At 45.9% G+C, this 140,589-nt stretch overlaps 10 protein-coding genes, 1 long non-coding RNA gene and 2 pseudogenes across 15 annotated transcripts; 8 read left to right on the top strand and 5 right to left on the bottom strand.

Annotated features, from left to right (window-relative positions):
* The first annotated feature begins 60 nt into the window (after positions 1-60).
* LOC120684365 (cysteine-rich receptor-like protein kinase 10) lies at positions 61-6,625 on the top strand. Of its 2 annotated transcripts, XM_039966228.1 has the most exons (8): positions 64-912; positions 1,161-1,213; positions 1,840-1,907; positions 2,809-2,897; positions 5,164-5,437; positions 5,573-5,780; positions 5,910-6,057; positions 6,210-6,625. In XM_039966228.1, exons 1-8 carry the CDS (start codon positions 316-318, stop codon positions 6,474-6,476), a joined length of 1,704 nt encoding a protein of 567 aa, XP_039822162.1. In that variant the 5' UTR covers positions 64-315; the 3' UTR covers positions 6,477-6,625. The 2 variants fall into 2 exon arrangements, with proteins under 2 accessions (XP_039822163.1, XP_039822162.1); XM_039966229.1 differs by lacking the exon at positions 6,210-6,625 and having other exon boundaries at positions 61-912; positions 5,573-5,819.
* Positions 6,626-8,512: 1,887 nt separating this feature from the next.
* On the bottom strand, positions 8,513-9,987 carry LOC120685978 (serine/arginine repetitive matrix protein 1-like). Its single transcript, XM_039968127.1, has one exon. It carries the CDS (start codon positions 9,932-9,934, stop codon positions 8,870-8,872), a length of 1,065 nt encoding a protein of 354 aa, XP_039824061.1. The 5' UTR covers positions 9,935-9,987; the 3' UTR covers positions 8,513-8,869.
* A 2,732-nt stretch (positions 9,988-12,719) lies between these two features.
* LOC120686448 lies at positions 12,720-16,247 on the top strand (annotated as a pseudogene). The gene is made up of 10 exons (XR_005680188.1): positions 12,720-12,935; positions 13,268-13,656; positions 13,882-14,142; positions 14,239-14,402; positions 14,563-14,659; positions 14,765-14,808; positions 14,906-15,027; positions 15,106-15,459; positions 15,548-15,772; positions 15,861-16,247. The product of XR_005680188.1 is annotated as an ATP-dependent DNA helicase Q-like 1 (transcript).
* A 4,733-nt stretch (positions 16,248-20,980) lies between these two features.
* On the top strand, positions 20,981-40,896 carry LOC120685199. Its single transcript, XM_039967018.1, has 7 exons — positions 20,981-21,132; positions 25,709-25,848; positions 25,926-26,007; positions 26,555-26,820; positions 26,994-27,550; positions 39,923-40,181; positions 40,332-40,896. The coding sequence occupies exons 2-7, from the start codon at positions 25,790-25,792 to the stop codon at positions 40,894-40,896; spliced, it is 1,788 nt and encodes a 595-aa protein (XP_039822952.1). The 5' UTR covers positions 20,981-21,132; positions 25,709-25,789.
* On the top strand, positions 38,337-39,159 carry LOC120685666. Its single transcript, XR_005679688.1, has 2 exons — positions 38,337-38,862; positions 38,959-39,159. It is a non-coding gene; the product is annotated as an uncharacterized LOC120685666 (long non-coding RNA).
* Positions 40,897-41,798: 902 nt separating the features above from the next.
* LOC120685665 (patellin-3-like) lies at positions 41,799-44,391 on the top strand. The gene is made up of 4 exons (XM_039967713.1): positions 41,799-43,100; positions 43,504-43,628; positions 43,735-43,876; positions 43,970-44,391. Exons 1-4 carry the CDS (start codon positions 41,799-41,801, stop codon positions 44,231-44,233), a joined length of 1,833 nt encoding a protein of 610 aa, XP_039823647.1. The 3' UTR covers positions 44,234-44,391.
* A 2,330-nt stretch (positions 44,392-46,721) lies between these two features.
* LOC120685808 (cysteine-rich receptor-like protein kinase 10) lies at positions 46,722-51,329 on the bottom strand. 3 transcript variants are annotated; one of them, XM_039967906.1, is made up of 9 exons: positions 51,182-51,329; positions 49,838-50,949; positions 49,211-49,263; positions 48,884-49,077; positions 48,662-48,759; positions 47,989-48,217; positions 47,664-47,904; positions 47,405-47,564; positions 46,722-47,286 (listed from the first exon to the last, which is right to left on the bottom strand). In XM_039967906.1, exons 2-9 carry the CDS (start codon positions 50,318-50,320, stop codon positions 47,050-47,052), a joined length of 1,695 nt encoding a protein of 564 aa, XP_039823840.1. In that variant the 5' UTR covers positions 50,321-50,949; positions 51,182-51,329; the 3' UTR covers positions 46,722-47,049. The 3 variants fall into 3 exon arrangements, with proteins under 3 accessions (XP_039823840.1, XP_039823842.1, XP_039823841.1); XM_039967908.1 differs by having other exon boundaries at positions 48,884-48,936; XM_039967907.1 differs by having other exon boundaries at positions 49,838-50,903; positions 51,182-51,325.
* Positions 51,330-52,198: 869 nt separating this feature from the next.
* On the bottom strand, positions 52,199-56,570 carry LOC120685198 (annotated as a pseudogene).
* Positions 56,571-66,356: 9,786 nt separating this feature from the next.
* Positions 66,357-69,652, top strand: LOC120686729 (stachyose synthase-like). The gene is made up of 3 exons (XM_039968938.1): positions 66,357-67,194; positions 67,346-68,738; positions 68,894-69,652. The coding sequence occupies exons 1-3, from the start codon at positions 66,467-66,469 to the stop codon at positions 69,464-69,466; spliced, it is 2,694 nt and encodes an 897-aa protein (XP_039824872.1). The 5' UTR covers positions 66,357-66,466; the 3' UTR covers positions 69,467-69,652.
* Positions 69,653-69,720: 68 nt separating this feature from the next.
* Positions 69,721-71,637, bottom strand: LOC120685197. Its single transcript, XM_039967017.1, has one exon. It carries the CDS (start codon positions 71,584-71,586, stop codon positions 69,721-69,723), a length of 1,866 nt encoding a protein of 621 aa, XP_039822951.1. The 5' UTR covers positions 71,587-71,637.
* A 10,791-nt stretch (positions 71,638-82,428) lies between these two features.
* On the bottom strand, positions 82,429-88,149 carry LOC120685771 (ankyrin-1-like). Its single transcript, XM_039967857.1, has 7 exons — positions 87,998-88,149; positions 86,124-86,757; positions 85,530-86,020; positions 84,814-85,423; positions 83,917-84,455; positions 83,140-83,839; positions 82,429-82,538 (listed from the first exon to the last, which is right to left on the bottom strand). Exons 2-6 carry the CDS (start codon positions 86,689-86,691, stop codon positions 83,216-83,218), a joined length of 2,832 nt encoding a protein of 943 aa, XP_039823791.1. The 5' UTR covers positions 86,692-86,757; positions 87,998-88,149; the 3' UTR covers positions 82,429-82,538; positions 83,140-83,215.
* Positions 88,150-119,587: 31,438 nt separating this feature from the next.
* Positions 119,588-126,104, top strand: LOC120684323 (kinesin-like protein KIN-14P). Its single transcript, XM_039966196.1, has 19 exons — positions 119,588-119,810; positions 121,056-121,222; positions 121,312-121,455; positions 121,644-121,895; positions 121,972-122,043; positions 122,120-122,188; positions 122,276-122,413; positions 122,553-122,714; positions 122,796-122,877; positions 122,960-123,055; positions 123,144-123,320; positions 123,407-123,513; positions 123,597-123,772; positions 123,888-124,049; positions 124,139-124,392; positions 124,475-124,638; positions 124,735-124,881; positions 125,283-125,590; positions 125,683-126,104. Exons 1-19 carry the CDS (start codon positions 119,648-119,650, stop codon positions 125,810-125,812), a joined length of 2,970 nt encoding a protein of 989 aa, XP_039822130.1. The 5' UTR covers positions 119,588-119,647; the 3' UTR covers positions 125,813-126,104.
* A 4,760-nt stretch (positions 126,105-130,864) lies between these two features.
* LOC120686348 (putative receptor-like protein kinase At4g00960) lies at positions 130,865-136,507 on the top strand. The gene is made up of 9 exons (XM_039968546.1): positions 130,865-131,094; positions 131,210-131,660; positions 132,346-132,398; positions 132,671-132,738; positions 133,018-133,106; positions 134,924-135,197; positions 135,324-135,531; positions 135,659-135,812; positions 136,015-136,507. The coding sequence occupies exons 2-9, from the start codon at positions 131,232-131,234 to the stop codon at positions 136,252-136,254; spliced, it is 1,515 nt and encodes a 504-aa protein (XP_039824480.1). The 5' UTR covers positions 130,865-131,094; positions 131,210-131,231; the 3' UTR covers positions 136,255-136,507.
* The last annotated feature ends 4,082 nt before the right edge of the window (positions 136,508-140,589 follow it).

The raw sequence follows: 140,589 nt of genomic DNA, 5'->3' as shown, positions 1-140,589 counted from the left end.
CCCATCGTGAGGGGAGTCTCTTTTTCAGAGCATAAGGAACTCCGGAAAAGAAACACGGATGCAACGGATGGGATGGACGGGGGAAACACGGATGCAACGGATGGGATGGTGATGGGATTGGGAAGCAACCCCAGGTCACGACCTGGGTTGCTTCCCAATTTCCCTGGAATGGGGAAGCGCGGACCGTTCGTGACCTGGGGTGCTTCGTGACCTGGGGTTACTTCCCAATTTCCCTGGGATGGGGAAGCACGGACCGTTCGTGACCTGGGGTGCTTCCCAATTCCATCCTCCCGGCGCCCGTGCCTATAAATCGCCATGGATGAGCTCACCTTGTCCTCATCTGAAAAAACTTTTCTGAATCCAAAACGTTTCGACAGCTTACCTGATCTGCTCGATCTTGTGTGCAGCCATTTCTTTTTTTTTTGTAGCAGATCCCGCGCTTGCAGCGTCTTGTGTGCAGCCAGCTGCGTGCGGCAGGAAGGATCGATGGCCGATCCGGTGGCCACCGTGGAGAGGATCGTCAAGATCGGGCTCAAGATCAAGGAGGCCGTGGACAAGGCTCGCCACAACGAGGAGGATTGCCGCGAGATCACGAGGCAAGTGCTGATGTTCAGCGCCATCCTGTCGCAGCTGCAGCAGACGGGGACGGTGGCCGACAGCCCGGCGATGGCCGCGCTGGAGGCCCTGGAGGAGACCCTGCAGCGTGCCCTCGAGCTGGTCACGGCCTGCCAGGAGAGGACCACCATCCGCCGCCTCGTCGCGGCCGGGGACCTGTCCAAGCAGCTGCGCCGGGTACGGGACGACATCTCGAACAATGTGATGCTGGCAAGCTTCGCCATCAACGTCCACACCAACATCTTGGTGCTTACTATTCAGGCTGGTGTTCGCCCTCTGCCCCTGCAGCAGCAAGCGGTACTGTTGCTTCATATGACTTGCACATACTTTGTATATATGATTTTGACATTTGGAGATAGCTCACAAATTTCAGCTCGATGCAGTGTACTTGTATAACTTGATGTTGCATCAAAAAACTTAACTCTTATTTTTTTATGTTTCTAATATGTTAATAGTTTACCGAAATAATTAGAGATGGCAGACATACCTTCTTGTAAAAGCTTCACTATGCCACCACAATAATTGAATTATTTTCCATATTTCAGGATGCAGGACTGATGGATATATCGAATAACATTCATTCAACTGAAGATGCAAGGTATATATGGCTGTTTGTGTTCTCAGTGTCTTGACTCTTGAGGGCTTGTTAGTGCAGAGAGACTGGAAGCAGTGCTTCCATAGTTTTCAACTACTAAGAATATAAATTGATGGTGTTAGGACATTATATATGGTGCCATGACTGCCCCCTCTTTGTTAGAGCAATATGGTGTTATTAGATACTCCCTTGAGTCATGATAACATGACAGGCCCTACCGTCATATTATCATGACTAGAGCGAGTACTTACTAAGTATTATACTGGAAATTACCTTAAATTTTGGATATTATGGCTTACGATGTTTTGGCATATAAACTCTGACCGACGTGATCAATGTAGGTTATAAACTAATATCTGAATTGTTATCTAACTGGGTACTAATTTTGTTCCTCCGCTATGTTGTGTCACCATCCTTTGAGCTATTAAACTGTACCATTACAATATATCTACAAAAAGCTTTCCAAATGCACCTATGTCTTTTCTCAATTTTCATCATTTATTCACTACTGGATATTGAAGTTGATGAACTAACCTTATAATAATTTGCAACCTTTGTGGCATCAATTATTTTTTATTTTTCGCCGACCTAAAGTATAGCTTCTTATCAATATATGGTAATAATGGCAGGTCTGATTTGAACGGTGAGGAAAACATTGTACTAACAGGAAATGATGCCCCCCTTGCTCCTTTAGTAGGTAAGATGGTATTTCTGCTAGCTTGTTCCTTTAGTGGGTTTCAGCATAAATCAATTTTATTTTTTTCTACATAAAAACTACATTTAATAATTACCTTGAATAAAGTCGTGACCTATGCACAAGTTCATAGATAGCTACTTGGAATGTAGAGTTTACATGTTTACAAAGAAAAACATAGCATGCTAGTTGAGATACAGGAAGTAAAATTTGATACAAAGTATGCTTTTATTTAGTATCTGACTCTCCATGTTTAACTTGTTATTTGGGTTGTACTTACTGAAAGTAATTGGTCCACGCAAAACTTAAAGATATGCATTCTTGTCTACTCGATTGCGTGCAATAACAATGTCTTCAAGCCGATTACGGATTCTATTGTATGGCTTGTAGTTAGGTTGGCACCTTCAGATTAATAGAAATAGAAAATTGGGACCTTCAGAACTCTTGAATGGCATGGACGAACTAGGTCCCTCTTTTTTTTTCTCTCCCCTCAGCTCCACTAATGAACATGAGATCGGATTCAACCTTCAGCTTTGCACCAAAGACAAGCAGGCTTTCCTATCAGTTTAGCTAGTCATGTCTACTTAAATTTGCACCTGAACATGTCACCATCCTTTTAATGCAAGTCTTAATTAACAAACCAAATTTGTATCACTCATTTGTTGATGCTCGTGTCATACATGCAGATATATGCATCTTACAATATTAACTCTTTGTCATATACATGACTCTTGTTGATGCTACTCATTTGGTGGGCTAACTAGTTACCAATGATCATCACTTGTTTATTTTTCTTCTTCAAAACTGTCCATGTGTACGACTCTGTTCATCAAAATGATTTTATGACCACATCACCTTCATGTCGCATAAGCTAAACTAAAGATATTTGTTGTTTCCATGTCAGGCTTAAAAAACTTCAGTTTATCTGCGTTAAAGGATGCTATAAATGGCGGAATCATCATTGGAAAAGGTGGCTCTTGTAAGGTGTACAAGGTACTAAACATGCTTGATATTCAAAAATTGTCAACAATAATGTCCCCACGAGAATCTTTGTACATATGCACTACATAGCCAGATGTGTTCTGATGAACTATTCCGACCTTCAAACTAGACATTACGCAAATCTAGACGTTGTAAGTCTTGGGGTAAATCACTTCAAGCATTGCATTGATTTTTTTTAAAGGTTCAATTGTTTGGAGCACTAATTGAATGGTTGTGTCTTTATGTTGGATCATTGTTCAGCTTATTAAGCAGACTAGTTTGAATGTTCAATATAGTTGTTCCAAGGGTAAATTGCAAATGTACTACAAGTTAAAGTAAATTATAAATGCTTAATGAGCCAGACTATATGTATTCATTCCATCAAAGGAGAAATAGTAGTCCAAATGGATTTCAAAATGTTATTGTTTCTTTGATATGTCTGATAAATTTTCCTGTCCATTGAACAAAAAATGGGCCACTTTGTCATATTTGGGAACTCTGAAATCTAAGGCTGAATAATGGCTGCAACAGGCTTTAGTAATTTTTGACCTGATAAGAAGGAACGGGCACAGATTTTTTTTTTATGAAACGGGCACAGAATTTGTTGGCTATATCAATGAATTTAGGAAAAAAATTAATTTACTCCCCTCAACTATAGCCAAAGTCTGGACAACCCCCTAAACTATAATTTGATTTAATTTACCCCCTAAACTATGCCATTTAATTCATTCTACCCCATAATACAATTTGTCTTTTTGTTACTCCATACACAAATTGAATTTTATTTTCAAATTTTGCATGGTAGTAGTGGACATAACAATGCATATTTAGAAAAATGTTATAATTTTTTCCCTATTATTTTTCATATATTTTGAACTCTAATGATTAATTTATTATTAAATATCCTAACCTATCAAAATAATGATAAAAAAATTATAACATATTTTTTCTAACATGCATTATGGTGTGTACTATTATCTTGTAAAATTTCAACTTAAAACTCCACATATGTATAAAGAAATGAAAAGGATAAATTTTATTGGGGATAATTTGAACTAAAGGGCATAATTTGAGGGGTAAAATGAACCAAACGGTAGTTTAGAGGGTTATCCAAACTTTGACTATAGTTGAGGGGAGTAATTTAGACTTTTTCCATGAATTTATCACTCATTTGTAAGTGAAACATAAAAAAGAGAGCCATAGAGGGGCTAAAAGGTTCCAATAATTGAGTTTGTGCCTCTTTACATTTTAGCTTTATTAATGCAACAAGCCTCTTTCCAGTATCACTGCAACAACAACGATTCTGTCATTCTATTACTTATATCCGTTGTCAGACTGAATGATGATGATGCGTCACAAATAACAACACAGCTTAACTTCTTTTTTTCAGAAAATGGAAGCTCAGCATTTACCTATATTTTACTGACAAAATAATCCACTATACTCGAAATACATGAACTTTCGCTTTGTTATGCATATTGCATTTTTAATTCAAAAGAGTTGCATTAGAAACAATTTAAATCTAGCGATCAAGGTAAGCTTAAAATCTTAACCAACTTTACCTGTTTGTGACCGACCCATCTATACTTTGACTCCTTTGGGACTGTGACATAACATTATCTGTTCTTGGCATCTGAGGTTGACTTGCCTTTTCAGATTGTTTACTGATTCTGAATTAAGTTTCCTACTGAGTTGACAATATCTTCCCTGCATGGTGATGGTAGAGCGATAAGCATAGAAAATTTGAGTTGATTGATCTATGGAAGTGCACTTATAATGTTCAATATACTTTACAAATGTATAATACCCCCACCTTTTCTTTTCTATAATGCAATCCATGATTCAAACCTTTTAATATGACCAACAATTAGTCTAACAATCTATAGATTACACCATAGAAAAATACTATAGTCAGATTCATATATTTGGAAATATTTTCATATGAAGTCAATTTTATGTACTCGAACAATATAATGTGTGATATTAGTTAACAAATTCATATTTTTCAAAGGATGGAGTTGTAGATTTTAGTTAACAAATTCATATTTTTGAGACCGTGGTAATGTCCAAAGCAGGCTTTCAGTGACACCTTAGCATAAGTATAAAAACTAAAATAGATGGAAATTAACATTTTAATTGATGAAAAGATATTCTTTAATTTTTACTTGTTGTAACACTACATAGAGTGTTCAACAAGTCTATCAAGCAATGCACTATTTATTTGCAACCCACCCTAACAAGTCAATCATGTGACCTGGTGTTCGTAACTTTATTTCAGGGTGTAATGGATGGAACAGTGGTCGCTATCAAGGCATTTAGAGGATTTAGAGGACCACACTACCTAGGTTGGGAGCATACATATGATCAACTTCTCCTAGCTTCAAAGCTTAAACACCGAAACATAGTAAAAGTTCTAGGATACAGCCATGAAGTTGGATCATCTTCAGTGATAATGCAGCTGTTGGAACACAAAAACCGTCCAGCTAAAGAAATAGACTATTTTTGGGTCGAAGAATACATGCCGAAGGGAACCTTGTCCACAAAATCCCATGGCAAGTTTCCACTACTCAAACATACATCATATATAGTTTTCACCTCTTGGCCTGTCCAACTATTCTCTTAATTAAATTTATTAAATATCACAACCTCATAGTTTCTTCTGGGTGCTTTTATTACAACTTTTGCAGAGTCCCTGCTTGATTGGCCTTCCGTCTCCCGGATACTTGAGCAGGTAGCCCAGGGCATACATTATCTACATGAACAACGCATTGTCCATAGGAATCTGAAACCAAGCAACATCCTCTTGGATTCTGATATGAACCCTAAGATTATTGATTTTGAGTTCTCTATGGTGTTGAATGATGAGATCACTGAGGATTGCGTAAAAGGCACTCTGTAAGACGTCATTCCACACAAATACTTCCCTTGGCCTAAGTACATTTCAAGAATGTTGTTTTTTCTTTTCCTTTCCTTTTCCATTATTTTTCTTTGCTGAGGTTCCATTCTTGTTCTTTGACCATTCAGGGGATATATACCTCCGGAATACACTATGCGTGGTACTGTATCAATGAAGAACGATATATTTGCTTTTGGTGTCATCCTCCTGGAGACCGTTAGCTGCAGTATGTGCAGATCTAAACCTCCTGAACACCACCACCCTACGTATGAATGGGTAAGTGTTTATGCAGTCGCATGCATCTATACCGCAAAAGTCACTATGTTATCGCTTCTTATTTCTTAATCATTACTTCATTAGTGAGCTTCAGGTATGCATCTAAGCTAGTCATCTACAGATAATGCATATATACTGTTTTGTCGTTTCAGGCTTGGAAGGCATGGGAGGCAGGACTAACAGAGTTGTTGTTTGATCCGTCATTGTTTGACGGGTCTCAGGGAATGGAGATTATAAGGTGGATGCAGGTAGGACTGCTGTGCGTTCAGTATAACATGAAAGACCGGCCCACCATTGCGGATGTTCTTGAGATGCTAAATGGCAAGGAAGAGTTGCCGACCCCAAAGAAATCAGCGTATGTGGATGAAGTGGGATCTACCTGGTCAGACTGGTCATTGAGCCCCATGTCTGCTCGCTAGCTTGTACTAATTAGATTTAAAAGACCCAGCTCATGCTAATCAGTTAGACTGTGTAATTAATTATTTTTTTCAATTGCATTTAATGTTTTATGCATGTGTTAGAAGATTCGATGCGATGAATATTATACAAAATTTTTTGGGGGGCCGCATTTTATTTTTATCTTCACTGTGGGTAACAAATCTCTTGATGCCCACAGATTCCCGGCCATGTCGAGCGGGACACGTTTCTTCGGTTACCTTGGGCGGGTAAAAGTAAACACACCGCGGGGCTGGCCTCCCTGGCTCCCTTCCCTTGAGATTACTGTACATTTAAAGGCCCCGAGGAAAAGGTGCAGTAGGGGGAGAGAGAGTGATGGGAGGGGTAAAAACGACATGTCCTCCGTCACGTGACGCGCAGTTGAGCCTGTCTGTGGCCTCTCTCCTAGGCCTAGCCCGTGTTAAAAAACTAAAAAAAATAACCAGAGCAGCTAGTGAAGAAAAGGAGTTGGAGAAAAGAATGGCGATGGCTTCGCTTGCGAAAGCGAAAGCGAGGGGACGACGACGACGAAGATTTGGAGAAGAAGGCGTGCCCTGCCCTGCTTTTCCTTTCCATCCATCCTTGTAAAACTTGCGCTCTTGTCATGCTACCACCAGCTTCATCTTCTTTCCGTTTCGAGCTCCCTAGTAACGGTTACACCCGACTCGATTTTTACTCTTGCTCACCTTTCCAGTTGCTGCAAAAATAGCTCCCTTTGTACGCTTCAAAAAAATAAAAGAAAAAAGAAGGCCCGGATGTGTGGAACTGAAAGAGGGATATCGGATGAAAGGGACAAGTTTGTTGTGAGCAAATGAGACATGCGTGTTTTTCCAATCCGGGACACACCTGAATCGGTTCCTCCCCCAGATCCAACAACCCTTCTCCCTGCTCTGCTCCAGCTGAAACTGAAGCTGCTGTACGGTTACCGAACTGAACTCACCAAGTACCCAAACAGAGAAACTTGTAAAGGCCATGTTTGGTTGTGGCGTGAAAATGTTTTGATGAGAGAGAAATGATGCTTTGACCGCTAATTAATGGTATTAAATAAAGTCTAATTACAAAATTACCTCCACAATTATGGTACTGTAGCAGTTGCTCTAGCTAATGAGGCCTTTGACCGCAAGATTAGGGGATAATTGAGCGCGGTCACTGTAGCATCACTGTAGCCAATTATGATGAAACTTGGCTCATTAGATTCGTCTCGAAAAGTTACACTCATACCTGAAAAGATTTTGCAAATAAACTTCATTTAGTACTTCATGCTGGCATTCGTCTTTTTGTGAAATTTTGATGGGACATGTACCCAAACATGGCCAAAAACCTGTAAGTGAAATGCTTACTTTAGCGCATTTTGTTGTTACTTGACAAATAATATCTAATTATAGACTAATTAAATTTAAAAGATTTAGCTCGTGCTAATCAGTTAGACTGTATAATTATAATTAGTTATTTTTTCAACTGCATTTAATATTATATACATGTCTCCGAAAATTTAATATCACAGGTACCGTGCAATTTTTTTTGGAAAACAGGCCTTAGAAGGAACAGAGAAAGGCAGGCAGGAGTTCTGCAGTGAGCAGAGGAAGAGTGCGAGATCGCTTTTGCTCGGTCTTCCTTCCTCAACAAGGCCCCATCAGAAATGCAACATGCAGTTCATCGAATGCAGTAAAAGCTTTTCAATTTTGTTTTCAGAGGATGAACAAACAGAAGAACCAGTGATAGCAACTAGGCCGTGTTTAGTTCCGTAAAGGTGTAAACGCAAAAAAATTTTGCGTAAAAATCTTCCCAATTTGAAATACTAAATAAAATCTATTTACAAAACTTTTTGCACAGATTGGTTGTAAATCGCGAGACGAATCTAATGATGCTAATTAATCCATGATTAATTAATAATTAACGGATAGTTACTGTAGCATCACTGTTGCAAATCATAGATTAAGTAGGCTCATTAGATTCGTCTCGTGATTTACAGCACATCCATGTAAAAAGTTTTGTAAATAGACTTCATTTAGTACTTCAAATTAACAAAATTTCTTTTCACTTTAATGCGTTTACGGCTTTTTTGCGTTTACAGGGTGGGAACTAAACAGGCCCCTAGTAACATCTTTCCACCACTCTCCACCGGATGAACATGGACGAGCTGGTTTACGTCACCCCAAAATCCTTAGCAACGCAACGCAAAAGAACATCTCCTACTAGCTACTTTCTATGCAGTTCTTGGCACTAGATTAACCACTAATCACTTGCACAGTGAAGTGACAGCGACGACGAGGAGCTGAGTCGCATCACATCACATCACATCACATCCCCAGGTGAGCTGAGCTGAGCTGGGCGGAGCTCCAGGAGCAGGGCCATGCCGCCGCGGCCCGGCCGCGGGTCACGACCGGGGGGAGATGGCGGCGGCGGCGTTGAGCCCGCGGGCGAGCCCGTGGACGGCGCCGTAGCTGCGGTGGCCGAGCCCGATGCAGCCGAAGAGGAGGAAGCCCTGCCGGTACGGCAGGTTCGTGCGCCGCCGCATCTCCTCCGCCTCGGCCCGGCGCGCCTCGTACAGCCGCTCGTGCGCGGACCTCCGCCGGCCGCCGCGGTGGCCCGAGGTCCTCCGCATCGCCGCCGGCGACGGAGACGGCGAGGGCGAGGGGCTCCGCTTCGGCGTCGCGGCTGGGCTCGGCGAGGTCGGCGGGGCTGGAGCCGTAGGGAGGGGAGAATGGTGGTGGTGCTGGGTCTTGCCGCCGTCAGACTTGCTGCGGTGGAGGAGGTCCTTGAGGAACCCGCCCCAGCTGCGCGAGCCCCTCGAGGAGGACGAGGACGACGTCGTCGAGGCGGAGGACGCGGTGGACGAGGACGAGGACGAGCGCGACGCCGCGGGGGTCACCGCGGCCGCCTGCTCCTCGCCGGCAGCGGGCTCACGCTCCGGCGCCTGAGGCTCCGGAGCCGGCGACCGCCTCCAGTGCGTGCGGAACGGGGACATGGACCGCGCCTTCCGGCGGGCGGAGCGGCCCCGGACGCGGCCGCGCTCGTCGGGCACGGCGTGAATGCCACCGCCGCCGTCCTCCTGCTCAGCGGCGCCGGGGCCGGAAGCCGCCGCGGCGTCCCCGTGGGGCTGCTGCGGCTGGAGCAGCGCGGCGGCAAGGCGGACGGGGCGGATCTGGCCGTTGCAGAAGAGCTCGTCGGCGGACGACATGGCGGCGGCGGAGGGCGACGGGAACCGCGACGAGAAGTCGAAGTCGAAGTCGAAGTCGAGGAGGCCGGCGGCGGCGGCGGTGCCGAAGTCCTTGCGGGTGGGGCTGGCCGGGGCGCTGTAGAAGCAGGCGGCGTGGTGGGGCAGGAACGCGTCCCGGTCCCGGGTGGGGCTGGACGGCGCGCTGACGAACGGCGTGGAGCAGGCGCTGTCGTCGCGCCCGCCGGCCATGGGCGGCGGGTCGCCGGCGTCTGCTGCGGCCATCGCGCGGGCGCCGGCTGTGGCGGGTGGAGAAGGTGGCGGAGGCCGGAGGAGGAGGTGGGTTGGTGTGCTGTGGCTTGGCAGGTGGTGGTGGTGGTATAACTGGGAGAAGCGTGGGGGCGTGCGCGGCCGGGAGTTTTTAACTAGGGGAAGTTTCATGCGATTCAGCCACTGTGGATTTAGGAAATCGCGAAAATGGTCGGTGCTTCGCTGTCGGGAAGGGGCACTCGCTAGCTTCGTCCCAAAATACATGTATATCTCGTACTTCGAGGAGTTAAACACTTTAAAATTTGATTAGATATATATTAAAAAATATTAACGATTACTCCCTCCATTCACTTTTGATAGCTATATTTTAAAAACTCAAATGTTCACAAATGATAGCTATATTTGCTAATGGCATGGGCTGTGGCAATAAATAGCACTAGTAACGAGGAGTTTCCAGTTAAAGTATTGGAGGACCAACAAAAAAGTCCGTGTTGTATTTATTATATGATAAGTAAAGTTATTTTCTTTGGTCTTTGTGTCAAGATGAAATATAGCTATCAAAAGTGAACGGAGGGAGTATGATACTAAATAAACATTATTAGATTAATTATATCATATATTTTCATGACAAACTTATTTAAAGACATAAATGTTAATATTAATTTTTATATATACAGTCAAATATAAATTTTTTTGATTTTTCGAAATACGAGATGATCATTTATTTTGAGACGGATGGAGTATTTGGAATAATAGTAAGTAGAGGGGTTCTCGTGGGAGGATATTCCCGGCAGATTTCCAGATCTGACCCTGCAGAACCGCGTAATCACAGAGCGGTCATTTGTGCGTCCTGGCTCAGCTTCCAAGCTGCCAGGTCACGGTCGATGACGATGCACTCGCATGCAGGGCGCGGAGCCGGGCAGCCAGCCAGCATTGGAGCATAGGAGAGGGGATAAAAAAACTGAGTAGAAAATAAACCTTGTAAAAAAAATTTCAAGCAACAAAGGATGTAAAAAATATATTCTAGAAATAGGTATAGTACTGGTGATGGTATTAGCCGCGATCACTGACTGAGCATGTAAATGGGTTTGTAACTATATATATGTAATGGAAATTGTATCGGGTCAATTTGCTTCAAAAGCATGATGGAATCAAAACGTGGGGAAAATAAAAGAAGGCTATCTTTTCTTTAGTAGCTAAAGTTTTTAAGTTTTAGTTAAATTTTAATCCATCCATTAATACTTTTATTCTGAATGAGCTAGTACTTAAAGTTTAACACTTTCCATCAATTAGCACTTGATCTAAAAGGAGACTTGTATACCCCTCTCCGTCCAGGCGTCTTCAGAATGGAATACATGTATCCCTCCGTCGCCGAACCCGACCGTCCTAGCTCAAAGGGGATGATTGGTTGGCTGGTTTTACCGTAGCCAGGCTCCCGAGATGCAACATCATCGTGTTTGGTTAGCTGGAGCAGCACCAGAGCCTGGTCCCCGCGATGCAAAGTGCGCCTCCGAGCCAGGCTCCGTGGATACGGCAAAAATGGGCGTTTCTAGCGGGCCTGGCTCGCCGCATGCCAAGACTCTTTCATTGCTGCACCAAAATAGAGACGAGCGGTGCAGCCAGGAGGCCAACCAATCAATTTCCCTGCATATCCTACCAGCATGCAAACGAGCAACCAATCACGGTGAGGTTGCATGCACTGAGCATGGCTCCGTGGAACCTGGCTCTTGAGTGCGAGACAGGCTCCGCTCAGACGAGAACCAATCAGGCCCAAAAGGAACGTTGCGTGCGTGCGGCCTCGTCGAACCGCATCGGCCGGCCGGGTTGGGCTGTGCCGTCGACGGCTAGGAGTAGGAGGGCAGGCTAGGATAGGTGCGGGGCCACGTGCCGAGCCATGGCATGCATGCGGCGCCGCGCAACAAGGTGGTCCTCCGGGCTCCGTGACTGCACAGTGGACGGCCGGCCGACAAGTGGGCGTCCCCGATCGATCCGTACGACGGCGCACAGTGCAGTAGACCTGGGCATGGGTCACCCGACCCGAACAACCCGACCCAACCCGCCCGAAAAAAACCCGACCCGACCCGACCCGAGCTACGTGGCGGGTGGGCGCGGGCCGTATTTTTTGACCCGCAACAATTAACGGGCCGGGCACGGGCCGTGATTTTTGACCCAAAACCCGACCCAACCCGAAAAACCCGACCCAAATGCCAAAAAACCCGACCCAACCCGAAAAAAACCCGACCCGACACGTCCGCGCAGGGTGCACGGGCCAACCCGACCCGACCCGGTGATAGGTACGGGTCGGGCGCGGGCCGTCCTATGCGACCCGTGATCCGGTCTTGACCCGACCCGAACCCGACCCGAACCCGACCCGACCCGACATTTGCCCAGGTCTACAGTGCAGCGCCTACCCGGCCGCCCGCCCGAGCGGAGCGAAGCCTAGGAGATGACCGGAACGGAACGGGGGCCCGGCGGTACACTGCCCTGCCCGACGAGGACGCCCGTTCCGTCCTGGACGGACGCGCCATGACGTCCAACCACCAGTACGCACAGCGTGCCTAGCTCACTAGCGTCCCCCCACATCACCACCGGATGGGCCACCGGTTCCTCTCGGCCCACCACCAGCCACCACAACCATTATTCTGGCCCAGTCAACGACGCCGACGTACCACCACCACATGGGCCACCGGCCCACGACCCTGCTACAGGCAGCCCAGCTTACCCACCCGATCCAGCCGCCGCGCCCGTCCGTTCCCGCCAATCCCCCCCCCCCCCCCCCAATTCCCGCCCATTTGGCTCTCCCCCCGCCCCCCGCCCCGCTCCCTCCCCGGTCGGCGGCGCTAGGGTTCCGCGTCCGCGTCCGCGGGGAGAGGGGGCCCGGTCACCTGCTCACCGACGATGGACCACCGCGCGCGGAGGGAGCGGGAGAGCCGCCGCCTGCTCGACCTCGCCGCCGACTGCGGCTTCGACCGAAACCTCGCTGCCAGCTGCCTCGCGCGCCTCCTCGAGCTCTACGGTGCGTACCCACGGCACCTCCTCCTCCGCCTACTTCTCCCCTCTCTCTCCGCCCGGAAAATTAGAACATTGTGCGCCGCTAATAAACCTGTGGTGTTGCTTGTTTTTTTTTTGTGCTCCCTGTGTTGGCAAGAGTGCATGCTTGAGTTCCCTTTTCACAAAAGGGAAAAGATTTGTACTGTACAATTTAGGGGTTTTCGGTCTTTTTCGAAGCAATAATTACATTGTCGAATCCGCAAAGCAGCTCTCACGGCTTGTTTTTTTTTTGGAATGGAATGCTTACTGGGATTGTGTGCTCACTGTGATATGGTTCCTTCTTCTGGATCGGTGCAGGGGAGGATGGCATGGGCTTGGTTACCGTTGAGAACTGCGGCGATGATTTCCTCGCCTCGCTGGCTGACGCCACGCAGCCTACTGACGACTGGGACGACCTGAAAGGGATCGAGACCGAAGCGTGCGGCAACTTGAATGATATGATGATGAAGAATGCACCTGACTGTAATCGAGGAGTTGCTATGCACGGTTCTGGTACCTTCAGAGAGACTGATTCGTTTGGTCACCGTGCTCCTGATGATTTGGATACTTTCGATATTCCCTCAGATGATTCAGATTTTGACATGGGGGATGGAATTGATAACCGTCGCAATAATTCCTCCAGTATCCAAAGGCAAGCGCAATCTAGAAACTCTGGAATGCAGAGCCGAAGCTCCGCAAAGTCTACTGTAAGCCACTTATCCTGATCTTCCTCTACTAGCCATTTCCATTCTCATTTTAGTTTTGCATAAGGTGGTACCACAATGCTAGACGATTAAGCTTGCATACAGACAGGATACCAAACATGCTATTATGGTGTTCATTCTGTGCTTTCAAACAAGCTTACTTGACCTTTTGCCTTTCTGCTGCTGATTTTAGCTAATGTTTTCCATCCCTGATTTATAAATTTGTAGGTGACTAGGGGAGCCAAAAGATATGAGTCAACGACTCCCACTTCAAATAGAGAGAGGCATCCAGCTGCATTTCATCAAAAGAGAGAAACTCTTAATTATGAGCAGCTTGTCTGTCTTGACGATGTCAACTTTGCTAATGTTGTCATCTTTGGCAACAAAAGCTTCAGGCCTCTGCAGTACGAAGCTTGCAGGGCTGCAATGGATAATCAAGACTGTTTCATACTTATGCCAACTGGTGGTGGGAAGAGCCTCTGTTACCAGGTCTGCTAATTCCATGTTTTGTTCAACATTATATTTTTTTTTCTAATGCTTGGTGTCCAGACCTTGAACACTTCATCAAAATTACTATTCTTGCAGCTTCCAGCAACATTGCACCAAGGCGTCACTGTTGTTGTGTGCCCATTGCTATCACTTATCCAGGATCAGATTGTGGCATTAACCTACAAGTTTGCGATACCGGCAGCATTTTTAAATTCTCAGCAAACTCCTGCTCAGGCATCTGCAGTAATCCAAGAGCTCAGGTAAACATTATGTGGTCTCTGTGATATTTGAGATTAGATCTACAATGTACCCTCTTTTAGCTGTGCTAGAAATGTCTTGCAGAGTACCTAATCACCAATGAGACAGATACATATTGTTGTATGCATGCCATGTTGTCATGATGTGATTATACCATTGCAGATCCGGCAAGCCATCCTTCAAACTTCTATATGTAACTCCAGAAAGAATTGCTGCAAACTATACGTTTATGGAGATCCTGAGAGGCTTAGATCAGAGGGTACTAGTCTGAAATTTCATTGTTTACATTCTACTTTCTGCAGAGGATAAATATTTTTTAATCTAAGTTTGGATGAGAAATGATATTATAAATGTCTTTGACTAGGGACTGCTAGCAAGATTTGTGATTGATGAAGCACATTGTGTAAGGTAACACATCAATCTGTCATTTGTGATGATTGTTTTAGAAGGAAGCGGCTATATGCCTATATCCTGAAAGTAGTTCTGATTTTCTTTTATAAACCAGTCAATGGGGACATGACTTCCGTCCTGATTAGTGATTACCGTGGCCTAGGATGCCTCAAGCAGAACTTCCCTAGGGTCCCAATCATGGCTTTAACTGCAACAGCAACCGAATCTGTCCGTAAGGTAATAAAGTGCTCTCTCACACAACAGCTTGGGCACAACTGCATAAATTGATCACTGTTAAGTGGATGGAATCTGCAGGATGTTCTTGGTGCTTTAAGGATACCTAATGCTGTAATTCTCAAGAGGAGCTTTGATAGACTGAATCTCAACTATGAGGTGATCAGCAAGACGAAAACTGCCCAGAAGCAGCTGGGTGATCTCCTGAAAGAGCGCTTCATGAACAAATCTGGCATTGTGTACTGTCTTTCGAAGAATGAATGTGCAGACACCGCCAAGTTCTTGAGGGAGAAATACAAGATCAAATGCGCGCATTACCATGCTGGCCTGGCAGCTCGTCAGAGAACCAGTGTCCAAGAAAAATGGCACAGTGGGGAGGTTAAGGTCATCTGTGCTACTATTGCATTTGGCATGGGGATCGACAAGCCTGACGTGGTACGTGTTTCCAGCCTTCATTAGCATATACCTCTGTCTGTGTTCTGTCCGTCTCTGCAAGTCTTGTGCTAATATCTTCACCGTGCAGCGCTTTGTCATTCATAACACCATGTCGAAATCAATAGAAAGCTACTATCAGGAGTCCGGGAGGGCAGGAAGAGACGACCTTCCAGCGCACTGCATTGTGCTGTACCAGAAGAAAGACTTCAGTCGCATTGTGTGCATGCTAAGGAATGCTGACAACTTCAACAGCGAGAGCTTCAGGGCGGCGATGGAGCAAGCTAAGAAGATGCAATCATATTGTGAGCTGAAGGTAAATCTACAGTTCAGTACACTATGCTGTCCAAAGTGCTGCAAAAAACTGAACAATATATGAGTGATGACTTCCCTTTTTCCTGCAGACTGAATGCCGGAGGCAAGCGCTCCTGGAGCACTTTGGTGAGCAGTATAACAGGCACAGGTGCAGAGACGGCCCAAGCCCCTGTGACAACTGCCTGAAGACGTAGTTGTAGGAAAACTAGGCATGGCCATAATCTTCATGCTGGTTGGTGATACTCTAAACTTTTGAAGTGCTGCTCCACATGATCTGTAACTGTACAAGCTTGTCTAAGTCAGGTCAACCTGTCTAAGTCTATATAGCATCCAGTGCCGAAATGAGTATCCTCGCGATGCGCAAAGTGCTGTAATTAGGTGCTTGAAGTTTTGGCCTCATACCTTTGTTTCAGTGTCTTGTTGAGGTGCATGCTTTGGTTTGGAGTCTGGCTTGTTGAGGTGCATGCTTTGGTTTAGAGTCTGGTTCTCTCAGTAATCACACCAAGAAGAGCTTGATGTTAGTGGTAAACAGATCAGCAGATCATGTCTTCATTGTTGCCCAACCTTTGGCCTCATGTAAATCTTTACGAACTGTTTTGTGGTAAAAAAAAAGGGGGGGGGGGGCGCATTGGACGAAAATCCAAACCCTTGCTTAAACCGTCTGAACAAATTTTGGTCATTGTCAATTTGGTTGCGTGCGTCTGCGTGACACTGAACCTCTGCCTAAGTGAAAGCAGGCATAACCCTTAGAATTTAGTCGACCAAGTTGGCTCATTGCGACGTATTCAGGTGATAGTTGACTCAGTTGCTGTACCAAAAATTATACAGAGCATATGCATCGATACAGTATAAAGCATGAGAGAGAGTTTTTTTTAATGGATGAAGGACATTTTATTCCAGCATTGGGTAAGGCATATGCATATGCGCAGATTATTTCAATTGCTATCATAGAACAATTCCTCGATCACAAAACGTAACAACTACCAAGGCACTAAAGGATCGATCGATTCTTCTGTCGTCTTGATGATGGACTCCGGCCTCTTCTCTTGTGTCTGTGTGTATGTGACTAACTGACTACTCATTCATCGTCGCTAATAATATCGATGATGGTGTGAGTAGTGTGATCGTCGTCAACAGTAGCAGCCGCAGGTGTCTCTGCATCCGTGGAATCTCTGGTCGACGGTGGCGACGGAGGAGGAAGGGGGTGGCTCCCCTGCACGGCGAGGAGGAGGGCGTTGACGGAGAGGATGAGGCCGCCGTAGGAGTCGATGCTGCGTCGCAGGTCACGGAACCGTCTGGCCGTGCTCCTGCCCCTCCAGACGCGCGCGAGCAGCGTGCTGTCGTTGTAGGAGTCAACGAGGTCGTGCGCGTCGCTGAGCGCAGTTGTCGCCAGATGCCTCATCAGCTCCAAGTTCTGCTGCTGCTGCATGATCCAGCAGCCGGATGGCGAGCGCAGGAGCACGCCGAGCACCTGCATACGCTCCTCGAGCTTCCTGCACTCCTCCGTGATCTCACGCAACCTGAGGAAGCAGGTCGTGACGAGTGTGATGGCATCCAGAAGTCCCAGAAGCTGAAACAGGTTCGCCGCCTTCCCGACGACCTCCCAAAACCCCGCCATTTAATTAAGCACTGACGATCGTCCTGCAAGCAGCTTCAGTAATGCAATAGTAAAAGGGCCGTGTCCGAATGAATAATGCACCTTCTTAGCTATGCTAATGTGCGAAACAATGGGTTTGAATAATAATTTACCTGCTGCTCGAGCGCATGTAGAACGATGAAGGGTGTCGATCAATGACTTGATGCTGCAGAAAGCAGTCGATCGGCAGGCCTCTGTTAATGTATATATAGGTTCCTCCGAGCAAGCCAGAGCGAGCAACGTTTCCTGCATTTGGCTACTTGGTGTCGAGAAGACATGGGTTGGTTACCTCAGGTTCATGCTCCGCATTCAAGCCATATGAAGGTTGAGGAGGAGCTACCCTGTGGCGCCATGTGAGTAACAAGCACCTCCGGTTCATGCTCGATCCGGAAGCCTTTTAGTTTCGCGGCCCTGGGACATGGCACAGAGTCCATTCCAGCTTGAACCGGGGGTCACAGGGTACGCAAACCGCACCTCGGAGCGAGGGCATGCATCTCAACTCAGGTCCCTGGGACTTGAGATGGAGGTCGGAGGGACTTGCACCGGACTTCCCGGGGACTCCGTGCTGGCACGCTCTTGAGGCTCCACCAAGTCTTAGTTTTTTTCATATCTTTAGTTTGGTACTTTATTGCGACGGAGCACTTGCCGGCCCGCCTAACCCTCTTTGACTAGTGTGCGTGCCCGCGTCCATTGTCAGTTTGTCACTCTTCGCTCCCTCTCGCTCAGTCCGTCTGTCGGCTTCGCTCTCCGCGCGCGAGCGCAGTTGAGTGCAGTTGTGACCAGCGGATGCCTTAGCTCCAAGCTCTGCTGCTGCATGATCCAGCAGCCGGCCGGCGAGAGCAGGAGCGCGGCGAGCACCTGCATACGCTGCTCCAAGTTGCGTAGAGTTGCTGGCTACAGTACTTGATTCGTGTCGACACTCAACAAGACACATGGTGGCTGGGTTGGTTACCTCTGGTTCATGCTCTGCATATGTTCAAGCCATGTAAGGAGTACCTCCGGTTGGTTCATGCTACATCTCGGGGCCATGTAAGAGGCCGTTGGCTACTATACCCGCGTCCATTGCAACCGCACCTCGGAGGGCATCCCAAGTTCCTCGGACTTGAGATGGAGGTCGGAGGCACTTGCACCGGACTTTTCCCGGGACCCACGCCAGCAGGGAGAGAGGGGGGGGGGGGGGGGGGCGCAGATTCCAAGTAGCAAAGGGACCCATAACCCATAGGAACGAATGGTCTGATACTATTGCCCGTGTCCCGCGCTAATTGCATGGCTAGTCTAATTTTAGCTATTACAGTGATAGGTAATTAGTATTTATCTATTTCTAAAGCAGTTTTCTCAGTATTTTTTATCGTTGTGGTAGGCACATCACTACCGGAAATCGGCTCTTTGCTGAGTGCCAAACCACAGTCACTTGGCAAACAAGTCATTTACCGAGTCTAAAATATAATATACTCGGCAAAAAAAAAACACTCGGCAAAATTTCTTGTTTGCCGAGAGACACTCAGCAAACAAGAAATTTTGCCGAGTGTTTTTTTACACTCGGCAAAGAAATAAATTTTTTTTTCTCTTCTAACTTCAAAACCTTTTCTAATCTCCACTTACAACATGTGGTACTCCATGTTAAAATTTGGTATATTTTTGTATTTGTTTGCTATATCTAATTAATTAATTGCATTTCAAGCAATTTTTTGAATCAAGTCAAATTTGAACCGCAAGTGATTTAAATAATAGAATAAAATGAGTAGAAAAATGCATTCATGTTATTTAGCCCAGTTTGAGGCCTTATCCATGAAATGAAAAGAAATTTCAAACTTCTTGTTCAGAAAACATGAGCACGCGTTCCTGTGTCCGAATGATTTTTAAACTCTACAAAAGACAAATGAAGTCTGAAAATCATGAGATTTGTCGTGATGGGATGGTATCACACGTGGAGGTTGTGATAAAAAAATGAGAAGATTTCACACATTTTGTCATGTACGATGTTTATAAACCGATGCATCTCACGAGAAAAATCGTAGCGTTAAGAAGAATTCGATAAGTTTTGGAGTCAAAGTTATGGTCGAATTGTGGGTTGTCTTCAAAAATTTTTTGTATAGGCAATAGACATCATAGATTGGTTCATGTTTAATTTTGGTTATTTTTGGATTTGTTTGGTAATTTTTATTTTTTTTGCAATTATATAGAATTAGTTCATATAAATTGAATTGAGCTAATAGTTAATGAAATAATAGAATATTTTTCGTTGAAGCATCAAATAAGAACTATTGGGTGAATTTGGTAATGCAATTTCAAAGTATTTTCAAAGTGCATCATAATAAATTTAGATTATACAAAAAAAAGAAGAGAACAAGAAAAATAAAAAAAGGTTTGCCGAGTGCTACCTATTTGGCACTCGGAAAAAATTAAATTTTACCGAGCGTAGATTTGGCACTCGACGAACCAAATTTTATTTTCGCCTCCCCCGCCCGCACCTATATTTCCTCCTTTATTTCAAACATGTCCTCTCCCCTATCTTGTCGCCGCCCTTATCTTCTCCCCACCGTCCTCTCCGGCCCGGCCCTCTCCCCATCGGCGCGGTGTGTGGCTGCCTCTCTCCTCCCCCCTTCGCTCGCCCCTCGCTGTAGTGGGGAGCAGCGGCGGGGCGAGGGGTGGCGGCAGCGGACCGGCCAAGGCAGCCACGGATGCGGAACAGCGGCGGTGGAGGCAGCCGGCGCGAGCAGCGACTGTGGCGGCCGACGCGAGGAGCGGCTGCGGCGGGCGGCACAAGGAGCGGCAGTGGCAGCCGGTGCGAGGAACAGCGGCGGCGGATGCGTCCGGCGCAAGGAGTGGACACGGCGGCCGGCGCGAGCAGTGGCAGCGGCGTCCGGCACGAGGAGCGACGGCGATGGCGGCCGGCGCGAGGAACAGCTGTGGTGGCCGGCGAGGGAGTGGCGGTGCCGGTGAGTGCCTTTTTTTTACTTTTTCTAAATTTTTTGCCGAGTGCTAAATAACACATATTCTTTGCTGAGTGCGGGAGAAAAAGCACTCGGCAAAGTCATCTTCGTCGTTACTTTGTTCGCTGAGTGACCTTTGTCGAGTGCATAACGGCCTTTGCCGAGTGTTTGGCAAAGAGCAGCAATCTGGTAGTTCATGTTTAGATTCTTTTAAGTTGTTCTGCTCTTGTTATTTTTTTTGAGCAGTTACATCAGTTCTGCTCGGCCTCTTGTTGATGGTGGCTAGTGCTGATTTGTTGTGAGAAAAAAATACTGTGAGCTAGTTGATGACTGATGCTGATTTGGTGGAGAAAAAAATACTACTGAACTAGTTGGCGGACCGGCCAGCCAAACAGAGTGTAGCATCTTGTTTCTTGCGCCTTGAACGAGACCTGAGATGGAGGGCCTCTCAAGTCCCTCGAACTTGACATGGAGGTCGGAGGGACTTGCACCAGACTTTCCTGGGACCCCTCGCCGGCACGCTCTTGAGGCTCCACCAAGCAGCTTTAGTTTTTTTTATCTTTAGTTTGGTATACTTTATGGAGTCCGGCTAATTGTCCGCTCTCGCTCATTGTCTTTAGCTTTTAACCCTCTCGCTCATTGTCCGCGTCCATTGCCCCTTTCATTCGCTCCCTCTCGCTCAGTCCGCCTGTCGGCTTCGCTCTCTGCGAGGCTGGTGCAGGATCCGCCGCCCTCAGGACGTGCGACGCATCGGTGCGGGCCAGATCGACGCGGCGGCGCCGGATCTGCCAGGTACGCTCTCTCGCCCGCTCCCTTTCCTCGAGTTCATGGTGCCCCGTCGCCGGAGTGGAAGCGAGCGCGGCGTCGCTGTGCGGGGCCGGGAGACGGAGGCTTACCTGCCGCGGGCAAGGCGGCCGTTTCTCCCATCGGCGGGTGAGGGCTCCCAGCGGTCTCTACGTGATAGCGTCCTACAAGACTACTAGGAGGTGAAAAAGTATGGCAGAATCGCCTAAATTATCCCGGCTCAAGTGCGCTGGCCCAGGGGCGAAGCCAGACAAGAGAGTCGCCGGGTCGGATGGCCTAAATGCTGGGGTCGGCCACATGGTTAAATAGTGCTAAATAGTAATTTTCTATTGATTTGATTAAATTTCGTCGGGGTCGCCGGCGACCCCGACAGCTACACGCAGCTCCGCCCCTGCGCTGGCCATCACCCTAAAGGTAACACCGGCTCAAACGCACTTCAAATGGAACAATTCTTGGTCTGTCGATTAATGTCCCGATACAACTACCGGTTCTCGGATCGAACAAGCATACCCCGCACGATGGCGAGTCCAGAGATATTACAACCATAATTTTACAACACAGGCATAACATTTATTACAATAAGTTTAAAACATTATTACAGATCCAAACTTAGTAAATCATTATACAAGTTCAGAATTTAAAGCAGCGGAAAGAAAATACGACGGCTACAACACGTCGCAAAAGGACACCAAGCTAGCCCAAGTAAGGTATCACTCATCGGGGTCATTGCCGGCCGAAGACGGATCCCATTCTACGGACCAGCCAGGAGGCAAAGAGCAGGGCCAAGTCAGACTAGCGATCTGGTCCTCAAAACCCATACCTGAAAAAGTTTTCAACAGCAAGGCTGAGTATTCTAATACTCAGCAAGACTTAACCGTCAACGGATATACTTAATCCACCTAGCTAGACTATGCAGGGTTTTGTAAGGCTCTGGTTTTCCTTTTGCTGAAAAGCAATAAAGAGTAGGTCTTTACTTTCAAATTTTAGCTTCCAAGATTCTAGTTGATTAACCATTCTATGTAAGCAACTACTCATATTCAACCATGGTAGAACTTTAAGCAAACATCAAGATTGATCATAATAATGTTACTCTTATTACTCTGTGTGGCAAAGGGATCAAGTAGTCCCAAACCGTGAGAAGCGGACGATTCGAATCGAATTTGTTGACCTGGCCAGGCAGACCTAACACACACGTTTGGAACACCGTCGGGTAGTTCCCAAACAACCATTGACCTTTCATTCTAGCTTGTGGATAGGGTCACTCTCCCCAACTACAGGGCACCAACTTCCTCCCTGCACCCGTGGTGTTGCGCAACATAAGCATAAATAAAATCTATCTCTAAGATAGTGAAAGGTATAACTACTCCCCGGTCCGATCGACTACTAGGCTTACCACGTACCATATTTACGGCATGTGGCTAGTACATTCAAAAACTTAACCACCGCTACCACACACCGCGACTTTAGCAGAATTCATCAACTCAGACGGGTCTCACCCAAGGTCATGATATCGAACACGACCCCGTCCGTCGTCCTTATATTGATAGCAGGAAGTAAACAAGCAATTCCTATAGAGCTCGCGAGTGACAGACAATCAGTCGACTTTACCGGTCCTAAAAGCTTAGCAATTATTTGAACTCAGGTCTAGTGTTCAGTACATAGGTTCCTAGGATCATGCATCTAGGGTTTCAATTCAAATCCTAAGAACTGTAAATGCATAAGTAAATAATAACGATAAATTGTAATAATTTGAAATACTGGGTTATGTCCGGGGCTTATATGGGATTAACACTGGGTCAGTGTTAGTTAGAGAATATTCGCTCGACGAGCATCTTCCTTCAGTCGTGCACATCTGGATCCATCTGTCCATCTTCTAGACGTGTCCACCCTTCACCGTCTTCTGGCTCGGCTCTAACATCACGTCCTTCAGGTGGTGCATCTATCGTACCTAAATGAAATGCAACAATGCATATGTATGAATGCATGGAAGTGCAAAATATAAAGCATTTATAAGGCACAACACACTAACATAAGCACCTAAAGCTGTTTAGTTCAATCATCACTCAAGCATCTCATAGGGATGAGCACATCAAGCTAACTTGTATACGTTTTTAAAATTTTCCAAGTACTAGAACTATTTATCTTGATTTTGTGCTACCAACATGGATTAAAATCAAAACCGTAGCTAAACAGTTGTAAGGGTTTTAAACTTTTATCCTACCATTCTTGTAGCATTTCAAGTGCACTAGAAAAGTTTCATCCAGAGAAACTAAGTATAGCATCAAGAACTAAAATAGGTAATTTAAACCAAGATTAAAACAAGAGCTAGAGAAACATATAGTTATAATGGGTTTCTGGTTATGAAAATTTTATGTGAGACTCTACTCAGTGCTGTAAGGCTACCATCCAAAAATCATCCTTAGTTCATGTGTGGACTCCAAGAAACATTATATGCTAATTATTCTAATCTTTCTCTTAGACATAAATCAAGATTTAATTAAGCCTTTAGCTAAACATGAGGAATGACTATGAAATTTTTACACTAACACTAGAATCACAGGAACACACTACCATGAAAATCTCATAGCATGACATGGCTTCAAACATCAGTTATTAAAAAGATATAAACAATTAGCCTTTATGCACTATTAAATATAAATCTATTTTTACAGAAAAAATTTCTAATTAAAACATGTAATATTATGATTCTATATTGTAGAGATTTTGATAAGGATTCCAAAATGTATTTATTTGCTATTTTAGGATTTTTCTACAATTTTTAATTGAATTTCCAAGTTTAGCAAAAATTTAAAAACAAAACTAATATTGCAGATGGGTCCCTGGTATTTGCACTGGGAGCCCTAGAAGAATTAAAACTTCACAAAAAGGCCCTTGGCCGGTCTTCAAAACAGGGGAGCGTGCAGTGAGGGCGGTGCCGGCCGTTTCCGGCGGCTCCGGTCGCCGGCGGCGAGGGGCCTGGGGTGGAGGAGCTAGAGGAGTTCGGGATCGACCTCGGGGTGGCTTCGGCGCGGCTCGGGATGGCCTGTGGCGGCGGCTCCGCGTGCTCCAGCGGCTGGCGGTGGGCCTGTGCCGTGGCGGCGGCGCTCCGATGGCCCTGGGCGGCGGCGAGCGGGTCGGGGAGCATCGATGGGAGGTGGATAAGCTTGCTGCGCAGTTGATTTGATTCGGGGTGGGGCAGAGGAGGGGTCTTGACAGTGGGCAAGGGGAAACGGCGGCCATGGCAGCGGCGGTGCTCGCTTTGGTGCAGGGAAACTCGGCCCTTGGCTTTGGGGAGAGGCGGAGCGGAGAGGAGAAAGTGTAGTTGGCTTCGTAAGGTGACTGGAACGGCGGCGAGGACAGTGGCGCGGCGACGCGTGGCTCGGACGTCGAGAGCGGTGACGGCGAGACGACGACGTTCGCGGCGTGTCGCGCGGAGGGGCGCCGGGGGCGCGTGGCGAGCGTGGAAGGCGCCAGGGATGCCGGGTGGGTGAGGCAGTTTCGGCCAGAGCTCGGCGCGTGGCCAGCCAGTGGCAGCGCCGGCGTACAGCGTCGGCACGGCGTCACCACCGTGTGAGAGGAAACAGAGGAGGGAGAGATGTAGTGAGGGCAATTTGGTAATTAAACTAAAGTTCAAAAATTCTAGTTTGTAAACTCAATTTTTCTCCTGCTTTTTGGCCTCAAACGAAAAACTTTTGAATACCAAACTTGCTTAAAATTTCGATATCTACAACTTTCGTTTTAGGCATTTTTTCATTTGAATAATGGTTTGAAAAATAAAATTTGAAACTTTAGTGCATTTAAAAATATCCTATACTTTTCGGAAATCCACTTTTTCTCCCATTTTTGTGTGGTAACTAAAAAAAACTTTGAACACAAAAGTTGTTCGTCTTTTGAAAACCTATACCTTTGGTTTTGGGCAAAAGTTCGTTTGAGCTATATTTTAGAAATTATTTTCAAAGTATATTTGTTTTAAAATTTGAAAGATTATTTAAAACCTCGAATATTATGGTTCATTTGACCTATCATTTTATGTGCCAAATTTTCTATACACATAAACACACATTCATACGCATGCATACTCATACATACACATATTTTATTATTCAAAAGAAATGCATAATTTAAATTTTTCTTATTTATTATGTATAAAATCATATTTAATATTTCTTGCTTAGCATTTTAAAACTCTGGGATGTCACACAAAGTCCGGCAAGGCGATAGTCTGCGAAGCTCGCGGGTCGTCCCACACTTTTCTGTCGTTTTCGCTGTTTTTTCTTTTCTTTTTTTGTGTTAGCAAACAGATATAACCTCTCTCGTGGCAGTTTGGGCTATTTGTTTAATGCTATCTGACCAACTCACCAACATTAAATATACGGAAGTCCCATGTTTTATGACGGGCCGTAGGATGCCAAACGAATGGCCCGTAGCTACCTCCCTCTGAGGTAGCTTCAAACAATTTCAGAGGAACCGGATCAGAAATGAGGGCGTTCAGTCGTCTATCGGTTGGAGCAGCGTTTTCACGTTTTTTTTACACCCCCGGTCCAATTTTTTTGTTTATGGGCAGCACAAGAGGCTCCATATAGGACGACGCCTTTCAAGGAATAGGAGCTGCTTCACAACTCATAAGGAGGGGACGACGCCATCCATGGGCAAGCGACACAAGTTTCCAATAATGGATGTTGAGTCCAACTCCAGCAGCGCAAGGTACCTGCCCGCGATACTGTATTCAACTCTTGATTTGCTTGCTTCAAATCTCGCCTGACTTTCTGGGGACCAAACAGCTCATCTGATGACACGTCTCCAGACAAAGCTAGGCGCAGGAAACGACGGAGTCGGTCTTCAGTAAATGCTAGGAAAACCAAGGTACTACTTTCGACCTGCCTCGACACTCACAGTGAAATGTGTACTGCAAATTTTAACACCAAAATGGAATGTGAAACTTCAAAGGAAAAGCCAGCATCATGCATGCATGTTTGGATTCCTTTTGAGCTTCTCACCATAAATTTCTCGGCATCGAATTTTAGATGTACACCGGCCTTGTTTAGATGCAAAATTTAAAATTCCAAAACTATCTTGCGCCACATGCATGGAGTATTAAATCTAGATAAAACAAAAAACTAATTGCATAGTTTGCTTATAAATTACGAGACGAATCTAATGTGCCTAATTAGACCATGATTAGACAATAAATTGCTACAATAAAGCTACAGTAAACATATGCTCATGACAGATTAATTAGTCTTAATAGATTCGTCTCGTAGTTTACAGGCGAGTTCTATAATTAGTTTTGTGATTAGTCTATATTTAATACTTCAAATGTGTAAATATTTCATTTCAAAAATTTTACACTGGCCATCTAAACAAGGCCGTATAACCTCAATAAAAGCACTGACAATTAGCATGGTCTCAGGACAAAGACAACATAAGGATGATGGTAGAACAACTCAATGAGCAGATGGGGAATCTTATTGAAAGTCAAAATGATCAAAGCAATGAGATGAAGAGGCTTATTGAAAGTCAAAATGGTCAAAGCAAAGTGTTGGAGAAGCTTATTGAAAGTCAAAATGGTCAAAGCAAAGAGTTGGAGAAGCTTACTGCATGTATCACTAAGTATCTAGGGAAACAATTGGAGTTTCATACTAACATCACAGGTCATGCTGAATCAAATGCTCCAAGGTATTGTCTGCTGGGTACCATCATACCATTTGTTTTCAGGGCAGTACAAATAGTGAATTAGCAAAGTTACATTATTAGAATTTGTTACTAATATATACCAAAAGTGGATACAATCGTTTATTAGCTTCTCTCTGTTACTTTGCTTCACAAGTTAGTTTTGCCTTCTTTTTCAGATCACAGATGAATCAAGTGCCGCCACCTAGATACCAACTGGTATTCAGATTTGCGCCTACTGACAAAATAGAAACGGGGAAAACCATAAAAATAACTGTAGCTCTAGTTGAAGCTATTAGTGGTCGACCCGTAGAAGATGGACCCCTTGCTTCCATAACAGTTGAGTTGGTCGTCGTTAACTCAAAGTTCAATCAATATGATAATCAACACAACTGGTCCAGAGAGGATTTTGAGCGCAACATAGTGAAACCACGATGTGAAAATTCGGCAGCTGGGGGTGCGGATCAGTCAGTAAAATCAATAGTGAGTAATGGCCGATTTAACCTTGATCGAGGGGTTGGATGTTACAGTGGTTCTGCAATATTTGAAAACTCCCACAACAGGAAAGTTAGGCTTGCGGCGATGGCAGTGTTTCCAACTGAGGAACGAGTTCTAGAAGCATTATCAAATCCTTTGTTAGTGCGGGACCATGTCCAGTCAGGAAAACAAAGTAACTTGCACCCTAACAACTCAAACGGACAAAGTAACATGCACCCTAACAGCTCAAATGGACAAAGTACGTATTGTTCTTTCTCAGATTTTATGATGCATTCTCAGTTGTTCTGTATTTGAATTTCTTTTAACTTTACAGTCTTTCATTAATTGGTACCTTTTCTACTTCACATCGTATAAACTCCACACAGCTAGTGCTCCTGTAATTTTACAAATCTACACTTATAATTGGAACATAAATTATATTGTGGGATTTCTGGGGTACCCACAACCGGGTGGCGGAACGCACCCGCCTATTCCCAGAGATGGAGTACTTGGGAAGATACTAGGCGATTGGGCTAATCTAACTCTGGGTCAGGCGCACAATAACACACGATCTAGAGTGGTTCGGGCCGCCGGAGCGTAATACCCTACGTCCACTGGGAGAAGTATTGTTCTTGATTGTGTGTGAATCTATCCTCTGCCGGGTCTTAGCTTTCTCCCAGCCCGAGTTTCCTTCTAGCGGACGCCCCCCTTTTATAGACCAAGGGGTGCGGATACATAGGATGTTGATGCCCCGACTGGTAGGCCCAACGTGACTGTGCAGCACACTGCACAGAGTAATTAAAAGGCTACAGTAGTTGCGAATCTTTTCTCCGATACGCTTCCATGCCCTGCTCACTCTCTGACGAAGGGAGGTCTTCTCTGGTCACGTCAGCAAGGTGCCCGTTGGGGGAACGTAGCTTGCGGCGTGACCTGCGGAGGCTATTATGTAGGCGTCATAATGGGTGAAGCCGAGCCGTCATATCCATCTGTTATGGCAGACTGGCAGGCGCGGCGTGGGCGGCGTCAGCAGCTCCACTATCTTGGTAATACGCGATCAATAGTGCCCCCTGGTCAAAGAATCGCCTCGGCTTCTGCTACGTCAATGCGGACGTCTTCCTACCGCAATGAATGCTGTGGTAGGTGAGCCTTAATATGGAGACCAAGGACCGTGTCTGGGCCTGTAGACACGTGGCGGCCCCGGACCACCCCGAGGCAGGGTGTCGAAACCTTCCTTTGGAGAGGGGGGTCCGGTGCTATACTGGGGGTCCCGGTCCCCATAGGGGGTCCGGGATCCGGGATTCCCTGGACGTAGAGGCCCGGAGCTTCCGGCCGTTCGGGCTGAGCGCCAGCTCCTCCCGGAACACGTGGTGCTCCCGGACCTTTCCCAGCCAGGGGATGGGTCCGGGACCGCTGCCGGGTGAAGCAAGGCTCCGGACCGCAGGGGTCCGGTTGCTGGTTATAGTTAAGTATAACTACAAGGTTCTTACCTAGACACAGCAAGAGGGGGTACCCCAGTCCTGGGGTACCGACAGTGGCCCCCGGGCCCACCTCTGGAGAGGTACGAACCCGCGGGTGGGGCCACTACCGCGATGTGTTTCTACGCAACTTGATTGCGTTGGTGTGCTCATGGAGAGAGCGGACGTCCCGGACCCCTGAGGCCGGTACACCAGTTGCCAGGTTTAGGTACTAGAGTGCTCTCCACAGGGCGACGAAGGTGTAGGCTTAGGGTACGGAACCTAGCTAAGCGGCTACACAGACTTCGAATCGCTCAGGGAGCAAGCACTACCTCCCGGACCCGACTTTTGGCGACCGTGGCGAGCGGTCTCCGCCGGAGCGGGCCACCGGAGTGGACTTGGAGCGACCGTGGCGAGCGGTCTCCGCCGGAGCGGGCCACCGGAGTGGACTTGGAGCGACCGTGGCGAGCGGTCTCCGCCGGAGCGGGCCACCGGAGTGGACTTGAGTCGACCGTGGCGAGCGGTCTCCGCCGGAGCGGGCCACCGGAGTGGACTTGAGTCGACCGTGGCGAGCGGTCTCCGCCGGAGCGGGCCATCGGGGTGGACTTGAGTCGACCGTGGCGAGCGGTCTCCGCCGGAGCGGGCCACCGGAGTGGACTTGGAGCGACCGTGGCGAGCGGTCTCCGCTGGAGCGGGCCACCGGAGTGGACTTGAGTCGACCGTGGCGAGCGGTCTCCGCCGGAGCAGGCCACCGGAGTGGACTTGAGTCGACCGTGGCGAGCGGTCTCCGCCGGAGCGGGCCACCGGAGTGGACTTGAGTTATTGCTGTCGAACCAAAGAAATATGTCACCGGACCTTACAATAAGGTGCAAGAAACCAAGCCTTATACTAGAAGGGAGCCCGGGACCCCTAAAGACAGCAGTCTCGGATACTAGAGTACTTGTAACAGGGTAGTGAAGTACGTAAACTTAGGGTACATTACCAGGCTAAGCTACACGGAGCTCCTCTACCCCAGGATACTAGTACCACTTCTCCAGAGCAGGTCCTTAGGGGTCCGGACTGCCTTCCAACTAGAAGAGGCGTCCTCACCTGACTTCAAGCCGGCAACTTAACCTGGATCGCTAGCAATAAAAGAAAAGACTCAGTTTGGGGGGAAGAGACGGTTAACCAGGAAATAGCCAACCAGAGCGAATGAATGTAATCAGGGTGAAGTCGAGATAAGACTAAGAAAATAAATCTCCTTTATTATTGTGGTTGTCACGGTATATATCAGAGGTCGGGATTACGAGGTCGGACCTCCACTGCTCCGGACCGCTTTTTGCCTGTTTGTGTGATAGGGCCAGAGGTCGGGTTTACAAGGTCAGACCTTGACCGCTCTGGACACACACGTATACAAAGGAGGAACTCTCTTAATCTTTCCTTAGGAGTAACCTACGGCTGCATGCTATACAGCGTGTCCTTCTTCGGTTGGAAGTGGTACGACCACTCCCGAATTCTTCATAGTCGTCGGAGGCGAAGGCGCCCTAGATGTGCCTGAACTGCATCATCTAGCATCACCTCGGGAGCCCGGGAGGCCACTCCTTGCCTAAGAGCTGTCATATGCTTAGGTAGCATGAGACAAATTCTTTGGCTTTGCATGGAAGAGGCCCCCTGCCGCTGCCGTCTGCCACCGGCCGTTCGGGCTGAGCGCCAGCTCCTCTCGGAACACGTGGTGCTCCCGGACCTTTCCCAGCCAGGGGACGGGTCCGGGACCGCTGCCGGGTGAAGCAAGGCTCCGGACCGCAGGGGTCTGGTTGCTGGTTATAGTTAAGTATAACTACAAGGTTCTTGCCTAGACACAGCAAGAGGGGGTACCCCAGTCCTGGGGTACCGACAAATTAGAATGTAATTTTTGACACTGCTGCCTAAAAAATACTTTTTTATTTTCCACGAGAAATGTAGTTTCATGAAACTGATTCTAATAAGATAAAATTATATAGTTTTCAACATTATAAGGAAATATAATCACACGTTTCTATCATCAGAACAATTCTTTAGACGAAAATAAAATAATTTTTTTATTTCTTTAAAGTAATATTATTGAGAAAGAATCTCGCCCCCACTTGATTAGTGAGGGGCCGAAACTGGAGACCAGAGGGGGGGTGAATGGGAGCCGACCAAAATTTTTTCGAAATTTGAAACGTCGGCCTATGTCCCAAAATCACCGCAAGCCCTTGAACCTAGGTCATCGAGAATAGCTATGGAGAAGCTATCTTGAAGCAGAAGACCCAGGTTGCAGCGCGGAAGCAAAGCGAGTCGAAACGCAGAACTGGCCCGCAGTGACCGGTCAGACCGGTCGGGCTGGGAATTCAAATTCCAGACCGGTCAGACCGGTTACTCAGACCGGTCAGACCAGTCACTCCCAGACAGCTCGCCAACAAAGCTCCAAATGCCAAATCTTGAGTAAATAAAGTCCAAATCCAACCAAACTTGGAGGAAAGCTTCGTAACTACCCCGTGAACATGTCCCCAAAAGATCTCACCCAAAAGATTCACGAATCGAGAGAAATCGAGGAAAGATCAAAGAGGATTGGGGTTTTCTCAAGAACACAAAATCGCCAATTCGTGAGAACTCATGAGTCCAGTGGATTTGGCACTAGGCTATATGCATAGGAATCGTTCCAAAGAGTTCATCAAACCACGAAATCAAGGGTTGTTCTCCTCCAAACAAGAAACACACCAAAAGAGGAGAATTAAACCCAAAACGTAAGAGAGAAGGGGAGGACGAGATGCTCAGCACACAGAAGTGAATTGCAAACAAATTTCATCAATTAATCTCAGAGGAATTCACCTATACAAAGGCTAGAGCCATCCGCCAATCATCCACCCACTAGATTGAAGAGAATAGCTATAATCTAAACTCTAAATCGATCCCCTAAGTCAAGTGCAAAGGCTCGACACAATCGATCAAAAGCCAAAACATGACTCCTCAAAGACAGAGGTAACGCTCGACGCAGTCATGCAAGAGGCAGAGGGAAAACAAGGAAACCAGGAGCCAAAACCAAAGCAGAAACTCCCCAAGCAAAGTTTTTTTTTCTCTCACAAGTGCAACTCTCCCAAAATAATGCACTCTCAAAACCCTGTGCACAACAAGTTTTTCAAAAATCAAAAATCAAACAAGTCTCCCCCTTGTTCGATCACTTTTCCCAAAATTCTCCCCCTTGTTGGCACATGCACACATCAAGTCTAAAAAGACCTAAAGCTCCCCCTAAAGCTGAAACTCCCCCTGAATAGATGCTATGCAATGAATGCAATGCAGTAGGTGTAAGTGAAAGCATTCAGGGATACAATGATATGAGCAACATCTAGTCACAAACACGTGTGCATCCATAAACAAGACCTGCATCTAGCTCAACAAGGTATATCAAATCAATCTAGAGCTAGGCAAGTTCAGTTTAGGAGAAATAAAAGCATCACCCATGATCTAGCACTTACAAGTAGGGAATGGAAAGCAGTGCTAATCATACTCATATAGGTGAGCCAAACCAGCCACAGCATGTTGTACACATTCATTTTTCAACCAAATTTTTATCAAGCAATTCTTAATGCCAGGGGTTGAAAGCTTGTCATGCTTCACTTAGCAACGAGGCCAAGCCTATGCCAAAAGACAATCAGAAGCTTAAAGCACTCGTTTCAGTCATGCACAGCCTTGCCCGGGTTCTCACAAGTGCAAAGTGAGCCGTCCCGAAAGCTCGATCAGTGCGACAAGCAATTCCACCTGGATCTTTTCAATCCATTTCAAGAACAGTTCAAGCAATTTTATCAAATTTATATCATTTCAAGTATGAATTGCTGAACGAAAAGCTACACTAGCTTGAATAAGATAGCAAAGCATATCAACACGCCCTAACATGCTAGTAGCCAAGACAGGGTGATCATGTTTTCAGATTTTTAAATCAAAAGGCTTAACTCAGATGATGTCATATACACAGTGGAGCAAGCTATACATGATCAAATTTATTAACTCACACTAGCAGGCACTAGAAGATCATAGCAATGTATACAAGAATGTTAGTGCAAGTGAGACAATGCAAAATGTAAACATGTACAATGCATATGCACAATGCAGCTAACCAAGCTAAAACTTAAGAGAAAGACAAAAAAAAGCCAAAAGCTAAGCAACTGAAGAATTCAGCAAATACAACGGCTCAAAGACACACAGGACTAGACCAAATGGATCCAACTGAGTACCATGGAAAAGACAACAATCAGAAAACCACCAGTCCATCCTGAGAGGAAAACGTACAAGCCGAACGCTCACATACCTCGATGAAGATCCCGCTGGACCTAGAGCATAGCAAGCTCTAGGTCACCTCGCCTGCGTCCTCAGCGGATCCACCTTCTGCTCGAACAGGTTCTTGTAGAGGCGAATGATCGAAGTGGAAGTAGTGGTACTGGATCGTCCTCCTGAGCTGAGGTAGTCGAAGCAGAAGGGGCCAGAGCCTGCAGCCGGCGCAGTAACTCCGGATCATCATCGGCACCTGAGGTAGAGCTCCCCCTCAACAAGTGATACCTAGCACAAGAGAAGCTAGGGCACAAGAAAATAGCAAACACCAAAGATCCAGAGCAAAACTCAAGCAAACGGTTAGGTGTTAGTCAAGCTACATGCAAAAGTATACCAAAAGACACTCTAGAACATATCAAGACAGAAGATATTCCTAGAAAAGTCTATAGGCACTCAATAGCAAGAACCAAGGCAGCAAGACTATATGAATAAGATACTTGAGCTAGCAACCAGACCTAAGGAGCAAAAGCTACACAAGCATGAGGGGACTGGACAAAGCACACACCCTGAGCTAGCTAGAGTCAAGACAAAAAGAAAATAACAAAAACTAGCATACAAAGTGGCTAGTCCTCCATCGTACAAGCATAGACCTAGCAAGCAAAACAAGTAGAGATGTAGAATCTACAACATGTCACACGCAGACAATGTACAAAGAACTCAAAAGACAAACTCAAATGTACATAGGATACAAAAACCACCATGGGCTATCCATCAGCCTTGGAGAACCATCAAGTATTGATCAAACCTGCATAAGACCAAGATCCATGGAGCACTTGTTCTCCAAGCCACCAACCTGCATTACCAACGAGACATAGGGGGAGCAAACGTCTCGACACTGGGGTTAGCAAAGTGAGAAGCAAACCAGTGACGAGCCATTTGCTCTACAGAAGGGTAAGCAAAGTCAGGTAAAGCGTATCCCCTGTCCCATCTACTGCGAGGCTGGCGATCACCACCGCGAGGAAAGTGTGGAGCCTCAAAACCTCCTCCAAAGCCTCGATCCCGTGGTCCATAGCCGTACTGAAAACGACCAGGAGCACGGCCGGCAAAGCGACTACCCGCTGGAGCACGGTACACACCACCGTCTCCCTGACCTCCACCTACACGGCGCGCCCTAGCATCTCGCCTATCACCACGCCGAGGAGAACCATGCACCCGAGCAGAGTACATGTCCGCGTTCCATCTCTCCTGCTCTCGCCTCACAGCCCGCTTCCTCCTGAAGCAAAACTCCTCCAGGTGACCTTCCCTGTCACAGAACTCGCAGTGGTACCTCACCTCACGCTTGGGAGGTGGAGGCCTAGCCTGCGGACGGGGAGGAGCAGCCCTCTTCTTCTGGGCAACCTGGGCTGTGGCAGCAGGGAGCGTGTCAAGGGAATTCCTCAGCGCATTGGGCTTTGGAACCCAAACCTGCTTCTGCGGAGGTGCTTTCGGTGGTTCTTTAAGCACACCATCCGCGGGATCAACAAGCGAAGGCTGTGTGCTCATGCTAGCAGTGTTTCCAGCAGCCTTGCCAATCTTACCATACAACCTGTCAAAGTCTGACTTCTTGTATGTGTAACCGACCCCAAACCAATCACCACGCTTGAACTGCTTAATCATCATGCCCAACTGCGGCTCACTGCTAGAAACCCAACTCAGAATCGCCCTAAGATAGGTATTCTCATTCTCTAAGTTGGCTTTCTCTACCACAAGACTATCTAAATCAGTAATCAAACCAGGGCAAACAGAGCAGTCAATAGGTGGGCTAGACTCTACGACATTAGTCTTTCCAAAAGACTTGATCAAAGCATTCTTCTCATCTAGCTCCGACCTAAGCGTGGGACAAAGCTTACAAGCACCAAGCAAAACTGGCCTAGATCTAAGCTCCTCTAGTTCACAAACAACAATAGCAAACTTGGACTGCAAAGAAGCTAGATCAGACTTGAAGATAGGACACTCATCGCATTCAAACACATCACTAACAATGGGAGCGTCCTTAACAAGTTCAAGCTCATGCTTGGCCTTGGCTAGCTCGTGAGACACGTCAGAAAGTGAAGTCTTAGCAACATCTAAGTTCGCGACGTTCTCATCATACTTGGCACGGAGAGCAACAAGATCATTCATGTGAGATATGCAGCCAGCGCACTCATCCTCACTAGATTTCTCCCTAGCACAAGCCAGCTCAGCCCTAAACTTTCTACGCTCTCTAGCTGCTTCCTTAAGCAGCCTCTTCTGGTTGTCGAGCGTACAACTCCCTAACCTCTGTATCAAGCAGGTCGATCGTGGAGTTTACCTCTGAATCGCTCTCGGATCCAGGAGAAGAGCCGGAGTGCGTCGGTGTAGCATGTCCACCCGAAGACGCACGAGCACCATCGGCTTCGCCCGCCATGGTGCAGAAGCTCTTGCGCCGACCAGCCGCCAAGCAAAGGCCGATGAAGCCGGTGGCTTCCTTGTCCCGCTTCTTCTTCTTCTTCTTCTTGTCGTCGTCGTCGGAGGTCGGTGAAGAAGAGCGGTCGGGGTTGGAGCTCTTGTCGAGGTCGCTGAGCTGTGCCAGGAAGGCCTTCTCCCGCTTCTTGGCCTTGTACTGGAAGTGCTTCTTGAGCGACTCCTTGTCGAAGCGTCCTCCCCGGTCACGACTGCGGTGCTTGTGGCGCCGACGCTCCTTGTTGGAGCCTCCCTCGTTGCGGTCGCGGTGGCGGTAGTAGTCGAAGGAGTTGCTCTGGCCACCGCCGGACTTCTTGGGATAATCGGCGATGAAGTGGTTCAGATCGCCGCAGTTGTAGCACCCGGGGTTCTTCTTCCTCTGCCTGTTGTGGTAGATGCGCTGGAACTTGCTGATCAGGAGGCACAAGTCGTCGTCGCCCAGCGTCTCCAGCTGCTCATCTGAAACAGAAGGCAAAGAGGCAAGAGAAAAGCCAAGAGCAGAGTTAGCGTTAGAGCTCAATCCACCTGGGCTAGTCACAAGAGCGACGATCTTGGAAGGAGGGGCACCATTGAGCTTGGCTCGTGTCTGGTTATCCACCTCTGTGGTCTTGAGCTTGCTGAAAAGCTCGTTCACCGTCAGAGTATCATAGCTAGCAGACTCAATGATGGTGTTCACCTTGAGATCCCACACTGAGCGGTCAAGTGTGTAGAGCAACTTGAGAGCCTTCTGGTGCTCTGTGTATTCAAGGGCATCAGCAAATCTGTTCGCATTGACTTTGTTCACAATCGACTGAAAACGACTGAACATCAAGTCAATGCTCTCACCCGGCTCCTGTGTGAAGTTCTTGTATTCACGCCGGCGAGTCTCGAACAGTCTGGCCTTCACCTGAGGTGTGCCCTCGTGGTAGTTCTCAAGGCACGTCCAAATCTTGTGGGCTTCCTGAAAACCCTGGACGCGTGAGAACTCCGCCCGAGAAACGCCAGCGAACAAGGCATTGACGGCCTTGGCGTTAGCCTCGTGCTGGGTCACCTGAAGGGGAGTGGTCCGAACAGCCAGCACCTCGTAAAGCTTGTTCATGGTAATTTCCCAGACCTCGGCTCCCATGCTCTGTAAGAAGGCTCTCATGCAAACCTTCCAGTAGGCATAGTCCTCGCCGGAAAACACCGGGATCTTACCAAGACTCGCCATGGTCGCCAAGTGGTTTTCGAACCGGTTAAGGTATTGAAAACCTCAACCAAGTTCTGATACCAATTGAGGGACCGAAACTGGCGACCAGATGGGAGGGTGAATGGGAGCCGATCAAAATTTCTTCGAAATTTGAAACGTCGGCCTATGTCCCAAAATCACCGCAAGCCCTTGAACCTAGGTCAGCGAGAATAGCTATGAACAAGCTATCTCGAAGCAGAAGACCCAGGTTGCAGCGCGGAAGTAAAGCGAGTCGAAAACGCAGAACTGGCCTGCAGTGACCGGTCAGACCGGTTGCACAGACCGGTCAGACCGGTCGGGCTGGGGATTCAAATTCCAGACCGGTCAGATCGGTTACTCAGATCGGTCAGACCGGTCACTCCCAGACAGCTCGCCAACAAAGCTCCAAATGTCAAATCTTGATTAAATGAAGTCCAAATCCAACCAAACTTGGAGGAAAGCTTCGTAACAACCCCGTGAACATGTCCCCAAAATATCTCACCCAAAAGATTCACGAATCGAGAGAAATCGAGGAAAGATCAAAGAGGATTGGGGTTTTCTCAAGAACACAAAATCGCCAATTCATGAGAACTCATGATTCCAGAGGGTTTGGCACTAGGCTATATGCATAGGAATCGTTCCAAAGAGTTCATCAAACGACAAAATCAAGGGTTGTTCTCCTCCAAACAAGAAACACACCAAAAGAGGAGAATTAAACCCAAAACGCAAGAGAGAAGGGGAGGACGAGATGCTCAGCACACACAAGTGAATTGCAAACAAATTTCATCAATTAATCTCAGAGGAATTCACCTATACAAAGGCTAGAGCCATCCGCCCATCATCCACCCACTAGATTGAAGAGAATAGCTATAATCTAAACTCTCTTTGCATTGGAGTCCTTGGCCCTAACCTAGAGCAGGGGCAGGGAGAAGGAAAAACGAAGAGAAAACAAAAGACTCAAGAGACTCAACCAGCCACGGGCTGGTGGGGGGTATTTATACCCGGCTGCTGCGGCCAGACCGGTCGGGTCAGCACCACCCCGCTGTACAGCCTCGATCGACGGCGGAGCTTCTTTCTTCGACTCGAAGTCTTTGCTACGATGCCGCCACGTCGACGAAGATCCGGTCCGTGGTTTTGGTGGGTCCGCGAAACTCGGGTAGGTGGCCGGTTTTGAGAAAACCGCCAAAACTCCACACGCGGGAAGATTCCCGCCTCCACGCCGTGGCCCTAGACGCCGTTCCCGCCTCGGCCTTCTGACGGCCCTAGACGCCGCCCGATGCCCGTCACCTCCTCGCCCACAGCGAGGCCCTAGACGCCGTCGACGCCCGTCGCCTCCGTCAGTCCCGAGACCGACGCCCGTGCCTCCACGACTTGGCGTCTTCAACCGCCGTCCGCCTCCTTGGTTTTGTGGCGCAAACCAAGAAACCCGTCTTCCGTCGCCGCTTGCGCCCTCGATCCAGGAGTGGACACCACAGCTGCCGCCCAGCCAGAGCTCCGGTCCCGGCTGCCCTTCACCGCCGTCCACCGCACGGTCCATCGGCCACAACACCTCCCCGGCAGCTCTCCGTCGACACTTGACGCCCTTGTACCTGCAATCCAAAGACCAAGCGCACAATCACACCGCACGGTTGACAATTCACTCATCACAAGCAGGATAGAGTACTCAACATTCCTCAATTAGGTCTTAAGTTCACTATTACCATCCACTCAAACACATGTTGGAGCAAAATACAAGGTCTTAAGGTTCTATAGGATTGGGTTTTACTTCCCTTTCTATTTCATCCATTGCTACATACATCATCACAAATGGCTTAGAACCCCCCTTGTCATAGACCGATTCTGAATCAATGGTGTAGATTATTAAGATTACAGGAGCCAATCTCTTTACTTTCAACGCCTAGACTTCATCCCATTAGGAGTATAACAGTATAGACTGATATAATACAAGTATTGTAAAAGAAGTGGGATCATATTTTTAGCAGAAAACACAACAGGTTGTGTTCAAAATGGAAACCTGTATTGGAATGTAGCCTCACGCAGGCATGGGAAATTAATTAGGCCAGTTTTACTCACCTTTTGTAATTATTATGGAGTTTGTAAGTTAATTTAGCGTTACAGGCTTATTACTGAACTTTTTTGTAGCAGCGAGCAAGCCTAAGAGAAATATCGATAATATCAACAGCAACATGCAGATGATTCCCCTTGTTTGTGCGTGCACTTGTTTCTTTTGATTTGATCACCATAGCAATGCCGATTCACCTAGTTGTATTAATTTTCTTTTTTATCTTCCTAATTACTGTTCAGTTGATGATGGAGAGGCAATGGTTGAGGAGTATCTTCACAGGGAAAACACAACTCATATGGGCATTGGCCATGTTCTGGATCTTGCAATGGGTGGGTTGAGCTGGTTATTTATGTGGATTTTTACTATATTTTTGACTTGTCAATGTGTGACCTCAGCAATTTTGGCCACTTAAATATATTATTTTAGCCATTTGCCCACACTCACGAAAAAAAAGAAAATGGAATCATGTGCAAGCTATAATTTGAGCGGTAAATAAAATTTCAATCTGCAAACCATCATGTTTATAACCATATGTTCAGGTTGACTCAATAGTCTTTGTATATATTATACTACTAAAATAAACTAAAAGAACTACCTTCTTCACCCTGAAGGTCTAGAATTCATACCATCAATAGGATGTGTGTACGATCAAGCGCGTTTGTAACCCTATATTGTTCCCAACCTTTGGGGTATCTGTGTGTTTGTGTGCGTGCATGTGTGTGTGCGTGTGTGTTGTAATTCCATTTTGGCCCTTTTCTTCTCTCTTAATGCAATGATGCAGCTCTCCTGCATATTTGAGAAAAGAATACCTTCAATAGGAGGGGGAAAAGAAACATGTTACAATTTTATGGTCCAAAATATAACAGTATAGATTGACAGTTCTGGTTTTAGCAACAAACAAAACAAAACACTGCATTAATTAAGAAAAAGGAAAGCCTATGTCAGTATGTAGCTTCACATTTGCATGGAAACTAGGTTAGTTTATTTAGTATTTTTTGTTGTTAAGGGTTTGGAAGTTAAATTAGCATTACAAGCTTATTGCCCAACATTTTTTTGGGAGGTACCTTTTACTTTACTCAGTTTTTTTTTCAGTTTGGCGTCTTACTTACATTTTCACTTCGCCCCTAAATGCTACAACTGCAAGTTATTGAGCACTCTTTCTACTAGTTAAACAAATGATTTGTTTATGGGGTAATTCTGCAGATATGCAATTTCCAAGAACAATGGCAGTGCAACTTGTATGGGATAGGCCTAATGTGGGGCCAATCAAGCGTGATTGGAACCTTGTGGATCAGCTCATGCCGCTGCCAAAATTTAGTAATTGCGGCGGCTTACCTACTAAACGCCTCATGCAAGAGCACTTAGTGTACTCACGGACCATCATGTCAAAAGAAGTCATGCAGGCTCGTCCAAACACAGGTGTTATCATTGAGCCACTTGAGCCAGATGATTCAGATGATGAGTGCGTTCCTCAATTCGTCTTCAGTTTCATAGAACTTTCAAAATTGTACAATAACAAGCAGTCAGCACATGCATGTGTTTGCACCTACTTTATATTTCTATCAATAACCATCTTGATAACTTTTATTCATTTATCTGACATATTTTTCAGGCGTCAACTGAAGAGGAAGATGTGCAGTAAATACCAATTGAGATTTATGAATAAGGTGTGTGAGGGCTATCACATAATGGACCCAATAAAAGCAGATGATGGGAACCCTCTCAAAGTTGCTTTGTTCGATGGGAACAGAAAGATCACAAATGGTCCCCTGTCTTCGGCTCCTGTTAAGATCGTAGCTCTCCATGGTGACTTCAATGACCACGGTCAGGATTACTTTACTTCAGAGGAGTTCAATTCCTGCGAAGTGTGTCCACAGCCTGGAGAAGAAGCGTCATCAGTCCTAGGAGGTGATTGCATCTCAGTTCTTTCTGATGGAGAGGCATGTCTTGGTGATGCCTTTTTCCAGATGACATCCTATTGTGCTAGAACTGGAAAGTTCAAGATGGGTGTAAAGCTAGCTAGCCCCCAAGAAGAGAGAATCCAAGAAGGAGTATCAGAATCATTCTGGGTGAAGGATCGTCATTGTGCAGGTACGTGTCGCCTTTCCGCACGCGCTGTCGGATACATTATCACCGATAGATTTCTGATAACTCCGATATTTCTGTTTTATCGGTAAGCACCGATAGAATTAGTTTATCATCCAAAAATATCGGTATTTTAAATTCAGCATGCCATCCGACTAACCCACAAGCTTGTGCACATACTTTTAACCCACCATAATAAGTAGAAAGGGTATGTGATCATCTTCTAACCCTAAACCATTTATTTGCTTTTATTCCACCATCCAACCCTTCGCATTCTAGCGAGAACCAAGGTTTTCCTTACGGGTAAGAAAAAAACTGGAGGTCATCGAGAAATGTGTTTATCAGATTTCTCGGAAAATTCTCGGATTCGCCGTTTTGCTTTCAGATGAAATTTAGAAAAAAATCCTCAGTTTGTGCAGGAAATAACCTAGATTGTTTCCAAACAATCTAACAGCAAAAATAAGATACAACAATGCATATAAATAAGAAATATGGCTTTCTTGCAACAACAGACAATCTGTTCAACATGGCCACCGTTGCCATGGCTTCCTGTGGAATCATGGAGGGACCGAGGGAGATGGGGAATGGAATATGGATAAGGTTAAGTGTTAGGAGGCAGCGGGGTGATCTGATATTGGGCCGCACCAATTTGGTTTGGGCGGGGATTTAAAAGGGCCAAAAATTTTGGCCGATAAGCAAAAAAAAAAGAACCCCACCGAGAAATATGATTTTGGTTTTTTTGGAAAATTCTCGCCGAGAAATTTTTCTTTCACGAGAATCGATGCAGTCGAGATATCTCTCTACCGGCTACATAATTTGAAAAAAATCTACATTCATTTTTACACAAAATGATAGTTTTTTCTCTAAATTTTGTCTGAAAAAAATTTCACCAACAGAATTTTGATATATCCGATATTTCTGTTTATCACCGACCTCCGATATTTTTAATTTATCATATTGTAAACCCTGATTGGATCGCTTTGATCGACCAGGCATGGCCGACGAGACGAAGCAAGAAGCCGCGACCGCTGCGGCGGCGGCGGTGGCGGCCGAGGTGACCGTGACGGAGGCCGAGGAGAAGCCCGCGCCGGCAGCCGAGGAGACGGCTGTGGCGGTGGTCGAGGAGAAGGCCGTGGAGGCGGAGGAGAAGGCCGTGGAGGCGGACTCGGAGGAGGAGAAGAAGACGGAGGAGGCCCTGGAGGCGGCCGCGGGCGACGAGGCGGCGGTGATCGACGGCGCCGGGTCGTTCAAGGAGGAGAGCAACCTCGTGTCCGAGCTGCTCGACTCGGAGCGCACCGCGCTCGCGCAGCTCAAGGAGCTCGTGGCCGCCGCGCTCGCCAACGGGGAGTTCGACCTGCCCCCGCCGCCGCCGGCCAAGGAGGAGGCGGCCAAGGAAGAGGCGGCGCCGGCCAAGGACGAGGAGCCCAAGGCTGAGACGGTGGCCGCCGAAGAGCCCGCCAAGGGGGAGGCCAAGATTGCGGCCGCCGAAGAGCCCAAGGCGGAGGCGCCCGCAGAAGCTGCGGCCGAGGAGGTCAAGGCTGAGGCTCCCGCGCCAGAGGAGCCCAAGGCCGAGGAGCCTGCCAAGGAGGAAGAGGAACCCAAGGCCGAGGCGGCGTCCGAGGAGGCCAAGCCACCGGAGCCGGAGGAGAAGACCGTCGTGGTGGCTGAGGAGGAAGGCACCAAGACGGTGGAAGCCATCAAGGAGACCATCGACCCCGCCGCGTCCGAGCCAGCCGCCGCCACCGCTGAGGCGGAGGCCGCACCGGCGCCGGCGGCCGAGCCGAAGGAGGTGCTCATCTGGGGCGTGCCGCTGGTGGGCGACGAGGAGCGCACGGACACGGTGCTGCTCAAGTTCCTCCGCGCGCGCGAGTTCAAGGTGAAGGAGGCCATGGCCATGCTCAAGTCGGCGGTGCTGTGGCGCAAGCGCTTCGGCATCGACGAGCTCCTGGCAGCCGACCTCGGCCAGCCGGAGCTGGGGAACGTGGTGTCCTACCGCGGAGCCGACCGCGAGGGCCACCCCGTCTGCTACAACGTCTACGGCGAGTTCCAGAACAAGGAGCTTTACGAGAAGGCCTTCGGCGACGAGGAGAAGCGGGAGCGCTTCCTCAAGTGGCGCATCCAGCTCCTCGAGCGCGGCATCCGGGAGCAGCTCGACTTCTCGCCCAGCGGCATCTGCTCCATGGTGCAGGTCACCGACCTCAAGAACTCGCCGCCCATGCTCGGCAAGCACCACGCCATCACCCGCCAGGCCCTCGCCCTGCTCCAGGACAACTACCCCGAGTTCGTCGCCAAGATGGTATAGTATAACCTCTCTCCTTTTGCATTCATCGAATCTAGAATTTCCTAGTCTAAAATTCGGGATCATATCCTAGAATCCTAGTCCAAAATCAGCGAATTTTCCGCATCTATGGTTCTTATTATGCTTGCTTTAAAATAGGATACTCAATTCTTCATGCTGCCATGCTTCCTTCTGTCCAGTAAAGTTCAGAAATCTAGTACTGGAACCCCATAGCTGGGGTCATTTTCGCCCACCCTGTTTCCCTCTTTTACACACTGCTGCTTGCCAGTCATGTGTCTGATACACATGCTTCTTGCCTTGCCGAAAATAATGGCATTCGGATACTTCTGTCGTGAGACTACTGTGATTTCAGTTATGTCAGCTGGTGAATGGTTTTCTGAATCGGGAAATTGATTTGCAGGTGTTCATCAATGTGCCGTGGTGGTACCTTGCAGCTAACAAAATGATGAGCCCATTCCTGACTCAGCGCACCAAGAGCAAGATCGTCTTCTGCTGCCCTGGCAAGTCCGCGGAGACACTCTTCAGGTTTGGAGTCTTGCACACAAGGATTCATATCAATCAATGTTTGTTGAGCTTAGACATTCAGAATGCGCATCCTTACATATCGCTCGCCGCATCTAATTTGATGCAGATACATTGCTCCGGAGCAAGTGCCCGTCCAATTCGGTGGCTTCTACAAAGAGGATGACACCGAGTTCTCCACCTCTGATGCTGTCACCGAGTTCACCGTCAAGCCATCATCAAAAGAAACCATTGAGATTCCAGCCACCAAGGTTTGAGATCGCCTCCCCTGTTTCTGAATCCTGAATTTCCTGCAAATCGCACAATGCGATGAAACTAAATGCTATCGCGCACTGTCTCTGTAGAACTCCACGGTCATGTGGGAACTCCGCGTGCTGGGATGGAAGGTGAGCTACGGCGCCGAGTTCACCCCAGACGCAGAGGGTGGCTACACTGTGATCGTGCTCAAGACGAGGAAGGTTCCCGCCCATGAGGAGCCGATCATGAAGGGGAGCTTCAAGGTGAACGAGCCCGGCAAGGTGTTGCTGACCGTGAACAACCTGGCATTGAACAAGAAGAAGAAGCTGCTGTACCGGTTCAAAGTGAAGAGCACCGCCGAATCCACATGAGGCGGAGTGTGGTTGGTGTGGTCGGTGTTAAGGGTATAATAGTTAAGGGTAGTTTAGTCTTTTTCTATTCTAGAGTTTGGGGTTTCCTCTTGTATATGTAGCCCTTTGGGTCTCTCTCAATATAGACATATAGTTCAATTCTCTTCTTCATTCTCCCATTTGTAATATGGTATCACAGCTCTAGGTTCCTCCGATCCGGCGCCACCCTTGTCGTTGCCGCTGCGCTGCCTATAGTTTTCCATTAGGCCCGAGGCCCGTGGGCCGGCGCGAGGCATGAGTTTTTGGCCCAGTACAAGGCCCGGGCTGGCACGAAATTAGATGGGATCGGGCCGGCTCCTCGGCACGTGGGCCGGCCGGTCCGGCACGATTAAGATCTCAACCCAACCAGGCATGCGGGCTGGCCCGAGAGCATGAAAGCCAAGCCCATTAAAACACAGCCCAACACAGTCTTACCAGCCCATTTTCTATTGAACCCTAATCTACATCCCTCTCCCATCCCGCCCCACACCAGCCGCCGCTCCCTACCTCCCCCGCGGCGGCGGCGCTTGGCCGCCCGGCGCCCGCACCACCTTCCCTTCCCCGCGACGGCGGCGTGCCACCTGCACCTCTTTCCTTTCCCTGCAGCGACCGGCCTGCTCTACTCTCGTCCAGCGTCCGCACATCTTCTCTCTTTCCCGCGGCATGGATGGGGGCGGCGGCAAGACGGCGGCCGCCCGTGCTGCGGGCCGTGGCGAGGCGGCTGCCGTGTGCGCTGGGGACGGCGGCGGGGCGGCGACCGCACGGGCTGTGGATGGTGGCGAGGCGGCAGCCGCGCGGGCTGGGGACGGCGTCGAGGCGAGGTGGCAGCCGCGCGGGCTAGGGACGGTGGCGAGGCAAGGCCGCGCGCGCGGCCAGGGGATGGCGGCGACGCCGGCGAGGCATGGCCGACGGCGGAATCGACAGGACGGCGGCGGCATGCCGGCACAGCGTGCTAATCGGGCCGGCCCGGCACGGTAAATGGGCCTTCGTGCCGTGCCCGGGCCTAGACCTTCGGCACGTGGGCCGGGCCAGCACGGCACGAATAATTAAATGGGCCAATCGTGCCGGGCCTAAGTCAGGCCCGGGCCGGGCCGGCCCATTGGCCAACTATAGCACTGCCCCTGGGAGTATCGTCTGCTCCTGGGGCGGCATATCCTCCAGCCACAAACCCATTTTTTCTTAGTTATTAAGTTGCAGCAGCAGCAGCGCTTACCCATTTTTGTCCCATCGGATGCCATTCATAGCCTGTCTTCGTTGATCCACTCGCGGCACTGGGAGACCTACAGGGTGGCCCTAGGTATGCCGTGGTATACCCTAAGCGGCCCACCCGGCCCAGCATACATTAAATGACATGGAATCAATCCATGAGTCTAGAGGTGCGGAATCAATCTTTGTCTCTTGTTGTACCTATTATGAGTTTATTGTGTTGCAATTAGTTTTTGATCCGAAATGAAACCGGTCTCTTGTTATATCTCTTATTGTTTCTATCATTCCCGACCCGGAATGAATCCATGTCCAACCGAACAAGGCCGAAAGGGGAATGGATCCGACATCATCCAGGTGGGAAGGGTGGCTGCTGCTTTGGGGAAAAGATTGGTAACTTGGCCATCGCCGGCGGCCACCCGTGAAGCCGAAGCCGGACGTGGTCGCGGGGCCAAGATAGATGGAAGGACGGGCCGAACGGGGGTTGTATTCGAATTTTGATTCACACTTTGTGATAGCTTCTCCACAGATGATTCAGACATTGAAATGTTAGATGAAATGGACAAGCATAGCACCAATTCTGTTAGCGTGCAAAGGAAGACGGTCCAGAAACCCTGAAATGCAGCGCAGGAGAGCAGAAACTTCTACAACTCACCATGCGGTTTTGAGCATTGCAGTGCCGGATACTGACACTCCTGGAGGCCTTCGCTGATTACTGATTAGGCCTATTGAGAACCTTGCATTTTTAGTGTGCTGACCGCCTATTCAAAAAAAATAAAAAACTGTGTGTGCTGAACTGCTGACCGAATTATAATTCTGGGAAAAAAAGAGTCATGGACATAAACTCCATGATGGCCTTCACCTTTTTTAGTTTCTTATGTATCGCATGGGACCTATACGAGTTTGATGTTTGCTGTCTCGGTAATATAAGATTTGCTCCTCAGCGTCCGAACTGCCATAATGTCTGATGTCTCTGTAATATATAATGTTGCTGTACCAACTCGTAAGGTGCTTTATATTTTGGTTTCATATACCTGCGTCGCATATAAACACACAATCCTTGTGCCTTTTGTCCTAAGTGCCTTCAATTTCATTGTCTTCCAAGCTCCTTTTTCTTCAGCGTTAAATGTGTAATGGATATGATATCCATTTGGAGACTGATTGTTTCTTTTAGTATGTACTGATTATTTAAGCCTTCATAATATATTTGGCAAATATGTGTAAGACTTGGAAGGTTGCACCTTAAATGTGACACCACACCTTAACGTGATTTATGAAATATCTCTCCCATTGAACAGAGATTTTGAGGATTTCAGGGGATCTTCAAATTTGGTTCATATGCATGAAACAAACCAAGACGAAAATATATTATCAGACCAAACATTGTCATGCTCTTTCAATACACTAGCAGCTTGGCCCGTGCTATGACCTACTCCCTCCGTTTCAAATTATTAGTCGTTTTGGCTTTTATAAATACATTGATTTTACTATGCATCTAGACATGATATATATTTCCATGCATGACAAAAATTATGCATTTAGAAAAGCCAAAATGACTAATAATTTAGGATGGAGGGAGTATTAGTGTACGCGCATCATTTCATTTCAGTCCTGAGGTAAGCTGGTCGCTGAGGCGTAGGCAGTGTAACATCCTGGCAGCTGAGCATCAGAACAACCTCCTGCATGGTAGGCCGGTTTGCAGGGTTCTCTTCGACACACAGCAATGCTATGTGGATGCATCTAAGTATGTCTGTCCTCTCAGTCTCAGATTCATCGCCTAGGGGTGCACCGACAAGCTTGATCAATCTTCCTGCTCTCCATAAATGCCAGGCCTGAGGGAAGGGAACAAAAATATTTTTTAATAAAATACATCTAAGATTGTTAACTAAAAGGTCCATACTGGATGTCTACTATGTCAAAAGATGGAGATAGCTTGAAAGTTGTACTCACCCTCCTATTCAGAAATCCATGATCATCTCCAGATTCTCCACTTGCAAGTGAAAAGCATCTGTGTCCACTTATTATCTCAAGAAGCAATGCTCCGAAGCCATATATATCTGATTTGATTGAGAAAAGACGTCTTTCCCGACATTCTGGAGCAGTGAAACCACTAAAAGATGGAAATAAAATGTAAGCACTCAAGCAGTTATAAAGAGAAAAGAGCTTGCTGTTGTGACACAATCATTATATCAATCTGATATGATCTTACATTGACCCCACCATGCGGTCGGCAAACTCTTCCTCTGCACCTGGACTATATGTTCTTGCCAAGCCAAAATCAGAAATCTTGGGATGCATGTTCGAGTCCAAGAGAATGTTGCTTGGCTTTAAATCTCCATGTATAACATGTAGTCCACAGTGCTTATGAAGGTAAAGCAATCCCTCAGATACCCCTTTAATTATCTGAGAGCATGCAGGCCAGTCCAGATACAAGCTTCTTGATGTAGGACCTACAGAATATTAACACTAATTAGCTCACCAAATAAGTACATAAATCTTGTCTAAAAAAATTAGGTGAAGTAGTGGGTACGTGCCAAAGATAAAGGTATCGAGGCTTCCATTCAACATATACTCGTAGACCAAAATCCTATCACTTCCCTGCATACAGTCTCCAAGAAGCTTAACAATATTGGTATGCTGAAGCTTCGTAAGAAAGTAAATCTCGTTTTGAAACTCCAAATCTTGGACATCCAGTTGATTATGTGAAGAAGGTAAATCAAAACATTTCTTGACAGCAACCACGTGCCCGTCATGCAGTTGACCCTGAATGCAAAAAAAAAAAAAATCGAATGACAACCAATATTTTTGCACAAACTAATTTGGGCACCTAACAAAGAATTCGACTGTATGAGTAACATGACAATGGAGTTTTTATTCGTCTAACCATCTTCTTGTTAATTAGCACATCATAAAATGGAATAGAAGATTACATCAGGCACATGAAAAGCAGACGTAAAAACATATCAAAGTCTAGGAAGCCAAACTTTGCAAGCAAGCATATCCATGAATTAAAGATGGCATTTTTTTTACTTTTCGAAGCAGGTATGGCTAGATTTATGTATACTACTCTTGTAAATCATGCAGATGAAAGAGATCATTCTTTTTAAAGAGATACTATTGATATTTATACATGTCCAGATTATATATTCCAGATAACCCTTTGATTCACATATCATTTTTTTTTTTGGGGGGGGGGGTATGGAATACCTTGTACACACAACCAAAGCTACCTTGTCCAATTTTATTCTCATCGGAGAAGTTGTTTGTAGCATCAACCAACTGGGCTAAACTGAATTTGAGTGCCTCTGTTATGAAAGGAAAAGAACGTCGAGATCAATCTATTTGGCACTCCTAAAACCTACTATTTTCCTCAAGAATACTCCTGTAGTTGGTTTGCTGACAACCATATTACTATTTAGCAGGACATACCAGCACAATTCATTTGGATAGAGCGCTTTTTAACTTCACGATATACTTCAGTCCTGTCATTGCAATACAGAAAAATAAATCTTTTTTTCTCGCAAAAGTAAAGAAAAGTTAATCTTTTGATATTACCAGAAAGGTTGGAAGTTCTATATTGTTTGCATGGACCTTTCACCAAATTATCTCTTTGAAATAGAAAACTGATTAACAAAATTCGAAATTGAATTCAAGCAATCATGTTCCAAGCCAGTCTTTCATCAATTTTATAGAAATGTGCAGAAAACTAAATATATGTTATATGTAAGAGAGTTAAATGTGTTGCACTTATCTAACCTTGTATCACAGGATGAGCAACCTGCAAACAGTCTTGGCACCTCTCTTACAGCCTGAAATAACAAACTATGTGTCTGGGTACTAATAAACTGGAAAGAAGATGTTTCTAAAAATAAGTTGATTTTGACAGGTCAAGTTCTTCTAGACTACTGCAGGATGCTTCATTCAAGGTCTACAAATATGAGAAAGAATTAATTACCATGTAAATTAATGTGATTTTGTACAATATTTATACAAACTTGTATTCTCCTACATGCACATTGTTCCTCATATTCTCTCTTTTCTTATATATCGGAGTTGTTCATTGGTTTCCTAGAAGTATGTATGCATGAAAGGAGACAAAGAGGAATAATAGACTGTCAGGTTTGAAGGACAGGACCAATCAGATACATAACTATTTTTCAATCATATTTTTGGAGAACACCTAAAGAAGCTTTTATTGTCTCCATGCTTGCGCATGGCCAGATTACAGTGCTTCTTTTTTCATTAACCCATGCCAATTAAAGATGCTGCATCCTGGTTGTCGACATAAGACCTTCATGGAACAAATTAATCATTCTATTTCAGTTACTAATCATGCTCGATTCAATTATCAAAATTTACTTTACAGACTACCAATTACCATACCTGCAAATGTGGAGGCCGTATGATTTCTAGAATTTGGTCCAGGCGATCTGCGGTGTCGATATGGCTGATCAGTGGGAAAACTTGGAGACATGAGTTCAATCTATTCTGCAGAACTCGGAACTGATCTGCCTGCCTCCCGCTCATGAAAAGATGGTATACATAGTTGTTGTTTTGGCAGGACGTGACAAGCATGTATGCGTCACGTAGGATCTGCTCGAGCTCGTTCAGTCCATTCCTGATCTCTGGTTGTTGCATCATCTCTGAAGCCTGCAACTTCCTCAGCAGATCACCAATTATTTGCACATGCTGAGCAAGCTGCTGGCAGGTCTTCTTGTTATGACGAGCAGTCCGAGCTGCCTGCACAATCATGACGACAAGCTTGACTGCATCAACCCCTGCAAGCTTCGCGATGTCCATTTTCTCTCTTCTTGGCTGCTTCCTTCCAGGACTAGTGACCACACCAGACTGCTTTGCTACAGTCATACAGATGTATCACCCTAGTAGAACAAGAGCAATCTTTGCGAAACAAGCTAGCTCTGGCATGTAAGGTGGATGAAAAAAGCTCATAGGCAGCAAGGTAGGTTGTTATGTAACACCCATCATCTAATGGCAGAATACTCCTGTCAAGGACAGCAGCTTGACTGCTTGACACACCAGCTAGTCATGGACAAGGGAATGGTCATACACGCGTAGGCGTGTAGCAGCTGTTTACAAGGGGTCCTACAACAATGACATAGGCAAGACTTCCAAGTCTATGATGGAAAACTTTTTGGAACTAGTATAAACCATGGACAGTGGTGGGAGTGGGAGTGATACTGCACTCGAAAGTGATGGTGTTTTTTTTCCTTCCTGACTCATCAGAAGTGATGGTCCAGCTACATGATTTTCTTAAATGCAAGGCGGCAATGCAATTGAGACTTGAGAGACCGTGTCTTTAAGCCTGTTAAATGTTGGATGGAGATTTTACCGATTCCGCATGTACAGGGAGTCCTTTTATTTAGCCCGTGATCCTTGCTGTGTGACATTTCCATTCTGAACCAAGGCTTGGTGACATTTCCACGAACACCTGTAGGATGGGTAATTTGGTTTGAACCTGGAACCACCCCTGAAGGCTGAAAGTGTACATACACCTGTCATAGACAGAAGGAAGGACCCACAAAAAAAAAGGAAAACAGAAGGAAGGAATTGCTAACTAAAAGTATACTCTTGGCAGTAGCTGCAGATAACAAAGACTTTTTGTAGCTACTTAGAAACCAAACGATGATAATTGATAAACAAGGGATCATAATCATCAGAATAGGTACAGGATTGGGATACTGCATCATATTAGAAAGTGATTCATACCTGCCAGGCTGCAGCCAGAGAGATCCCGCATGAATATTAGATGAAGCTCTCCCCCTTGTTGGTTTCCGACGAGGACCGCGAGAGGAGTCAACGCCTGGCTGCTGGCTGATCCGGCTGGGCGAGGCATTGCGACAAATACGCCTCGCTCAGACCAGTACACGCCGGTGGCCGGCGAGCTCCACCACGCTCGGTTTCTCACAGCCCAGTACCACCAACCCGCTCGTTATGGGCCCAAACGATGCCCACCAGCTGGACTACCGGCCCACGATGCTGCCAGCCCAACAAACCTTCCAGTCCGTTCCCCCGTAATTTCGCTCAGGCTGTTTAATCGGGCGGCTTGTAGCTTAGGGGGAGAAGGAGAAGGTGAATTAGGTAACTTAAAATTTTAATTTAAAGCTCCAACAAATTTGCATATGATTTTAAACTAAATAAGTTATTTAGATGTGCAACTACAGTTCATCTAGTGAAATACTCTCATCTCAAAGGAGTTTTGAAATCTATAGCGAATACTAATTTGATCTACACTAAGAATGTAAAGTCACACAGTTGCAATTTGTATTTCATACTTGCAATTTGTGTGCTTTACTTGCAATTATGTTTTGTGCATAATTAGTTGAAACTATAGATTAAGATTTTAAGTTTTTTCTTAGAATACAGGCATCTATTCCTTTCACATGTAGTCCAGTGAACTGATAGGCTACGGGCACCAATTCCTTTCACATGGAGTCCAGTGAAGGCCTGTTTAGTTCCCAAATTTTTTCCTACGCCACAGTAATTTTGAACGTTTGACCACTAATTAGTAGTATTAAATGTGGATAACTGACAAAACTCATTCTTTAACCCCCGAGTGAAATCGCGAGACGAATCTAATGAACCTAATTATGCAATGATTAAACAATATTGTGCTACAGTAAACAACATCTAATAATGGATTAATTAGGCTTAATAGATTCGCCTCGCGAGTTCCCGTCCATCGTGTAATTAGTTTTATAATTAATTTATATTTAATACTCCTAATTAGTGTTGTAAAAGTTCCCAAAACTTTTTGAAACTAAACGCGCCCGAATTGATAAAGTCCAATGAATTGATAAAATCAGAACCTTCTTCATTGATTGCCAGAGTTTGATGACCACAGCTGCAAAGGAACTCAATGGAGCAAAGTAGTTGTGTGAAGGTTTTAGTACCTTTCTTTATATCGAGCTTGTAAATGGCAAGCTTTTTTAGCTGATGAGGGTACGACTCCTTCGGATACGACTATTGATTATAAGGTGAGCCAGTTCTAAATAAATTTGTCATCTGGATTTGAGAATAAATTACTACCTAATGATTTAATTATTGTTAGAAACCATGGAGATGATGATGAGAACGATGGGGAGGAGTTTGGAGGCATGGTGGACCAGCAAGGGCAGCCAAGCCGAGTTGGAGGCCCAATCCAAGTCGAGTTCGAGTCTGCTTCGGAGTCCAGGAGCAGCCCGCACCAAAATCAATGCACAGGCCGTATATTGAGTTCGTTTTGGATGTTCTTTATATGGATGGAAAGATAATTTCAAGGAGCTTCCAATGTCACTAGTTTGAGGCCTAAATTCATTCGGAGTCGACGGGAATTGTCGAAACAAGTGAATGTCTAAAATCTGTCAAGTTGCCGCAACACCATCTTTTGGGCTGTTGGCCCGTGTATCGTGTTAGGGTCCATGATGGACGTGGCTAGGGGGTTATGCACGCCCCCAACACTCATATAATCAGCAACCACCGCCACATTAGGGTTTAGAGTTTTGTTTAGATCTAGTTTTCCATTGAGGAACTGAAATAGATTCATTGTAACTGTGGCGACAAGTCCTTTTACTATGATCCAAGGCCCCGGTTCTTGATCTCGTCCACTGTGTCGATTAGTCCTTTCGAATTGAGTTCTTGAACCCCTACTTTACCTTCGCTTCATTCATACTTGCAATTTCAGATTGCGCGTTTATACTTTCTTGCTTGTGTTCTTCGATTCGCTTGCAAGAAACCCCTTCTTGGCGAGGTCAATCAAGTTGTGCTTGATTGATAACCAACGGAGTGGTGGTGTAACGGTTGCAGGCTTTGAATTCATGTCTGATTAGAAACCGGATCGCCAACGTCACGTACTCCACTAGTCGAACGTACCTTTACCTCTCGGAAGATCGGGCCGCGTCCCCATCAATTGGTATCAGGATTCCAGGTTGTCCGTGAGGTATTATTGTGTTTCCCCCCCTTTAGATTCATTTTGGTTCATCACCCATAAGCCCTAAACAATTTTGTTTCTGCTGTCCTATAACCCGTTTGTGCCCTCAATTTTTCGGTTCAATTCGCTTTTTTGATTTTTAGTCCCATGTTGTGTTATTGTGTTGCTTGTTTAAAACGTGTCTTGTGCTAGTGTCATATCACAATCTGAACAACGATTTTGTTATTTTTATATCCGAAGTTGTAGACCTCCGATTGACTTGATTCTAGTTGGGTTAGATCAAGATTTTTGTCTAGTTTAATCTGTAGAAGTTTCAGATCAATTGGAGCTACGAATTTAAAAATACATCTGTTATACTGAGGTTGTAGTGTTCTGAATAGAATTGGTGTTTGTTATAGCACTTGTTTTTTTTTGCAGCAGTTCAGATTATAAAAAAAAAGAGAAAAGAACAAAAGGCTGAAGGTGCTGAAAAAAACAAGAACAAAAGCTGCACCAAAAAAAAGAAAAGAAAAGAAGAAGAAGAAAAAATTCAGAAGTGCTTGCATCCTTTGAGTCCCTTCCAAAGTTGTATCAATTGCTTGCTTGAACTAAGTCTGAGACGAGTTTAGGCCGGCAACATAGACTAACTTGGGACTACTTTTCAGTTTTGCAATTCTGAATTGAAATTTTGATATTCCTTACTACCATATTGTGCCTATCCAAAGCTCCACAAATACTTTTGTCAGCACATGTTCATCTTGCAACTGTTACACCCAAGCTTGACAACTGATTGTGCCGCCTGCTAGGCTTTGGTAAGCACACTTGTAAGACGGTGACAAGCCGCTTGAGATATTGCATTCCACTTTCACCATCACCCAGTAGTTGCTAGTTGATAGGGATAATACTTTTGTGTTGTCTTTCATTGTCTTCTAACAATGACAGATTCTTCATATCCACCAACATATGATGGTGTGGGTGCTGATGCGTACTTGGAGTGGGAAATTGCTATAGATAACATATTTGTAACTCATTGCATGTGTCCAAGGAGGAAGGTAAAAAATGCAGCTAGTGTTTTGCGACACTCAGCTTTAATTTGGTGGGATTCTTTACGTTCTTCAGACAAACCCCAAACTTGGATAGATATGAAACTTCTTTATGCGTGAAACCTTTGTTAATCCACCTCCTACTTTGAATTCGTATGATGAGGTGCAAAACATAGAGGATCAGTCCATTGTTGTTTCTCTTGCTATGCTGATCAAAAGCAAGAGGACAAGAACGACATGGGAAAAAATGAGGAGCTCACATCCTCATGTGCAAGTTCAGAACCATCACTTCACAATGCACCTATTACTACCACTGCAACACTCACGGAAGGTGAGAATTCTCTTGATGTGCTAAATTTTTTCAGCAATCATGCTATGACAGAGCAGCTATTAGTGGAACCAACTCTTGATTTACCTTTGTCACAAGATAATTTGCTTCATATTTCTTGTGATAAAGATGACTTACCTGATCATGAACATGAGAGCACTGAACCACACGTTTCTGCTGAATTTACAAATGTGATTCATGTTGCTAGTGATACAAATGTGATGAAATTATTGTCTTCTTTACATACCTTGGGTTAAATTGAATTTGATGTTTTGTGTAATCTAAATAATTTAAAGGAGAAACTTTTTATGTGTGATGACTTGCCATGGTTGTCTAGACATACATATCATGTTATTGGCAAATATAACAACAAAGGACAATATTTGATACATCGGGTTTACATTTGTGCAAATCTGAATTCTTCTTTTGTTGTTCAAGATTGTAATCAACTAAGTGGATCCGATACTATTGATATTCATATGCCATCTATTTCTATGCTGTCTTTTGTTAGTACTAATCTTTAGCAGGATAGTATTGACAAAGTTCATGTGGATTCGGATCAAGAAGCCTACAGGATCAGTTTCGAGTACAATTGGCGCCGAGGACGGCTTTTCTTTCAACAAGGGGAGGATGATGAGGGCATGACTTCTTCGGATATGACTATTGATTATAAGGTGAGCTCGTTCCAAATAAATTTGTCATCTAGATTTGAGAATAAATTACTACATAATAATTTAATTATTGTTAGAAACTATGGAGATGATGACGAGGACGTTGGGGAGGAGTTTGGAGGCGTGGTGGACCAGCAAGGGCAGCCAAGCCGAGTTGGAGGCCCAATCCAAGTCGAGTTCGAGTCTGCTTCGGAGTCCAGGAGCAGCCCGCACCAAAATCAACGCCCAGGCCGCATATGGAGTCCATTTTAGATGCTCTTTATATGGATGGAAAGATAATTTCAAGAAATTTCCAATGGCACTGGTTTGAGGCCAAAATTCATTCGGAGTCGACGGGAATTGTCGAAACAAGTGAACGTCCAAAATCTGTCAAGTTGCCGCAACACCATCTTTTGAGCTGTTGGCCCGTGTATCGTGTTGGGGTCCATGATGGACGTGACTAGGGAGTTATGCATGCCCCAACACTCATATAATCAGCAGCCGCCGCCACATTAGGGTTTAGGATTTTGTTTAGATCTAGTTTTCCATTGAGGAACTGAGATAGATTCATTGTAATTGTGGCGACAAGTCCTTTTACTATGATCCAAGGCCCCCTTTCTTGATCTTTTCTACTGTGTCGATTAGTCCTTTGGAATTGAGTTCTTGAACCCCTACTTTACCTTCGCTTCATTCATACTTGCAATTTCAGATTGCGCGTTTATACTTTTTTGCTTGTGTTCTTCGATTCACTTGCAGGAAAAGCCTTCTTGGCGAGGTCAATCAAGTTGTGCTTGGTTGATAACCAACGGAGCGGTAGTGTAACAGTTGCAGGCTTCGAATTCGTGTCTGATTAGAAACCGGATCGCCAACGTCACGTACTCCACTAATCGAACGTACCTTTACCTCTCGGAATATTGGGCCGCGTCCCCATCATTAGCCCTGTCATCTGATGAAGACCATCTACAGCTGTTGATTCCCCAACAATCTCAACCCCTGACAGTAGACAGAGTGGTTTTATTCCCTCCTTGTTTTTCTCTTGCGTGGACCTACTTATTGTACTAGGTCCTCACTTTTTTCCGGCGGCAATGTACTTGTTTTTTATTCCTTAGCTTTTTTTTTCTTGAGGCAACCTCAAGCCCTTCCGTGGGTTTTTATATCCACCAAGTATGCTACTTGTCCGTTTTAGCATTTTTCCAGCAGAAATTCACTAGCACGAAATTGTGCAGGCTGCAGGATGCGGCAGCACAAGCCACCAAAGAAGCGACGGGCGGATACAACAGATCACTCAACCGACCACATTTGTTCATGTTCTTCAAAAAATCGTTCAGCCGACGCTGCCTAGATGCAAGCCACGGACATGAGGCCACCAAGAAAAATTAGAGATTACAGATAGACAATAAACCCAGTTTCATGATAATTGCAAGTGGGAAGGCCCTCGTAGACGAATAAAGCTCACGTCGATACGGGGATGTCACAGTGATCTGGTAGTCTAGATAACATGCCAAAGGTCCACACCAAAAGTACCGGAATGAAGATAATAATCCGGTGCTACTTCTACTATTAGTACCGGATCATCTTTCTCCCCGTACTTTTGGGGTGGATGTAAAAGATCATGGACCTTTAGGTACCGAGTGGATGGAAAAAATCCTTCACCCAGTATCTATGCCTAGCCTTTGGTATCAGGTGGTGTACCTAGAGGTCCTCCACGGATTACATCAAAAGGAAAATATCTCTCTTCTCATCACAAGTGTTGTGTAGGTGAGATGGTAAAAGATGTACGCGTGAGGCAAGATGTCGTGCGTACGAATCCTAGCCACCATGTGCGCGCATATTTTGCATGAAAAATTAAGCACGCATGTGTATTTCGCGTGACTTGGGACATGCGCGTGCAGTTCTTTCCGAGTTTAGTATATTTTTTAACAAAAAATGCTTAGGTACCTGGTAGAATCTTCACCCGGTACTAAAGAGAGACTTAGGCACCGGTTCTTTTACCCGGTGCCGAAGACCGAGGTTTTTGGTCTCGGGTTCGTGATACCGGCTCTAAAACCGGTGCCTAAGGCCCTTACCAGCTGGTACCAAAAGTTTTTTTTCTAGTAGTGAGTAGGCGTACATATTTTAATTTTTCACGAGATGACTATAGCTTAATAATTAGGTAGCCTTTAATTAATTCGTCCTGCACAACAAGAGGCAAAATTTATCTAATCTTACACACACCAACAATAGAAATTGCAACTATTAGAGATCCACGCCAAGGTTACCGGCTGTGTCGAGTCAATAGTTGCCGAGGATTAAGTTGCCACTTGTGAGTAATTTATCGCCAGAAAAAAGAAGAGTTTGTTGTGCTCCAGGAACAGAGTCTACAGGTACTGGCACAAGGTTATTCTAGTTTAAGAGACACCATAAAACAGCCAGCAGCATGTAACTAAGACTATCCAATTAGAGATGACTCAGAATACTATGATGGACACACACACATCCAATTTCTATGATGGACACACACACATCCGTGATTTGCAAGCTGCAAACAGAGAGTCGAATTGCGCCGCAGGAACAGGGTTTACAGGAAACCAGCACAAATATATCCTAGTTTAGCTATGCCATATAAGGTAATCAAGGTTGTCCAACTACCTATCATGGTAGTGAATAACCAGGATTTTCCAGTTTAATGAGTACATACGTACTGGCACCATAAAACTGGAGGGCATCTAGAAGGAGGTCCTACTCTACCACAAACATGTAAAATAAATGACATGGTAAGATTCAAATTGAAATGCCATGCAACTAGAATAAGCTTCAATTCCTATAGTACCATACTCATTATTGGACAAACAACAGTAGTAGCAGAAGAAAAGAGTAGCACGTACATTTTTTATTGGCATAAGATTTCAGAAATGATAATAACGAAGGGAGGGGTGGTTGGGGTGGACATCCGCCTCGTGCCTTAGCTTGTCTTTCACTTTCACTTTCGTTGCCACCCCTACGCTGACTTTCCAAGTTCCATAAAGCTGAACATCCACATCCTGAAGGGAGGGGAGGTGGCCCAAGGCCAGGTCGTTAGCAGTAAATTCACCTCGTGAGAAATCCTCCAGTTGGATACCAAATTTAAAATTTTCAAGCCTAGGCATAGCTCCTGGTGGGAACGTGGACGGAACCATTGCAAACCAGTTGAATATACATGTTATTGCACGTGGGAAAGAGTCAGGGCTGACCACGAATCTTTCCAGCACTTGTATGTCGCCGGACACTTTTAAATGAAGATAACGAAGAGCCTGAAGCCTCCCGAGGACTTGGATGTCCTCCCTTCTCACTTGAACCACCGCTATCTCTAGGGAGGAGAGAAGCAGTAATATTGCAGGGCGAGTCCATGTTGGCAAGGAAGTGGTTCTATTAATACATAGATTACTCAGGTTGCCTAGGGACTCCACCGAGCCTGCTTCCAGATTGGGTGCCACCTTAATTAATGATGAGTATACACGTAGAGATTGGATTTTGTGCAATTTCCTAAGAGACACCACCAAAGCTGTACAAATGTTTTTATCCCATCTGCCTTCCTTGTCACTTCTAAGATCCACTGCAAGGACTCTCAGTTGCGTCAGATGGCCTAGCTCTTCCGCAGTGCACGCAAAATCCACCCTCACAGTCGCTAGCTGTTCTAGGGACGTTAGATACCTCAGCCCATATGGCAGACTTGTATGACTATCAACAGATAGGAACATCAGTTGTCTTAACTCTACAATACTTGATGGCAGCTCTTTTATTCTAGTACCATATAAGTACAATGATTGCAAAAGCTGTAACTTCCCTATCTCCACTGGCAGCTCACCAGCATATCCAGTACCTGCTAGACTTAGATACCTTAAGTGAAATAAATTCCCAACAAACCTCAAACTTGGATGGTCCATGAGCTTGCATTTCTCGAGATCCAACACACGCAAAAGATGACACCACGAAAGGGATGGCATCGTATTAATTATAGTGGGACTGAAGATAATAATGGACCCCAACTTTGACATTTCCAATTTAGGCCAAGTTATATTTTGGAGAGATAACCTGCGAACCGTGCTTCTAGAAGAAGGCATGCTTTGCTTACTATCTCCTAATAGCACGGTAACAAAACTTTCCTCTCTTGACAAGGAGCAAATGAGTTCAAGTACCATATCATGCACACGGCAAGACCAAATGGTATCATCAGTATTCTTATATGCTACCTGAATCAGGCTTCTATTTAGAAGCTCATTGAGGTAACTCACTCCATGCTCAAATAAACATTTATTCTCTTCTTCCTGTTGGACCAAATCCTCCGCTATCCACCTCGATATCAATCGTTCTTTCTCAATCTCATAATCTTCAGGAAATATACTTAGATATAATAAGCATGCCTTCAAATGAGAAGGTAGATCATAATAACTAAGAAACAATATCTTCCTCATACTATCCATACTGGGATTGCTTGCAAGTCCGGAACCAATAGAGCCACATATGTCATCCCACTCTTTTATATTTCCTGATTTATTAGCTAACAAGCTAGATATGGTAATGATGGCTAATGGCACACCTCCGCATTTCTTCAAAATCCTTTCAGATACCTCAAAATATTGCCTAGGACATTTGCCTTCGGAGCCAAATATTCTTCCATAGAATAGTTTTTTGGAGCTCTCATGGGTTAGGGGTTTCAGCTTGTAGCAACCACCAATCTGCTCAGCAACATCAAATATGCGAGTAGTTGTGATGATTATGCTTTTCAAGCCATTCTCTTGTAGAGAACATCATAGTATCTCCCATGGTTTCATATCCCATATATCATCAATGACAATGAGGTACCTATGTGCGTATAAAAATAAAGCAGCCATGTAAGTTTCAAGTATGTGCAAAAGAATACTTGCAGGTATTTTGCAGAATGTCAATGAAACAAGTGTAGAAGTACTAAATTTCTTTCCACGAAGTTTAGATCTTTTAGGTGGAACATAACCATGCACTGTTTTCTAATGAATTATGAGAAATTTGTTTTAGAAAAGTGGATATCTTTTCGTTTTCATGAAAACACATGCACCATGCTAACTTGTCCCACAATTTTTGTCATTGTTACTATATTTGGTATGTGCATATGTATGTATCAGTCAATTAGTGTCAAATATGGATAATAATAGGGACAACAAGGTCATTTCACATATTTGTTATAGCCTATCCTATGGCTGTGTTTAGTTCGTGAAAATTTTTGGGTTTGTGTACTGTAGCACTTTCGTTATTATTTGGCAATTAATGTCCAAACATGGACTAATTAGGTTTAAAGATTCATCTCGTCATTTACAGTTGAATTGTGTAATTAGTTATTTTTTCAATTGCATTTAATACTTCATGCATGTGTCCGAAAATTCGTTGTGACGGGTACTGTAGGAAATTTTTTGGGAACTAAACAGGGCCTAAAATTTCGGAATGAATTGGTTTCTGGATGAAGGGATTATGTGTAATGTGACATGGGAAAAGTTAATTATACTACAGTACCAGGATACCATGAGTTTTTCTATTAAACAATCAATCAGTGTCTAAAAGTTCTTCCATAGAAACATGGAAAAGGTTCATTTTACTCCCCTCAATGATTTACTTTGTCCACTTAACCCCCCAAAAGTGCATCTAGGCCCCTGATGAGTTTTGGTAGATAAATGACAATGTGATTAAAGGACTAACATGTTTGTTAAAGATTTGTTGGTCAGAAATTTATTTGTAAATCAGTTTATGGAACATGTGACATGCAATCAAATAAAGGTATATGTTGATGATTGGAAAGCAACATGCAATGCAAAATTGCAACAAATGGTCATGCATATCTAAAGTAGCTTCTATCTATAGCTTGACATCATGGAAAATGGTTTGTTAAAATTTTATGGTAACAAAGCAAGGCAAGCAATATGTAAAGAAAAATAGAAACAAGTGTTCATGCATAATAATGATGGTTTCTATCTATGGCTTGGCATAATGAGAAGTGATTCATTATAGATATGTGATTGCAAAGCAAGATAAGCATATGAAGATATGAAGGTATGCAAGGCTCAAACTCTTTCCATTGGTATCATTGTCAATTCTTTGATCTTATTAGAGCTACCTCCGTGCATGATATGGTCTAAGCTTTCTTGTTCAAATACCTAGTTGTGCACTTGATTTTCACATTATCATTTCGTGCACATACTTTGTGGAATGCTTAGCTCATGTCATGCAAGTTTCATGATTTCATGATTCATGGAACTACCTTCCTAGGATACTAACTTTTCCCTTTGAGCTATATTCAATGCCTTTTTTAGGTGATTTGATTCCAAAGGAAGAGAAATGTAGATGAAAGCAAGTGATCAAAACAAGGGGAGAAATGGCAAGTGAATCAAGTCAATTTATGGGAGAAGTTACAAACATGGGGAGAAGTAACGGGAAATATCATGATTTTCGAGGGAGGCGAAACCAACATTGGATGGTGGTCAGCATCCAAGCAAGAGCAAATGGTTAAATTTATCAATTCTTACAAATTTATGCTTGCTTTGATTGAGCTGTCATCAATCACCAAAAAGAGAAGTTTCTAAGGAACATCGCTCCATTTGGCCATTATTTGTGATTTTGGTGATTGTGTAACAATGATCATGGGACTAATAAGATTGTCAAGTGAATGATATTAGGTCCCAAGGATGAAGTAAAAAGCCCTAACAAAACAAGAAATGACAAAAGAACTCAGAAATGCGTGAATTGGATGAGTTCATGACAAAGTAGGGCATCGGTTAAACCAACGTTAGCAAAAGTGATCGCATCGCTGCATTGGTAGGCCCAATGCTTAGCCAAGGGAGGAAAAGATCCACGGCGACCAGTTAAACCGACACTGTCAGTAAGAAGCATTGGTGCAATGGTCTTACTATTGTCCAGAGAGCATGTCGAGCGGCCAGGAGCAAAGTCTTCAGCACCGATTGAACCGACGGTGTGTTGGTACATGGCATCGATGCAATGACATCAGCAAAAGAAGACAAGGTGCAATGACTATGTGACAGGTCTAGTGTGACCGATTAAACCGACACCATGTCGGTGCAAGCACCGGTGCACCCACGTCAGCATCACTGACTGTCAGAAGGGCTAACGTCTAGTGTCAGACTGTGTGCGACCGGTTGAAGCGACACATATGACCGATTGAACCGACTATACGTGCAGTTTTAGCTCAATGGCTAGCAACGTCTACTTTGAGTTGTTGGGCTATATAAGGGCCTCACCCGGGTCATTTGAGGTTGCTGGAGCCCAGAGAAACCTTTCACACATCAGAGAACACCTCCAAGCCACCATTGAGCTTAGTGATCACATTCTTAGTCTCTAGCACACTTTAAGAGTGTTAGTGATAGATTATCTCGTGAGAGAGTGCAAAAGAGCAAGGTGCTGAGATTTGTGTGTTTTGCTTGAGTAGAGCTCAAGCTAGTATCTCGATGTATGTGCCGAACCCTTGGAGTCGAGAAGACTCACTGGCAAGTCATCAACTCTCCAGCTTGGTGTGGAGCGACATTGACGGCTTTGTGCGAGGGATGAACCCCATCCTTTATGGAGAAGCTTCTTAGTGGAAAGCGGGATTAAGGTGTCCGGGAACTTGGTGTGTGCCTTGGTGGCCTAGCCTTTGTGGCAAGTCAAGGTATCCCCGGAATAGACTTGATTGCCGAGAAGCAATACTCTCGATTGAGTGCCTACCGATACTATGGGATAAATCTTCGTGTCTACAGTTTGCTTCCTCTCATCCCCTCTTCACGTTTCCGCATTTAATTCTTGCAACTTATGTGCCTTCACATTCTTAGTGTACTATCTTGCTTGGATTGGCTACAGGTTGCAAAACTCTTTTGGGATGAAAGTTTCACACTAGAAGAACCGTATTTGCACCTCTAGATATCTTGATCCAATTTATATTTTGTGCGAACTAGTTGGACCCATAGGTTAAGGTTTTAAGTTAGCCTAATTCATCCCCTCCCCCACTTAGACTATGAGCACCCGATTGCTTTCAGACTTAGAGATCAAGAGAAGCATTATTGATTATGGAAATTTCTAAGTCACTAGATCAAGTTAGAAGTGTCAAGATGATAAGCAATGTTGGGAAAAGATAGAGTGGTTGATTGGTTATCTCTATTTGATCTTGAGTTTAGCTATGCCGTACTATCAAGAGGGATGCAATATTGGTTGATTGACAACACCCAAAAGTTGTCATAGGTTTGCCCAAGTGAGAATCCTAGAGAGAAACCCCTAGTTACTAATTGTGAGCAACCTTGGTCGATTAAGTTTTGGGTTCGTCCAGCAGGTGCTACTCTCTATTTTGAAAGTGCTTCTTCTCTGGCTAACTGCTAGTTTTGTTTGAAAACCGGTCTGACAGGTATTGATCACACTAGTCTAACCAGTTAGTCACACTGGTTTGACCGATCAGCCTCTAACAATGCAACGACTAGTTTAAGGAAGTTGGGTATTTCTACCCTTTGGCCCTCTCTTTGGTATGATACTGATCCCCTTTGTATTTTGAGCTTCTTAAAGCCATTTTTCTGACCGATCAACTCTCCCCAACCACTCTTAGTGAGCTGTGCTAACTTAGATTGCGAATTCTTGAGTTGGGTTGATAGAGTGTTTGTGTGAGAGCACTAGAAAGCACCCTATAGCTTGAGCACTTGTGGTTGACATAAGGCAACTCGTGAAGCATTTGTTACTTTTGGAGGTGAAGCCTCCTAGATAGCTAGGCATCGCCGGCTAGCTCCCAAGCTTGTGGTGAGTGGCTGCAAGTTTGTGAAGGTTGGGATCTTGGCTCTGCAAGGGAAAAGATCACATCTAGTGGAAAATAAGGAGAGGTTGGAATAGATCTAGCTCAAGGGACCGAGTTGAAATAGACTCAAGCCCAACGAGAACCTCAATGGAGACGTAGGGTTCACATTGGTGAATCCGAACTTAGAGAAACAAATCCTCGTATCTACATTTAGTTTGTCTAAATCATTTGCTCTCTAGCACTTACTTGTTAATTCCGCATCGATCTACTTGGTTGTGCTTGTTCTGTGTGCAGTGACTAGCTAGAAATACTTGAAATCATCTACATATGTACTCCACAAAGTTTTGGTTGTGCTTGGCGGAGGCCGAACACACGTCAACATCGGTGAGCCACGCCGTGCACGGTGTGCAAGAGGGTTTTACCGGTTTGGGCCTCAAAACCGGAGGTGCATCATGTGCGGTTGGATGACGTTGGTGGCGAACACGTGGCGTCATTGCGAAACTTGCGTCAAGGCGAAACGAAGTCGTGAAGGCGATGTGTCCGTCCGGTGGTCCAGTAAAAATTTCAACGGTTTTACCCCCGAGGGGTATTTGGGTTGTGCATGTCATGTAAGGGGTATTTTGGTCATTCGCAAAGTGCCTATATCTTCTTATCTATACTACAAAGATCGAAAATAATTGAAAATATTTGTTACTCAAATCGGGTCCACCTTACCCCTCACGTTGAACCCACCTGTCGATCGAGGGAGGTGGGATGAAAGGTAGACCCATCTCCTCACCGCAATAATGTCAGAGTTCAACGAGATCGTGAGGGGGTAGTTTGCCATCTCCTCACCTTACCCCTCACGATATTTAATTATATCTTTTGCCATTTTAGCTTTGTAGTGGTCAATAGTGGCTTGTAACCGGACCTTGTGGAGTGATCGAAGGATCAAATCCGTATCCTATCGTTTCATCGATGGTGTTTTTCTTTTTTCGCTATTTTTGGATATTTTTTCGTGCGAATTTGATTCGAGAGTTATACTCAATCCTTTCTCAAATTTATTTTTAGATCTATTAATCCGTGAAGTTGCAAAATCATCTCGATCCATTGAGTTTTGAGGGAGATTTTTTGAATCGATTGGAGCTTTTGAAGTTCTTCTCTCTTTTCCTCGCTTTTTTAGCGAGCTTCGCACAGGGAAGGGAAGCTCTTGCTGCGCCAGCGCGTAGGCACGGCAGCGGCAGCGCGCAGACGCGGCAGCGGCGACGCCCGTGGCCGACGGGGCGAGCTCTGCGAGCAGACGCTGCTCCAGCGGTAGCGCGGTGGCGAGGTAATCGCGGCGACGGCGTGCGGCGCGCCGGACGGAGCGTTGCGCAGGCGCTGCAATTTGCTGGTGGGCCGGGGGCGCGCGAATATTTATTTTGTTCAGAATGGACACTGTGAAGCAATTGGCCCAGCAAACGACCCAAACAGGGCTTGGGCGCTCGGCCTAGATTTCCGAACCTTTGAGCCAAGGGCCAGCTCACGACTCAACCGAAGGGAAAACTGGATTAGCTAGCGTACCTACCATGACAATGTTCTGCTGCAGTAAATAATTTTTATTGATGAATGAATTCGATTTAATAGATTCACTTTGCGATTTTTCATCCATCCGTGTAATTAATTTTATAATTAATCTATATTTAATACTCCTAATTAATGTTGTAAAAGTGTCCAGAATTTTTGCCCAAAAATTTTCTAAACTAGCCCTTAGCTAGCGTACCATGCCTCGTGGGTTTCTGGTTCCTGAAGGGGTGGTTGTCTTGCGTTGTGGGGGGGCCGAGGTTTGTGAGCACCGAATGCTCCTATCCATCGTGCTGCTGCTGCATTACGCGGCACTTGCCGAGGTATGCAAGCATGGAGGCAATCGGAGTACGTACGTCGGAGGACGCCTTGGGCCCAGGTCCCCGACGCGTCTGCACGCCTGCCGTCCCTCGGCGCTGTCTTGGCTGCAAGCACGCCGAGCACCGAGGTGACGTCGCGCTTCTTGTACAGCACGGTCGTGTCCTGTTTTTCTAGAAAGGAGTCGTTGCCTTGGTGCTCGGAGCAAAGCTGGGCACGGGAGCTAGCTGGCCAGTTCGGGAGACTTCGAGAGCGAGGATAGGCACGGGAGGAGTAAGAGGAGATGACAGCTGGGGCCCACAACTAGGTAAAATATCTGGGATGTTACAGCGCCCGTGCCCATAAATTGCCATCGAACACGCTCGCTCACCTTGTCCTTCATCAGCTCAGGCCAATCTCCCTTGGCTTCGCCTGAATCTTCTTCTCTCTGAGCATTCTCGCTCCAGTCTTCTCGTGCCCTGCCGGCCGCGTTGCCAATGGCGCCGCCTAACGAGTCAAAGGCCACGTCCATGGTCGCCGCCACGCCCGCGCCCAAGCTCGCCGCCGCCGCCGCGGCGACGGCCAAGGGCCGCCCGGCCTCGTCGTCGTCGTCGTCCGCGCCGTGCCTCTTCTCGCTGCAGGACGGTGAGCTCACCGTCGGCGGCGGCAACAAGCAGGCCGCGCTCCTCACGGGCGTGCCGGGGAACGTCACGCTCACCCCGTTCGCCGAGGCCTTCGACCCGGCGGCATCGGACGCGCCGCGGGCGCTGGCCGAGCGGGCCGCGGCCAACGCGCGCCGCGGCGCGTTCCTGGGCTTCACGCTGCCGCCGCCGGCGGCGAGCCGCGCGCCGTGCCGCGTGGGAAGGCTGGCGGGCCCGCGGCGATTCCTCAGCGTGTTCCGGTTCAAGACGTGGTGGAGCACGGCGTGGGCCGGAGCGCGCGGCCGCGACCTGCAGATGGAGACGCAGTGGGTGCTCCTCGAGGTGCCAGAGCTCGCCGGCGCCGGCGCCGGCTACGTCCTCGTGCTGCCGCTCGTGCAGGGGAGCTTCCGGTCGGCCATCTTCCCCGGCGACGACGACGGCGTCGTCATCTGCGCCGAGAGCGGCTCCGAGGCCGTCGCCGGCTCCGACTTCCGCCGCATCGCCTACGTCCACGCCGGCGACGACCCCTACAAGCTCATGCAGGAGGCCTACCTCGCCGCCAGGGTGCACCTCGGCACGTTCAGGTTGGTACAAAATCTTTTCCTCCTCCTCGTGCATCCACAAGGTTCCACGCAGGGCCCACATTTCAGCTTCCAGCTGTGACGGTCTTGGCCGTTGATTTTGCGATCGGACGGTTGTGATTGATTCTCTGGAACGCGCGCGACGCCACCGCAGGTTGATAGAGGAGAAGGCGCTGCCGGCGATGGCGGACCGGTTCGGGTGGTGCACGTGGGACGCCTTCTACCTCACCGTCGACCCGGCCGGTGTCTGGCAGGGCGTCTCGGAGTTCGCCGACGCCGGCCTGCCCCCGCGATTCCTCATCATCGACGACGGCTGGCAGAGCGTGAACCGCGAAGGCGACCCGCCGCACGAGGACGCGCCGGGGCTCGTTCTCGGCGGCGACCAGATGACCGCGCGCCTCTACCGCTTCGACGAGGGCGCGCGCTTCCGCGGGTACAGGGAGGGCGCCCTGATCCGCTGCCCGCCGGAGCTCTTCTACGACAAGACCATGCCCAAGGCCGTCGTGCGTAAGGCCGTTGAGATCGAGCACACCGGGAAGGCCAGGAAGAAGGCGGCGCAGGGCGGCGCCACGGATCTGCCGGGCTTCGACGCCAGGATCGCGCAGCTGCGGCGCGAGCTCGATCAGCTGCTCGTTCAGAGGGACGCCGTTCTCGCGAATCTCTCCGACGACGGTGGCGCCGGCGCCGGCGAGGTGGGGCTGAAGGCGTTCCTCAAGGACATGCGGCGGCGGTTCCCGGGGCTGGACGACGTGTACGTGTGGCAGGCGCTGTGCGGCGGGTGGGGCGGGGTGCGTCCCGGCGCGACGCCGCTGGACGCGCGCGTCGTGCCGGCGCGGCCGTCGCCGGGGCTGGCGGGCACCATGGACGACCTCGCCGTGGACCGCCTCATCGAGGGCGGGATCGGGCTGGTGCGCCCGGACCAGGCCGGCGACCTCTACGAGTCCATGCACTCCTACCTCGCCGGCGCGGGCGTCACCGGCGTCAAGGTCGACGTCGTGCACACGCTGGAGTACGTGTGCGAGGAGCACGGCGGGAGCGTCGAGCTCGCCAAGGCCTACTACGACGGCCTCTCCAAGTCCGTCGCCAAGAACTTCGCCGGCACGGGCATCATCGCCAGCATGCAGCAGTGCAACGACTTCTTCTTCCTCGGGACGCGGCAGGTGGCCATGGGCCGCGCCGGCGACGACTTCTGGTTCGAGGACCCCAACGGCGACCCCATGGGCGTCTACTGGCTGCAGGGCGCCCACATGGTGAACTGCGCCTACAACAGCCTGTGGATGGGCCAGTTCATCCGCCCGGACTGGGACATGTTCCAGTCCGACCACGCCTGCGCCGCCTTCCACGCCGCCTCCCGGGCCATCTGCGGCGGCCCGGTCTACGTCAGCGACTCGCTCGGCGGCCATGACTTCGAGCTCCTGAGGAGGCTCGTCTTCCCGGACGGCACCGTGCCCCGGTGCCTGCACTACGCTCTCCCCACCAGGGACTGCCTGTTCACGAACCCACTCTTTGATCAGCAAACTGTCCTCAAGATTTGGAACCTCAACAAGGTCAGTGACTCAACTTCATGCAGTTTGTCTTTCTCTTCTCCATTTCCAATATACCATTTCAGAATATTTGCATATTTGTAAACTTTCGTTCTTGAACAGTTCATGACAAGTAGTACTATGTGAAGTCTGAAACTGAAAACCGTTCAATTTTGCAGTTTGGAGGGGTCATTGGGGCCTTCAATTGCCAGGGCGCAGGTTGGGACCCGGCGGAGCGCCGTGTCAGAGGCTACTCACACTGCTACAAGCCGGTCTCCGGCGAAGTCCGGCCCGCCGACGTTGATTGGAGCCAGAGGGAGGAAACCGCTGCCATGGCCAACGCCGCATCCTACGCCGTCTACCGATGCCAAACCAAAGAGCTTCTTCTGATGACGCCACATTCAGAGCCCATCCAGTTCACCCTGCAGCCGTCGTCCTTCGAGCTGTTCACGTTCGCTCCGGTCACAACCTTCGGCGGTGCCGCCAAAGTGCGGTTTGCGCCAATCGGACTGGTCAACCTGCTGAACTGCGGCGGCGCGATCCCCGACGTGGAGTACGGCGGTGGCGGTGAGGTGAGGATGAAGGTGAAGGGGGCGGGGAGGTTGCTTGTGTACTCTGACGTGAAGCCACGGAGGAGCTTGGTGGATGGCTGTGAAGCTGGATTTGAATGGGGAAATGGCGGGAATCTGATGGTTGATGTGACGTGGAAGCCGGAGAAAGATGGTGTCTCTCATGTGGTCTTCTGTTACTAGGAGACGAGAATGCTCCGCTGTTCTGCTGCTGCAACCAACAATGCTTGCAATTCTGTAACTTTTTTTTGCTTTTTTTCTGGTTTCCTTTACATTTGTATATATGGTTTGACTGAATCATTTGGTTTTCAAATTGTGTGAAATTTGTATTATTCCCAAAGAAATGAATTTTAAGTTGGAATTTTGTAATGGCTTCTTCTCCTCTAGTTGCTCTAGTAGTTTTTTTTTGGTAATTTTGACCAAGTCAACTCAAACACCTAGCTAGCGGCCTCTTTGCCTTCCGTTGACTCCACTAGATCACTACCTCCAGCGCCTCCTTGACCCGGCCGCTGCTCCGCCACCGAGCCACCACCGCCCGGCGACTCCTCGCCGGCGACAGCCGCAACCCGGAACCTGGCGTAAATGTCGCCCCTGTAAAACTCCCTCGTCCTCCACACGAGCACCAGGGACACGAGCGCGCCGGCGGCCGTGGTGGCCGTGATGATGAGGAACGACCTCCTGAAGCACTCGACGCCGACGCACGTCTTGTCCCCGCCGCCGGCCGGGAGCGCGCCGCCGTGCTGCCGGGCGGCCTCGGCGTCGTAGAGCCGCCCCGCGACGCGCACGTTGAGCAGGTAGGCGCCGACGGGGCTGGCAACGGCGCCGAGGTTGTAGAGCGTGGGGTAGCGCCGGAGCCCGAAGAGCTCGGAGATGACGGCGTAGAGCAGCGGCCACTGCGCGCCGAAGCAGAGGCCGGTGAGCACCGACGCCGCGTAGAGCGCGCGCGGCACACCGAGGGCGATGAGGAGGTGGCCGGCGCAGGAGGCGAGGAGCACCGCCGTGAGCGCGAGCGGCCGCGGGAACCGGTACCGGGAGAGGAGCGCCTCGGAGGCGTACCCGGCGGCGACGCGGCCGGCGTAGTTCCAGACGCTGATGAGGGAGACGGCGGCGTCCACGCTCCTGGGCGGGTACCCCAGCGACTGCCCGATCTGCCCCATGTTGTCGATCGCCGTCAGCGTGCCGCCGGCGCCGCAGGTGATGACCACGAACAGGATCACCATGTCCACGCTCACCAGCGCCTGCGGGATCGAGTAGTCCTCGCCGTGCGCCGGCGGGGTGAACGTGTGCCTCAGGAAGGAGGTGAGGCCGCAGGAAGACGGCAGCGGTGGCGGTGTATCGATGGTGCTCGCCGGCGTCGCCGCCACCTCTGTCATTGGCGATGGGGCGGCTGTTTTCTCGACGACGGTCACCGTCGTGGGCGCCGCGCGCAGGGACTCCTCGAGCTCCTTCTTGATCCGGTACTCCTGCCTGACCACGACGGCGAGGGGAAGGAAGAGGAGGAGGAGGAGGAGCCCCGCAGCCGACGCGGCGTAGGCAGCGCGCGAGAAGCTGGCCTGCCTCTGCACGACGATCATGACGAGGATGTACGACGCCAGCGCGATGGAGATGTAGAGCAAGCAGAAGAACACGTCGCCGCCACCGCCGCGCCTCGCCGCGCTCTGCTGCCTCGGCACGACGCGGACGGTGCCGAGGAACGCGACGGAGACGGCGGCGGGGAGCCAGGCGATGAGCAGCACGAGCGAGGTGGCGTCACCGCCGCCGTAGAGCGCGAGGTGGAGCTGCGCGAGGATGGCGCTGCTGAGGCCGACGTAGCCCTTGAGCAGCCCGAGCACGGCGCCGCGGGTGCCCGGGAAGTTGCGGACGCAGGTGACGAGCGCGCCGGTCCCGGCGAACGCCTGCGAGTTGGCGCCGGCGCAGACGTAGGCGCACATGAGCCAGACCGGCGGGCGCGCGACCCGGCCGGCGAGGGAGAGGTAGACCATGAGGTAGCCGGCCAGGTTCATGGCGGCGCCGACGGCGAGCACGACCCACGGCGCGGCGACCTCGCTGAGCAGCCCCGCCGGGACGCCGACGTTGCTGCCGAGGTCCTTGAAGAAGGCGAGCGTGGCGACGGCGCGCTGGTCGTAGCCTAGTGACGCCCGGAGCGCCCGGGAGTAGATGCCGAAGGCGTAGGTCGCGCCCGACGCCGACAGAATGAGCAGGCACGCGAACAGCGTGAACCAATGCCCCGACAGGACCTGCCGGGCGAAGTGCGCCGTCAGCACCTCCGCCGCCACGCCGCCGCCGGCGAACGCCATCACCATGGCGCCGATCGAGCCTGTACCTACGAAGGAATTGTGCAATGCTGATTTGCAGAGTCGAGTATCCCCCTGCTTTACAAGAGCATGAGCATGAGTAGCCAGCCATCTCTTTCCATGCCTATTAGTTTGTATCCATTGGCCTGCAGCCACTTGCTGACACACGAGCAAACAAAGACAGAGAGTTAAGAAAATCTTGCGCCAGCGTCACCGTTGGATCCTGCTGGCTACTGCTGCCGGCGACTGTATTCTAACAAAGTTCTCTTCTTTTCCCCCGCCTTGATACCAACACTTGCTGCAATGGAAGGACGATCTCTGGGTCAAAGAAGCTTCACAAACACTTTGTGATTTGTGAAATTTTCTATCATGGAGTTCACCAGCGAGAGGACACGAGGTAGGCAGCTGCTGCTGGGCTGTATTGAGAAGGAAAAGACACCTGTTGTAATGAGGGAAGCAGGCCGGTAGCCTGTTGGGCTGGGTAGCTGCGAAGGAAAAAGAAATAGTAAAAAGAAGAAAGATGGGCCGAATCTAGCATTAAGGTACAATTTAGCCCAAAAATGGATTTCGAATTTAGATTGATTGATTTGAGGATTATTCAGAGAACTAAATTGGGATTGTGAGTTACATTAACAGTCAAATCAGCAAACAAGAATCCAGTGCATGAAAACAAATTAAGAACTCGGCACTAGCTCTTGTTTGCATGGTTTTGAATTTACAAACAAATTAAGAACTCAGCACCAGCTCTTGTCTAATCTATAAGGATAAGCCACACAAAGACCCCACCCATTTGATATATCAAGAGAAAATAGTTACAATGCACGGCATGGTGGTCAATCCATCCGTCATTGAACCACTTCTTTTGAATATAAATAGTTGGATCAACCTGATCCTCAGCCAACCTCACTTGGCAAAGCAGAGAGGTATTGTGGGGAACCTCCACTCAACCTATCTACAAAGCCAAACTTAATATATTCTATAGGATTCAAAATCTATTAGATCTCACAGGCCACGATAACAACAAAAGTCTCCAATGCTTAGACCATTGAAGATAAGATATTTACAACTATTTAAAAAATAACACTACAAATATCATCAACACATAAATACAGTAATAACACAAGCCATAGATAAAGCAAGGAAAGGTACTGCATTTCTATATAAAAAGAACTCCCATCCTACAGGTGCAAGTGTGTCGAGTTTTATTGTTGCTCAATTTTTAGCATAACAACTTAAGTCTAGAACCTATAATGTAGGCTCTGATTACTAACTGTAACACCCCAGACGCCATAAAGTCTAAGATGTCACTCAACACCTTTCCTACAAGCTGGAGTATGAAAAACTCAACAGCTTAACCCCACAATCAGAGTAAAGCACAGAAGCAACCACATAAATGATATATAAAGATGAACTAAAATGTAGCATTTAAAGAGCAAATTAAATTAAACAAAAGATAAATAGCAAATGACATCCACACACATTCTTATGAAGCCAAGTAAAAAAACAACACAAGGTCTACTAAAAAAACTCATTACAGCAAGACAAAATTTGCCACCATTATTAAACATCATTGTCAAAGATGTGATGATGTGTTGCTAATCTCATCCCTTCAAGCAAAACACCCGCTCAATTACCTAGAAAGATAAAGGAATGTGATAATAAATCTCAACAAGCAAACTGCTTTAACGAGTTATTTAAACTACAGGTTCATTAAACAACAATTTAAACATAGAGATATGATAGGAAAGATAAATCTGAAATATTTAAGAATATCATCCTTATATTAAATAAATAAATACAAAAACATTTATGCACTTCAGAACAAAATTGAGAACAACCTCAAATACACTTCCATGACAAAGATAAACCACAATGCAATGCATATGCCATATCCACTACCTCTTCGGGCAATGTACGATGCTGTACCAGTACGGTCGCGGCTAGTAAGCGGCAACATAATCCACAAGAGCACTCCGGAATAGTCATATAACATTCTCACCGACCTGGTTTAAGAGCACTCCGAATAGTTATATGACTTTCTCACCGACCTAGCTCGATGCACATGCTCATAACAAGAATGCACATGATGCAATGATATGATGCAATTGCAAGTACTCCTCATTTGTGCCATACACAATCACATATTTGAAGATACCACTTACCTCATGAATTAAAATCACAATTCTCATCATAAGACAACATAATTAGATTCACAGAATAATTCAATATTAAATCAATGAAATATTGCTTTGAGTAAGATTCTGATTTTTTTTAATTTGTAGACAGAATAAATAACAAGTCAAAGATGTAGCAAAAATCATGGCTACATTTACTTGCCTTCGATGAAGATCAAGAGAACGTGAGCTAGACGCGATCCAATGGTGCACCACCTGTTTACACCATGAGTTTAGTACAAACATTCGTACAAGCATACACGAATACCGAACCAAAGCGCTACTACTCCCCAACCCGTTATACCGAACAAAACAATGTGTATGGATCCGGGTAATAGCAGCACGACTGCTCGTCATTTTTTGTACCTGTAAATCTACAAAGGCGATGCCCAGCAAATAAATGCATTTTTGAAATCTACATAATAATCCCAACAACATAGACAAAACGTACTATTTTTGTTTAGAGCCTAAGTTGCCATTGTCTTCACTTCAATTCAGGTAATGAAATCTGCTTGTAATTCTGACAATCATTAGAAATATACTTCTAGCTACTAAACCACTGCTCCAAAAATGATGATGCTGCACCAGAGTATGTGAAATTATCCCCTCTACAACCTTCATTCGATTTATCTTTATGATAAAGTGCAATAGGATGGCCAAATCATGGTAAAAACCTTGAGTGCACAATCTGAGAGAAAAGTCTAACAGTCCAATTAGGAAGACTATAGCTGGAGTTATATCGAACCAAAAATTATGCTCTATACCAATCTGGAAAGATTGAGAAAAACTCTACGAGTTTGGTTTGGTAGTCATTGATAGAACAGGTTCGGCCATTAAGGACTTCTAAAACAAAATAGATCTACTACTGTCTAGAAACTCGACACAACAAAACAGTCATCTTTGAAATGCAATATCTCTCAAACCATAAGGCCAAAAATTATGAAATAGGACTTCGTGGAAAGATCATTCAGTCCTCTACAAAAACCTCCAGATGTGAAGAATTTAGTTCGGACTCTATGGTGGACAAAACAACCGACGAACAGAAACTGCCCGATCCATCATTCTGCAGAAACTACTACGAGATCAAGTCTAATCGCCCCATCTTAACCAACAAAACTTGGTAATTGCAGACCTGAAATCTCATCCAAACCAAAGGGATTAGATCAAAACCATCTCACCTTGATCCGCCACAGGCCTAGGGTTTGTGCAGCCCTCTCATTTCCTTCTTTTCCCCTCCTTTTCTCTTCTCTTCCCCGCTCCCCTCTCTTCTCTTCTCCGCTCCCCTCTCTGTTCTTGGGTGCATGGCAAAAGGGTGGGTGGTGGCGCAGGTAGGGGCGAGGGGAGTAGGTTTAGGAAGGGGGTCGGGTATTGTAGCACGCATACACTGTAGCGTGGGTCCGCCCGCCTAGCAGATTAAGAAAGCTATATATTTTTTATCCAAACTCCAAACGCGACATGTAAATAGTCAAACGGAGTGTACTCAATGAACTCAAAGCAACGGCGCTGTCCGTTTTGTCCATTAGAGAAATGGATAAAAAAATAATTTTGGTAATCAAGTTTATTTATTCTCATGTAGAAAGCATACTTTGCCTTTGTTCAATTTGGGTGTTACATAGATTTTCCCTATCTCTCTCGGTCCTTCTCCGTTCCCCTCCAAGCTCCTCCTCTCCCCCTACGCTCCCTCTCTTCTTCTTACCTCTCCCGTCCCTTCTTCACACCGCCGCCCCCACAGCGCATGCTGGCTCACCTCCCGCCACCGCCCGGCCCCTCTCTCTTCATTCCTTCTCCTCCCTCCCATCCCCATCTCCTCCCCTCCCCCCTCCCCACCCTTCTCTCCCCAGCGGCAAGGAGATCCATGCGCGGGAGTTTAACCACGGACGGCGTGAGCTCGGCGCGGGAGCTCGACCATGGGTGGACACGCATGGCCGGCCAGCCGCCACGGGACCTCGATCGTGGGCTGGCGTGGGAGCTTGGCATGTGGGTGGGCGCGGCCGTAGCGGCAGCGCACGGGGCCTTCCCCCACCACGCTCTCTCCTAGCAAGCTGCGGTGGGCGCGGAGCGGACGACGCAACAGCGACGACAGCTTATTTTTTTTTCTTTTTTTTGTTTTGTAATGGGGTCAACACTGCCGGTTGTTGAACTAGCGGTGATGGTTTTGGAACATCACCACTGGGTTGGGAACTGGCGGTGATGGCCCCTTCCAACACCGTCGACTTAAATCCAACGCCCTCCAAATCCGGCAGTGATGACCATTTTGAACCGGCAGTGATGGGGGAGTGCTGGAGTAGTGCAACAAAGGGCATCATAGAAGAAACAAGACGCTAGAGAGATGAAAATGATGAGAATTGTATGTTTAGAGAAATAAGCAGCTCAAAGGTTCTTGTTGAATCAGTGCTAAGAATGCCTTATCAAATTTTCGGCAGCCAATAACATTTGGTTAGGCTCCCGTCCTATATATGCTAAATTTAGATGTCCAACCCCCAACCCTCTCTTGCACCCCTAGTGTCTGTTTGTAATATGGCAAAGCGTCAACTACAATACTAAGGGGCCGTTTAAGAGAACGATTCAACGGTCAGGCCAATGCTGGTGAAGCAAAAAAAAAAAAAAAATCTTCATCCAATTTCTAATTTACTTTTACCTCGGTTACGAAATAGCTTCATTCTACAATATCTTAATTTGTGCAAAAAGATGAAGCCCATTCTACCATAAACCCTCCAAAACGGGACATAAACAGGGATTCATGTACTTCGAGTTACCTGAGCTTCTTGTTGACTTGCAAGATTATTACTACTCTTTGGACATGTGAGCTTCTTGTTTGCTGGAATGGTATTATTCACATAATTATTTTACCTACTAGTTGTCCCTAGCTTAATATATTTTGCCTCCCTTGCTGTGTTTCCCTCAAAAGAAGAAATGGCCATTCCTGGTGTAGGAGCAGGCACCAGGGGCGTCGTCTGGTGCTCCATTGCAGGCCACCGTGAAGAGGAAGAACGAGGAAGGAATCCGCTATTAATGGCAATGAAGTGTAAGTGCCCATAATCAATTCTTACCCTGGGAACTCGAGGCCTTCTGGCCTCCTTCCCTTCTTTGCGCTCAGTAGAGCAAAGTGTCTGGTAGCATGTTAGAAAGTGAAAAATAGAATGGAACGGGTGGAATGATTGATTTCATTGATGGTACTGTTTATACAAATACAGGCCCAACGGGCATGGAGGTTCCTCTTCTGAAGGGACAGGGTATGTTTTCATTCCCTAATTCGTGATAGTCTACCTGTCTGTATTTTTTAGCAGCAGTTTAGAAAATAACCATGCTGATACGCCATTATCCTTAGCAATACAAGTCTTGCCCCTTGATTCTCCAGTGTATTTTAGCCTCATACAAATCATGAGTTTTGTTTACTACCAGAACATACAGGCTGTGTGCTTTCTTATACATTTTTGTCATACCCCCACCACCCCATCCTCCATGCACACTTCCAACCATTAATTAGGCATTACTACTTGTTAGAGTATATTTGGTAGTTTAGATATTGTATCCGGACTGCCATACATATCCGGTGGGGTTGCCTTGCACCCCAAGTCTTGTACTCATATATACCGGCCGAGGCCTCAAACTAATACAATCCATCCATTACACCAATTCTATCCCTTCTATATGGTATCACAAGATTAGGGTTTGAGATCCTAGGCTATCTTCCGCTGCCCTAACCCTAGCGCCGCCGGCGCCCCTCCTGCCTCCTGCGCGCCGCCGGCCGTCCCCCACAGCTCCCATCCAGGGTGCCTGTAAGGATCACCGGGGTGTCCGACCCTAGAGGGGGAGGGGGTGAATAGGGTCGCTAATCGCTTTCTATCCTAGGGCTCAATCTATTTGCATGAGATAAACCTAACATGTCCTACACATGCTAGTTATGACTAAGGTTTATCTATGCTACTCTCTACTTACCCCTAAATGACTTGCAACCTATAGCCAATCCTAATCAAACTAACTAGGAAAGTAAAGGCACGCAAGATAGAGTAAATGCGTAAACATAATACGGTAAGTAAAGAGGTAAGGGAGAGAATATGCAAACTCCCGTGAAGACACCAAGACACATGATTCAACATGGTTCGGTTAGGATACTGAGTCCCTCCCTACGTCCACGACCACTTGTCCAACACGAACAAGTGTGATGCCGAGTCTCTTCGCTTGATCACTGTCTTGTGTTCGCCACCAAGGCTTTTGGCAAGCAAAGGCTAAGTGGTGCCAAGTCACCAAGACAAGGCCACCGCCACCGTCTCTCTCAAAGCGTCACCAACGGCACCATCTTCACTATTGGAGCTTCTCACAAAGAGGGGTCTCCTTCCCCGCACAAAGTGTCGTTGCCGCTCCACACCAAGTCGGAGGATCACACGACGAGTACACGGTTGCTTGCTGCAGCAAGACTTTGCTCAAGGGAGCTCTCGCAAGAACTAATCCCTATACAAGTGCACAAAGCACTCTCTCAAAGCTTCTCACAAGCTAGATATGACACTAAGCTTTGCTAGGATGGTTGGAGATGTTAGTTTGCTTGGGCAATACTTCCTTCAACTTTTCTGGCGTCCAACCTTATGCAGCAACCGGCCTTGGGGGGTATATATAGCCCACACATCCCAAAAGGGCCGTTGGAAAAGTGGCTGACAAAAAGCGCTATCACCGGTTAAACCGATGATCCACTTTGTGTCATCACCGGTTTAACCGGTGAGCACCTTTTTCCAACTAGCCGTTATACTTCAACGGTTACCTTAATCAACCGACGTAATCAACCGGTGAATGCATCTTCATCGCCGGTTTAACCGGTGCATGTAACTGTCCCAGAGTTCCTGAAAACCAACTCTTTGAACAACTACACCGACATAATTGACCGGTGTATCATCGGTTCAACCGATGTATGCATTTCCCTTGGTCTTCTTCTGTCGTTGCACCGACGTATTCAATATTTTCATCGTCGGTTCAACCGACACAAAACCCTAGCCTCAGTTTCTAGGTTCATTGCACTAGTGAGTACAATTTGCTCATCGTCGGTTTAACCGGTGATAGCAAAATGTCTCTGTCTTGTTTGTTTTGACTTGATTTCTTCACGGTCTCTTCAATTCTTTGTCCTTTGGACTGAAGAGGTTTCAGGGCACTGCCCTAAGACCCGCGAGGGGCGGCTCCCCCTCGACCCCCGTCTGCTAATCGGTTAGCGGAACCACCGTAGGGGCGGCCCTTCGGGCCTAGCTACGCCTATCTTCTCTTTGTCATCACTTGAACCTAAAAGCCTGAGAATGGTCATCTTAACAATCATATTAGTCCAAGTGTTATGTGTGTCATCAATCGCCAAAACATCATATTGAAATATGGCATGAGAGGCCATTTTCGCTACAGCGCCCCCTCGACGGCCTCCTAGCGCACCCCTGGGGAGGTCCCCCATGACCTCCGTCGGGGGCAGCGCCCTCCATCGCGGCGGATCGAGTTAATCTGCCGCCGTCCTCGCATCTAGCAGCAGCAGATCGTGACGTACCTCGCCACCGCCACCATGAAAGCTGTCGTCGACGACCCCGATCTGCACTGCCGTGGTGATAGCCGCAGTCTCCTCCGACGTCCGTGCCCTACCCCGTGCTGCTATGGTGGTAGTAGGGGCCCCGACACAGCGCGTCGACCTCGTCACCGGCGGCATGCATGATGGCGCCGCCCCTTCACCACGTGGGCTCCAGCCGCCTCTCCCTGCGCGGGCTCTAGCCGCCGCAAGGGAGGGAGCCGCTCGGCTTCAACCACCCCTCCGCGGCCCCTCCCGGCGAGGAGCCGCCTGGCGCAAGACCTCCAGCGCCGCCGCAGGGAGCCGGCCGTCCGCCTCCCTCATCACCGTCCGCCGTCCCTCTCTCTCACTCTGTTTCTTCCGCTCCAGATGCGGTCGTTGACTGTGACGGGAGAGAAGGACAAAGTGGAGATTGAGAGGATTGCGCTACGCGCACCCAGAGGTGCTACACGAGCTTCTGCTGATTTGTTTTTTTTGGTAATTTCTCTATTTTTTACTCGAGCACTGCTCGAGATTGAGTCGCCCACCGCCCGTCGACCGCACGCCTCTACTTTGACATCAGCATCGACTTCACCGGCCTCTTCTTTGTCTTCGACTGTGCAGCATAGCAACATGGCCGGTGCCCTAGGGGACGCCCATCTGTGCCGCCCACCTCGTTGCCTCGTCCGCACGTCGATCTTCGCCGGCTCGTCGTCGCCTCCACCGATCGGGTCGCCTCCACCGATCGGGACGCCTCCACCAACTTCGCCCATCGTCGTCTCGCCTCGCACATACTTGGTCTAATCAGCCGACGTGCGCGATCCACCTAGCTCCCGTGACGTCCGTCATCGTTTTGTGCACCTCTTCCCCGAGTATGGAGGGTGGTTGCTGCTTCGCCTCTTCGGGCAGCAGCGGTATCGTTCGTGGTGTTCCTCGTCGTTGCATCTTCACCGCCGCCGACTACGTCCTCGACTTCGTCCACGTCGGCTAGTTCGACCGCATCTTTGACATCGTCTATGACTATGTCAGTGCGCGCCTTGCGCGCACATGGTCTTCACCGAGCTGTTCGAGTTCTTCGTCGCCTTTTTCGAGCTCCGCCGCCGTGTCCTACGGTTCATCAGGCCTTGCGCCAGATCGTCCGGGGTTACCTCGTCGCTTCGTCCAGCACCACCTCGTCGCCATCGTCGCCGTCCACTTCTACCCCTTCGTCTACTCTAGCAACTGCGGGCTGCATCGGCATCTTCTTCCTCGCCGTTCTTCTGCGCCTGCGACCGTCGTGGAGGCCTTCTCTGCTGGTCCCTCAGACAACGGCGTCTTGGTGGTGCACTGTCCCTCGCACGTCCGGTCTTGGCAACACCAGTGCGTGCCATCATCCCCGATGCATTCACGGGTTTGACAAACCCGGGGATGTGTCGCTCGATGGCGTGTCTACGTCGACTGCGGCATCGACTCTCTCTTCGACTGCCTCGATGCGTCGCCGTCTTCGTCTCCGGCGTCATCTCCGTTACGCCTCCACCATGGCGCTTCCTCGTGCGCCCGCAGCTTCCTATGCGGCTCCTTACCATCGGCGACCTTGATAGCTCACCATCGACCACGGCTACCCTACGCACGACTTCCTCGACCATGGCTACTTGCTCCAGTTCGGCTTCTTCGACATCGGCACAAAGGGCTACCATCCGCATGAGTTTCTCGCCGGTTCTCTCCAGTCGCAGCATCCTCATTGTGCAGACGCTACAACTGCGGGGGGATGTCAGTCCATCGGTTCCTACCTTCGGCTTCTCCTCCAGTCTCACAGTCTGCAGTGCTCCCGCTGTGACTGCGGGGGGATGTTAGAGTATATTTCATAGTTTAGATATTGTATCCGGACTGCCATACATATCCGGTGGGGTTGCCTTGCACCCCAAGTCTTGTACTCTTATATATACCGGCCGAGGTCTCAAGCTAATACAATCCATCCATTACACCAATTCGAGGCTTCTTTCGAAGCTTCCACGTTAATACTCATTAGCAAAATGATAAAATTATAGGAATTCTCACAAAAATCAGAAACATATGGCTATCAATCCGTAGATCTTAATCATCATAGCTATTGGATCTATTATATTTTCTAAAAAATAGCCACTTTTGCCATTATAAAATAGCGACTATGAGGGGTAGCTCGAGGTGGCCCTCTAGGCCAAGATAATTTTTTTTTGCTATTTTTTTTTGTAAATTCCTATTTTGACTATATTTGCCGGCACGGATTAGAACTGATTCAGATAATGACTTAAGCTCATGTTGGTGCCATTTCCTGCTGGTACAATACTATTGTTCGTGCCAGGTTTGATGTCGGCATGAAAAACCATCCCCATTCGCGTCGGCTTTGTGGTGCCGGTCCGATCAGTGGTACGAATGAGGTTTTCATGCTGGCACATTTGAGGGTCCCAACAGTCTTGGTTATAACATGGATTAACTCTATCATTGTCCAAATTTTAGTTGTAGCGATAATTTTTCTAATGTAACAATGTTGATTGATCATTGGACTATAGTTTTGTAGATTTCCATGCAGTTTTTTTGTTTATGTTGTCATATTCTTTTCTAGTGTAATTTGTTCCAACCCAATGTTGAGTGCTTGTTGAGTTGTGAGCAGTTCAGATTCCATGATGTTAAATGAAGCTTAGGACATACTGTTGCCTGATGATATATATATATATATATATATATATATATATATATATATATATATAGATCATTTATTTTTTTGAGGTGCATGCCTCCCTTTCCCTACACCAAAATGACACTCCTGCACACCCATGCAACAAGATCTTTGACTTCATTTATGTGAGCTACTGCGTGTTCAACTCTGTGAAAGCCATGCCACTACTGCTCATTCCCAGATCCATACGATTAAAACGTGTTGCTTCCCCAGTATTAGTATGTTCATGCATGGCAAAATATAAGACTTCAAATCGAGAAATCACTCCTTAAGCTCCATTACAAACAACCTTTGAAACATATAAATGAGCATGCATGCCATTACTAAGGCCCTATTTGTCAGAGCCCCTAGAGCTGATTCTCTAATGAATCCAGCAAGAGCTCTGCCATACAATTTTTTAGAGAGAAGTGATTCTCTGCTGATTTTGTGAACCCTAATATATTCCTCATCAACAAACAGAAACATGCAGGAAATTCAAGTTGGAACAAAAAGATCATGCATAAGATCAAGGTTGACATAGTCAGAATGGTCAAAGTACATAGCTCGGGATTCCATGAAATTGCCATCAGCCTATTATCATGCACAGGCCCGTATTTGGCCCCGTGCAAGCCGTGCGACCACACAGGGCCCCCAAATTTGAAGGCCCCCTAAAATATTAGGTATACACTAAGTATAATTATATAGATGCTTTAATTTAGTTGATTGTTGGCTCAATTTGTGGCAAAACATGGTCCAAAATGCTCCTGAAAAATGAATTGTCGTAGGCGTATCGCTTGCCGCTTCCTTTCGCACGGTTGTTGCTCGGGATCACGCGTGTGCCCTTGAGTCGACCTATCACAGCACCCCAACCTCTCCAGAATTCTGTGTTTTGAGCCTAAAATCGGCCCAATAAACCATGCCACTCGTGTTTTGTTGCTAGAACAAATCTCTTTTGTTCCGCAATAATTTTTTTTCTTGTGCAAACAATAATAGTTTTTCCAGCAATAGTAAAAATTCTGAAATAAAAAATAGTTATTGAACCTTGTGTGATGATTTGACTCCCAGTCACACGTGTGACTTCTAACATTCGCACTTTTACACAATACATCACATTTGGCGATCGCGATTCTGCACTAGGCCACTAGGGCCCCGTGTATTGTTTGGCACGGGGCCTCCGAATTTGCCGGTACGGTCCTAATCATGCAACATACAGATTCTTCTTATTTTCTTTCCTAATTAAAACAAGAATGTTTCTAGAACTAGTAATCGAATCAAAAGAGATTAGACCATATTAAGGAGATCAGACTGGAATTTCCGACCCAGACAAAACCTTAACTTCCAACCCAGACGAAACCTCAACTTCCAGATGGGCCATTCTCCTAGCAGCTTAGTAAAAATGGGCAATGAACCCGTCAGAACACAAACCGCAATGGCCAGCCATAGGAGACGAGGAGCCAGAACTGTGTATAAACCAGTTGCAAATGCTGTTGTGGTTGCCACGTACGCAAGCCACATAAGTTTCTTTGTAAAAGATCTGTAGTAAAGCAAAAACTCAAGATCCTCCCACCTGGCTATGATGCATACGAAGGCAACAACAAGGGAGGAGCACATTGCTATGGTGTCAGAGATCAAGAATGCCTGAAATGCAGCCTTCTTTGCCATGATGGGAAGCCCCTCGCCTCCAGCATCATTGCTGTATCCTCCGGGCAAAGTGAAAGCAGCAGCAAAAGTAATCGTCGCGATTAGGATCGCCACTAGGGAAGTGTTGCCTGTGTATGTTTGAGTCAGTGACTTGATGTCCTTTCTTGATAAGTTTGTCACTTTATCCTTGGCTTCCTTGTGAAGATTATAAATAGATCCTGCGTCTTGAGGATCAGCTTCCGACATAAGCATGAACACTTCATTCTGCACAAATTATATATGTTCGCATAAGCATGCCAATTATTAATGCAAAGACCTACGTACTGAGCAAATATACGTACCCAGTTTAATGTCTTGGCATGATCAGTGGCATCAAATAATAGCCAGGCAGCTGGGACACCGTCGTTCTCCATAACTGTGACGTCTATGTCTGGGTGACGCAGTAATGCAGCGACCATCTTCGGATTGCACTTCTCGACAGCGAGATGCAGAGCGGTTCTTCCATCATTCTTACGTCGTATGTTAACGAGTTTACCAAGTTGTGGCGATCCAAGGACAAATTCTACGAACTCCGTCTGTTCGTACGCTACAGCCTGGTGCAGGCATGTCCAGCCATTTATTCGGTTGTAGGAGGGGGCATCTGGACAATGTTTAAGAAGCTCTCGAGCAACACCAACATGGCCTCGGCCTGCAGCAATAACAAGGAGAGGGGTGCCAACTTTATTTATGACATACCCCAAATGCCGATCATGTTCCAAAAGAACTGTTAGCATGTCAGTCTTGCCCCATAGTACCACCATATGCATTGGAGTAGTACCCATTTGCTCGTTTTCTTCTCTAGCCAGCCAAGGACGTGTCTCCATAATCTTTTTAGCGATGGCTGGAAATCAAGTAAAGACGGTCAAAATAAGCTTCAAGGACGGTCAACCATCCTGTATATATATTATTACTTCCTTTTTGTCACATTTGCTTTCTCCTAAATCAAACTTCTTCTACAACTATACTATCAAACATATGCACTATCAAAATATATTCTACAGTAGATACATTCAATGGAATAAAGTTGGTATTGTAGGATGTTGATAATTACTCTGTAAATTTGGTTAAAGTTGGACAAGATTGACTTAGGGCAAACAAATATGACAAAAACACACACACACACACACACACACACACACACACACACACACCTGGATTATACTAGAATACTAGATGTTTGCTCGGCATGCATGTCTCACCTGAATTACCGTTTCTGACGGCAGCGTGCAGAGCATTCCAGCCATCGGCTCCGCCATGAGCAGAATCCGGAATCCCCAGCAGTTTCTCGAAGACCTCCGCATCATTTCTCAGCACCGCAATGAACATGGGTGACTCAGCGTATTGGTTCACAGCTTTTGACAAGGCAGGCTCTGCTTCTATCAGATCGAGCGAAAGCTTCCGGTGTCCGCCACGCACGGCGTGATGCAGTGCGTTGCATCCATGTTTGTCTTGCATCAAGATGGTCTCGCTTAGCCGCTGCTCGCGGCACAACCTGAGCAAAACAGAAGCCAAAGAAACACGGCCGCTTGCCACGGCGGTGAGCAGTGCCGTCTCGCCGTCCGAGTTGACGGCAGCGAGGAGCGAGGGCTTCAGAGCCAGGGCGGCCTTGCAGAAGCCCTCGTGGCCATGGGCGGAAGCGATGTGGAGGCAGGTGTTTCCCAGCAGAGTTGTGCCGAGCAACATGTCTGGGTCATGCGTAGCCAGGTGCCGCATTACTACGGAGTCACCAGCGGCCGCTGCTTCCTGAAGACGCCCATCCATTGCAGATAGTCCAGGTGAGGAACTAGTCGGAGCTGTATTGTCATCCATCTAAGCCAAATGAAAACAAAGAATATGAAGGCACAGACGATTGATACTTCCTTTTTGTGGATTGACATCAGTACATCACATAGGGAGAAAATTAAACAATACTTACCGAGGGTAAAGCCTTGACTTGGTTACCGGCGTTGTCAAGCACTGTGACGTCTATGTCTGGGTGAGCAGCGATAATATTCATCATATATTTTTTGGCCGCGAGATGCAGAGCAGTTTCTCCCTTATTATTTGCCATGTTAATGATGTGCCGAAGCTGTTGAGACCCCAGAACAAACTCAATAAACTCTGCGCGCTCATATAATAGAGCTATGTGAAGACATGTGGAGCCATCTGCATCGCTGTAGGGGGCATCAGGGCATTGTTTAAGAAGCTCCCGAGCAATACCAACATGGCCCTGAGATGCTGCGACACAAAGGAGAGGGGCCGCACCAACCGTGGAGATTAAATATCCTAAAGACCGATCATGTTCCAACAATACTGTAAACACATCAAGCTTGTCCTCAAATGCAGCCAGGTGCATAGGAGTATTGTTATTCTCATTTTCTTGTCTGGCTAGCAAAGGATGTTTCTCCATAACCCTTTTGGCCATAACTGTAGCAAAATAAATTAAGGCACGAAAGATGGTTATGAATAGTAATAAATTTCATAATCCTCTAATTATTCCAGTTAGCTGTATGCATATACTCGTTCTCACCTGGATTGCCGTTTCTGACGGCAGCATGGAGAACATTGAAGCCGAAGGCTCCCGAATGAGCCGAATCAGGGATCTCCAACAATTTATCGAGCACATCTGTGAAATTTCTCATCACCGCAATGAACATGGGTGACTCGCCGATTTTGGTCACAGCTTTCGACAAGGCAGGCTCAGCTTCTATCAGCTCGAGCGCGAGCGTCCTTTCTCCTCTTCGGACAGCGTGGTGGAGCGCATTGCATCCAAACCTGTCCTGCTTTAAGATCGTCTCGCTCAGATGCTGGTCACGGCAGCACCTGAGTAGAGCAGAGGCTAAAGAGGCACGGCCCCTTGTCACGGCGGTGAGCAGCGGCGTCTCGCCATCCATATTCATGGCAGAGAGGAGAGGAAGAGATGGGTGCAGCGTCAGGACTTCCTTGCAGAATTCCTCGTGGCCCTGGATGCAGGCGATGTGGAGACAGGTGTTCCCCCATGGAGTTGTCCCAAATAGCACACCCGGGTCATTCAGAGCCAGGAGCTTCATTGTTTGGGCATCACCAGATATGGCTGCTTCCAGGAGCCTCCCGTCCATAGCGGCTTCTCCTTGGGTAGTTGTATCGATCGTCAACAAATAATGGTTGCAAAATGATTGAATTATCTGTTCAGCAAGAGCATTATAAAAGAACAGCAAACATTTGATCGATAATGGGGGGAAACTGGGGATGAACTGGAATGGTACTGCATGCAATTGACAACAAACAAAATACTAAATGTCCATCCAACACATGATTGGAATCTTACTATTACTAGTTGGAGACTCCTTTTGAAGCCTCCAGGTGAAGCCACTAGGATCCTAGGTGGACAGTCTAAAAAAAATAAAGAAATCCTATAAATTCTCACAAAATTCAGAAACTTCCAGCCATCAATTCCGCAACTTTAATCATAATAGTCATTGGATCTATTATCTTTTTCTAATAAATTACCCTTTTGCCATTATAAAAATAGAATAAAGTAACCCCTACACATATATCTAAATTACCCACCTCTTCCATTATAAAAAAAATAATCTAAAGTAACTCCCTAATCTTCATGTAAATTACCCACTTATGCTATTATAAAATAATATCAAATAACCTCCTAAATTTTCATATATATTATCCAATGAAATCATAATAAAAAGTTAAAATAAACTCCAAATCTGAATCAAAATAATATTATTATAATAAAATCTTAAAGCACATTAATATAAAATTCTAAATTATTATTTCTATCATTACTAATATATTATTTATGTTATTATTTATATAAAATACTAACCATAATGTGTGTGTCACCATAAGAATACCCATTTTTATGTTATTCACATAGCTCAAACAAAGTGTTCAATTAACTACATATCAAACATATATGAAGGTGCGATGCAAAATGAGAAAAAAATATTAGTAACTAAATCTATCACATTTATTACAATTACATTATGATAAATATGTATCTTTACAGTACTAGATTAAAATATTAATTGGTTAAGGAGCGCATGAGATAGATAATTATTTATTAGATATATCTAACTAGCCCGTACGGGAGCACGGGTTGATAGACTAGTCCTCTTAATGAAAAACGTGCTCAAGCACGGTCGCAAAAAAAAACAGATGATGGAATCCAATCCTCGTAATTTAGTGTGACTAAACCTAAGACCAATATACTATTGCTATATTTCTGGAAAACCATCCTATTGCTTGGCAGTTATGCAGTTGTTTACATTGAAGGTGTGCACAAAACAAACATAGAGCAATAAGATGGACAAAAATTGGTGCGAAATAGAGGCATGACCTCTTCATATATATTGTGTACGTTGTACGTTTTGCATGCTAAAAACCAAGGATATATATTCATAATACCTGGTTGTCGAATGTGGCAGCTATAGAGTGGGTGCTAAGAGATATAATTGGTCACTTGGCACTCAAATCATATTGTCAAAAAATCGATGATGAGGCAAGATGGAACAAGGGGGTTAGATCTGTGCAGCGAGAAAAGAGGCTAGGCAGGCAAGGAACTTGTCCCTCGCAGCAGATCACTAATAAGGAATGAAAGGAAAAGGGAAAAGGAAAAGGGCAAAAGTAAAAGGAAAAGGGAAAAAGTAAAAGAAAGATTCCTTGAGTAGTGGAACAACAAAGAAAAGAATTACTGTTAATGGCGTTACTGCAGCTCATGAATCAGGGTGCGGTAGAGCAGGCGTTAGCAATGAACGATGACAGTTGTGTTACTCGGTGTTCAGGTCTGGTGTGCATGCTAGCTAGAAACCACTTGAAAGTGAAAATAAACAAAAGATTAGTAGTTAAGAAGATATACACAACAGATAAAAAAGATATAGTTCATGCATGAAGTATAGTATGAACCTGTCCTTCGTAAACATGTAAAGCATATGGATGAAGTATCTGGCAAAGCAAACTCAACAAGACATTGCTGACAGATTTTATTACGATTTATCGGAAGGTCCCACTCCCAATAGATGGCTGTGTTGGGTAACAATGGAACCAGTGGCCTTTCTCCAAGTGATGCAGTGGCGGACCCAGAAATTTTGCAGAGCCCGGGCCAATATCACAACAGACCCGGACGAATGGCAAATCTAATGACACCCGTAAGCCTATCCAGAGCAGTGTCTGCCGAAAGCTGTAGAACAATGAAAGAAATAGGGGAGCTGATAGTCTGCACTCCGCAACATGTGCTTTGTGCCTTTGTCCTTAACTTTGCTCACGCTATTTTTTTTTATCCGTCTTAACTAAGCTCGCACATACATGTGGACTTCCGCTCGCGGAGCCCGGGCCGGTGCCCAGGGTCGCCGTTCCCTGGGTCCGCCCATGAAGTGATGCATTCACTTCTCCTATTTCATCTAGCCAAACAACCAAGAGCATTGTTAATTGGGTATGCAAACCACATAAGCTTCTTTGTAAAAGATCTATTGTAAATTAATAACTCAAGATCCTCCCACCTTGCTATCACTACTAGAAAACAGGCCAAAGGTCCTGGCCAAAGGTACCAGCTGCTGTTGCAACTGGTACTAATGCCACGCATCAGTACCGGCTGCAAAAGCAGCTGGTACCTTTGGCCAGCGGCGATCAAAGGTAAGGTGTTTGGTACAGGGTTAAAGCATCACCCGGTACCAAAACTTCAATATAGGAACCGGTTAGTGCCACCAACCGGTACCAAAAGCACAAGGAGGAATAGGTACCGGTTGGTGCAACCAACTGGTGCCTAAAGGGTGGACAATGGCACCGGATTTTGCCATGGCCCGGTGCCGCCACGTGCCCACAACAAAGGCACCGGTTGGTAACATCAACCGGTGTCTATGCCTTTTGTTTGGCACCGGTTGTTGAGCACCAACCGGTGCCTTTGAGCCACGCCTATAAATACCCCAACCCCTCCCCCTCCAAGCTGCCGTGAACTCACTATTCATGGCAGCTGAGTGAGGGGAGGGGAGGCGAAATTTTGTTTTTTTTTCAAAAAAGGTTAGTTATTTTTCTCCATAACTTAGCAATTGGTTTTTAGAAGCAGTTATCATTTAATTTATTTGATAAGTGAATAGTATCTATTTATTATAGTTATATGCATTATCAATTATATATTTGAATTCAAATTTATTATAGTATGAATGAACTATTTGTACACTAAAATGATGTATATAAATGTATTGTGGATCTAGATGAGTCGGCAATGGATGTACATGGCCGATTGGCGTTCAAAGGAGTTCATTGATGGCGTGCATGAATTCATAGAAGCGGCCGAGAAACACAAGAATGGCGGTTTCGTTCGTTGTCCATGCAAATTATGTAAGAATAAGAAGGATTACTCATCATCAAGAACCATCCATAGTCACTTGTTCAATAGTGGTTTCATGCCAAACTACTATGTTTGGACCAAGCATGGCGAAAGAGGAATTGTGCTGGATAATAATGTAGAAGAAGAGGACAGGATTCCTGACTTTGCAGCCAATTATAATTCCTTTTTCAACGACACTGCAATTGGTGAGCCTAAAGAAGATACTGAAGGATACGTTGTAGAAGATGATCTTGGTCAGATGCTGCGCGAAGCTGAGGAAGGTTGCGAAACAGAAAAGGAATCGAGAGATCTGAAGCGTATGTTGGAGGACTACAGAACATTGTTGTACCCTGATTGCAAACAAGACCAAAAGAAGTTGGGTACCACATTGGAATTATTGCAATGGAAGGCATCAAATGGTTTGTCTGACAAGGGATTCGAGGAGTTGCTGAAACTTATAAAAAAACTTACTCCCTGAGGGTAACAACTTGTCGGAGACAACATATGAGGCAAAAAAAGTTGTTTGTCCTTTAGGATTAGAGGCACAGAAGATACATGCTTGTCCTAATGACTGCATCCTATATCGAGGTGAGTATGAAAATTTGGATTCATGCCCTGTATGCAACGCATGCCGGTATAAGATCCCTCGAGATGATCCAGGCGACGTTGAGGGGATGCGTGTCAAGAAGAGGGTGCATGCCAAGGTGATGTGGTATTTTCCTCTAATACCACGTCTGAAACGTTTGTTCATGAACAAAACGAATGCTAAATTGATGTGATGGCACAAAGAAGAACGTAAGCAAGACAATATGTTTAGACACCCCGCTGATGGGTCGCAGTGGAGAAAAGTGGACATAACATTCCCAACATTTGCAAATGAAGTGAGGAATATAAGGTTCGGCTTAAGTACGGATGGCATGAATCCTTTCGGTGAGCAGAGCAGTGGTCATAGTACATGGCCTGTAACACTCTGTATATACAACCTTCCTCCCTGGTTGTGTATGAAGCGGAAATTCATTATGATGCCGGTGCTTATCCCCGGCCCGAAGCAACCCGGTAACGATATAGATGTGTATCTGAAACCACTGATTGAGGATCTTCTATTGTTGTGGAAAGATGAGGGTGTTCGTATGTGGGATGCGCATGCAGAGGATCATTTTAACCTGCGTGCATTGCTTTTCGTAACCACCAACGATTGGCCAGCACTAAGTAACCTCTCCGGACAATCCAATAAGGGTTATAGGGCATGCACCCATTGTTTAGAAGAAACCGACAGCATGTACCTCAAGCACTGTAGGAAGATCGTGTATATGGGTCATTGTCGATTTCTTCCGATCAACCACCCGTTAAGGAGGAGGCATGCTCACTATGATGGAAAGGCAGATCATCGTACCAAGCCTAGGCACCGTTGTGGGAAAATGGTGTTTGAAATGGTCAAAGATATAAAAGTAGTATTCGGAAAAGGACCCAACAGCAAATCAGTGCAGAGTGATGACGGACGTGCACCTATGTGGAAGAAGAAGAGTATTTTTTGGGAGTTACCTTATTGGGAAGTCTTAGACGTCCGCCACGCAATTGATGTGATGCACCTAACAAAAAATCTTTGTGTGAACCTTCTAGGTTTCCTTGGTGTCTACGGTAAGGCAAAGGATACATTGGAAGCGCGGCAAGATCTTCAACGTATGAAACAACGGGCCGCCCTACATCCAGAAAAAAGGGATAAAGGACGTCATTATCTAGGTCCTGCGTGCTACACTCTTAGTAAGGAAGAGAAGCAAAGTATGTTCAACTATTTGAACAGTATCAAGGTCCCATCAAGCTACTCTTCGAATATAAATAGGCTACTGAACTTGAAAGAGAAGAAATTCGCACACGTAAAGTCCCATGACTATCACGTGTTGATGACGCAATTGATTCCAATTGCACTTAGAGGTATTCTACCATCTAATGTTCGAGCAACAATCATAAAGCTATGCACATTTCTCAACATAATTTCTCAGAAGGCAATCGATCCATCGAGTTTAAGCAGGCTACAAGAGGATGTTGTCCAAAGTTTAGTCAGTCTTGAAATGATATTTCCTCCATCATTCTTCAATATTATGACACATCTTCTAGTTCATCTGGTCAAAGAGATTGGTATTCTCGGTCCTGTTTTCCTTCATAATATGTTCCCTTTTGAACGATACTTTGCAGTACTAAAGAAATATGTTCGTAATCGGGCTCGTCCAGAAGGAAGCATTGCGAAGGGTTACGTCACAGAGGAGGTCATTGAATTTTGTGTTGACTATGTGGAAGAACTCTGACCAATTGGGATTCTAGTATCACGTCATGAGGAGCGGCTGATTGGAAAGGGCACACTTGGAAGAAAATCAGTAAATGCCACAGATCATGCCACGTTGAGCAAAGCACATCTCACAGTTCTGCAACAATCAGCCTTGGTGGCTCTATACATGGAGGAGCACATGCAAATTGTGCGAAGTATATACCCTTTGAAGTCTGAGACATGGATTACAAAACATCATAACGATACATTCGCCACCTAGTTGCAGAAGGAAGTCATGGCCAACGATCAAATTCATGAGCAGCTAGCTTGGCTGGCTAGGAGTCCGACAAATTCAATCCTGATGTACCAAGGATATGAAATTAATGGTTACACATTTTATACAAGAGCCCAAGATAACAAGAGCACCAATCAAAATAGTGGTGTCCGTATAGATGCCACCGACTCTAGTGGCCAAACGAACTCATATTTTGGTTACATTGAAGAGATCTGGGAACTCGACTATGGGCCGTTGAAGATACCTCTATTTCATTGTCAATGGGTTAAACTCACAGGAAAAGGTGTCGATATCGACGAGTACGGAATCACAATGGTAGACCTCAAAGAGCTTGGCTATCGAGATGAACCATTCGTCCTAGCTAAAGATGTCACTCAAGTTTTCTATGTGCAGGACATGTCTAGCAAAACGAGAAAGGACAAGTCTAGGAATAAATCAAGTTTTGTAGGTGCCGGAGATGAGGCAAAGCGCCATATTGTTCTGGCAGGAAAAAGAAAAATTATGGGAGTCGACGATGTCACAGATGAAGAAGAATACAATAAGGTTGAAGATATGACTCCGTTCGCAGTGGAGGTTGACACAAGTATTCTTTTAGCCGAAGAGGAGGCTCCGTACGCACGTCATGATCATAATGAATGGATGATTGTAAAGCGAACCATCGTTAATATTCCCTTAGTTGAATGATTATGTCTTGTAATATTTTCTATGAACATTATTAGATTTCTTATGCAATGAATTGATTTGTTGGACAATTAAATGATTTATTATGCAATTATTTGATTTATTATGCAATTAAAATGATTAGTTATGCACCTAAATGATTTATCATGTAGTATTTAGAATTATTTTGCATTTAAATAATTTATTATGCAATTATTTGATTTATTATGCAATTAAAATAATTAGTTATGCACATAAATGATTTATTATGTAGTAATTAAAATTATTGTACATTTAATTGATTTATTATTGTGCACCTAAAACCATAGTTAATATTTTCTTAGTTGAATGATTTACTAGGCAGTTAATAAATTTATTGAGCAAATAACAAATTTATTAGACAATTATTTTAACTATTAGACAATTATTTAAATTATTAGATAATTATCTGATTTTCTAGGCAATTATCAGATTTATTATGCAAATATCAGATTTATTACGAATTATGAGGCAATTAATAGATTTACAAGAGAAAAAGAAAGGGGAAAAGAAAAGATAACCTTTGGTACCGGTTGGAAAATCCAACCGGTACCTTAGGGTCCTATTTGGGTAAAAAAAAAGTGGGGCGTCGCGCGGGAGTCGAACCGTGGCCGCGAAGCCCAAATTTCAGTGAGTTACCATTGAGATACTGACGAATTCCGTTCAAAGGGGGTTAAAGAAGATTGAAAAGTGAACTTCAAAAGGCCTAAGGTACCGGTTTTGTTAATCCACCCGGTACCATAGGGTCTTTTCATTTCCCGCCCGTTGGGCCCTAAGGCACCGGTTGGAGATACAACCGGTACCTAAGGCCTACATAGGTACCGGCTGATTTTTTGACCCGGTACCTTTGGCCAGGGGTATAAACCCGTTGCCTTCTTCCTCCCAATTCTCCACTGCTCCTTCATTCCTCCGGTCGACCGCCGCCGCCCTCCATCTCCGCGCGCGCACCGCCGACCTCCCTGACCCCTCCACCGGCTTCGCAGCTCGATCCCGAAGTTCCCCGTGGAGTCCAGAGGCCCGGAGGACCCTTGCATCGACCCGTCCACGAGCACCGCGCACGGGATTTTCCCCGGAACTCCGCGCCGGTGAGTTCTATGCGCCGCCGCGATTACTAGCCGCTGGCGATCCCCCGGCCACGCTGACCCCTTGTACACATCCACGGACTTTCATCGACATCCTGAGGGGACTAGTAGTTGGACGCTAACATGACTTGTACATTTGTAAATATTTTTAAACATTATGCCTTGATGTTCGTAAATTTGTAAATATATTAGTTCATCTAATTAGCTTAATTATATGCTCGCATTTCGCTTTTAGTTAGTTTCAAATATTCTCTGAAAACGAACACGAACAACCAATGAACGTTGAGTACTGTAGAGCTTGAGTGCGTTTAGCAATTATAAAAGAATAAACAGTAATAAATATAACAAACAAAACTGGATTTGGAAAAAAAAGGGAAAAGGTCATTGGTACCGGTTGGAAATACCAACCGGTACCAAAGGGGCTGCCACCTTACGTCAGCGTGGAAGCCTCTTTGGTACCGGCTGGTATTTCCAACCGGTACCAATGGAAGCCTAAGGCCCCGGTTGAAAAACCCGGTGTCTTAAGTAGAGACCAATGGTCGTGGTTGCGGGGCACCGGTTGGGAAACCGGTGCCTTTGGCCTTTCTCAGCCGGTGCCCAAGACCCGTTTTCTAGTAGTGTATGACGCATATGAAGGCAACTGCAAGTGAGGAGCACATGGCCAAGGAAAAGCATGCAGCAGCGAAGGTAATTGTTGCAATGAGGATGGCCTCTAGGAAAGTGTTGCCTGTGTATGTTTGAGTCAGTGACTTGATATCTTTCCTGGATAAGGTTGTCACTTCATCCTTGACTTGCCTGTTGAGATTAAAAACAGAAGCTGGATAAGCTTTTGACATAAGCATGGACACTTCATTCTGCACAAATTCAAAGAAACATGAAAGTGTAGCTTATAGTATTTAATAAAACATCCAAGGAAAAAAAAAGCACTTGTGTGGTTGGTTCAACTATACTTTTCAGTGTTGTTCCACTCCTCTTACAATGCTACTTTTTTCTGTGTTACTGTGAACCTACGTTTATGGAATTACGCCTGCCTTCTTCGAAGCCAGCGTGGACAATTATTTCCTTTGAGACAAAGACAAGAAAACATCTTAAATGATATCAAAATTGTGGAGGCGGAGGGAAGAATAACCAAGAGAACATTAGCTGATCTCTGCGCCTTTTATGGTAAAGTTTAAGCAGCTGGAGGACAGCAGCACAAATGCATTTCCTTTGCAACTTCTGAGCAAAATCTCGACAGTTGGCTATTTCCTAAGTGGTTCAGGATCATCATGAGAGTTGTACATATGATGAACTCTACCTGGGGAAGTACGGTATATCTTGTTGGTGAGGGTGAAAATACGAAAACCACTTCAAAAACATGCCTTAAAGAGATGAAAAATTCTTCAAAATTTAATCTTTCAGTATTACCTAAATTTTCAAGGTCAAGCACGTGCAAAAGCTAGATTGTAGACTACCAGATCCAATAAGAAGTTTTCAAAACAACTAATAAGAAACCGTGACGGAGCCAGCGAAAATTCGAACGCCATACAAAAGGCTTGTTTTGGAGAATTTTTTTTTCAAAAACCGAACTGATTCGCGAGAGATTTGAATGGGGATTGAATAAAAAATGTTCATAAGTGTCCTAGCAACGAATCCCCTCAAAAAGAGCGGCTCAAATTGCGGCTAAATGTGAAGAATGAAAATTCACCCGAAAATAGCTCCGAAAATGGAGAAAAAGAAAAACGCTCGGAGCACAAGATTCAACACCAATTTGATCTTTCAATTGCTTCACGAGATCCTATTACAACCCACTCTTGAGCACACACAAAGTTAAGATGACAAAAAGATCAAATTAAAGATCCACTCTCCCTCTCTCTTAAACCCGAGCTCGACCTCCAAACGAGAGATGCAAAGAGATTTACCTAGAGGTAGGCTGCCCACACAGCCCCTCCACACACACACACACACATATATATATACATATATATACACTTGGCAAATAATCAAAATGTTCTTACATGAAGCACACAACCCAAATACCCCTCAGAGGTAAAACCGTCCAAATTTTTACTAGAGCCTCGGACAAACACGTCGCCTTCACGACTTTGTTTCGCCTTGATGCAAGCTTCGCGATGACACCACGTGCCCTCCGCAACCGCCATCCGGCCGCACCGGACATGCCCCCGATTTTAAGGTCCAAACCGGCAAACGTGCCGTTGCTTGGTTTTGAGGTCCAAATCGGTAAACCTATCACCTCTGATGTCGACGCGTGTCCGACCTTCCGCCAAGTGCCACGATGCCTTCAGGATCTTTCGCGCTCCTGCCGCACTAGCAGCCTACTCGAACTCGCCATCGCCTTCCTCCTTGACTTGGCCGACGCCGTTTTCATCACGTCCATGTACTCTTGCTCTTCTGTGCATCACGTGGACCGCCCATAACTCCGTCTAGACTCCTCGGATCCCTTAGTCCAAGCCTACTCGCGTTCACCCTTCATCGTTCTTGGTCCATCGGCTTGACCTTCACCACATGCTATCGACCGTCACGTCGTATCCTACGTCTGCACATCACGAGCCAAAAGATACATCAGATCCACACAACATTGTCAATCACTTATCATCCAAGGGTAACCACTATTGGTCCTCAGGTCCCTTGCGCCCTTAAGGCCAAAACTAACCGTTGTTATAGAGGAGAGCACAAGCATAACTCGAGAAGAGCAAAAGGGAGAGTTAAGGAATATCAAAAGCATGCAGGTCGAAGGCTGCCATACAAGCATGGGCTCACGTTGTTGATTATGATTCCGCTGCCTTTGTAAATAAAAATAGTGCAAGCAGGTAGATAGTTAAATAGGAGTAGTGCTCTCTTTTCCAAATAGTATGCTGTGCTTCTGAAAAGAGCGAGAGCGATACTGGGGAGAGGGCACAACGTCAGTCAAGACAATTAAAGTTGAGAGAGGTTAAGATGCTTGTCATCACTCACAAGGCTTGCTCTCTTCGTCAAAAATCAACTGAAAATCATAACCAATAATGAACATTCCGTTGCTCTTTCACGATGCATGTGAAACCAAGCTAATGGTGCATGCGAAGGCAAGCTAGTGTTGGAATAATTGCGTTGTCTGTGCAGCTTCATGGGTAAAAGCAACTCTAGCAGCACTCAGCAGCCTTTAAATCAAACTCTCTAAATACTAAATAGGGGCTGTGTATCTATTTTTTTACAGGCCTCTAAATTTGCTCTGACTCCAGCAATATATAGCCTTCAATTCTAACTTACAATAAACGGCTCACTAGTGACCCCCTAGGAATGAAAGATGGGGGAGGAAATTTAGAGACCTCCCCAAAATAGAGGGTCTAGTAAAGAGTCTACTGGAGTGTATCTATTTAGTTTAACTCTCTAAACTTGAGATAGGGGCTATTTAGAGGTCGTCTGCTTGGCGCGTGAGGATCAGGTCCGGGAGCTTCAACGCGCAAAGCAGCACCACATGCATACACAAGAACAGCAAAGGACAACTCTGCGGAGACCCCAACCCAGTGGCGGAGAAAAGGGTAGAGCAACTAGGGCCATGGCCCTAGTCATCAGCCCATTTTCCCCGCACTGAGCTTACCATAGTATAAAGGCCCAATCCAAACTGCACAGTGGGCCCATATAGTGGCCCTAGGCCTTGGGCTGGCCTAGCTCCATGTCGGACCCCCTTACCGGAAATTCACTGTGCTTACTGTACCAATCCCTGGATCAGTACCTGGTACGCACAGACGAACAGAAATGGTACAGAAAGCCTGTCGTTGCATACAATATAAAACACAGAGTCTTATACAAACCTTTAAGAAGGTTCTTACTTAACGGCACGCAGGCCGTAACTAAAAAAACACGGCGGAAGCGCTGAGCAGACACCCAAACCACAAGCAAAAGTTTGGGCGCAGGCGAAACCCTAACTAAGCGTCTTCGTTTTCGTCGAAATCGCCTTCTGCTTCTTCTGCTGAAAAACATGGCATCAGTGGAGTGAGTACATTACGTACTCAGCAAGTCCCATCTTTAAACAAGGGTTTATTTATATGCATGGGGTAAGGCAAGGGAGGGCTCGGGGTTTATTTTGAGGAAAAGCTGCTTTTTAATGCATGTGTGAAACTCTGTTATTTTCCTTGGAAAAGAAAAGGTACGAAAAGAGTATATATCATTTTATAGGTTTGGCCCTGGGGGAGATACTTCAATCCCACCAGTTCCCGTGCTTAACAGCACACTTGCCACACTTGGCATTACCACACAGCGTAGCCCGACATCTCGGAAACCGAGCTCGGGGATCTTTCTCAATTAACACCCACACGGAACCCTTTTTAAAGTCTAATCACTATGACTCACCATAGCATGCCTGAGACTGCAGGCACAGCTATCCGGATAGATTTAACCTCTGCAGAGTTTGTGCACTTTACCCACATGATGTGCTTGAGTTATGTCAAGCACAACTCGATCCCGCACACACATAGGACATAGAGCCCACAATCACCATGGAACAACTAGGGGCCCAAATTGGCACACAGCCAATCAAGGATATCTCATTTAGTTAATGACATGGTACGCCACACAGTTCCCATGCCGGGGCCAGACTCTGGTACGCCACACAGTTCCCAGGTCCGCTCCTGGTGTCCGTTGCACCCTGCCTCCAGGTGAATTGCGGCTTTAAGCCTATGGGTTCGTGACCAAGTCCGTCCTAGGTCGGACATGTGGTTGCACGAGAATATATGCTAAGTGATGACCACAACCACCATCCTTATATACCAGGGCAGACTCTCCGTAGCATACGCACAAAGTAGGTGCATAGCCATGTCTTTCCCAGCTCAAAACAATTTTAAAACCATTTTTGAACTCACACGAGAAAAACTATTTTAAAAAGTTTTGCGGTCGCGAAACACCTAGCCTAAGCATTTGAAATAATATTTTTGGCCTAGGGTTATCAAGGGATCAGGGTGCTCAAGATCAAGGAGTGGCTCAAACAAACTTGGGTAACTCCTAGTGAGGAGAAAAACATTCTAAAAGACACAACATGCATAAGTTCATTAAAAGTTGGTTATATTTTATGTTTATGAAAAACTGGGTTCAACATGATCAAGGAGGGGGCGATAGGACTTGCCTTCAAATTCTTCGACTTGATCTTCCACGTAATCCGGGTCTTCTGGATCGTCGTCGAACTCAGCGTCGTTCGAACCTACGCGCGAACATCGAACGTTACTAACTAATCGGACGAACACGAACAAACAAAACAAACAATCAAACAACATATGAAAATGAACTCTTATTTAAGTAAAATTGATTTAGTTGTGTAGTTCTTAATTTTAGAAAATTTTAGAGACAAGAACCATCAAATTTGGATGAAATATGTGAAAGTTATAGCTTAGGGAAGTTTTAAACTTTGAAAAGATAAACCAGGGGTGTTTTTGTAAAAATTAGGGACCTAAACATAAATAAAACTAAATTCCTGAGGGTCAACATGTAAAACTCGGCCCGAGGACTATGGGTTCAAATATTTGAAAGCTCAGGGTTAAAACCTTAAAGCTAGGGGCTCGGATCTAATTATTTTTGAACTGGGCTGGACCGCGGGTTGATTTCTAGAAAGTCCAAGGGCTCTTTAGCAAAACAGCCTGGGCGAAACTGATCTTGGATCGGGTGGTCCAGGGGATACGCGGGCGCTGGCGGCGGCGGAGCTCGCCAGGAAACCATTTCCCGCGGCGGCGCGGCTCGGAACCTCGCCGGAGTTCGGCGTTTCCAACCATCCAGGGGTCAAATCGACCGGGGTTTTGACCGGGAAGCATGAGCGCGTCACGGCTAACCCACTGGCGTGCTCATACTAGGGGTGCGGGGCTTGGAGTGGGGCTCTCCACGGGGAGGGCGGCTCGGCACGGTGAGGCTCGTCGGTGAACGCCCGCGTTGGGTGTTCCTGAGGGTTTTCTGGGGTTGGGTCATGCGCGTGCACGTGCGGGGTGTCCTAGCGTTGGCCCAGCTGGGCTAGCTATGCAGCCAGGGTGGCCGGCGACATGCGGTTGGTCCGGCGGCTCTGGTCACGCGTGGCTAGGGCGGTCGGGGTCGCGGGAGGGGCCGTGGAGCGGTGCAGGAGAAGTGAGGGGGTGTGGTGGAGCTTACCACGGGCTCAGGGCAGTGGGAGCACGGCTCTAGGCACTGGATTGAGCGGCAATGGCGGTGGCGGCCGGCGGCGCAGGGTTCCAGTGGCGGGCATGGGAAGAGGAAAAATGGAGGGCGAGGAAGCTTGAGCTAGGGTCAGCGCAGAGCAGGGTTGCTCAGGTGCGCCGCTTGGCTTTATATAGCCGGGCTAAGGCGGTGGAGAGTTCGCGAGCTCCACGAGCTCTAATGGCACGGCGTGTAGGGGCCGGGGCGCGGGCGGTGTGAGAGGGTAGGGGCCGCAGGCAGCGCGGCGTAGGCGGGTAGGGGCCGGGGTGCGGGTGTGGTGCCGCAGGTAGGGGCCGGGGCAGAGAGGGGAGGAAGGGCGAAGCTCGAGCGCGCGCCACGTGGCGGGGAAGGCAGTAGGGGCCGCGGCGGAAGAAGGAAGAAGGAGGGGAGGAAGAAGGCATCGGCGCACGCGCGCTGGGCCGACCGCATGCGGGGCGGTCCGGGGAGGGAGGCAAGGAGCGGGGAGGCGGAGCCGGGCCGGCGCGTGCGTGCGAGCGGCCCAGGCGGGGAGGGGAGCGGGCCGTGCGTGGGAAAAGGGGAAAGGGGCGGCCCGATAAGGGTTTTATGGTTTAAACAATTTCAAATAGAGTTGAATTCAAAATTGGTTTGAAATTTTGAAAAGTTTTGGCCACACACAAGCACAACAAAATTTATTTAAGCCATAACAACTTAAAGAGCACTCAAAAACTTTTCGAAACGCTTTTTGAAAAGTTTTCATTGCAAACGAAAATTAAACTACTAAAGGGGGTTTGAAGAAAATTTTTAAAGGGTTTTGAAACTTCAAAATTTTATTTTGCAAAAAAAATTTTAAAGGGCTCAAAATTGGGTGTTACACTCCACCCCTGCCAACCCATATACGTGTGGCTTGGGAACTCATCTGTCTAACTCTATAATTATTTTACTAAAGCTTGTGCTGATTCCATGACATGTTCATGGAGCTGACAAGACAGTATACTTTTCAAAATTGAAGTTTGTCTAGATGATAACCTTTTACCTTGGTTATAGTTTGAACCAAATATCAGGGGTGTGTACTATTTTTTTTCATTTGTACATAGTACTGTCATACTGTTCAATCAAAAATGAATTTTGTTCTCTACCAAAAATGATAAATATCTCTTTCAGTTCACGAACACTATTCAAAATTACTGAATGACAGATCAATGAGAATCAATTGAGCTGATATAATCCCCTATATATAGTGTAACACCCTATTTTCGAGCCTTTTTAAAATTTTATGAAATAAAATTTTGAAGTTTCAAAATGCGTTTAAAATCTGTTTTAAAACCCTCTAGTAGTTTAAATTTTCTTTTGAAACAAAATCCTTTTCAAAAAGTCTTCCAAAAGTTTTGAGTGCCTCTCTAGGTTATAGAGGTTGAAATAAAATTTTGTTGTGCTTGTTGTGCCTAAAGCATTTCAAATTCCAAACCAATTTGAATTCAAACTCCAATTAGAAATTGTTTAAACCCTAAACCCTAAACGGGCCGCCCTCCACCCTTCTTTCCCCGCGGCCCAGCCCAACCGCCGCCTCCCCACCCCCGCTTGGGCCGTCCCGCGCCGCGCCGGCCCAGCATCCCGCTCGCGCGCGTCCGCGCGCCGGCCCGCGCGCAAAGCCGCCACCGCCGCTCGCCAAACCCGCCTCCGCCCCAGTGCTCGCTCCCCCGCGCCCGGCACCGACGCCATCTTCCTCCTCCCCTTCTTCTTCCACCAGCGCCCAGCCCCTACACCCGCCCCGGCCACGTGTCCGGCAAGCCCAAGCCTAGCCCCGCCCCTGCCTCGCCCGGCCCCCACTCCTCACCCCGGCCCCTACCCCGCTCGGACCGCGCGCCCCCTCTCTTCCCTCTCTGCTCGCGCCCGGCCCCTACACCGCCACCGCCATTGATGGCCATGGAGCTTCCCGAGCTTTCCTCGCCCGGACCAACTTCCCTCGGCCTATAAATGAGACCCCAGCACTCCTGCGCTCCTTTTTGCCCCAACTCAGAAGCTCCACCGCCTCCCACCGAGCTCAATCACGCACGCCGCTGCCTGCCTGCTCTCCGGCAACCTCTGCGCCATCGCGAAATCCACCCATGCCGACCCCGCATTGCCCAAAGCAACGCTCAGGTGAGCTTCGCCTTGCCCCCACCTTGTTCCTAGGCCATAAATCGCACCCCCTAGGGTTTTTCCCAAGCCAGAACGCCGACTCCGGCGTGACGCCGCCGCGCCGCCCGCAGTTCGCCGTGGCGAACTCACTGTAGAGCCTCCCAGCCCCGCGCAAGCCTCGCGTTAGCTTGCGCTCACCTCACAGAAGCTCCCCGACCACTTAACGCCCGCGAACCAACCCAGAAACGCCCCGAACGGCTTGCGCCGGCGAACCTCGCCGCGCAGAGCCGCCACTCCCCTTGCCCACACTGCCCAGAGCCTCGCCGTGCCTCGCCTTTGGCCCAGGTAGATCACCCATGTCACGCTGAACCTCCCAGACCCAAGCCCGAGCTGATTTGACCCCTGGAGCACCGAGATTGGTGTGCTCCGGCGAGCCCCGCCGCTGCCCCTCGCGCGCGCTCGATCTGGGCCGCCCGATCCGCAGCTTGCGATCCAGATTAGAAGCTGCGTACCCCTTTGCTTAGCACCGCACAATCAAGATCCCACGGCCCAGATTAGAAGATACCGGTTCGCCGGGAATTTTTGCTAAAGAGCCCCTGAACTTTTAGAAATCAACCCGCAGTCCAGCGTTGTTCAAAAATAATTAGGAATAAGCCCCTGACTTTATGGTTTTAACCTTGAAGTTTTAAAAAATAGAACCGGCCATCCTTGGGCCGTTTTTCACAACCAGACCCTGGCAGTTTAGTTTTACTTATGATTAGGTCCCTGGTTTTTGCAAAAAAACCGTGAACCGAGGATATTCTTAGGAATATTCACTGGTTTCACAATTTGTAGGATTTAAAACTTCCCTAAGCCATAACTTTCTCATTTTTCATCCAAATTCGACGATTCTTGTCCCTAAAATTTTCTAAAATAAAGATCTACGCAACCATACCAAAATCACTCAAATCAAAGTTTATTTCTAAACATTGTTTGCTTGATTTTTGTTTTTCGATCGCAATCGTCCGAGCCGTTAGTAACGTTCGACGTACGTGCGTAGGTTTGAACGACGACGCGTTCGATGACGACCCCGAGGACCTGGATTACGAAGAAGAACACGTCGAAGAGTTTGGAGGCAAGTCCTATCGCCCCTCCTTGATCATGTTGAACCCAGATTTTCGCAAATATAAAATATGACCAACATTTTAAACCGGACTGTTATTTCATGCATGATGTGTCCTTTAGAATGTTTTTCTCCCAGTTAGGGTTTACCCAAATTTGTTGATTAAGCCATTCCTTGATCTTTGAGCACCCTGATCCCTTGATAACCATAGGTCAAAATTATTATTTCAAATGCTTAGGCTAGGTGCATCGCTACCGCAAAACTTTCAAAACAACATTTTCTCGTGTGAATCTATAAATGGTTTTAAAACTGTTTTGAGCTGGGAAAGACATGGCTATGCACCTACTTTGCGCATATGCTACGGAGAGTCTGGCCTAGCATATAAGGATTGTCAATGTGGTCATCACCTAGCATATAATTCGTGCAACCACATGTCCGACCTAGGACGGACTTGGTCACGAACCCATAGGCTTAGAGCCGCAATTCACCTGGAGGCAGGGTGCAACAGACACCAGGAGCGGACCTGGGACCTGTGTGGCGTACCAGAGTCTGGCCCCGGCATGGGACCTGTGTGGCGTACCATGTCGTGAATTGAATCATATATCCTTTAGTTGTGTGCTATTGGGCCCCTGGTTGTTCCGTGGTGGTTGTGGGCTATATGTCCTATGCATCTGCGAGATCAAGTTGTACTTGACGTAACTCAGGTACATCATGTGGGGAAAGTGTACAAACTCTGTAGAGATTAAATCTATCCGAATAGCCATGCCTGCGGTCTCAGGCATGCTATGGTGAAGTCACAGTGATTAGGATTTTCGGAGGTTTCTCTGTGTGTGTGTGTGCTGGATGGAATAGAATCCCGAATTCGGATGCCGAGATGTCGGGCAAAGCTGTGTGGAAATGCCAAAGTGTGGCAGTGTACTTTTAATCACGGGAACTGGTGGGATAGAAGTACCTCCCCCAGGGCCAAAACCTATATAATGAAATATACTCCTTTCGTATCTTTTCTTTTCCAAAGAAATATAGATTTCACACATGCATCAAACTCAGATTTTCTGCAAAACTTGAACCCAAGCCTTCCCTTGCCTTACCCCATGCATCTAAATAAACCTTTGCTTAAAAGATGGGACTTGCTGAGTACATTATGTACTCACCCCACCTGTCGTCATGTTTTTCAGCAGAAGATGCAGAAGACGAGTTCGGCATAGACGAAGACGCTTAGTTAGGGTTTCGCCTAGACCCAAACTTTTGCCCGTGGTGTTGGGTGTTTGCGTAGTGCTTCCGCTGTGTAATAAAAGTTTACGGCCTGCGAGCTGTAATGTAAGAACCTTATAAAGGTTTGTGTAAGAGTCTGTTATATGTTTTGAATGCGATGTCAGGCTTTCTGTACTATTTTTGTTCGTCTGTGCGTACCAGCTACTGATCCAGGGACTGGTACGGTAAGCACAGTGGATCTCGGAAACGGGGTCCGACATATAGAGAGCAGACGACCGCACAAACATCAAGTGGAAATTCTTCAGATATGGAAAACAAGACCTTGCACTCAGCTAAGCTGATATAATCAATCCGAATCACAAAAATAAGCATCTAAGGGCTTGGCTCCTTTTTCTAAAGTTTTCGTTTCATAGACATAATAATCACGGTAGTCTGTAATGATTTTCCAAATTGGATGGATGAGGACCAAATCGAATTGAGCTTTCCAAACATGGCGCTGAACTTAAATTACAGAAAAGATGTTCAGTATCTGACTAAACAACATATGAGAAATTCTAAAAAGGTAAGCTCAAAACTATGAATTGGTGCAGAACATGAATCTCAAATGCATTGTCGATACTCAAATCAATATCATTCAATCTCAAATAACATTGCAAACTCAACAAAAGCTCACCCCTTGGGACTTGCCAGTCTGATTTGGCAATTGAAGGACCGTCAACACAATCCTTGGAGAAACTCCATAGTGGAGGCAGTATGAATATGACTTGAAATAGATGTGTGGTGACCCTTTGTGGCAAACCCAAGACCGTGACCAGGAGCATATCCTTGGTGGAGCTCCAATATAGATTTGGGGTGGCATTGCCTACCGATACCACTAGCTAAATCCTTATACTGATTTACTCTCTCTTACACACTCCTTTACATTTCCGTCTTGCAATTTGGGTGTCTTTGCCTTCATTGAATAGTTTCTTGTTAAGATTGGATCTAGGTTGTAAAACTCTTCGCGGGTTTGAGCAAACACTAGTAAAATCTTAATTGCACATCTAGATAGCTTGATCTCGTGGGTGTGTGCAAACACTAGTGAAATCTTAGTTGCACATCTAGATAGCTTTATCTAACTTATGTTTTGTGCAAACTAGTGGAAGCTAAGATTTTAAGTTTACCTAATTTACCCCTTCCCCTCTTGGGTATACAAGCATCAATTCCTTTTTACTTGCGCGGTGCAGCGCTGTGTGATGTTTGTTCTGCACCTAGACAGATGGCATCTGTCGGAGAGGAAACTCCAGCCGGGTGGCAGATTGCACCCGCCTAACCCAGAGGGTGAGTACTCGGGGGATGACTAAAGCATATGTCTGATCAGGATGTAAGAACACAAGAACACGCGTGGGTTTAGAGTGGTTCGGGCCGCCGGAGCGTAATACCCTACACCACTGTGTGCTGTATTGCTTGTGCTCACAAGAGATCGCTCTAGAGTGGTTCTAGCTGGTGAGCTGAGAGTTTGTGGGAGAGAGTCTGAGTCCCCTTGTCCTAAGACTAGCGTGTGCTCTCCCTTTCATAGTCCAAGGGAGGCACGTACATAGCCGTTGGGACCCCGACAGGTGGGCCCAATGTGGATGTATTTAAATAACATAACGCCTAGCACTACAATGACGTTACGCCTGTCGTAGATCTCCTCCGGGCTTGCCTTGTCTCATCGGCGTGATTCTTCTGACCGGCATGCCTTGCACTGTTGCGTTGATGCGCCGCCTGACATGGCGCACTCAGCCATGCATAGGGTGCGGCAAGCCGGTAGAGTCAGCCGTGTAGACCGCGGCACGCTAGTGGAGTGAACTGGGTAGGCTGCGGCGCATAGGCGCCATCATGGTAGAGCTGGGTTGTCTCCTTCATTTAATGCAGCAGACGTCCGGTGCGCGCGCGGCGCCTGCGATTACACTGTGCACCTCGATAACTCGCGACCCACTGAGCGGTCATTCGAGTTCATATCGGTAACGCGCGACCTACAGTGTGGTCTGTCAAAAGCTGCCCCGCGTTCCGCGGCGGCAGAGCACGCCTCAAGCACCCGCATTTAATGCGGTGGGCGGGCAACCTTCCAGCAGAAGGCTTGCGCCCGCGCCCGCGTCTGAGGGACACGTGGCGACCCCGGACCCCTCCTGGGCGGAGTACTGGCTCCGCACCTCCAGGGGTCTGGCTGGCACGTGGAGGTCCCGGACCTGCCCAAGGGGTCCGGGCCTCCGGCTGCTGGTGCTGAGCGCTCCTCCCAGGGACACGTGGCGACGCCGGACCCGCCACCGAATGGAGAGCGGGTCCGTGGCCGTTGTTCCGCTAGCGGGATTTGGGCCTTTGGGCCCTACTGCCCAAACTTTTAGGGGTGGTCGTGTTCATCCTCCCATGTCTTCTTCCTTGACTCAATAGGAGGGGTACCCCAGTCGCGGGGTACTGACAGCATCCATGATGGAACAATTAATTAAAGCACGGAACAATTAATTAAAGCATGCAAATATTTGTCTTCCACTTGCTACTATCTTTGTATTGATTGATTAACAAAATATATTCCATCTGATCGATAAGCCCCCTTTACACCGCTAAATTAACTTTCACGGCGCAATAAGGCCAGCTTTAATATACAGTTTTGTTACACTGTTACTAAGATTGAAAAATAGGTAACTGTACCCGACGAGTATTGTAGCGACGAAACCCTTCTCACATATGACGAAACTCTCCCTTCTCTCTTCTTATAAAGACCTTGCCAAATCCAATTGTGGTATGGAATTTAATGCCAATATGAAACCCTCTATAAAACTCCCATGGAGACTAATATTGCACGTGATGAAGGCGCAGGGCACATCATTGCAGATGGCATACGGCACAGAATAGATGCTCCAAAAAAAGATGAGGCACAGAATATGTAAGCTAGTGTTTCCACATAGCTTTTGGAGACTACTTCAATTTGTAAATGGATGAGTAACACTAATTCTGTTTGTGTGAGCTTCGGGAGGAAGCATCTTCTTATGCAAAAAAAAAAAAATCCATGGCTTGAAGCTGCTCGCTTAGGGTGCTCTTCTTTTACTTTTCTCCCAGCGTCATAGATTGCATTAGATGACCGAGATTCCCTATACAGAGATCACATACGTACCTTGACAGTAATCATGTATCCAAATCAGTCCAATGTGGTGGGCTACAAGCTCAATCTTATATGTGGTTTACACGTTAACACATGCATGATGCATTTTTTAAAAAAATTAGTATGAAACATTTCTTCATTATTCTATACCATATTTTTTTCATCCTCCTCTTATTGCTTTGAAAATTTCTCCTTTTCTGTGGCAACATTTGCTGGTACAAACCTAGTAACAAGATTAAATAATGAAAACAAAGTATTCAAACAGCATAGTACAGCGTCACAGAACCAGCAAATTTTGTTTGTAATCCCGAATACGGAGTCGAGATTATTATCAGGAAACAAACTACTTATGCAGTGCAGATATGTCCTTGGCAGATCTTGTCTGGCTTGCGCGAAGAGCAGTCTAAAGGACTGCATAAAAGTCAAGCCTTCTCAAATCAAGGGAATATCTCCAGTTTCAACTGCTATATACATCAGGAATTACATATGTAATGTGCTTTACCCATACACGGGGGGGGGGGGGGGGGGGCGCTTTTCTTTGGACATAGCTCCTGCTCTAGGTTCCAGTTTTTTTTTTTGGATTACTGCCAATTCTAATATTTTTCTGTCTTAAAGAATAATTTGTACTACTGTTGATTGAGGCTTTCACACTTCACAGGACCATATGGGTTACCTAACATTTTCGGTATAGAAGGTGAAACATATTGTACTGGCCCTAACCACAAATGCATAGTATGAGAATGTACTTTTAGACAGGACATCCTCGATGCATATCTATGGCATAAACTAATTATAGTTGACCGGCCATATGATGTGATTACATTCATGCATATATTAATCATTCAGAAAAAGACAATAAAAAATTTCTGGCACTAGAAGTATATATGTGAATACACAAGAAGTTCGACAAATATCCAATGCATCATTATCTTCAAATCTGTTACTAAGCGTAGAATATTATGAAAGTTCTGTCAACCAAAATTGGTAATTAACTTGAATAGGAAAAATGGATTCCCATCACATTAAATATCAGGTATTTTACTTACAGCTGTATGATTCATTGGAGTGTAAAACGCATGTATTTTGAGTTCTGAAATCCTTGTATTTCCTGTATATGAAATTTCTGTGCGTTTGACAGTACCCTTCGCCATAGTAAGTTCTCCAGTCCCTCCAACAATGCTCCACTCGCCATTTACTTGGGAAGTCCCAGATATTTGCAGTGTGGACCCATGGAACCTTTGTTGTGCAGATAAGCATAAAAAATATAAGAAAAGTTTGCAGTACATCATATACCACTCCAACAACAATACACTGGATTGTGAGGGGTTACTTACAGTCGATCAATACTATTTTTTTCTTCTCAAAAATATATATCATGTGGTAAGTTGACACAAGGAAAATCTGATGAGTAGGTCTTTTCTTGAAAAACTGAAGTCAAACTTGTGTTTAACAGACCATTACGATGTAAAAATATTTTCTTCTATTTTTACCCGCGGGAATTGAATAAATAACTAATGGTGATATGGAGATATTAGCAATCATAAGTACTACAGTATCTACAAAAGTAAGTACCTAGATATTTTAAGGAGGAGGTATTGGAAGTAGATTGGTGCCTTCTGCTCAAGAACAAATTCTCACCTTTTATCCCTGAACACTAATCCAAGGGAGTAGTGCCACACATTATTGGGAGTATTGGCTACTCGAACACCTGTGCCCTGCAGATGGCCAACGATTTTTGCACTGGGACCTGGCCCATCGGTGACAGGCCACGAAAAGACCCAGGTTGTACCCATTGGCTGTCGATTTATAATCGCTACTCCGTTGATGTCCGGTCCAGCATACACCTCCTTGTTGTACAGGGTCATCTTAAGCTCACTATGTACGGGAGCTATCGCGTAAGAGGCCATGGCTAGCGCCTAGCGGGAGTGGTGTTCGCAGCGATCGTTTGTTGTGTTCTCTGAGGAGCAGATGTGTTGTATATTTATAGATTGAAGGAGTGAGGCAGTAGCAGAGCCGGGTTGCGTAATGTTTAATCGTCCTTTTTTATATAATATAAATATAAAGAGAATGCAGGGGCTGATCATGGACCCATGGCAAAACAATGGGTTGGTGGGTGGGTTTGTTGGGTCTAAGTATAAATTATACTAGCAAATATGCTCGTACTTTGATACGGGCAAAACCGACTTGTATTTTTAAGCGAATAGAATAGAGAAACAGGCATTAGTTCTCTAAGATTTTTCTTGTCCAATTAGGAGAGAGGACAATTTCTCTAAGATTTTTCTTGTCCACTTAGGAGAGAGGACGTAGTATGGCCAATCCGACCGGAAGACGTATATGATGGACCGCTGAAACTTTCCTTGCTTTAGAAATAGGTAAAGATATGCATAGGAGAATAGAAGATAATCAACTAACCACGTTGCAACTAGAAGACTACACTAGTCACAGTCGATACGTTCGCCGATGAATTTGGATCCATATGCATTAATAATATCCTTATGAACTGAGCGTAGCTCAACTAGTGTAACACCCGTGTTTTCAAATTAGGAACCTAATTAAAATTAATTGGACTTTGTTTAGGTTCGATAAGAGTTTGTTTAATTTATTTTGATTTTAGAGCATTTGTCGGGAATTAAAATAAATTATTTAGCCATAAAATACATATAAGGATAATAGGTGTGTGTATTTCATGCTGGTTTGCATCCTTATTTGCTTGTTGTTCAATTTAAATTTGAATCCTCAGATTTGAATTTAAATTGAAGGTGTTTGAACCGTTTCAGAAAAATAGAAAGACTTTCCTTTTTCCCTAACCAGCTTTCAGCCCGGCCCACATCTTCTTTTTCTTTTTCTTCCCTTCTCCTTTCCCACGGCCCAAAACCTTGCCCCGGCCCGTTCGTTTTTTTCCCCCGCCGGCCCAGCGTAGTCCGCGCGGCCCAGTCCCCACGCCGGCCCGCTTCGCCTCCTCTCCCTCTCTGTGGCCGGCAGGCAGGCCCCGCCCGTCGGGTCCGTCTCCCTCCCCCGACCGAGCCAGACTCGAGCTCGAGTCCGACCCGGCTGCGCACGCCACCACGCCTCTCTTGGCCCGCATGCCGAGGCCCCGAGTCCGCCCCTATATAAGCGCCCCTAGACCCCCCCTTGAACCCTACCCCGAAGCCGCCACCTCCAGCCTCGCAAAACCCTAGCTTCCGCGCCACCGCCATTGTTGGAGCTCGGAGTTCTCCGCGACGGCGCCGTTCCGACGCATCCCTGTCTACTTCAAGCCCACCAGGAGCTCCGCGCCGAGGTAGTGAAGCACGCGGGCTTGTTATCCCCCTCTTCCTCGCTCTGTTTTGCCCGCATCTATTCGCCGGCATCCCCACTCTGCCGTGCGCCGCCGCAAGCTCGCTCCGCCGGCCTTTACCCCGCGCAAACCCCGCCATTGGGTTCGCGTGCTCGCGCGTTAGCTTCCCGACCCAATCCCGGCTCGAATCGAGCACCGCAGGACCAAATTTGGTCTACTCCGGCTGTCCCGCCACCGCACGCCGCCGCCTAGCTCGCCGCCGGCCGCTCACGCCGCCGCCAGCCCGCCCCAAAGAACCCTAGCCGTCGGATCTAAATCAAACGGCCCAAATTAGATCGGATCCAAGTCAACTAGTCAGAAAACGGTCAACCGTGGTCTCTTTTGCACATAAACCCCTCTGTCTTTCCAAAATTAGCCTGCAGTCCTACGCAGTTGAGAAATATTTACAAAACAGCCCCTGTTTTTATGATCTAACCCCTGATTATAAGGTTTAATTACGTTTTAGCCCTTAGATCTAGTTTTAGCCATAACTTTTCCATTTTAGATCCGTTTTCGATGATCTTTACGCTCACGCGATCGTTGAAATGAGTAGTATAGTTTAGTAACCTCTTTTTTACTGTTTACATTGTCTGGTGTACTATTTCTTATTGTTTGTACTTGTTTGTTTGTATGTGCGTGTTTGGTGCGATAGACGATCCACAGTTCGAGGAGCAGCAGCAAGATCAAGACTTCGGAGGACCGGACCAGCAACAGTTTGAGGAAGGCAAGTGGACCCTTGATCATATTTTTGACTCATGAAATCAACAAATCTATCACATTTACTTTTATGTGCATGCATGTGTCTATAATATGATGGGAACCGAGTTAAGGACATGCCTAGTATTGTTTACCTTATTCCTTGATCAACTTGGGTTTATTTTCATGTTGGGTAGCTATGCTAGTCGCTTTACCTTGGTTATGGGTGGATAATGTTAATACCAATGCTATACTTGTTTACTTCATGTTCATGATGGTTTAATGTTGTTAATCAAGATCATATGTGTTAATTGGAACATGGAGAACCACCCAGGAAAATAGTGCAACCACAATATCATATGGCTCTGGTCTTGGCTAAGTAACTAGATGATCTATATGTCGTGCCTGGGGCGTTTGATTGGTGGATTTTCGGGTTATTGTGCTTCGAGGAGCGGGTGAAGGAAGCTTCGTCTTCTGAGGCACCACAGAAAGCAAGCGACCAGTTCATACATATAGTGATTCTTTGGAAAAGCCTCGTAGTGAATCCCTAGCCACTCACCAGAGGAAGTGTTTAAGGGCTTTGCAAACCTGGGCGACATGGGAAACACGAGTTGTGGGTAAAGTGTACAACCTCTGCAGAGTGTAAAATTAACCGGTTAGCCGTGCTCACGGTCAAGAGCGGCTTGGACCCTCACATGATAATTGAACTTGAAGTTGATCTAAATCGATGCTCTAATTTATGGTTAATTGTTGTTTATCCTTATATATGCTTATCTTGTGGGTTTAATGGTATATACTTATATCTAGATAATGCTTGCTAATAAAATATGATCAACTAAAATTGTTGAGTGCAGTTAAACCGTGTCAGCTATTCCTTGAATTAGCCTTGCATGTATTATAGTTGTTTCCCTACCACTTGTTGAGTACCAACCATAAGTGTACTCATCCTTGCATACTTGCTGCTCAGACCATAATAACAACTGTCCGGAGTTTCCAGAAGACTTCGAGGATTTCTAGGCGTATGTCTCCCAGTCATCTGTCTGTGCTGAAGAGGATTCCGCTGCTACTCTATAGACATTTATTTATTTGCTTAAGATATTCGGTTTTGTAATAAAGTCTTTAATACTCTCTTTACGCTTGCACTCGTTGTGATATTCACTTTATGGTCAATCATATGTGTGTAAACTGATCCTGACGCACATATGAGATACATTCAGTTTGCCTTCATAAACCGGGTGTAAGCACCTCCGCCGCCACGCCGCCGGCGAACGCCATCACCATGGCGCCGATGGAGCCTGTATCTACGAAGGAATTGTGCAATGCAGATTTGCAGAGTCGAGTATCCCCTGCTTTACAAGAGCCTGATTGTCACTACTCGCACAAATGATCCTGTAAAAATTAAATTGTTTCTTGTGGAACTTGTGCGTTCCAAGATCGAGAGCACGAGTAGCCAGACATCTCTTTCCATGGCTATTTGTTTGTATCCATTGGCCTGCATCCACTTGCTGGCACACGAGCAAACAAAGACATAGAGTTAAGAAAATCTTGCGCCATCGTCACCGTAGGATCTGCCGGCTACTGCTGCCGGCGACTGTATTCTAACAAAGTTCTCTTCTTTTTCCCTCCTTTGATACCAACACTTGCTGCAATGGAAGGACGATCTCTTGGTCAAATAAGCTTCACAAACACTTGGTGTTTTGGGCAATTTTCTATCTTGAGTTCACTAGCGAGAGGAAGAAGACAGGAGAGGTATGCCGGCTGCTGGGCTGTATTGGGCTGAGAAGCAGAATTAGGCGGTGGCTATTGTAAAGAGAAGCAGTCCAGTAGCCTGTTGGGCCGGATTGCTGCGAACAAAAAGAAAGAGTAAGAAGAAGAAAGATTAGCCCATCTAGCATTAAGGGACTATTTAGCCCACAATGGATTTCAAATTTTGCATGGTTGATTTGAGGATTATTAAGACAACTAAATTTGGATTGTGAGTTAGATTAACAGTCAAATCATCAAACAAGAATCCAGTGCATGAGACCAAATTATGAACTCAGCACTAGTTCTTGTGAATTTAGAAACATGTTTGGTTCATATATTTTAATTTTGTTTAAGTTTGGCCCTAATTAATTTTGTTTAATTTTGTTTAAAACTAAAATAAAAAATATTAGAGAAATTTAATTAGTACCACAAGAGAACTCCTATGTTTAGTAGCAACTACCACTAGTTTGGTTTGCAGCCTAGAATGGCAAGATACAATTTAATTAGTAGCCACTAATTTCATTACGCTTTCATCTTCTCAACATCACTCGTACCATTTTATGGCAACTGTAATAGGATATTAAGAATGTTGCTCATATTTTTTTTCACTATCTCTGATTTGTTGGATGGTCAGCACAACACGAATGTACAAAATAGTACCCAACTGTCCAAATAGTACTCTTTTACACACTTACAAGGGAGTGAAACAATACTTCAAGGAAAAAAATTACTATTCATTAATCATAAGTGGCTGGAAAGTTTCTTACGTTTGTTGAAAGAAAATTCACATAGTAATGCAAGAAGATCATAAATCAACCTTAAATTCAGTCCTTAAAAAGCCAATACGCGAGAGTTGTTGAAAGTTGGTGTACCTATACAGTAGTTGCCAATTTAATCCTACTGTTCCAGTCTGTATAATAAATATATGAATACTAATAGTTGCATGCAGTGGTGGCATTGCAAGCTAGATTTAGGATTAATGACTTGCAATCTCTTTTAATTTGGAAAATATTTAAATATTGAAAGTCTACAAAAATAATCAAGATGCAAATTAACACTTGCAAGTTACTTGTATGGATCCGTCTAAAATAAGAAACGAGAAAAATACAACGTACAAAAGGCATTTCATTAACTAATATCAGCACTACTCCTATATAAAACCCCATGATCTCTTACAAAACAATGAAGCGTCAAACGGCAAGTGCCAAAATTATGCTACATGTGGGAGGACACCATTTATTTATGTTATTTTTGCCACTTCCTTTTCGATTATGTTCTATCCATGTAAGTGTTTTCTTTTTGGGAACGTATATGGTGGAAACCACAGTCTTCGTGAAAACTCGTGCAAACCACGGCAAAAAATTCATTTAAATTTATCAAAAAAATCACACATATAGATGATATGATGATATATAACCTTGATGATATACAACATTGTAAAATATTTTGTCCAAACTCGATTTTGTTTGTGAGATATAAAAATAACAATTTTCAATCTAGAAAAGCTGTCCAGATGATTTGTTAAAAAATTATTATTTTTATATCTCACAAATAAAGTCGAGTTTGGATAAGATATTTTACAAGATTGTGTATAAGCATATCATCTATATGTGTGGTTTTTTTTTGCGAATTTAGACGATTTTTTTGCTATGATTTGCACGAGTTTTCACAAAGATTATAATTTCCACCAGATACATTGCCCTTCTTTATACCATTTCATGGCATATAAGTTACTATATGGAAACACACTATTTTTTAAACAACTTTTTCATTTTTCACTTTCTTTGACTATGTTTTGTTGCACTTGCGCAATTGATCTTTTGCATGCACGCACCCTCTTCATATTGGAAATAATATTTTTCTAGAATATGCAGGAGAATCCAAAAAACCAGTCTAATCCAAACAAACAAATATACAACCCACTCAGCTAGAGTTCAAATACGATCACGCCTTTGAGGCTTTGGCAACAAACACAATGCCACTAAACCACCAGCCAAGATCCTATCTTGCACTCCAAGTGAACCAAAACCCCTAGCGCCTGCTATACACCAACAAAGATGGTGTGACAGAACCGCCAAGTTAAACAGATTAATTAAGCGTAATGGCCGTCATTTTAATACATCAGGCGCATCAGCTTAATTAAACGTAACTTGACAGCCTGTTTCCAACCCACGGCCCGATCGAAACATCACCAATAGTCTCGCATAACGGTGAGCGCAGACGGTACCAGCATGATACAATTTCACAAAAATAGATAACAGCGTAGATAGTTACAAAAACAGCTTTCAATTTAAAATTTACATAAAATAAATGATAGCAGCGGAAGAGAATATAACTTGAGAGAAGAAAATTTGATTGAGAACCAATAAAACAAAATGACAACTACGAAAATGTGAGGACGTCACATCGAGCCCACCGATGCGAATTCTGTTTAGCTTCTATACCTGAAATAGGGTAAACAATAAACACTGAGCAACTAATACCTAGTAAGACTTACCCGACTATGGGTATACTTAGCCCAATATCTAGACATACAAAGTTTTCTGGCTGATAGTTTGTTTTGCCAAAAAGCATCTAAGAGTGGATCCTTACTTTCAATCTTTAAAGTTCTATATAGTTTAACCATCAGCTAATATTTGCATATCTCGAGAAGACATGATAGAGTATTAAATAACAATTCAGAGTATTCACCACCTTATATCATCCATGTTCCATCTCATTATTACTACAATGTGATTCGGAGATCAAGGTTCTCGTAACCGTGAGTCGCGGCGAATCGATTCGATTTAACCTTGCAAGGTGGACATAACCAACACGGCACGTATTTGCCCCGTTGGACTATACGAGCCAACCATTTCCCTCCCTGCCTTGAACTACAGAACCGTCCCACCTACATATAGTCAGCCGAGTCCTACGAGAGACCACCAAAAGTAAATACATGCATCACAATTCTCCACGGCCACTCGACTGCCCTAAGGGGTGGTGATGAAGTTCTGTACTTTCAAAGTGAGGCAGTACTAGGCTTAGCGGTTTCGACTACCTCATACTCTCGGTATGCGGTTAGTATAGTTCAAACTCGATCAGCAGGGCCAACAACAGTACGGTCCTCAAACGACATAGACGGGGCTAAGACACCCAGGAACCCTATCCTGCTGCCATACCTACATCTCATCATCATTCCCTCGTTCGGTCTCCAATTTTCTTCATTCCATATTGAATTCCATATCTCGTATACTGAAATATAAAGAAATCGATATCTCACGAGTAACGGCAAATTACTCGACTTCTACCCTATAGACCTATTAAGCATAGCAGTGCTATCGGCCTACACATATTAGTATAGGATCAAGGGAACCTAGAGATCATGCAACTAAGGTTCCAGACAATTCCTAAAAACGTAATGCCCAAATAATAAACATATAATAATTCATAATTTAAAATAGTAGGTTATGCACAGGGGCTTGTCTGAGGGTAACACTAAGTTAGTGTTAATACTATCAAAGCCTTGGGCCCTTCCGACCTTGGGCCTGGTCTTCGGTTGCTTCTTAGAGTCCTTCCATCCTATGGAGATATCCGCCAAACACCGTCTTGTGGTTCGATTCCACACCGCGTGCTTCACGTCCACACGTCGTACATCTAGCGTACCTAAATGAGGTGTAACGATGCATATGTATGAATGCATGGATAATGCAGCAAAAAGTGGATCAATACAAGCGCAAGGTCGATATTTGCCTAACTATAAACAACTACATCGGCGGAGGTTAATTAAACCTTACATGAGTCTACACAAAGTTAACCCAACTAGTTTCGTATTTTTAGCATTCTCCTAACTCCAACTATGCATTTATAAACTACAAAATCATTTTATCTAGCACAATTAAAATTACACAGTAAACATTGTCAAACAATACATTTTATAGTTCTATCCTACCAAGCATGGAAATATAAAGCTAATAAACCTAGTTTTACATTCACCACCGCTCAGACTCGAGACCAAAGATCCGGAGTATCCGACTAGATACCCAGAATATCTGGACCAAAAAAACTCTGGAGTATCCGGACAAATAGCCGGACTGTCCGGACCCCTACCGGTCAGACCGGTATCTCCGACCGGTCAGACCAGTCCTACCCGACCTGGCCACACTACCGGTCAGACCGGTCCTACCAAAACTAAACTCCAGCTAAGTCACAAAACACTGGTAGAGCTCTCAAATTTAATTTAACACGACTCTCCTTAATTGTAAACTATCATTTAACTTCTAAATATACTAACACATGGATAAACCAACTAACACCTCAAACCATGTTTTCTAGACATGAAGCTTTTACGGTAGACTACACATGCCTAGATCAAACTACTGCCTAAATTTCACAATTTTCAGACTAATAGATTGGCACAAACAATTTAAATAAGCCTAAACACAATTTAATTTCTAACAAGGGTAAAAAAGGACACTTTACAAGAATAAATATTTTTCCCTTGTAGATATAGATACAACCAATCTAACCAAACTAGTTTTGTATTTTTATCATTTTTTCTTGATTTATTATGTAATCTACAAGTTTTCGCTGAAACAATAAAAACCAAAACCAGAAAATCTCCTAACACTACTATCGGTCTGACCGGCTGACCAAAGCGGTCAGACCGGTCATGGCCGGCCAGGCCATGGCATACGGCGGTCCGGGCGGCTCGACGCCAGAACCCACGGGGGAAGAGGCCATGGCATACGGCGGTCCGGGCGGCTCGACGCCAGAACCCACGGGGGAAGAGGCTGAGGAGGATGAGAAGCTCACCACAAACCCATTTTGAGGGTTTATTTGGGCGGAGGACGACCGGAGAGGCGGATCGACGGCGGCAAAGCTTCAAACGGCCTCCCATGGTGACTGATGGGGCTGGGGCGATTCCAGTCGGGGAGACGCTAGACTGGAGGATGGGGAAGGTGGAGGAGGCGGTGGGGAATGTCTAGGCGCAAGGGATCGAAGCCGGGCGACCCGAGGGAGAAGATCGACGGGCGGCGGCGGGTCTGTTCTGCTCGTCTCGTCCTGAGCTAGAGAAGGAAAGAAATGAGTGAAGATGAGAGAGAAAGGAGCACAGGAAAAAAAAAAGATAAGGCCGACTGTCCAGACACAACCGGACCGGTCTAGCCCGAGCTAACAAAATTTGGTAGGAAAAAAAATTTCCCCTAGTGATCTAATCATGAAGATTTAAAGCTAATGGCTGAAGTTAATCTTAATTATGAATGACTAACACCTGGGGTGTTACAAATGGCCCTCCCAGAAACTATGTCTAAAAACTAGTTGTATACTACTGTAAATAATTTGCCAGCTAAACATGGCGTACAACCCGTCCGTTATGGTTTTTCATAGTTTGGAAAATGCATTGGCAAAAACGAAAATGGTATATAAGCTCATGTCATCAGGGGGAAAAAATGCTCTATGTAACCTGTCATGCTTGTAGATTAGCACTTTGAAGTCACCAAGAGACAACATATACATCAACATTGTAAACACCGAATATTACCCTTATTAAAACACCTCAATAAGGGTAATGAATATGGAATCACACTACATTTTCTTCAAAAGCAAGGAAAACAGGTCGTGAAAAAAAAAAGACGCATGACAACATAACCACGCTTTTCCCAAGAATCTAGGCAAAAAATAGCCCAAATAAACCTCCCATTTTTAGTCTCCCTAATTTCTCCAAGAAATATATGCAGTTCACCCCCTCAAACTCCACCTATTTCCACTCCCTTCCCGACCCCCACCTCAAAAATACCAACCGCCCTCTCGCCCCGCGAGCGCCCGCCACCACCACCATTTTTCCATCCGCAAGAATAAGGAAGGGAGCTCCAGGAAGAGTTCCCCTCCACCGGCTTCCCCGTCCCGCCTCCCAGCGATCGCGCCTCCTCCCGGGCGTCCCAGCGGCGGTCGGGTCGCCGGATTCGGCGCTGGTCCGGGTCCGGGGCCTCCCATGGCGTCGCCGGAGCAGGAGGCGGCGGTGGCCGAGGCCGTCGTGGAGGACGTGATGCGGCGGCAGGGGGGAGGAGGCGGCGGCGCAGGAGGAGTTGGAGGAGGGGAGACGGTGAGGACCAGGAGGAACATCGACATTGCCTGGCGCAAGGCGGAGGAAGCCGGTGAGTGAGTTGGTTTCTTGGTGAAAAAAATGCATTTTTTTTTGGAAAGTATTCATTTTGGTTCGAGGCGACGTGCTGGAATTTGCTTGATTTTGTTCTCATTCAGTTATTGTACTTAAGGCAGTGCATTTGCTTTTAATTTTGGTTGGGAACTTGGGATTGAAGCTGGTTCGTCCCAAAAAAATGGGATTGAAGGTTGAAGCTTAGATTGTGCTTGCAGAGCATCAGGATCCTAGATCATTACAATGGTTTCGTCTACTAATATTTGTCTAGAAAAAATATTTTATTCCATCCTATTTCTCTCACTAGCATTTTAAAGGAGAATTGTTTGTGCTAGAACAGTGAAAAAATATTTTTTTAATTCATCATCAATCGTGGATGTTGCAAGTCCAGCGCTTATATTGGCATATTGCTTGACTTTTGCAGTTTTTCTCTAATTTCATTGATGCTAGTTTGAATTCTGCATTCATGCGAACTTCATTTCATCTCACATTTAGCTCTCTTTGCTGAATACTTCATAATCTAATCTGACTTGGCACAACAAAACACGCAAAAGTTAGAGAGTGATTACGTTTTGGTTTGATCAGAGTAGGCTCTCACTAGACTATTTGGATCAGAGTAGGCTCTCACTAGACTATTTGGAACCGTAAAACTGCAAGACTCTTCCAGCAATACATTTTCTAACAGAAGTACTCTAATCATTTTTATAACTAGCTGGCATATTGTTCGAAAAGAAAAAACTAGCTGGCATCCTATATGGTTTTTCCCTCTTAGGCATTCATCAGGCTAGAATTAGCCTCAATGATTCCTAGTTCTTGGCTGTGTGCCTTTGTCTATATAGAAAGGGCAATGGACAACAGGCCTAGTTTTAGTTTATTGGTAGCTACTTTTATGTTCTTCGTGGTTGTCATGACAAAGAAATGGTCATAAGGACACCCCTCCAAACCTGCCTACACAGAATACCTGTATTTATTTATTTAAGAATATGATGATTGCTGATCCACTATTACATTTAGGTTCGTTCTACACAATGTCTGATCTTGTAGTCGAGTTCTTTACACACTATCATTAGCTTTCTGTCACAGGTTTACACTTAAGTGATATTGTACTTCTTTAAACAAAGGGTATGGCTTATTTTGGTCTTTTCGTGTCTAGCATATTAGCAAAGGGTATTTTTCTTGTTAGTAATTATTAGCATAATCAGGATCATCTGAATTGGTGCTCCTTTTGATTTGAGAAATGCAGCAATAAGAAGGTATGAAGCAGCCAACTGGTTACGAAGGATAGTTGGGGTAGTGTGTGCAAAGGACCTTGCAGAAGAGCCTTCCGAGGAGGAATTCCGGCTTGGCCTGAGAAATGGCATTATTCTCTGCAATGCACTGAATAAGGTTCAACCTGGCGCAGTGCCCAAGGTTGCATTTCTCTCCTTCAGATCTGTATATATAGTACATCATTCTCTATTTTGTTTTTTTTATTTTGCATGCTAAGTATGAAATTTTAGGTTGTGGAGGTACCATCGGATTCTACTGTCCCTGCAGATGGTGCAGCTCTATGTGCATATCAATACTTTGAGAATGTGAGAAATTTTATCATTGGCCTACGAGATTTAGGTCTTCCAACATTTGAAGCATCAGACCTGGAAAAGGTGAAATATTGTATGATTTATTTATTTTTATTTTCAATGATAGACCCATTCTTGTAACATCACAATTTTCATATTATTCCATGGATTATCTCCTGGTTTATAAGGAATGCTGCTGCTAAAATCAAGTAGCTAAAGTTTCTTTATATTGTCCACATTGAATTGATGTTTTTATCTGCCATTAATCTCAGGGTGGTCAAGGTGTTCGAGTTGTAGACTGTGTTCTTGCTCTGAAGTTATTCAGTGATGCTAAGCAAGTGGGTAAACAATCTCCATTCAAATATAGTGCCATTGCAAAGCCTTTGTCTGGAAACTATGTCATCCGGAAGAATAATGAACCTTTTATGAAGACAATGATGAGGAGTCACTCAGCTGAATTACTCCGGGATGGCAAAGCACTGGAGCAAATAGGTCTTGATTTTTCTCTAGAATCAACTGAAACAGTAAGAACGCATCATCTAGTTTTGACATTAGGTAACTCTATTTAATTTGTGGTGATAATCATCTTCTTGGCTGTAGACTACTCCAGATTCCATCCGTATTCTTGTTCAAACGGTTCTTTCAGATAAGAAACCAGAAGACATTCCATCGGTGAGCCTACTGTGTGTAGCTAGCTATTTATTATGCAATGCAGTTGAGAATTAATATTGAATCTGGTAATTCGCAGGTTGTGGAATCACTCTTGAGCAAAGTTATTAATGAATTTGAGCGTCGTCTTGCAAGCCAAAATGAATTGGTATATTCACTTTTATTACCAGCTTCACAATTTCTGCTATGCTATTAGCTTCAACTAAACGAATAGTATGCATGGTTGAATGAACAGGTGAAAGACACTACGGACACCAATGAAAGTAAGTCATTATCGATAATGGATTCCCCATTTAACACCAATAGCAGTAACTCGTTATCCAGAACGGACTATCTACAAAAGGAGTCTACTTCCACCAGTGACCTGGAGAAGGTATCCACTTTCTTTTAATGCAGCAGTAATTGTATGTCCTTAATTTGCTGCGCTGAAATTATAGTTATCATTGCACTGTCCACAAATTAAGTTTGTTCAATCTGGCTAAATGGGTCTATGCACTAATATTTATCATTAGGCCACTGACAATATGAAGACGGATGAAAATGACGGCGATTCTCTGAGTGCGAAGGAAGATGTCAACACAGAAGTACCTCCTCCATCTCTAAGTGATGATAATGTAGGAAAATGTATGCCAAAGCCAGTAAGAAATTTTGGTCATGAACAGAAACAGATCCAGGTAATTCTATGATTAGTGTTTTTCAGTGATTTTGGTTACTTGAATTTTCCACTATCGTTCTATGACTAAAACTTACTGTAGGATTTGAAAAGTAATATTTCAACTATTAAGTCTGGGATAGAACAGTTCAAATTGCAGTGCTCTGAAGACCTTACAAAGCTTGGTATATAAACTTTGGACATCTGTAATCTTGAACTTTTTTCTACCAAACATTTGGTGTTTATCATCATTTTGGGTTGTATTAGGTAATCATTTGCGAATTGTTTCTCATGCGGCTTCTGGGTACCATAAGGTTGTTGAGGAGAACCGCAAGCTGTACAACCAAATACAAGACCTTAGAGGTATAGCTTCTCTTCATAGTCTTTTTTTTGTCCTCGTTCACGATTCAACGCAGCATTCTGAAAAGTCTTTTTTTTTTCCTGTCACCAGGAAATATCAGAGTTTATTGTCGAGTGAGACCTTTCCATCCTGGAAAAGTAAGTTCCTCAAGCAGTGTTGCTGGACTAGAAGATAGAACTATCACAGTTATGGTACCATCAAAATATGGGAAAGATTCAAGGAAGTCTTTTACTTTCAACAAGGTCTTTGGACCCTTGGCCACACAAGGTTAAACTCACAAGTTGCTCCACTGAATTATTTGTTTGAAATCAGGCCTTTTGTACTTAAGTGACATAGTCTTTCAACTAGTGCAGAGGAGGTCTTTACAGACATGCAACCTTTGGTTCGTTCTGTTCTTGATGGCTTCAATGTTTGTATATTTGCATATGGTCAAACTGGGTCGGGGAAGACCTTCACAATGGTACTGAACTTGTCGGTTGTTACTTTTTACATGAGTAACTATCCCTTTTGCAATATGAAAACATTGTTTTGTGGATGGTGTAGAGTGGTCCTAAAGTTTTGACAGAAGAAGGGCTTGGTGTCAACTACAGAGCACTAAATGATCTATTCAGTATCCAGGAGCAGAGGAAGGATACAATTTGTTATGAAATTGCTGTACAAATGATTGAGATCTACAATGAGCAAGTGAGAGATCTCCTTCAGAATGGTGGAAACAAGAAATATCCTTTTCTACTGAGCTTGATCTTAATCCTATTCTTAGCTATCTTAACTATTACTCTGTATAGATTGAATACCTCCTCGACGATATATTGCACCTCCTTAACACTAAGAAACATTGGAAATTCGGAATAGTTCTCAAAAAGGACTTGCAGTTCCAGATGCAAATGTAGTTCCAGTTACATCAACAGCTGATGTAATAGATTTAATGAATCTTGGCCAAAAGAATCGTGCAGTTTGTTCAACTGCCATGAATGACAGAAGTAGTCGCTCCCATAGGTACGTTTTCTTTTGCAAAATAGTACATTCTATTCCTGACAGGATGTTGAACTGTGTTTTTAGCTAATGGTTGAGTAAACCAATTACAGTTGTCTGACTGTTCATGTTCAAGGACGAGATTTAACATCTGGAACAGTCCTAAGAGGTTGCATGCATCTTGTGGATTTAGCTGGCAGCGAAAGAGTTGATAAATCTGAAGTCGTAGGAGATAGATTAAAGGAGGCACAACACATAAATAAGTCGCTGGCTGCACTGGGCGATGTGATTGCATCACTAGCCCAGAAAAACACACATGTTCCTTACCGAAATAGCAAACTTACTCAGCTTCTACAAGACTCTCTTGGTACTCTAAAGCTCCATATCCTTGGTTCGCAACTTGTCAGTGCCGAAAATATGTCCAGCAAGTATTTTACTTCCATTTTCAGGAGGACAAGCAAAGACATTGATGTTTGTTCACATAGCTCCAGAGCCAGATGCTGTTGGCGAGTCCATAAGTACTTTGAAGTTCGCAGAGCGTGTTGCAACTGTTGAGCTCGGAGCAGCCAAGTCAAACAAGGAAGGTGGAGAAGTCAGAGAGCTCAAAGAGCAGGTTCGTTTGTGAACTCTGCTTTATGGCTTTCTTGAGTTCACTGGGCTAGCGACCGATATGTTCTATGCAACTGTGGCTCATTTCTTGGTATTGCAGATTGCTTGCCTCAAGGCAGCATTGGCTAGGAAAGATGGAGATCAGGAGAGCATAAGAAGCACTCAATCAAGCCCAGAGATATATAGAATGGGAACGGGTACTGCATCATCTGCATCGGGGCACCCAACTGAAGATGGAAATGTAGAGGTATTCATTTTTATCTGAGACAAAATGCACCATAAGGTCTTTTTCTTGGTCAGAATTTAAATTGAAGCCATATAATGGCTTTTATAAATCCTTGGTGTCCATTCAATTAAAGGAATTATGAAGTGTATTCATTCGTAATATAGTCTTTTCAGACACCCAATTAGCATGTAAAGTTACATATTTATGCAAAAAGTGCAGTGAAATGTAATGAGGTAAGTTTTGGTAAATGAGCCAAGTAATGTAAGCGTCACCAAAGCAATCATACCCTCCCCCCCCCCCCCCCCCCAAAAAAAAAAAAAAACGAAGGTACCCAAAAGTAGAAGAAGCCAAACTTTGAACTGTTCGACATCCATGTAGAGGATGATCCATCTTCATGGCCTGATGCATGTAATGATGTTCAGAAGGAATTGGCATTGGGAGATTGGGCGGATCACTCGCAATTTGGGAGCAGCAATTCCCTGCCCGAGTTGGGAGCTGATGGCTCACAAGATCTATCCTTCTACCAAAGAAGCAGCCCTGAACAGCAATTGAGTTGGTCTGAGTCAGTTGCAACAGAGGATTCCGATGATTTTGAGGTTGCAACTACTTGCTCATCAGAACAAGATTGCATGCGACCATCTAGTGCCCCAAAAGCTCCAGGTTTGGCCAATGGAGGTGGCTCAGCTGCAAGGAAGGCCCAACCGAAGGGTGCGAAAAGTTCAGACATTAGGTAACCTCAACTAACTAATATCTTTGGACTTTCCTATAGCTTAACTAGCATATTCTAACATTTCTGAGTTATGCTGTTCTTAATTACTTTAGATGTGTAAATCCTGCAAAAAGGGCATCAACGTTACAGAAAAAATCGAATGGAGCCTCACCAACACTAATCAAGAAGAGTGGACTCGAAGCAAGGAGAACTCCCAGTGGTAAAATGAGTGTCAAGAAGTAATTTATTGAGGTGAAAAAACTTGATTTCTTTTGCGACCACCTTTACCTTGTCAAGGAATAGATAAATATGTTGGACCTACTTGGTCAGATGAATATGTCAGCCCTCTTGAAAGGTTGCTGGATCTTCGGTTATGTAGCATTTACATTGTAAATCATTAATTCATTTTGCTATAGTACAGACAGAGGCCAGAAAAGTCTTACGGATTGAAAGGGTGGTCGGTGAAAGGAATTTTTTTTGCCAATGTGTATACTATCAAAGTTGGGTAAATTTTGTTATGATGTCTTCATGAGTCATGCCGGACCCTGTGGCTATGGTTAGATGCTTTTAATTCTGTTGTTCATCAGCAAAGCCCAAGTGATTTTTTGTTTTATTTTTGATTTATACAAGCACACAAACAGTATGGTTACCGCAGAAAAAAAGGAATCAAGATGCTAGACATACTAGAGTAAATGAAAGTGGCTTCACAACCAAAAAAAAGAGAGGAAAGAGTCCATAAAAGATGCTCAATCCACAGTATGACAATAGTCCCTCTAGTAAAAAGAAAGCGTCGAGTTAGTCACCAACACGATCATCAATAAAATACTTTGACCATTAATTACTTGTATGAAATATTTGTGAAAAATATTCAAGCAAATATTAATCAATGAATTTCAATGCGGTCGCTATGAACATGAGTTCAGCAACTCAAGAATAAAGAAAATACCGTCCATCCGATGCGACGTGTGCGGCCGCGTTTGGGAGCGTCGCAGGGGGCGTCTTCCTCGTCAGGCGCAGCAGCCGGTGGGCAGCTCAATCATCTAGTACATCGAGCTGGGTACCTGGGTTCAGAATCTGCGAAAGCCTCCGAGTTCATTTAATTCTCTCGCACACAAATCTCTCAGCTAATCGAGAATGAAATAAATAAAATGGTGAGTCGCTCCAGCCGCTATGGTGATTTGCAAAACAGGGAGACGAAAAATATTGACCAGCTAGTAGTGTAGTATATCTCTAGAGAAGCAGCTCGTGTGAAGAGTTAAAACAGACAGGCATGCTGAAAATTTCAGGATTCTGGTATGACTTGTGACTGTAGCACGGAATACATAGAAGAACTGACAAGGTCCAAGAGTTCGAGACTCCAATGGTGGTACACCAGCGGACATTAAAAGGGCGCTACCTCGTGAAAAAAATTGAACCGGGTTATTTTAAAAATATTCTTTTTTAAAAAATAAAAAATATTCACCCTTTTCTGGCTAGCAAAATATTGGCAATGTTGGTTAGGCATAGGTGAACAGCCTACATGAAACATTACACGAACTTCACAAAAATAAGATGAATGGGGTAATATTAAAACTGCAATTCGAGAAAGCCTATAACAAGGTAAAATGGTCTTTTCTCCAACAAACACTGAAGATGAAAGGATTCCCTGATAAGTGGTGCTCATGGATAGAATCCTTTGTGTCTAAAGGAAGCGTTGGGGTCAAGGTTAATGATGACATAGGAAATTTTTTCCAGACTAAAAAGGGACTTAGACAAGGCGATCCGTTGTCTCCTTTGCTCTTTATTCTTGTTGTAGATATGTTAGCAGTTATGATTGCTAGAGCAAAGTAGGATGGACAAATTTCGGGTCTTTTGCCCCATCTTGTAGATGGCGGTATTTCAATTCTACAATATGCCGATGATACTATTATCTTTATGGATCATAATTTCGATGAACCCAGGAACATGAAACTCATTTTGACTATCTTTGAGCAGTTATCTGGCCTCAAAATAAATTACCATAAGAGTGAACTCTTCTGCTTTGGTGAAGCGAAGGAGGTAGAATCTGACTACATGAACATTTTTGGATGTCAGGTAGCGGAAGTTCCTCTAACTTATTTGGAAATAATGTTACACTATAAGAGAATAAGTAATAAAGACCGGAAGATCGTAGAAGACAGGTTTGAACATAAATTGAGTACATGGAAAGGCAAGTTGCTCTCCTATGGAGGCAGGCTAACTCTCATAAACTCAGTTTTAAGCAATCTATCTGTCTATATGTTTTTTTCCTTTGAAGTCCCTAAAGAAGCTCTCAAAAAACTTAATTTTTATAGATCTAGATTCTTCTAGCAAGGGGATGATCACAAAAGAAAATATAGATTATCTAAATGGGATATATTATGAAGACCAAAAGAACAAGGTGGACGGGGAATTATGGATTTAAAAGTCCAAAACAAATGCCTTTTAAGTAAATGGTTGTTCAAACTTACTAATGAAGATGGCATTTGGCAACAGATACTCAGGAATAAATACCTTAAATCCAAAACCCTAACTCAGGTTGAGAAAAAACCTGGTGATTCTCAGTTTTGGTCAGGGCTTATGTCAGTAAAACAAGAGTTTCTTAAATGGATGACGTTTAAGGTACAGAATGAGAAACAAACCAGATTTTGGGAAGACAAGTGGATGGAGAACTCGGCCCTTAAAGATCAATAATATCCCAATTTGTTCAATCTGGTTCATCGTAAACATGTTACCGTTCATAAAGTACTTAATGGAGACCCTTTGAATGTCTCGTTTAGGAGACACCTTACGGAAAATAACCTGAGGGACTGGATGGATTTGGGTCATCGCGTTGCTAACATACAACTGGAAGATAATAAGGATATCGGAGTTTGGCAACTTCACAAAAGTGGCCAATTTTCAGCTCGCTCTATGTACTCAGCTCTATTAGATGTTCGAGTTCTACCCATAAACAAGCCCGTATGGAAATTGAAAATTCCTTTGAAAGTAAAATTTTTTATTTGGCTACTCCACCATGGGATTATCTTGACAAAGGATAATTTATCCAAGCGTAATTGGAAGGAGAGCAAACAATATTGTTTTTGCATGAATGACGACAATTGTGCATCTCTTCTTCGGGTGTCATATGGCTAGGTTACTTTGGAGGATAATTTTTATCACCTTCGGTCTTACAAAACCTAATAATATTGTGCATTTATTCGGGTCGTGGCTGCATGGTTTTATGTGGGAAAAGAAAAAAGTTATATTCACGGGTTTATGTGCGCTTCTCAATCTGGTTATCCAGAAATAATGTAATTTTTCATAATACTCGAAAACAAACTGCTCTCCAGATCCTTTTCAGGGCCACTTATCTTACCAGGACTTGGGCGATTTTGCAAAAGGAGGAGGACAGAGACTTGATTGCAGATGCATGTCGCGCCTTGGAGGTGACGGCGACGGATATCTTTGCGCGGAACGTGTGGCAGTTTAGTAATAGGCTTTGTGGCTTGTAATTTGCTTCATGTTTAGCTCTCAAGGTTTGTAATAAGGGCCGGATATAACTCTCTGATATAGAGGCCATGATATTGTTCAATATTCTTTTATCTAAAAAAATAGGTGAACAGAAGCACGAGTTCATTTATGGGGATGTCATGCTAAAAAATTCCAACATATTTGTTTCAACTCTCCAGGTGCATTATAGAAATATTTTTATTCTTAAAATTAGGGTTGAGACTTTCGAATCAGACTGCATTTCAATATGGAACTTTAATTCATATTTTGTAATTGTCATAAATTTATAAACTTATAATTCTCAATTAGAAAGGGATAACTCATTAGATGCCACCACAAACTTTCCAAGGATAGACTAGGGACCTCTCTAGAGATATTTGCCTTCTAAGTATACCTGGGCATTTCTCGGGTCGGGTCGGGTTCGGGTCGGGCCGAAAAAAACCCGGTAGAAAAACTCATGGCCCGAGCCCGCCCGTGGCCCGGCGAAAACCCTAAAATGTTGGCCCGAGCCCGCCCGCAGCCCGACCCGACGGCCCGCGGGCCGACCCGCTGACCCGACGGTCACCCACATGATCCCAGAAACCAGCAGCAACAACGTACAGGCATGACTAATTTAAATATTACATGATCCGAACATCACAATTCTGATAAAACAACTGTACAACACATGCACCACAGACAATAGTTCACACAGATCACAGATGTGATAAAATAAAATGGCAAATGGCATAAATAAATAAGATAACAGATCACATATGTGTCTTTTTGACCGGGCCGTCGGGCCGGCCCGCGGGTTTAGTTTTCAGCCCGCACCCGACCCGAATTTTTCACCGGGCTGAAATCATGGCCCGGACCCGCCCGCCGTGTTCCTCGGGCCGGGTCGGGTCGGGTTTTTTTCGGGCGGGTCGGTCCGGGTTCTTCGGGTCGGGCGGCCCATGCCCAGGTCTACTTCTAAGCTACTAGTGCAAGGGGCAGGGCTTATCTAGGAATTGGAGGCCGTGGTGTAAAAAGTTTAACAGCCCCTAAAACAATGCACCCAGTGGAACCGCTAATGGAGAAAAAGGGGTCGTCTATTCATTCCGCAAGCGACTGAGAGCTGAGCCATCGCTGAAGCCTCACAACGCTCACTGCACCGTGGTCATCTTCCCTGCCTCGGGCGGCTGGCTGATCCACCGCCCGATGCCATCCCCACGCGAACGAAAGTCGCTCCCCCGCCCTATCCCTGATCCACCGGTTACAAGTTGCCACTCCTAGTGGCGGCGTCCCGCCGCCAACGATCATCGACCCACAACCTGGCATCATCGCGGGTCTTCCTGCCACCCCTTCTCCCCCTCTTCTAAGGCCGTCGGTGACCACCGGCGTCTCGGCAACCCCTTCCCCAAGTCTGGTCGCCGCTGCTCCACGAAGAAGATGAATAGGGTTGTCTGCGACGTCGCGAGTTCCAGTCGCGCTCGCGATTATTAGACTTAGTGGAAAGCAAAGCATCATGATATACGGGATATGCTAGGAGTTCACATCTCACGTACAGATCCTTCTCCTTCTAGATTTTTCTTTTACTATTTATTGCGTCTTGTAATCTCTTGCTAATCACGTTTGGAAAAATAGTACCAAAAATAGATTTGGAGGCCCTTAAATTTTGGGGCCCTGAACAGGTGCTGCAGTACCTTGCATGGGTCTCCACCACGTGATGGAATGACTCATTCTTGTCTGTTGTCACTTCATCGATTTCTACTTTTATACACTTGGCAAAATCGTGTATTCATGTTGGCACTTAGCACAAAAAGTCATCCCCAACAATCAATAGCCGCTCCATACTTTCCACACGGTTTCATGCACGCTACAGTGTCAGTGGGTGAGGGTCCATGAGATGCTTGCGGACAAGTAAAACCCTCTTCCATTCTCAGCTCACCTGCGCCGCCACGCCCAGAGAAAAACAAAGTCCATGCTTCAGCAACTCATCCTCGGAGCAGAGTTGCTGCCGAGTCAATAAAGGGCCCGGCAATTCCTCAGTCCTGCAGTGTAGGAGGAAGCTCGAGGTGCGAAGATCTATTTGCTCTGATTGTTGCTAGGAGAAGATCCAGAAAATTCAGTTACAAAAAAAGATCCAGAAAGTTCCAAGAACTTACCTGATCTGCTCGATCTTGTGTGCAGGTGCGTGGGGCAGGAAGGATCGATGACCGATCCGGTGGCCACCGTGGAGAGGATCGTCAAGATCGGGCTCATGATCAAGGACGCCATGGACAGGGCTCGCCACATCGAGGAGGATTGCCGCGAGATCACGAGGCGCGTGCTTAGGTTCAGCGCCATCCTGTCTCAGCTGCAGCAGACGGGGACGGTGGCCGACAGCCCGGCGATGGCCGGCGCGCTGGAGGACCTGGAGGAGACCCTGCAGCGTGCCCTCGAGCTGGTCACCGCCTGCCAGGAGAGGTCCACCATCCGGCGCCTCGTCGCGGTCGGGGACTTGTCCAAGCAGCTGCGCCGGGTCAAAGATGACATCTTGAACAAAGTGATGCTGGCGTCCTTCGCCATCAACGCCCACACCACCATCGTGCTGCTGACTATTCAGGCTGGCGGTCATGCTCCGCCCCGGGAGCAGCAAGCGGTATACCAACTTACCAAGTTACCTACAGGCTCGGTCCCAAAACAATTGCACATTTAGAGTTTAAAATTTATCACACAAAAAATAGTTATTTTGACTCAACTACCATAAAAGACAAAAGTTTCTGGAGTCTTCTTATAAAAAAGATAAGACAGTGTCCGGATTATTCTTACAAAAGACAAGAGGTATTTTTGTAATTTCACAACATACATTGGTTTGCGTGTTCAGTCTTAGAATTGCATTTATTTTAGGATGCAGGGAGTAGAATCTAGCAAAAACTCTTATTTTTTATGTTTGTAGTTTACCCAATTAATTACAGGTGACAACACATATCTCCTAGTAAACCTGATCATCTGTCGGGTTCGGGTCGGGTCACTTCGGGTTTCGTGTTAAAAAATGTTGGCCCATGCCCGGCCCATGACATGGTCGGGTCGGGTCGGGTCGGATTTGGGCTGGGTCAGATTGGCCTGCAATTTTGTGTGTAATTTTCGGATTGAATCAGGTTTTTTTGAGTTTCGAATCAAATATTTCTGCCGTACCCGACCCTTCACTTGGTCGGGTCGGGTCGGTTTTTTTTTCGGGCAGGTTGGGTAGGATTTGTCGGGTCGGGTGGCCCGTGATCAGGTCTATCTCCTAGTAAAAGCTTCTCAATGCCACCACAATAATTGAATTATTTTTCATCTTTCAGGATCCAGGTCTGACGGATATATCACCGAACATTCAATCAACTGAAGATGCTAGGTACATATGGCTGTTTGTATTATAAGTGTCTTTTGACGGCTTGTTAGTGCTGAGAGACCGGAAGTACACCTATGTATTCTAAGATGTACACTTCTTGCCCTGGAGTCTTCCAAATGCACCTATGTATTTTCCCATTTCCATCCTTTATTCACTACTGGATGAAGTTGATGAACAAACCTTATAATAACTTGCAAGCTTTGTGGCATCAATCATTTTTTAGTTTTCACCGATCTAAAATAAAGTTTCTTATCAATATATGGTAATAATGGCAGGTCTGATTTGAACGGTGAGGAGAACATTGTACTAACAGGAAACGATGCCCCCTTTACTCCTTTAGTAGGTAAGATGGTATTCTGCTAACTTGGTCCTTTAGTGGGTTAATTCAGCATAAATCACCCTAAAAACTACATTTAATAATTACCTTAGATAAAGTCATTACCTATGCACAAGTTCATAGGTAAAGTTTATCTATACTAGTTACCAATGATTGTCACTTTATTATTTTTCTTTTTCAAAACTATCCATGTGTACGGTTCTGCTCTATTCAAAATAATTTTATGACCACATCAGCTTCATGGTCGCATAAGCTAAACTAAAGGTTTGTTTCCATGCATGTCAGCCCTAAAAAACTTCTGTTTATCTGAGTTAAAGGATGCTATAAATGGCGGGAACATCATCGGAGAAGGTGGCTCGTGCAAGGTCTACAAGGTACTCATCAACATGCTTGATATTTAAAATTTGTTAGCAATAATGTCCCCACGAGAAACTTTGTATTACATACACATGACATAGCCACATGCATTGCGATGAACTATTCCAACCTTTAAACTAGACATTATGCAAATATTAAATATAGACGTTGTAAGTCTTAGGGTAAATCACTTCAAGCATTGCATTGATTTTTTTTAATGTTAGGTTCAGTTGTTTGGAGCAGTAATTGAATTATGTTGACTATGTTGAATCATTGTTCAGCATAATAAGTAGACTAGTTTGAATGTTCAATTATATTTGTTCCAAGTGTTAATTGCAAATGTACTACAATTAAAATAAATTACAATGCTTCGTAAGCCAGACTATATATGCATTCATTCCATCAAAGAAGAAATAGTAGTCCTAATGGATTTCAAATTGTTAGTCTCTTTGGTATGTATGATAAGTTTTCTTGTGTACTGAACAAAAGATGGGTCACTTTGGCATATTTGGGAACCCTAAAATCTAATGCTGAATAACGGGTGCAAAGGCTTTAGTAATTTTTGACCTGATAAGAAGGAACTGGCACAGAATTTGTTGGCTATATCAATGAACTTATCACTCATTTGCAAGTGAAACATAAAAAAGAGAGCCATAAAGGGGTTAACGGGTTGCAATAAGTTTGTGCATCTTTATATTTTACCTTTATTAATGCAATGAGACACTTTTCAGTAAAACAGCAACATCAATGATCCCATCATTCTGTTACTTTTATCCGCTGCCAGACTGAATGATGATGATGCTTCACAAATCACAACACAGCTTGACTTTTTTTTTTCTTCAGAAAATGGATGCTCATAGACATTTACCAATGTTTCACTGGTAAAATCCACTATAGTCGAAATACATGAATTTTTTGCTTTATTATGCATATTGCATTTTCAATTCAAAAGAGTTACATTAGAAACAATTAAAATCTAGCGACCAATGTAGGTTTAAAATCTTAACCAAATTTACTTGTTTGTGACTGACCCTTCTATACTTTGACTCCTATGGGATTGTGATAGAACATTCTCTGTTCTTGGCATCCGAAGGTAACTTGCCTTTTCAAATGTTCAAAAACAGATTGTTCACTTATTCTGAATTAAGTTTCCTAATGAGTTGCCAATATCTTCCCTGTATGGTGATGACAATGCGACGAGCACAGAAAATTTGAGTTGATTGATCTATTGAGCTGCACTTATAAAGTTTTTTTTTGAAAAGCAATGCACTTATAAAGTTCAATATACTTTACAAATATATAATACGACCCCCTCCTTTTCGTTTCTATAAGGTGGGCATGCAATAACCCATGATTCAAACCTTTTAATCTGACCAACAATTAGTCTAAGAATTTATAGATTATTCCATAGAGAATTACTATAATCAGATTCATATATTTGAAGTATTTCATATGAAGTCAATTTTATGCACTCGAACAAATACAATGTCTGTGATATTAACAGTCAAAGGCTCAAAGCTAATCATGGAGACTGCATCGAGCCGAAAAACTCCTTACATTTTTAAAAAGATGGAATAGTAGATATTAGTTAGCAAATTCATATTTTTTAGACCGTGGTAATGTCCCATGCTTTCAGTGACACCTTAGCATAAGTCCACAAACTAAAATATATGGAAATTAAAATTTTAATTGATGAGAAGTTATTCTTTAATTTTACTTGTTGTAACACACTAACACTACATATCAGGTTCAACAAGTCTATCAAGCAATGCACTTTTTGTTTGCAACCCACCCTAACAAGTCAATCATGTAACCTCGTGTTTGTAATTTTCAGGGTGTGTTAATTGATGGGAATGTGGTTGCAATCAAGATATTTAAAAGACCACACAAATTATCAGGCTGGTGTTGTACATATGATCAAAAACTTCTCCTGGCTTCAAAGCTTCAACACCAAAACATAGTGAAAGTTGTAGGATACGGCCATGAACTTGGATCATCTTCTGTGATAATGCGGCTGTTGAAACACAAAATTCGTCCAGCTAAAGAAAGAGTCTTATTTTGGGTCGAAGAATATGTGCCGAATGGAACCTTGTACACAAAAATCCATGGCAAGTTTCCACTACTCAAATATACATCATAGTTTTTACCTCTTGGCCAAATATTCTCTTAATTAAATTTATTGAATATTATAACCTAGTAGTTTCTTCTGGGTGCTTTTGTTACAATTTTTGCAGAGTCCCTGCTTGATTGGCCTTCCGTCTCCCGGATACTTGAGCAGGTAGCCCAGGGCATACATTACCTACATGAACAGCACATTGTCCATAGAGATCTGAAACCAAGCAACATCCTCTTGGATTGTGATATGAATCCTAAGAATATTGATTTTGAGTTCTCTATGGTGTTGAATGATGAGATCACTGAGAGTCTCATAGCAGGCACAGTGTGAGATGTTATTCCACACAAATATTTCCCTAAGTACATTTCATGAATGTTGATTTTTCTTTTTTCCTTTTGTTTAATTTTCCATAATTTTTCTTTGCTGAGGTTCCATTTTTCTTTGACCATTCAGTGCATATATGGCTCCAGAATACGCTATGCGTGGTATTGTATCAATGAAGAACGATATATTTGCTTTTGGTGCCATCCTCCTGGAGACCATTAGCCGCAGCATGTGCAGATCTAAACCTCGAGGCGACTGCGGCTTGCTCCATGTATATAAATGGGTAAGTGTCTGCTATGCAGTCGCATATATGCATCTATACATTTATACTGCAAAAGCCACTGTATATATGTGTTATCACTTGTTATTTCTTTTTTTTTTGAAGTAAACACTTGTTATTTCTTAATCATTACGGTAATACATCTATATGCTGCTAGTAGTCCTCTATATATAGATAATGCATATAAACTCTTTTGTGGTTTCAGGCTTGGGAGGCTTGGGAAGCAGGACTAACAGAGGAGTTGTTTGATCCGTCATTGATTGACGGGTCTCCGGGAATGGAGATTAGAAGGTGGGTGCAGGTAGGACTGCTGTGCATTCAGCATAACAGGAAAGACCGGCCCTCCATTGCGGATGTTCTTGAGATGCTAAATGGCAAGCAAGAGTTGCCGACCCCAAAGAAACCAGCGTATATGAAATCAGACGAACGAAGGGAAATCAGATGAAGTGGAATCTGCCTAGTCAAGCGGGTCGTCATTGAGCCTCGTGTGTCCTCGCTAGGGAAAAATTTCTCAGCGAAATTTTTTCGAGAAAACCGATAATCGCGTTTATCGGTGGTGACCAGTTTGATAAAAATTCTCGGTAATTTTGAATCCGTACTCACCCCTTACAGCTACATATCTTCTCATTCCTAAGCATTGTGATGCCTTGTTTTTCATATTAGATTGTTTGGAGATAATCTAGATTATTTTGGGTATAGTTTGAGAGATTTTTTTTCTAAATTTTTTTCGAAAAATCTGATAAACACATTTATCGGCGATCGTTTTTTTCGTATTGGTAAAGTTAACCCTGGTCCTCGCTAGCTTGTACTACGCCATTGCTTTAGGCATTACATGTGCCTCACAACTTGAAGATGTATCAATATCATCACCTATTTCCTTGTTCTGTGGAAGCCATGTACCAAGAGATGCACGGCAACAAGACACGGACGTTCCACCATCGTTCTCGCCGTGCAACCAAACGAGGGCGCGCGGCCCCTGGTGGCTGCGCACGCGCGGCGAGGACGGCGAGAGGATGAGCACACCGGGACGGACGGAGTGTTGTTCAGAGTTCAGATAGATGGCTACTGACGGCCGGGACTGCAGGCGGCGCATGCCCGGCGGGCGTGACATGGGTTGTAGTGAAGAAGAGGAGCTGGCGTCTTGAGAGAGCACGGTGCGTGAGCCATGCCGGCTGTCGCCGCGTCGCGCGGCGCCCAGCACCCGGTCGCGGTCGCCCCCTCTCCCACTAGGAGGGTGGCAGCGGCTAGATGCAAGAGGGCAAGGCTCCCAGACGCTCACGAGGAAATGGACGGAAGCGAGGGAAGCCCTGAGCGCGGCGGCGGCGCTCCGACGAGCCGCGGAGGAGGACGCCCCAAAGGGAAAGGGTGGACGGTGCTTGCGATACGGACCGCGGTTGGACGGTCCACCCCCTCGGTGCCTACCGTCCGTCTGATGCGACGTGCGCGGCTGAGATTAGACGCGTTGCAGGTGATTCCTCGTTGGGGGCAAGCCGCAGCTGGACGCCCTGGCCGGTGGCCGTGGTGGTTCGGTGGCTTGCCCGCATCGGCGGCCGGTGGGGTGGTGCGAGCGCGGCCATACATGTTCGTAGAAACGCCGCACCGGCATCCGGCGAGGCCTAGTGTTTGTCCCGGTGCAGCTCTGCAGCCACGGTGCTCTGGGCAGACGGTGCAGGCAGGTGCAGAATTGAGGCGGTCGCGTAGCATCAAGGAGCAATAGACGACGAATAGAGACGCAGCCAGGATATGGCCGGACTGCGGCGGCGCTCTGGCCAGCCACGGCGTGCGGCATGAAGCAGAGGAGGCGGTCTTCAATTTTCCCAGACCCCTGGGGTCGTCGTCGTCGTTCGATCACCCTTGCTGCGTGCAAGATGCAGCGTCATGGAGCTGCCAGGATCACGGGGAGGAGCGCCAGGGACGGCCGGGGCGCGGCAACGCTCCGGCGAGCGGGTGCATCAAGCGGCCGCGACACCGGGGGTGGACGGTATTTCAGATACCGTCCGGTCCCTGGGTGGCTAGCGACCGTCCGATCAGGCTTCTGCGGTCCCATCGCAGGAGACGTTTTCATCTTCAAGCTCTGACCTCTGACGGATCGAGTCGTCCAGGTCCAGAGGCCGTGCGCAGGGGGAAGCAGAGGCCGGAAGCCTGCTCGCCTGCTCTCGTCTCTTGGTGGCGGGCAGGCGTCGGCGAAGGTATCCTGACGCGGCGGGGAAGCAGAAGCCGGAAGCCTGTACATCATGGAGGACTCGGACATTTGCTTCTGTCATTTCTCTCTTCCATGATTGATTCAGAATCCTGCAAATTTCCAGGATATTTGCTCACATAGTCACATCCAAACATGCTGCTTCATTGAACATTCAAATTGCACTCTCCTGTCATTTCTCTCTTCCAAAATTAAGATTCAGAGGGCACTGCTTTCTACAAAGCACAACGACTGTGCCATTTATTCTTGACGAGATCTGTCAGATTCATCCTTGGTCTTCAACACAGCAAGTCAGCAACGGCCGTAGCATTTCTTGATTAACAAATGGATATGAATTTGAACGAGATTGCTCTCTGATCCATTGCCATTACCAGCGATAACATGGTTCAGATTTCGCTGCTGCATGCGACAGCCACCGTCGTCCTTGCCGTGCGACGCCTATTCCTGCAACCGAGAGGCCCTAGTGCCATACTAGGATAGATACTCGTCGTGGCCCTGCAGGTCGATGCGCATGCAAGAGGCTGGCGCGAGGCGAGGGCGCCGAGAGGATGAGCGCCCGGAGCCGAGGTCATGAGAGATCGATCTGCGCGCCATGCCGGCCCGCCGGCCAGGGGCGGCCAGGAGCCGGTCACGTCCGCCTCCACAACACCAGGTGCCGCAGGAGAGTGGCGGCGGCGGCTAGATGCAAGAAGGAGAGGCTCCATGGCGCTCACGAGGAAGGGGACGGAAGCTAGGGACGCCCTGAGCGCGGCGGCGCTCCGGCGAGCCGCGGAGGAGGACGCCCCAAAGGGTGGACGGTGTTTGCAATGCCGACCGGGTGGACGGTATTTCAAATACCGTCCGCCCCCTGGGCTCGTACGGTCCGTCCGATGTGATGTGTGCGGTCGAGATCGAAGCGTTGCAGGGGAGCGTCATCCTTGTCAGGGGCTCACGGAGTCGCGGCAGCTTGCCGGTGGCCGCGGTGCGCGGTGGCTCGGAACACGGGAGAAGCACCGGCTTGCTCGCTTCGGCAGCGATGGCGACCGGCAGGGTGCGCGACCGCAGCCAGACATGTTCGTTGAAACGCCGCACCAGACCGGCCGGCGAGGCCTGGTGCTTCTCCCGGTGCCGCGCGGCGACCGGAGGCTGCCCGCCGCCCGCGCACGTGGAATTGGCAGCAGCTAGCCACCACGAGCCTATCCGCAACGCGGGCGCGGCTCCTGCGAGCAGGGTGTGCCACTGCCGCCGCGTAGAGGCTCCGGTCGTCCTCGTCAGGGTCAGAACTGGGAACACGGAGGGCGTGGCCGGCGGCGAGCTTCTGCCGCAGAGCCCGCTGCACCGACGCCGCCACTCAGCACCCGGACGGACGAGTGGAGGCGACCAGCAGAAGCCCAGAGAGCGCACCGTCCTGGGCAACAACCTTGCCGCGGCAGTCGTGGAGCTTCCAGCTCAGGTTGAACCTGGCATGTGCCGCTTGCCGGGGAGGTCTTTAATCTGTGTACAGGGAAGACGCTGGTGGGTGCAGTTGTCAATCTGTGAAGGGCGAATTCCCTGATGAGTCTCACAGATCTTCCGGCTAATCTAGAACCGGGAGGTGCAGCTCTGCAGCCACGGTGCTCTGGGCAAGGAGATGCGCTATGATTTGCGAAACAGAGAGATCACAAATGCTGTGATGATTTGGCAGCAATCTCGGAGTCCAGAGTGTGATGGTAACATGAAAAGGCAAGGGCTAGACAAGTTTGGACCGCAATGTACGTAACACTTGTTCGGTATGGAATCCGGGTTTCTGGTGGTGTTTACAATGAGTGCAGAGTTGGGCTGATGTGAGATAAATTCTTCAGATTCCCTATAGGCCTCCCCACGTTCCCTTTATATAGATCAGGAGGCGTGGGTTACAAGTAAGGGATAAGATTTACTCGGGTTGTTACTAGGAAAGAGGTTAGTTAAGATCCCTAGTAATCCGGGCACCTTGCTGGAGCCTCTAACCTGATCCGTAGAGGACCCTTCCATCGTCCAGCCAAGTACCTGTTCACCCAGTAGTCTGAACCGAGTTGCCAAGCATGGTAGCCACCCGGACACGGGAACCCTACTTAGCAGGGAGGTACTTAGGTCTACCTCCGTCAAGCTCTCGAGTGCCGGAGGGCTGAGTCGAATCTTATATCTATAATATCTCACCCATCCAAGCTCTGATTCAAGTTATTCTTTTTCCTAAATTCCCATAAAATCATATACTATTCATTCCTCCTATTTTCATCTCCTTTCGAGCTTATTTTATTTTATGTTTGTGCTTGCTTGTGTTTGTTGTTGTTTGCATTGTCGTCGTCGTAGCTGACAGAGAGAACACTGAGGATTTTGGAGACCAGTACCGCGAGCCGGTGCAAGAAGACCCGTACCGCGAAAAGGAATTGCCCGAAGGCTTTGAAGACGACAAGACCAATCTCATCCTTTGATGCATATTAAACCTAGTATTACAGAACAAACCTATTATCCTGTTTATAAAATTGCATATTGTTTTGCTGTTAAAACATGGTTGAATAGCCACCCCTTGATTGCTATGATCATTTCTTGATGACCTAGATTTGTCTCTAAATATGATTTGCT

This window comes from Panicum virgatum, chromosome 8N (genome assembly GCF_016808335.1).
Source record: "Panicum virgatum strain AP13 chromosome 8N, P.virgatum_v5, whole genome shotgun sequence".
In the NCBI taxonomy this organism is placed as follows: domain Eukaryota; kingdom Viridiplantae; phylum Streptophyta; class Magnoliopsida; order Poales; family Poaceae; genus Panicum; species Panicum virgatum.
The sequence above is the reverse complement of the archived record's forward strand: the minus strand, read 5'-3'. Positions and strand labels throughout refer to the sequence as shown.

Coding starts and splice junctions, on each gene's coding strand:
- LOC120685978 (XM_039968127.1), bottom strand. CDS start 9,934: ATGGCCGCAGCAGACGCCGGCGACCCGCCGCCCATGGCCGGCGGGCGC.
- LOC120684323 (XM_039966196.1), top strand. CDS start 119,648: ATGGCGTCGCCGGAGCAGGAGGCGGCGGTGGCCGAGGCCGTCGTGGAG. Junction 121,456..121,643: donor AAGCATCAGACCTGGAAAAG/GTGAAATATTGT, acceptor CATTAATCTCAG/GGTGGTCAAGGTGTTCGAGT. Junction 122,715..122,795: donor ATGAACAGAAACAGATCCAG/GTAATTCTATGA, acceptor AACTTACTGTAG/GATTTGAAAAGTAATATTTC.
- LOC120685771 (XM_039967857.1), bottom strand. CDS start 86,691: ATGGACGGGAGGCTCCTGGAAGCAGCCATATCTGGTGATGCCCAAACA. Junction 85,424..85,529: donor AAGTCAAGGCTTTACCCTCG/GTAAGTATTGTT, acceptor CATTTGGCTTAG/ATGGATGACAATACAGCTCC. Junction 83,840..83,916: donor ATGCCAAGACATTAAACTGG/GTACGTATATTT, acceptor TAATTTGTGCAG/AATGAAGTGTTCATGCTTAT.
- LOC120686348 (XM_039968546.1), top strand. CDS start 131,232: ATGACCGATCCGGTGGCCACCGTGGAGAGGATCGTCAAGATCGGGCTC. Junction 131,661..132,345: donor CGCCCCGGGAGCAGCAAGCG/GTATACCAACTT, acceptor TTCATCTTTCAG/GATCCAGGTCTGACGGATAT. Junction 135,532..135,658: donor AGTCTCATAGCAGGCACAGT/GTGAGATGTTAT, acceptor TTGACCATTCAG/TGCATATATGGCTCCAGAAT.
- LOC120686729 (XM_039968938.1), top strand. CDS start 66,467: ATGGCGCCGCCTAACGAGTCAAAGGCCACGTCCATGGTCGCCGCCACG. Junction 67,195..67,345: donor GTGCACCTCGGCACGTTCAG/GTTGGTACAAAA, acceptor ACGCCACCGCAG/GTTGATAGAGGAGAAGGCGC. Junction 68,739..68,893: donor AGATTTGGAACCTCAACAAG/GTCAGTGACTCA, acceptor TCAATTTTGCAG/TTTGGAGGGGTCATTGGGGC.
- LOC120685808 (XM_039967906.1), bottom strand. CDS start 50,320: ATGACTGTAGCAAAGCAGTCTGGTGTGGTCACTAGTCCTGGAAGGAAG. Junction 49,078..49,210: donor TGCTCATCCTGTGATACAAG/GTTAGATAAGTG, acceptor TTTGTTAATCAG/TTTTCTATTTCAAAGAGATA. Junction 48,760..48,883: donor TATCCAAATGAATTGTGCTG/GTATGTCCTGCT, acceptor CTTTCATAACAG/AGGCACTCAAATTCAGTTTA.
- LOC120685199 (XM_039967018.1), top strand. CDS start 25,790: ATGGGCAAGCGACACAAGTTTCCAATAATGGATGTTGAGTCCAACTCC. Junction 26,821..26,993: donor GCTGAATCAAATGCTCCAAG/GTATTGTCTGCT, acceptor CTTCTTTTTCAG/ATCACAGATGAATCAAGTGC. Junction 27,551..39,922: donor TAACAGCTCAAATGGACAAA/GTACGTATTGTT, acceptor GTAATTCTGCAG/ATATGCAATTTCCAAGAACA.
- LOC120684365 (XM_039966228.1), top strand. CDS start 316: ATGGATGAGCTCACCTTGTCCTCATCTGAAAAAACTTTTCTGAATCCA. Junction 913..1,160: donor TGCCCCTGCAGCAGCAAGCG/GTACTGTTGCTT, acceptor TCCATATTTCAG/GATGCAGGACTGATGGATAT. Junction 1,908..2,808: donor CCCCCTTGCTCCTTTAGTAG/GTAAGATGGTAT, acceptor TTTCCATGTCAG/GCTTAAAAAACTTCAGTTTA.
- LOC120685665 (XM_039967713.1), top strand. CDS start 41,799: ATGGCCGACGAGACGAAGCAAGAAGCCGCGACCGCTGCGGCGGCGGCG. Junction 43,101..43,503: donor CCGAGTTCGTCGCCAAGATG/GTATAGTATAAC, acceptor ATTGATTTGCAG/GTGTTCATCAATGTGCCGTG. Junction 43,877..43,969: donor TTGAGATTCCAGCCACCAAG/GTTTGAGATCGC, acceptor CTGTCTCTGTAG/AACTCCACGGTCATGTGGGA.
- LOC120685197 (XM_039967017.1), bottom strand. CDS start 71,586: ATGGTGATGGCGTTCGCCGGCGGCGGCGTGGCGGCGGAGGTGCTGACG.